This window comes from Coturnix japonica, chromosome 2 (assembly GCF_001577835.2).
Source record: "Coturnix japonica isolate 7356 chromosome 2, Coturnix japonica 2.1, whole genome shotgun sequence".
NCBI lineage: Eukaryota > Metazoa > Chordata > Aves > Galliformes > Phasianidae > Coturnix > Coturnix japonica.
Window position 1 is genome coordinate 26,347,686 of NC_029517.1, and position 142,509 is coordinate 26,490,194.

General features: G+C 37.5%; 1 protein-coding gene and 1 long non-coding RNA gene across 3 annotated transcripts in view; both read left to right on the top strand.

Annotated features, from left to right (window-relative positions):
* The first annotated feature begins 52,898 nt into the window (after positions 1–52,898).
* Positions 52,899–110,025, top strand: AHR (aryl hydrocarbon receptor). The gene is given in 11 exon segments (NM_001323184.1): positions 52,899–52,954; positions 59,061–59,248; positions 90,152–90,264; positions 93,415–93,504; positions 95,707–95,830; positions 100,062–100,192; positions 101,208–101,410; positions 102,903–103,012; positions 103,788–103,929; positions 104,737–106,003; positions 109,463–110,025. Coding segments are annotated over 11 exon segments (2,580 nt in total). The 3' UTR covers positions 109,619–110,025.
* A 27,009-nt stretch (positions 110,026–137,034) lies between these two features.
* Positions 137,035–142,509, top strand: part of LOC107309145 — a 6,881-nt gene continuing 1,406 nt past the window's right edge. For both annotated transcript variants that reach the window (XR_001553092.2, XR_001553091.2), the window contains exon 1: positions 137,035–142,178. This is a non-coding gene — a long non-coding RNA (uncharacterized LOC107309145). The remainder of the gene's footprint in view (positions 142,179–142,509) is intronic.

Genomic DNA, 142,509 nt, shown 5'->3' on the forward strand with positions numbered 1-142,509 from the left:
GCAGCAGGAAATGAATGATCAGGCTTGATGTAATTGTACTGAAGGTTCACCCTTCTGCATCTTCTCTTGTGATATGTATCTTTTAAAACACCTATCTTGTGCCAAAATCATTTAAACCAAAACAGAGAGCACTTCTTCCCACAACCATCTTATGCCCTTTGAATGCAGTGGTTGAGAATAAAAAGCAGAACGTGAATTTGGACATGAATGTAGGCATAAAGTGCATGAAGATTTTATTTCATTCACGTTGGATGAAAAAGATGTCAGCACTGTTGAGCAAACATCTTAAAATATACTTATTCAAAAGGACTAAATTTGTCCTACACGGAAGGAAATAATTCTTTGTAAAATTAATTTTGATGTGAACATTCATAAACATCGTGGCTACGGAATGCTGCAGGGAATGTGGACACCTTGCTACTCTAGGGATCAAACTCCCTGCTCTAATACATCAAATTCTATTTTTAAGTGTATTGCTTCTGATTTAAAGAAGAAGACATGTAAGTAGTATAAGTAGCCTTACCTACAGGATTCTCCATTCTCCTACACAGAAAGTATAATTTCTCCCATTTTTGAGTTATGCTGAATGCAGTGCAGCACCTGCGAGACTGTGGTGGTCCCAGTGTTATCAGAGATGGAAATACAGTCTACCTCAATGTAAGTTATGTCAGTGATAATGAAAACACCCTCAAATGATTCTGCCAAGTTCAGTGTGGCCATATGAAGGCAAAATCCTATCTTTATTTTTTGTAAATAGGTATAGATATGTGCTAGTGGAGTTGTTTCAGACTGAAAGTGTCACCTGTTTTCTGTGATAATACAGACTGAAAGCTTGTATAAGTTACAGTGTATACTGTGCATCTGGATCAAATCCTTTGATTTCTAAGAGCACTGATTAAAGCAGAAATTGATGCACTATGTTTAAGAGATGCTTTAATCCCTCTCCAATTGATCCCGAATTATTCAGAACATTGAAAGTAATGCTTAATGTAGCTAAAATTAATTGCTAGAATTAATGAGCTATTGGTTGATACATAGTACCTTAAATATGCAGGTGGTTCTCAATGAAACAAAAACAAGTTTTAGAAACCAGACTCTCAAGATTTCTCTCAGGCTGAGGCAGACTGATCAAATTCAGACCAAATCTGTTTTTCTTCCTACATCTGCTCTCAGTTTACATGGAAGTACATGAATTTAAAATCAGCACAATTACGTATGTGTAACTGAGAACAGAATTTGGCCCTTCAGCTGCCTCTGCACCTCTCCTTTCACATAAAATTTTATTTTTCTTAGCAAATGATTTAAATATGTTCAGTTTTGCTCTTGTCCAACATAGATATCTGCTCATTAGGCATCTGTGTTGTGGAATAAGCTGTGGATCAGCAGCTAAACATGAGAGTTTAAACAGATCCCTGTAAATGTTAGTTTGTTTCAAGTCCAACAAAGATGTAGAGCTGTTCATCTTCGTTAAGTAGCTGGTGTGTCCCTGAGATTTTGGTATTTAAATGGCATCATTTTCCATCCTACGCCTCATAATCTTCATATTACACCTCTTCATTAAATATTACTTCCAGGCCATGATCCTCAGCTTACTGCTATTTAATTTTATTTAATTTCTTTTTTTTTTTTTTTCCCTTTACAACTCTTTCATCAGAGCCAAAACTGAATTGTTCTTACAGGCAAAATCTTGGTGAAACTCCCACTGAAATTGATGCAGACAATAATTGGCTCTGTGTTTTTATTCAGATGACTTCTTTTAGTGGCAGCTGGCACACATTTAGGAAAGCTCTAGGCACCCTTGGTCTCTATGTTACTCCCACTGATTAAGTCTAAAAAAGGATCTCAGTGCTTGTCCCTCTGTGGGTATTTTGCTTCTACTCTTTTTGCTAAACCAATTTTTCTTATGAAAATCTTTCTACAAATGTTAAATCTGTTAGCACTCTATTCCCTATTGGTTCAAATGTGATGACTGGGTTACTTTTCAGAGCACCTTAAGTACAATATAAACAGTGTTTACATTATATGTTCATAAAGAACGAATAAATTTCTATGACATTTATGCAAACTTCTGGTCTAGATTGCATAAATGCACATTCTTTGTGCACAAAGAATGGACCTTATTATATTAGTGAAAATAATCAAAACAGTTAAAAGGAAGAATTATTTATTCCAAATCCATGTAAATCTATAAGACATCAAATTTAAAAATGATAATGCTTGGATTTTTGGGATTAGGTGGAGGAAAAAGCAAAAAAAAATATGGATGTGAAAAAAGAACAAGTTAACCTTAAATTCCCTGCTGGCATCCTTAGCTTGCACATGTGTTTGGCAAACATTAAATACTTGAAATATGAGACCTGGCAGTCTCATGGTGCCAGACATAGTTAGCATTAAAAATATTCTCCCAAATTATTAAAAGGTGCTCCAAAGCTGCTGCAAAAACAAAGAATTCCTAACGCTGAAACATACTCTTTACACCAAGAATGTACGTGTTTCACTGTCCTTTAATACTAAAAAAAATTCAAATACATTCACTCACTGAGGACAGATAATCCTCACAAAATGCAACTACCAAACATCTCCAGGTTGTAAAATCACTGGCAATATGGATTTAAAGAACTTCCATTTACTCCCATCACCATGAAACCATCATATAGGCGACTGCTTCACATTCTTGTGGCCAACAAAGGCTCTCCATCTCTCAAATACTCTGTGCTTTCTTTTGCCAGAATTTCTGCTTTTATATTGATCAAAAGGAAGTGAGTGGGGTCACCATTCATTTAATTTCTGTAATCTTATCAGCTTCTATGCTTCATTGATAAACAAGGTATACTTCTTACCTGATTTAAGTACTGGAATTACTTTTACTTTATTTCAAGTTTAGTTGATATCACTTCAGAGAGAATAAGTGTATCCATCCAGAATATGGTTATTACATGAAATGCTGAAGGTCACTTAGAGGTAAACTTTCCTACTGTGCATGGGATTTATGCACATACACAATACCATTTGTCTTTTGCAAGAATAGTATGGTTCAAGGAGAACTGCCGCTTACATACTCAGGAAAAATGAGAAGGTTGAAAAGCTGGACTGATCTGGGTGAAAATGTGCTCCAAAAAGTGGAAGTTGGGTAATTTGTGTCAAAATAGCCTTTTTTGTAAAAGTCAATAAAAGGCTTCTTCAGCACCTTAATGGAATCATTCCTATACTCATTAAATTTTTTTTTTTTAACTAAGAAAACTCAATGTATTTTAGTATGGAACCTGGAAATATTTAAAATGTTCAAAATTGTAATGTGGCTCTTTATTATTTAAAACACATTACCTTAATGTTATGGGTTTTTACCTCCTGTAGAATATTTCAGAACTTCACTTTTATGTGTTACTACAGAACGTTACAAAAGAGAAGTTTGTCAGTGAAATGGGCAAGCTTGTCCCCAGCCAGCCTTTCTAATGTGTAAATAGAGACTGACATGCTAGCTGACTTCCCAGTCTTATGGGTAATGTTCTACCTGCACTGAAGGAATTCTGCAACCAGAGTAGGTAAAAAGCTTGAGATCTCTCACATGCTTGTGCCATAAGACCCCTGGCACATTCCAGAAAAAGTTACTAAGAATGGCATCAAACTATTAAAAACTTACTAAAAACTGATTCCTATAAGACCTGTACAAAGAAATGCCATGCATTTTTGATATATAGGTTCATTGCTAAGCAGTGATACCTTTCTTTGGTGTTTTTGGTAACTCTGGTGCTTTCCTTAGACTCATTTAATTGGCTTTGGCTGTGTTATGTCCTGATGATTTTAGTTCTCAGCTCTGCTCAGCTTTGTCTTTTACTGATGAATGTCTGCAGCTCTGTGAAAGAGAAGGTGGGGACTGTGGTAACTAAAGACACGGATATCAGTATACTTATGCTCTTATCACTGTGTGATAACATTTTGTTTTCATAAGTTAGATTATGAATGTCCCTTGGGGAGACTGACTTCTCCAGCTTCGAGGAATACATAAGTAAATGTTTGCTTACTGAAGCTAAAACAATAGAATTTTATAAGTCACCTTTGTAACAGGGCTGCAGTGCTGACTGGCCAGAAAATTCTTAGGTTAAGGGACTACTGGTTGGATGATTCTTCTTGCTCCCAGAAGTATTTAATATAACCCGAAGTCATGTTATTTTGCTTGTCTGTACAAGTTACTTTAACATTCCTATAATGGTGTGAGCACCAGTACCTAGCACTTAGGGTTGCGATGATGTGTCATGGTTTGAGTTATGTTCTTTCAGATTCTGAAAAGAGCAGAGTTCATTTCCACATGTCAGCAGGAAGACTGTTCTCACCATTGATTTCTGAGCACAGTCAGGTTTTGAGACAGAGATCTGACATAGAGTTGACATTCATGAAAGTGAGGATGGATGTTTGGCCATTTATTACCTGTGACTGGCATTTTATAAGCACATATTTCATATACAGAATACAACAGCGGCTTGATGAACCTGGCCTAGGTAAACCCATCTCCTTTCATCCTGATAGCGTGCTGTATTTTCACAACTTTTTATGCTGATGCTAGCTACAAGCTAGCACCTTTCTCTTTTTTTTTTTTTTTTTTTTTTTTTTCTGGGCATGTATCATGGGATATTTTTTAGCTGTGGCTAAAGGGAGGTTTTAGCTTATCACCACAAGAAATCCTACTTGCTCTGAAAGTTCTTACCATCTATAGCATTAAGTGAATGAACTATGTATGCCTGATTACTAAAAAGTGCAGCTTTGTATTAAACTATTAAATGAGATTGCATAGGCAAAACAATGGCTCAGCTGTCTGACAGAAGCATTATAGTCATGACCATCTGAGTTGAAAACTCCAGTAATGGCACATACCTGAAGTTGTGCAGACCTGGAGTGTATTAGAATTGCTAAGTCAGGACTTGAATCAGTGTTTGAGCAATCAGTGTTTGAGTGGGAAGGCAGGGCCAACCCAGGAGAGCTCAGGTGCATGCAGTGCTTCTGAGTGACCAGAAGGGCTGGAGCCAGGATCCACCTTTTCCCAGACCTCATTTAAGGGCTGGCAGTGGAGGCAAAGATCTCTTTCTGGAGATCTTTGCATATCTGTGGCCTTCCGAAGGTAAATTTCCTTATAAACTTCCCTTAGAGAGTCCTTACTTGTTGTAGTCTTGGATCTTGCTGTATTGGTGTGCTTTCCATCCTATTATGTTATGAGTAAAGCACATTGAGGGCACTTTCATAAGACAGTATTGTATTCCTCTTCTGTTCAGATGCTCTCTGTCAGGTAGGTTGAGATGAAAAATGTTGATGATTACTGCTAATCACTAGCACCTGTAGCACCTAAACCTGGACACTGAAAAACAATTAATTGCTCATGTTTTGTGTTATAATGAGGGTCAAGTGAACAGGAGTATATGTTGTCTTTACGCGCACAGACAGAAAATAACAGCAGCTCTGAAAATATCTGTCTGTGCTTCCATGGCATCTGGTACTTCAGTTGTCTTTAAATTTGCAAAGTTATTTCTAAGAGTCAGCCAGTGTCTGCATGATTAAAACACAATTTTTTTTTTTTTCCTTCAATATTTTTTCAAAAGAATGTGGTACAATTAGTTATGGAAGTGCACCATTCATCCTTGGTTCTTAAACTAAACACACTCAAGGGAGCAACAAAATTCTCTGTTACAGTAAACACACTGGCTGTAACCCAGTGAATTCTTTGCTGTTTGTCATTCTCTCTCTCCTATGCCAGTAACAAATGCAGTAGAAACAACTTATCAGATCAGCGTCTATTCCCTACCTCCACTTATAGTTGGGAAGCTTCTGAAGGTTATGGCTGACATATTTTGAACATGGCTGGCTGTATGTTAGTAATGGCCAGCTACAATCTGCTTTTTATCACTCATTTTCCCAAATTGCTTAATATTTGGAAGATCAGTTTGAGCCAGACATAGCAGGACTATCTGTGCACAGGCTGTCAGAGATGGCCTATTTAGACAATAACAGTTAAACATCAAACTTAGTGATGTAAAGTTTTTGGAGCACAGACAAATAAGAGAAGACTTCAAGTCTCCATCTCTGGCAGGGTGATACACTGGCGTCAAATTAGACACAGGTCAAGGAAGGAGATATAATGCATTCACTAAGTGATGAATACATCTCACATAAATTATCAGGTTCTATTCTGCACGTAACTGATTACAAAGAAAATGTAATTAGCTCTATAGGAAGACATATAAAATAAAATCTAGATTTACAATCATTGAATGCAGTAAAAGGAAATCTCTTTAAGATTGTAAAGCATCTATTATGAGGGTATCTAAGATGTTGCTAATTTAATTGGCAAGAAGCCAGAACATAATACATATAAAAGTAGTTGGTGGTCTCTTTAATTTTTTTAAACCCCTCCTGCTTGGCATTGTGTTCACTGAGCATTGTAGAGAGGTTAAGTCTTACCTAGGAATTGAATTTTGAGGGCAAGTCCACAACAAAGGAATCGTGAAATACATCTACTGCTTCCTCTTAATTCAATGACAGACTCTCAGACTCTGTGGAAATAGTTAGTTTTTAAGACCAGTCTGCCTTTAATTATGCCAATAAACTCTGTATGTCTATCGGTCTATTAGGAAAAACATTGCTGGCATTGCTTTTAACACAATGTTTTTAATTTGCTTAAAGGATAGGAAAATGGAGTTAAAACAATTGTCCTCAAAACAGGACTTAAAGAAGGATGAAAAAATAAGTGCTGGGTTTGCCAGTGGCTAAGAATGGATTTTCAGCAGTCTGACACAAGATTTTCCTTATTTTACTGCCAAAATAATGCAATGAAATGTAGAAACGTAAATGAAACACATGCTAAAAGTAACAGGTCATAGGCCACATCCTTGAATTCCTATTAGTACCCAATAACTACATAAAAGTGGGAACTGTAGACATGGAGCCCTTATGAGCTTGCTGCACGTAAAGGAATACACAGAGTTTGGGGCTTCTTAGAGGGGAAAAATTGAGTGTGAGAGGTCCATTCTCAATGAAAACATAATACAGGTCCCTGTGTAAGTCAGACACAACAAAAACCTTGTACTTTGTCATTGCTTTTCTTAGCTGAGAATGCTCTGTTGTCTGGACATGCACTCTGAGTTTTGGGAGTTTCATCTTCACATCTTTATCCAGGGAGAAGGCTGGGAAACATTTGTCCAGCTGCCTGCCTTGCTTTCCTGATGCAGGACTTGCTGGGCTGGTTCAGAATAGGTCTGTGCAGCCTGTATGTGGTATGGGAAAGGAGTTCAGTGGAGGAGGGAAGGGAGCACATACCTCCCAGCAGGTCATTTTGCTACTCATGGACAGAGATTACTGTTTACAGCACTGTCTAAACCTTCTGCTACCCAAACTACATCCAACTGGGTTTCATCCCTGAGAAAGGAGTCTTTGTCTCACAGATCTCTGATGTTAGTAAACAGCCATTACCAGATAACTTTTACCAAGTTACAGGGCAAGAAATTGAGCATCTGAGCATTCAAGGCCCAGCATGGTTTAAACTTACTGCTTGTTCGTCCTCTTCCTCACTTGTTTATCTTTTTTTCATTATAGCTATTCCATTTTATTCTTATGTTGCTGATATATTAAAAATCTTATGCTCCGCTGTGATTTCAGTATTTTTTCTGTTTAAAACTTGGTTTGCCATTCAGTAAATAATTCTCAAGAGTTTGATGCTATGCCTTAGCATAGGTTGAGTACGCAAATGATGTGGTGTGTTAACATTTCAGAAAATACATTTTCTAGAGGGAACCTCTTGAACGTTGAGTCTCTTGGAAGCTCGTTCTGCTTGACACTACTAAGAGGCAACAGTCCCAGTTAAAATAAAAAGACAATTGTTTACATAAGTAGATTGTAGTTACTTTAATTATTGCTTTTGGCAGGATCCTAGAAGTTTAATCTTTCCTAAATCCCAAAGCAATGTCTGCTAGCTAAATGATTTAGTTACGATGAAAAAATATTCAGCCGCTACCTAACCTAAATGCAGCAGTACAACTAGAGCAGTGTTACCCGAGATAGTTTCACTTGGATGAAATGGGAAGATTGTTCTCATTTACTAATTCAGTTAGAAGCCCAAAGAACATGAGATACATGTAAATCTAATTTCTTCAGCACGCTAATTCAAATAGACTTTAGGTCTTGGACTTTTCAGGAACTTATTTATGTTTCCTGATGTCAGTCAGTTGTTGCAACATAATTTGCTCAGTTACCTCTTTGGGGAGACAAGTTTTGTATGAACAAAAAATAATACCTTTACAAAATGAGCAAAGTGGCAAAAATAGCCTGTCAATTGGGAAGGAACTACTCCAACATTCATTGAAGTATATTTCACCACAATGGAAATTCTACATCATTAGCCTATTCTTGAAAATATAGTGCAAATTATCAGAAAGAATGTTTAGGGTGTGTTTTCTGGGGCAGCTGGTGTGTGCGACTAAATCTAACTTATTACTTTGAAAATCTATTGTAACTACAGAATTAGCTGTAACATTTAATTAATTTTTCTTGCATAAAGAGTGACTGAACATCGTCACTGAACAATACCTTTCTCTTGAGCTTTTTCACCTTACCATCTTTTCTTTTCCTCTTAGCCATTTCAGATGTAGTGGACACATCATCAAAGCATCCAACCATTCATTTAGCAACTGCCAAGACTGAGATGCATTCCTTATAAGTGCTAGCATTGAGAGCAGCTGGTCTGTATCCATCTAGGTTACACTGTGATCATATATCCTTACCAAGTAAAAATTTTATTACTTTAACATTATAAGTTGACATCAGGAAAACAAGCAAACATCTGCAAAATATTTCATAATAATTCTCTGTGAAGAGCCTTTTTTATAGTACTCTCTACTTACTTAAGGAATGACTTAACCCCCTCCCTCAGTGTTAGAGTGCTAAGAATCTGTTGTTGGAAGCCCCTTTTAAACGCAAGACAGAACTTATCAATTGTGATAACTGAAGATCCTTTATAACATATATATTATATGTATAAAATTTCAGAACTGGGGTACAATGTGGTACATTTTGCAAAAGCAGGGATCTCAGCAATATACAGCAGAAATTATGGTTTAGATTAAGCTATTAAGTAACTTAGAGCTACTGATTTCTTTGTTTTGATTTTAACTTTGATTGTTTATTTTACTCCTATTTACAATTTTACAATTATTTAGAATTGAATAAAGCAGCCCATAAATATCTTGTATTTTTTTCCCCAGTACATGTTGTGTTAGTGGGTGCTCTTGAATCATTTTAGTGAACTCTGGCATAAGAATCCTAAAGGATAGAGAAGAATATTCCACATACAATTCTATAACAAGAATTTGTACATCAGAAATGATGTTGAAGATAGTGTTAACATCCTTTTTGGTAGCATAAGAGGAAAAGGAGACTGTGTACGCTGGTTAAAAGAAATTAATTAAATAAATAAATAAAGAGAAGCTGTTTCTTTCACATTAAAAATTAAATCTAGTTCTTTTAAAAATACCTTTTGGACTATTGGATATAGAGCTCCTGACAGCTGCAGCTGTAGTCATATTGGTATCAGAAAAATACATTTTTTTCTTCCAAAGTTCAAGACCTGAGCACTGCCCAAAAAGGGAGACATGCCTTCAAGCACTGAACTTTTGATATTCTTCTGACTTTAATGCATACCAACACTTGGAGTTCAAAGCATGAGTTTAGTAACCCAAGGAAGAAAAAAAGAAACACATTAATTTCAACTATGATTATGTAACAGTAAGCAATATAACATAACTTTTACTTGGGAAACCTTGAAAATGCCTGGCTGTTGTGCTTTTCCTTTTTGAGTGAAGTGATGTAGGGACAAAAGATTGTTGTTTTCGATCTTCTGAAACATTTCAAAGTGAGCAAATGTTTCTGATATGTAAAAGCAGAGATCTCTAGCAGGTAGCAACATGAATGTATTCAACCACCTACGCTATGTACTTCCACACTGAGAGTGATGGCTATCTACCCATATATCTGTCAGTCCAGACATATAGCCATTCATTTTATCTGGGTTACTGTTGAGGTGTTCTGTGCAAGACTGGACCAGAGGTGCATTTCTGGGCCTGGCAGGGGAGTAGGCTACTGTTCAGCCTATTTTGGGAAAAATTTGAGGCTGCCCTATGTTTCAGTCAGCACCAGCTCTGCTAAGATTTCAGTTGTATGCTTTTATCCAGATGAAATGCATGATGCTGGGTTTGTTTGTTTTTCTTGTTCTCAGCAGACCACTTTCAGGCAGCCCAAATTTCTGATGCAGCTTGTGAAGCAGTCACACAAAGTAGAGCTGCACAAGGAAGTGCGTTGCCCTCCTTTTATTTATTTATTTATTTATTTTTAGTAGTGGAACAGATTGATGCAACACTGATAAGGCTGCGGAAGTAGAACCTTAAAAGTAACTTCTTCTGCAACCCAGAATTTGAGGGTTTGAGAATATGGTCCTTCTTCAGATGGAACAATGATCTTTTAAAAAATAAGACCACTGAAGGGCTACCAGGTCTGACTGTAACCATCGAACATTTCTGTAGGACAGAAACGAGTTAATGAGTTTTTATCCAGCCTGGCAAACAAACAAAGCTAGGCCTATAGAAGAGCATTATTCAATAATGATGTCACCTTAATGATATGGAATATATAAGTCATTCTCATTGTTGAGACAAATGCCATATCATTATCACTTTATCTAGAAATTGTCCTGAACTCAGACAACAATAAAGAAATGTTTAGTATTTTATAGTTGTGTTTACAGTACTTAATCCTTGGAAAAGGAAAACAATAACAAAAACAAACAAAACACCAAGCCAAGACATTCTTCTTGGCAGTTAGTGAGGGGAAGTTTAACAACAGGAATGTGCTCTTCACTCTCCCTTTTGGGCATGCAAATATTGTTGAGAAGACTCAGAGTGTGGCCTATTCACTCAGAAGTACTAAATCCTGTTTAATCCTTATTTCTATGAGTGCAAATCTCTTTCTTTAGAAGAAAACAATGATAAAATATAATTTACCGAAGACTGAATGGAGTATGTATCTAATGTAAAATGTTTTCAGGCTCTGAATTACAGTAAAACCTTTGTTTTGCTGAATCCAATTGATTTCAGGTGAACTAGTTAAAGTTTCAGTTTGTTTTAAATAATGGTTATCTAAAATATGCTTAACATTTGACACGTGGAGGCTTCAAGGGAGCTTGAATATAAAGCAAACAGAGCTTGGCATCCAGCTGGACCACTGACCCAGCTGGCTACATTTGCAGTTATAATTAAGTTCCTTTTAGCTCATTTGGCAACATATTGGGTCTTTGAAGTCTGCATTTCCTCTCAGCATCTCCCTCCAAGTCACTACAGACATAGGGCTCTGCTCCAGCTTTGACTCCAGGTCTCTCACACGTGGCTCTCACTCACTGGTTTGCCACATGTTCTTGTTGTCAGTACCTGTGTAGCAGAGATCCAAAGTCCTGAATGTGTCAGACAAAACCTGTATGAAAGTCTCTGGTTTCTGTAATGCTAGTTCTTAGTCCACTCTGGCATTGGGCAAATGACTTCTCTTTTCCTTGATTTCCTGATCAGTTAAAGAAGGATTTTAGTGTAGACAGCTTTGGAGATAAACACACTAGCTGTGAGGAGAAGTGTTCCATCTCAGCACCTTGAAAGATGATTCCAGCTTCAGACATTGGCCCTTACTTGTTTAGCTACACAGAGTTAATTAATAATAACTTTTCTGACACAAGAGGCCAGAAATTGATATGACCTGACCTTCCTGTAACTTTTATTTCACTGTGGAAATAAGTACCTAGTCTATTTACTCTTCTTTATCTATCTATAATTGTTTATTATTATTCTCGATCATTCCTTTAATATCAAGTGGACTTAGACCTCAAAAAGGAGAGGAGATAAGCATTTTCTCACATTAAAAAGTGCTAAATCCAAAAGTAGGCAGTTAAGCCTTTTGTGGAACTATTTTACTACATATTTATTTGTATATGCACATAGATATAAGATTATGGGAAAATTATTAACACAGTTATATGAGACAAAATGAACATTCCAGGCCTTCATATAGCTCTCATATTCATATTTTCATATACTTGAAAGTTACAGATGTGCACTGTTTCTTTTTGAAATGCAACGTGTTTTATAAATACCTGTAATTTTTAGTTCTTAGTGAATGAGGCAAAATATAAACAGAAAGTTCCAGAAATAATTACAGTTCCCTGTAATTTTCTATTTTTTTTTTTTTCCATTGAAACCAAAACAGTGTAACAGTAATGAATTCCTAAAGCATGTTATTCATAACAGGTTGGTTGTTTCTAAGTGTGCTATCATTAAATTTCTGTCTTATTGTGGCACCAATGTTAAAGGAACACTCTACATAATTTTAAGTGCTTGGAATAGGGAAAGTGAAGTCATTACCTAGAGTTAAGGAGTAAGTGTTTCACTGGACCAAAGCCACCATACTTAGCGTTGTGCCTGGTTTGCCAAAACCTCTTTCTGTAAAACACAACTGTGTGGAAACCAAAAGAGTTTTAATTTAGCAAGAAGACTGAGAGCAAGTGGAATTTCTAGGGAGGGCATGTCACTGTGCATAGATTAGCCTGGAGTGTACATTTTACTCTCCTCTTGGAAGACAGAAGTTTAAACTATATTTCTTTTTTTCCCCGGCAAAGACTTTTTCAATTCACAGTGAGGTGAGAAAGTTGGACTTCTAGTACAGAATTCTCAAAGCTGAGTTCACAGTAAAAGCTCTTCCAAGTAGAGTGCTGAGTTTTCTGAGTAGCTCCTCCTCATATGATTTCTTTGAGTTCATTCTGTACTGACACAGACAGAGATTTCAAGACGTGTTTTCTGTGTGACAAGTTGTCATGCAAGTCTATCTTGCAATTGGCAATTCTTAACCAACAATGAGAAAAGGAGCTCTAAAAATGAAATCACATGTTAAAGCAATAGTATGGTAATGTAATTACTAACAAAATCATGGTTTGTAAAATGATTATTTTTGTCATTGTTTATTAAGAAACTCATTTTCTTCAGTCTTATTCTTTTACAGAGATAGACAGACCTGTCTGGAAAGGACAAAGGAGATTTCTAAGTGATTCTACAGGTAAGTCTAAAGTATATGCAGGACTTTCAAAGGAGTTCTTAAATAACTTCAGGATAACTTTTGAAATTCAACAAGTATAGAACTGATATGAAATATCTTCAGCATACTAAGCCAGAAAGTTTTAACAAAATGTTTTCTTTGGAGGTAGTTGTCTGAGACAATTACTCTCTCAGTAGAGACTGAAATTAAATATCAATTAAAGTATACTGGATGCCTCTTCAGATATTTTTCTTTGGAGCAGGTAAATCTGTGGTGTGCCCTTGTGGCCAAGAAGGGCCATGGTATTCTGGGGTGCCTTAAGAAGAGCGTGAATAGCAGGTCAGGGGAGGTGATCCTTCCCCTCTGTCTCTATCCTGGTGAAGCCACATCTGGAGTTTTGTGTTCAATTCTGGGATCCTCAGATAAAGGAAGATAGGGAACTTCCAGTGGGTGACCACAGAGATCAACAGGGACCTTGAGCATCTCCCTAATGAAAACTGGCTGAGAGACCTGGGACTGTTCAGCCTGGAAAAGACTGAGACAGGATCTTATCAGCTCCTACAATTATCTATATAATGGGAGACAGCTGTTTGGGGCCAGGCTTTTTTTCCATGGTGCCTACTGGCAGAACAAGGGGCAATAAGCACAAACTAGAACACAGAAAGTTTCATAAGAACATGGGAAAAACTGTCTTTACTTTGAAATTGATAGAGCAATAGAACAAGCCGCCCAGGGAGGTTATGGGGTCTCCTTCTCTGGAGATACTTAAAACCACCTTGATGCTTTCCTATTTAATATACTATAGGGAACCCACTTTAGCAGGGGGTTGTTCTAGATGATCTCAAGAGATCCCTTCCAACCCTCACGTTTTTTGGGTGTTTTTTTTTTGTTTTTTTTTTTAATTTTTTTTTGTTTTGTTTTGTAAGCAAGACAGCTGGTCTCACTAGCAGTGAATAAGGGAAGTTTACAGTTCGTTGATTTAATGTCATTTACATCCCAACTAGATTAAAAAAACCCAAACAAACAAAACCAGGACAGACAAAAGAAAACCCCCAAACTCAGAATGCTTGTTACAAACCAGAATGTTACTTTCAAGTACTTCTACTGCTGGACTATTTCTTGTTTTAGTGGTTTCAGCAGTCAAGAAAATTCAGTGACAACTTCAAAAATAACGTCAGTCAGAAGGTTTGGTAAAAATCCATCAACCACCTTACATAAATGAAGGTGCAAGGTGTGCTATAGTTCAAGTCACTTAGTAGAACCAGTTTAAAAGTTCTGCAGAAGACAGATGGGAAACTGCAGATCATGTTGTCATTTTCTGATGTGATTTCTAGCTGGCCACTGATAACTCAGAACTGTAGAACTTAATGACGATATCAAGCAAACCTGTTTTACACAGTTATTTTCGCAAGAAACCAGCAGTCACAGCAGCAAAGCAATATTGTGGCCAATGCTGTTTTGGTTGTAATGACGATGTGGTAGGAAATGGGTGTCAAGTTCTCTTAGCAACAAATGGGGGATAAATGACACACTGAGTCATCAACGAATCATTAGATTTTTGCTGATTTTTAGCTTTTGTTTCCAGATTCTAAAATTACACTGGTTTTAAGATGATTGATGAAGATGAATGTTTAGCGGCATTCACAAGTGTGTGCTAATAGTCAGATTATTAGTAGATCTCCTAATGCTATAAAAAGAGGAAGTTTTAATATTTTTTTTTTATTCCTACTTTCAGCTAAAATCATTTAGCATTAAAAGATGCCCTTTGTAGGAAAAGAAGCAAAACAGAAAATGAAGGTAAAATTATGAGCTCTTGGTGGCCAACAGCAGAATCACTGAGTTCAGTACAGTTCAGAGAGGTCTGAATTTCATTTGCTAAGCTTGCAGGAGCTCACACCCTGCAAACACATGCTGTACAGCATACTGCACAGGAAATTGGATTGCTGTCTTTTACTATGGAAAAGGTATAGATTTCTATAATCAATCTATATAAAATGGTAGCATATTCTAATGTAAACAGCTAGGAACTCCCTTAAATTTAGACAATACCACAACCGAAAGCAGGAGATAACAGATTACTAAAGAGAACAATTAGGCTATCTATTTAGTGTGTATGTGTACATATTTATATGTGTACACATTTATATGTGTTCATTGCGTACGTATATAGTCATTATCAACCTCAATAACCATAAGGAAAACTGAAGCCCAAAATTCCCCATTGGTAAAGCCCCAGACAACTGTGCCTGAAATTAGTGGGTAAGGGTGAAGTTATGTTGACTCAAAGGCTGAGTAAAGAAGGTTGACTTTGGTCAGCTGACTAAATTTTTGCTGATTCCTGATATATACCACCAGCCACTCAGTGTAGCATTTTTGTATGTCATGGACCTTCAGCCGACCTCCAAATTACACCACTGCAGATTCACCTGTTACTTTTCTTGACCTACGGGGGTTAATTCTCCCAATAGCAGATAGCTCCTCCATGTATTACAGGCATCTAAATCTTCACAGGGCTGGACTAATAAAAGAAATAGAATGTCTGTGTATGCTGCAGACTCCAGTTTGATTTCTATCAGTACTGTAGGTGCTATTTTTCCCCATGTATTTAACCTTCAGTAGCTGTTTAATGCTAAATCTATTAGAAGATAGATCTAACCTTGTCTAAATCGAATAAATATTGTAGTATACATTCACATTTCAGAGAGCAACATAAACCAGCTACTTTCAGTGATTTTTTACAGCTAATTTTTCAAAAGATTAAAACTGTGGATGTAAAACTGTGATGTATGAAAACATGCCTCTTACCAGGATATCAACACCTACTTCCAAGGCACAAATGTGATCCAAGGCACAAATGTGATCCAGGGAAGCAGAATTCAAACACTATCACTCTGAACAGGCAGATACATTCAGCCTACAGCTAGAATTGTCATTTTGGCATCTGGACTACAGTTTATACAGTAATCTGGTGTTGTAACTGTCGCTGAATAAATGACATGGATTCCAGGCTTTATTGTAGCCTATGAAGGACTGACCTCACTCCTTAGAAAGTTGTCCAAACTATCTGGTCCTAGCACAGTTTTTTTCATCTTTCCATTTTTTTTCCTTTTAATCTGGACCAGAAGTGCTTGGGGAAAATCATAGGAAATCAATTAGGGTCCTCGATAACAAGGAAGGATGAGACGAAGAAATTGGAGTTCAAATGTTCTAATTCTATTACCTAGACTTTTTAAATATAATAAAGTAAAACGTATTTGAGAGTGCTGTTTTGGAAAACATGTTCTGTCCTTCTCTTTTCCCCTTCAGCAAAACTTCTCCAATAATTTCTTAGCATTTATTAGCTTACTATAGAAACAGGCAATGCTCGTGCTGTTTACATATTTGCCCTCAGAAGAAAGCTAGGCAAGATGGCTGATGTACAGGTTGACATGCTTAAAATTTATTAGTATGTCTTTAGTTATCTATCAAAAATTAACTGGGGTTCTTTAAAATTGTCTGTATGCTCCAAGAGATAAAAGAGGGCAAAAAGCCCCAGAAAACCGAGCCGGGATATGTGGATTGGGTCTTCCTCCTTGTGTCTCCATTCACAGCCTGAATAGGGAATGTAAACACCTGTATTGGGGCACTTCCCTTTCCTGGGGCGAGGAAGCTAAAACAGCATTAAGACAGAACTGAAATGAGACCCGGGGTTAGGAGGTGGATTTCACCCTAAGATTTTCGCTGAAGGTTCCCGGAACTGGTGGGAGTGGCTGGCACTGTCTGTCTCACTACTCCAGTATAGTCCAGAACAACTCAGGAGTATTGGATGATCCCAGTCTGAGCCAAAGTGAAGTTTCACTTACTCTGGAGCAATGGTAAGAAAAATTCTGTAAGATTTGGTGGCTAAACCCAAACATTTGTGTTCAGCATTTACAAGTTCTTAAATATAGTAAGTGCTTATCCAGACACTTAAATTTCAGAAGTACAGTTTCTGCTTTTACAGACTAATCTGTCTCAAAAATGGTGTCTTTCTGTTGTGATATTTTGCAATATATTGTTCTAACTTTTTTTTGCTTCTACTTCCTCAATTAAGGAGCAAAATAAAAAATGATACCTTGGGAGACTAGGAAGTTATTAAGAAGAGAAACTTACTCAGAAAAGTAACTTCTTGTTTCTTGTAGTTCCAAACTCAGATAGAACACATCTAACTTTTTCTTCTATGGCTACGGCATAGCTGTACATTCTGGTTGTATTACTCTTTATTTTACACTACAGGAAGTAACTGAACATTGCCCTTATGTTTAACCATTTCAAACAAAGCCCTAAACAGACTCTTGCAGTCAGATGTTTTTATTTTACAGTTGTCACCTCTGCAGTTTCACCTGGACAGATTATTTTCAGTATTTCATCAGTGCCAAAGGTGGAGATCACTTGCTATTATTTCAAAGTTATTATTCTTTCAGTTTGCAGATGAGAGATAACAGATAATCTATTATTGTCTCTGAGGGAAAATTATTTTCTCTTGTACCAACAGTGAGTCAGCAACATGTTATAATGTATGTGATCAGCTCACTGCAGGAATTTTCAGACAACTGTACACAGGGTGTTAACTTGTTTGCTGCATTTTATCTATTTCTTATTGAATTACTGCATTTAGTAAATCCTTCTGTCTTGAAAGAACAGCATTGTACCCAGGCTTTGACATACCTTTACTGTCTAAATTTATTTTTAGTTACACACATCTGCTGTGTGTTTTAATTCAGATATATATTTTTCCTGTTCTTTGTATCTGACACCTCTCAGGGCACCATGGGAAGTAAGCATGGCCTTCATGCTCAGCATCACCAGGGAGAACCCAGTGCAGAAGAGGGCTCAGCTTTGATGCTGCTGAGATCTATGAGAACTACAAGGTTCTTCTCTCTTTTCTTGGAATTTTAGGGAAACTGACAAATGTCTAGCAGAGTTTCCAGCTTTCATGTAAGAACCAAAGAAAGGCACTTTCTTCAATTCAGAAAATGTTCCCAGGTTTGGCTACACTTTCTCCTGTTATGAATGGTTGGCTCCTTGCCTTCTTTTTTCATCCTTATCTTCATTTCACACTTTTTTATCTTGTTCCCTTCAACACTTTTCAATACTTTTTCCATCCCTCCCCCCCTCATTTAATTTAGCTCTTTCTAATCAATACAGAAAGTAACGTGAAAGTGCAGCCTTCACACAGACCAGATAATTCTTTTGCTGGTTATCTACCTTTACGTTGGGTCTTCCCTTCCTTTGTGTTTGGTATACTTTACAGGAAGTCTATATGTCTATATTTGTATAGGTGCTAGACAGAGTGAAGGAGGACTTCAATCTTTGATGCCCCTCAGGCATGATCAAATAGTGTCTTAACATATCTGAAAATAAATAGCTATGCTTTGATGACAGACAAACTTGTATTCAAGATGAGTTTCACTGGTCTTTCTACTTTCCTATTAGACCAACACGCAAACTTTTAAGTGAAGATTCTCTATCTGAATCCATAGTATCGTGTGTTTACCAGGCTGATATTTAAACCTTCATTTTGAAGCTGTTTTACTTTGTCTAGTTAATGACCAACTTAAAATCAGGCACACAGTGCACTTAGATATGCATGTCAAAGTACTGTCCAGTAGCAGAAGCAAAGCAGATCTTTGCAGAAGACCCTTTAACCTGTGACATAAACAAAACAAGTGGTTGTAATTTTGTCAGTGTTAGGTTGTATTAATTAGTATTTACTTACAATTTTAGATGCTTTATGTCAGGAAACTGAATTTATTTGGAGAAGACTGTTTCTTATCACTCGTGTAGTAATGAAAGCATGGTTCATCTGCCTTATCTTCACTTTTTAACAATATTCACTGAGGAAAGTGGAAGAAATGTTTGGCCAACACTTACTGAAATGTGCCTATGTTTTGAAAAGTTATGAATCAACCCAGATGTCTGAATCAACTACATTTTACAAACCTGCCAAAGGACCTATCAGTTAAGCAGTTATAAAGGATTACTCTAGTACTGTAGATATAGCCCCTGAACTACACTTATTGCAGTACTGTAGTACTCCTTTAAAAATGGGGATGAAGAAGTGGCTGGAAGAGGAGCTGGGAGAGGGGGAAGAGGTGGAGATTCTGTGAGAAGTTACCTATTGATTGTACTGTGCAGATGTTGCTAAAAGAAATGAAAGAAACAACAAAGAAAAGGAGGAATGGAATTTCCTTTAATTCTGTGAGACAGAATAAATACATTTATTTAGGCCATGCTTTAATTTGAGTTAGTTCAATATGAATTAAATTACTTTTACTAACTGGAATGGAAGAAAGAGAACAAAGGGACAGAAAAGGGGAGCAACAGCTGAACCTGGCCATGGTATGCACTTAACTGTTGCTGGGAACATTCTTGGCCTTATCAGGAGGTTCAGTGCAAGTCTTAGACAGGTTTGATTAGTGAAATCATAACTGTATGCTTCTGTGAATTTTCTCCTTACCTACCTAACAAGCTAAACCTCAGCTTCCCTTCTGAGATGTGAAGAAAGCAGAGGAACTGGGAAGATTTTTCTTAAGTGAGAGGAGTTTGTTGGGAGTTCAGAAAATTAAGTTATAGCCTTCACCTCTTACTGAAAAACCAATGACAATTTAGGAACATCTAGAAAAAAATTACTACTTTTTTATTTTTTCATTTTCTCCCAAGGTATTGTGAGCACGTCCTCTAGGTGCATTTGTAAAAGTTGTTGTCTTTTGTAATCAGTTTTCATTCTTTAGATGTAAACTTCAAGGAGGAAAACTTCAAGGGAAGCGCTGGGCTTAAAATAATGAAAAGGTAGGTGGACTGCTTATTTTAGGTAAAAGTATATACACTTGAAAGTAATTTGTTTTGTCTGTTTTTGTTGCTCATGTCAGATCTATTTACTTCACCTGCAGGAGTAATCTGGCTTCAGTTATTTCCATGCTTTGGGTTGAAATTCCATCAAAAGACAAAAATACAGATGTGTCTGCTGCAACTTCAAACTTTCTAATAGGTTCAGTGAAGCAGTATTTCTTTTTTTCTTTTACAGAATCACAATGGTTTGTGTTGGATGATCTTTAAGGCTCCTTCCAGTTCCAAATCCCCATGATGTGGACAGGGTTGTCGCCCATTACATTCTGGCCTTGAGCACCTCCAGCAATGAGGCATCCTCAACTTCTCTGGGCAGCCTGTGCCAGTGTCTCATCACTCTGAGTAAAGACTTCCTTCCTAACATCTAACCCAAATCTTCTGTCTTTTAATTTAAAGCCATTACACCTTGTCCTATCACTACATAAAAGGTTGGTTGTCTTCCTGGTTACAAGTTCCCTTCGAGTATAGGAAGGCTGCAATGATGTCTCCTTGAAGCTTCTCTTCTCTAGACTGCACAAACCCAGTTCCCTCAACCTTTCCTCATAGGAGAGAGGCTCCAGCCCTCTGATCATCTTTGTGGCCCTCCTATGGACTTGCTCCAACAGCTCCACATCCTTCTTTCGCTGAGGTCCTTAGGTGTGGACCCAGTACACCAGACAAAAAATGAGAAGGCAGAGCATGTGGGAAACACTCACCTCCTTCTTCCTGATGGCCACTCCTCTTCTGATGGAGCCTGGGATACAGTTGGCCTTTCAGGCTGCATATACGAACTGCTGGCTTTGTCCAGCTCTTTGTCTTGCCAGGACCCCCTAGTCCTTCTCTGCAGGGTTGCCTTCAATGAGTTTTTCTCTTAGTCTGTACACGCCTGGGGTTACCTGACCCTAGTGACTTTGCACTAGGTCTTGTGGAACCTCCTCAGGTTCACGTGGGTCTACTTTTCATGCCTGTTCAGGTCCCTCTGGATGGCGTCCTTTCCTTCTATTTTATCAACTGCACTACTCAGCTTGGCATCATCTGCCAGCTTGCTGACAGGGCACTCAATCCCACTGTCTGTGTCACTGAGCAAGATATTGAAGAGCACTGATCCCAAATGGGGCAGCATTCATAACCAGCCTCTACCTGGACATAGAGCTGTTGATGACGATTTGCATGTGTTCAGATTTCTGAAAGTGTTTATCTACTGAGGACAAATGATTCAAATTTTCATGATTTAAGAAGGACATATTTATATAGTAGCTTATAAGAATAAAAAATATATATTCATGATAATTTTTTTTAACAATAAGGATTAGTTACTTATATTTTGTCAGAGTGTAAAGTTTTTAGGTTCTTAGCCTTAAGCAGATTAAAACATCTTCCTGTTTTTCTATTTTCAGTGGAAATATTCCCTTCTAATGGAAAATACCAACTCTTACTTTCTCACCATATCATATTAAATATATCAGTGATCAATTAATTGTTCTAAGTCATATTTTCTGTCACTGAGAAAGACAAACATCCTGATTTGTGTGTTTTTTCCCAGTACTATGTATACAGATCTCCCTATATGCATGCAGTATCTTGCTTCTCATAATTCTGGAGACTCTGATGACAAATTATCAGCCTTTCTTTCTAATCAGATGTGATTGTATAAGGAATTCCATAATAAGGTAAAATAGAATTTTGCCCAAAAGAGAATCCGAAAACTTTAATTTGCTTTATGCACTTCAGAGACCCTCAGACCTAGGATATGCTATGCTAAACCTAACATGATGGAGATTGATATTGCCATAGGAAGTGGGTAGTACTGGTCATTTCAGAATAAAGAGAATTGAATGTTATGTCCTGTGTGTGTCTTAACCACAAGGCTGAGAAGTTGCCTGCTCTGGTGGTTAAAACTGGCACATCTATGTTTTTGACAACAAAAGCCTCATTTTGTAAAGACAAAAGCAGGTACGAAGAGGCCCAATCAAGGAGCTGAAGTACACTGTGAGAGAGATGCAGTTGTTGGTTAGGGTTAAGTATGCATCTATTTTAGTCCATTCCTGAATGCAATTAAAATCAGTAGTGGAAGAAGGGGCTACAGCCCCAACGTTTTGCAGAACCTATATCTAAAATAAGCTTCTGAATTAGATGGAATAATTTCCATCATTATTGTTTTCCCAACAACTATGCTATCTAAAGCATTAAACAACTGTTATAAATACATACATATATATATATAAACATATATTTATTTAAAGTAGAGATTTTATTTTTTTTTTTTTTCACAAGTATTACCTGCTAAACTGTTAAAGTTTCACTGAATAAACAAGGGGAAAATCTAGTTCCTTTGGACTTTTTATTGCTACAAGTACACCCCCCCCCCCTTTTTTTTTTTTTTTTAAATAAGACACTCACTAGAAATCTGTGGTTTGCTTTTACTTCAAAACCATATTATTAGTTACATGTACTACTTAGTGATGCTTCGTTCTGACTATCAGATTGCTGCATCACTTGCTTCTATGGTTAATTTTTAATAAAAGAAGCCATCAGTCGCTCCCTAAAGTTGTTTAAATTCACATACCTGAATTATCAAGAAATACTGTCCAAATATCACAGAATTTCCCAAATTCTCTCTCTTCAAGTACTGTGTCCTGCAGTTCCTTTCATGCTGTTCCAGGAAAGTGACTCATGACTCTTTATTAATCATGAGATATGTTAATTTAGTGACTACACTAAAAATGTGTTTTTCTCTTCTCCCCATAGCTTGAAGGAAATATCCCTGCCAAGTCACTATCTTGAACGCTGATCTTGTACTCGTAGTGTACATGTAACCTGTTCATGACTGAATCTTTAAAGCCTGGCCAAGTGGTGTTTTTTGCATGTCAGTGTGGATCTAATTACATTTTCAATAGACTGCATCTTTAATTGCATGAATAATTGTAGTAATTTAAGATTAAATACTGATTTCATTAAAAATGAGGACAAAATCTCTTTCTGCCTGTAGACTGGATAGCATTTTGCCCTGTTCAGGCACAAGTTTATTGCTGGCATATGGCACATTTTAAAATTATTATTATTATGTGCTGCAATAATCTGAACTGGAAATAACTATAATAACATACACTGGAAGTAACCTGTTTTTGTGTGTTTGATGGATAGGTCATTCCACTGTCAGGAATTAAACAGAAACGTTGCAGTTTTAGCTTCAGATACATTCTCTTGGTATCATCAAGGGCATGTCTGGAGAAAAAAATTGTGTTTGTATAGAGATGGTAAGTGGAGCAGTTCATACTCTTAGTTATGTTGTGCCCTCTGGCAAGCCTGCCAGGAGAGTGCTGTGCTTGTTTTGTGATGAGAAACCTCCTCCACATTCCAGCCTGAGCGTATCTATTGTTTTCAGACACAAACAGATGTGTTCCTTACCTAAGGGAAGCTCTCAAAAATATGGAAGTAAAACAGAAGAAACTGATGTGAAACCACAACAGTATTTGACCTGTCTGTATGCATTAATAATCTCAACTTTAGCTGAAGGCAGAAGTCTGTTATATTCAGTTTTATTTATTCGCTTAGTTTCTACCCTGCAGTGCTTAAAAACAACAGAAGATATGAGTATTAGCTCCATGCTTTTAATTTAAATTAGCATTTTGTTAAATGTGTATGTGTTTATTATATCATTCCTAACCATTAAGGGCCAGATAGTTCAGATTTGTGGAGCTGGTGAAAGAAGGGTAAACATTAAAATTCTTTATTCTGACAAGCCACCTTGTATTTCACAGGCCAAAATCTCAAAACTGCTGTTGACCAAGCTATGTATCCATAATAGCTCTTCCTAATAATTCTCATACAGTGAATGAATTTTATTTTGGCACATCTCTGCTGAAGGATAATAAAGCATTTATTTGTCAACTCTTAAAGGTTTTTTGTTTGTTTGTTTGTTTGAGGTTTTTAATTCTATAACTTTTCTCTTTGCAATGTGCTGACCTGTCTTTTCTAAACTTCAAACCGGTGCCTGTAGGATGCTCAGACACTTGTTAGGCTTCAGATGTTTGTGGGAGGTGAAGCGACAGCCTACAAATGGGTCAGGGCTGCAGCTCCTTCATGAATGCAGATGTGTAGAAGCTTGTGGGTGTGCACCTTATCGCATCTACGTCTCAGCTACAGCACAGACTGCATGAAGAAATCATAAAGTGCTACTATTGAGTACCTAATCCCAGTATTCAGAAGAAGTAGTGTGCACTGGAGGACAGCAGGAGGAGGGTGTGAGCCAAGAGAGAAAGGAAGTGTTCAGCACAGTGTAATTGCATAGATGGTGAATAATTGTTGAGATGAGGTACAGTAAGCCAACACTTCATCTGCAGTACCTCATCTGTACAGCAGCATGTCACAGTATGGCACTGTCTGACCAGCAGCTCTCCAGCACACTATGCTTTTCTGCTGCTGCTGCCTTTACTATCCAGGTTGAGTCAGAGTACAGATTCAGATGTCCTGGGTTAGGGAACTCTCTATGAGTTCACTTTCATCCCACAGCAATTTGCAAAATTAGAAGCTAGGATGCCACAAACCTTATTTGAAAGCAAAGGTGTCTCAGATATATAAGAACTGTATACTCTTGCAAAGAAGTTCTGAAATGAAAGTTTTCATGGGGTGGGATTTAGCAACTTTCATGCTGATATTCAAAACTGACGGGCTTCTGTGGAAAACAGTCATGAATTCCTTCTAGATTTTCTGAAAGATTTTGACTTCAGAAAAGGACCCTGTGACTGAAAATAATATTACTGAGACAGCCATTAGCTTGATGTCTCCAATAATACAGACCCAGTTTTCAAAAATAACATTTCAAAATGAAAATATCTCCTCTGTGCATTATCTGCATGCTGGTTGACCTTTGTCAGGGAATCATGGAATCTCTTAGCTTAAAGACCATCTAGTTCCAGTCCCTCTTGGGGAAGGATTACCATCTGCTGTGTTTCCTCAGTCCTGGAATGATGAAACTGTAGTGCTTCAAGGAGAAAAGGTATGGCAAAAATAATGGAAGCATCCAAAGAAATACCTGCTTAGAATATGGAAATTGACTTTATTCTTAAATAATCTCAATTCCAAGTAATTCATTTAATTAACATTAAAGTGCGAGTAATGGCTCAGATTTTAAAAAGTTCATGAGAAATAGTAGTTTGAAATGAGGTTAAATATAAATTAGAACTGCAGCAAAATGTTAACCACTGGTGCAAGACTCTTTACTCAGAGATAGAATTTAATCAGCCTCATCCAAAAGTAAACTATAAAGTTTACTTTTTCACAGAGCAAACACAATTTCCTGTAGAAATTCTCAAGAATTGTAATTATCATTAAGAGAACTGTCTTTGTTCTATCATGATAGACTGCTATCTTTGTTCCATGTTTGTCATTTCTGAGTGTGCAGCATTTTTAAACCTAGGTTTTCATGCTACTGCAATGTGATTCATATCTTGTGGCTAAAATAATTGGCATTTGTTTCTAAAATTTCTTCTGGTAGAAGATGTCTGTTGAAATGAAGATAGTTTGTGCTATGTGGATGAAATATGTAAATTATAACTGCCTCCCATAAGAGTAGAGCATCACAAGACATATGACAACATTCTTCACACAGTTTCAGTAGACACATCACCTACTGTATATGAGGAAACATTTTTTCTACTTAGAAAAAAAGCTTTCATGTGATGCTTGCAAGTGGTGATGATTTGCATAATGTCCAGGTTTTAGATATATATATTACTCTTGTTGCAGGTTAAACTGTCATTTGAAATGATAGAATCACAACTCCTCCTCCTCCATAAATCTAATAGTTTCTATTACATAGAACAAAGACTCCTTTCTGTAGCAAGAAACACTTGTTCAATGTGAAATCCAGCTTTAAGTCATAAGAGCAAAGGGTTTTTCATTTTCAAATGCAGTTTATTAGTCTGTAATGGGAACTGTACGATATGTTAGAACAGAAGGAGATGCCTACTGCTGGTGGCATCTCCCAGGCTTTAAACAGCATTTATGTAGCTAGAATATAAATCCATACTTTTGCATCCCTGTGCTTCTCTATCTTCTTTCTCAATTGAGGATAACTTCCAGAAGGAGCAGAGCTCCATCCGTTCTGATACTTGCTCCATGGTGTCCACCAAATAGCCACCTTATCTTCACATTCACCTCATTCTTTGGGGGATTCTATTAGATTCTCACCAGACTGGATCCTTACATCATGTATTTCTGACCTCAAAACAGCCCAGTCCTACACCAGTTCCCAGAGAGAGTACTGCAGGAATCTACAGGTTGCCTTAAAGGACACCCACACTGTGGGTGTTTCTCATGCTGTATATGTGTAAAATTTGTTTTGTTTGCTACTGATACAACACTTTCCTGTAGAAATGGTGTTCTCACTACAGAGTGGATTCAGATGGGCTTCCTGGAATCCCTCTGTGACAATTTGGTTGTTTTGTTTTGTAACTTAGAAAGAAACATCCACAAAGTTCTGGTGTGAGAATTTTTGCATGAAATGCTGTTATGTTGCTACAGGCAGGCAAACCTTTCACTTGCAATGATTTTGTAATTCAGGCTGCCATAACTGGACTACTGTACACTTGTATCTCCTCAGTAACTTTAAAACATTTGTGTTTAATGCAAATAGAGGTTATAAAAGTGTTAACGTCCTTTTCTCTCATTTTAGCAATCACATCAGAAAGTTGTTTTATTTTTGTTTTTAAAAAGCCTTTTCTTTTGTCATCATGGGCTCCTCAAACAGCTGCTATTACTTTCCCATTTAAGGGCTGTGCCAGGCTTTTGGATGAATCAGAAACACCAACAGAATGCTTTTATTTTCTAATTCAGTCTTGATTTTGGCTACCAGAAAAAATTTGCCTGGCAATTGCTACCACATAAGAAATAGGTTACATTTCAGACCTGCTTCCAACACATAAACAATGCAGTACATCACTGACAGAATGAGAGAGAAAATAATCCCTCCAAGGTTTTTTAGCTGTCACGTCACCAGGCAAATGTGGAAGCACGGGGAAGAATGAGCTTTTCACTTGCAAAAATTGCAAGCAGATCACCATGTAGGAGCTTGTACTACTCCTCTCTGAGTAACACCTGTCTTATAGAAAAAGCCCCCAGCTTCACTACTGTCAAGGCTCCACTACAGGTATTCACTCCCACCTACCTGAAAGCCTGTCTGCAGCTGTGCTGAAGAGGGTTGTCAACCTGAGCAAAGAGAAAACTGGAAGCTCCTTACAGAATGCCCACATAGCTACGATACTTCATACCAAAAGATTTTTTCTTCTGTGTACACATATGGCCTTCAGTGACATATATTGTTTCCTCTCTCTTATTGGGTGCTTTATTTAAATAGCACAGATAAAAGCCAATAGCTTGGCTGTTATGTGAAAGGGCAAAAAACATTGCTTTAGGATTATCATTTGTTCCAGTGAAACCTGACTGTTGTGGTTTTGATATCTTTAGCTGCATTGGGGAAAGCACCGTGTGCCCAGACAGATGATGACAGAGAACTCTGCTTCACTGCACTGTTTACAGCTGGCAAAAACATGACAAAGTTTTCTGGTATCATATGCCTCTATTTGCTGTAGACCATTTAAACTGTATTAGATAGTTACTTTATTTCTTTAATCAAAAGGCTTATAAAGAATTGGAGATTTGTTTCTTGCAAAGTGAAAAAAACCAAACACAATAAAGAGTGGGGAAAAGCTATGATTTATATTTACAGACCATTATCTTCCTGCCACAAATTCTTCATTTGAAAACCAGCTGGCAGATGTTTACCCATTTCCTAACCATCTCTAAAGGTGAAATCTCTGCAGCCTTCAACGAAGATAAAAGATGAATTATCAACAACAGATTGTGGTAGTCTAGGTCAGTAATAGTAAGCACCATATAAGTCAAGCCTTCAGCAGTGTCTGTGTATCTTCTAAGTCTGAACAACACAAGGCAAACTTCTATGAAATCTCTTCCAATTTTAAATGACTCCCTTCATATTCCTCACATGATCTCTCCTGAATGAATACTCAGGTGGAAATAATGTGGTAGCTCCTAGCACAGTTCACATTCCACTACTAGTAGCATTTCTCAGTAGTCACTGAGGTTGGCACTTCACTTGCTTTGTTAGTTATCCCAAGTGCTGCATTGCCATTGTCTAGGAGAGACAGATGATGGTGCAGTGTTTGCAGTGTGCTTCACTCAAGGCACCAACTAACTCATCCTGTCCATGCACGTACATATGTAGCTGTCTCTTTTTCTTTAGTCTTCACTGTTTAACACAAACTCACAGTTCTTCTTAGCAAAACAAGCAAACAAACAAACCCAAAACCAAATAAACAAGAAACAAGAAAACAAAAAAATCTCTCAAATGCACATTTTCTGCCTGCCCTACATATAGAATACACTTGAAAAGAAATTTTGCCCCAAGATTATGTTAATGTTTTGCAAACATAAGAAAAATTTACACTTTTTTTTTACAAGAAAAGGGAGAACAGTGGAGAAGTGTTATTTTGTCCAGTGTGCTGCCTTGTCCACAGGAAACCTCAGCTTTGTTTCTTAATTATAGAAAATTAAGAGCAAGCTACACTGTAGATGTGGGGAATGAGAGACATAATATACATGCCTACATATTCCTGCTGATTTTTAAGACACTGATGTGTTAAAGAATTTCTGCAGTTAAATAGTTAATATGACAGATGTCTTATGTCCTCCTAGACTGCATTTTTTTTGCTACTTCCTACTACTGAAAAGCAGAAATGTGCGTTCTGTTTAGTAAGCAGTGTGCTATTTAGACTGATGCACTCAGCTGTGATCCTAGGAAACATTATTTCATGATCAGTTAAAATTTTCCCCAGTGTTGTGACATGTTTTTCTTTAACTATTTTTCTTTGGATTCCTTTCTTTTTTTGCAGTTTGGAATGGAACTCGTACAGTCTGTAGGAGTATAACATGTGTTTTCCTGATATTAGCCAGTACTACCAGAGCACTTGATTTGAGATGCTTGAGATCAGCTATGGAGTGAAATGGGTGTTTCCCTGTTCTCTGACATTTCAGCAATCTGAGCCAAACTGCGTTCATATATGCCTGTTACCTCAGTGGAACTGCTTTGCATGGAAGTCATCAGAGGCTCTGAAGAGGGAACCTCCCTTGGAAAGAGGGCTGATAGTCTGATAAGCATAGTGTACACCACACTGTCTTTACATGAACTTATATAATTGTTGGCATTTTTGTGGTGTTTCCTTGGCTGTCTCTGTAAATCTATAGGCACATGACTACTAACAGTCTTTGGTTATTCAAGTTTAACAGATATTTATGAAAAAAATAAAAATAAAATTCTTGGTAGACATGGGGGAAGTTGTGGAGGAAAATGATTCATTTTGATGCTCAGTGTGGGCGTGTGAGTCTATGGATTTAAAAAGCCACAGGAGTACAAAAAGATGCAGTGGGAGGAGAAATTGCAGTGAAGACTTTGTCATCTTCAGAAGCAACGGGTGTAGTTTCAAATCTATATTTCTCTATTTGGCTGTAGCAGTGAGAAATTGGTATTAGAACAAAAACATGATTTTTCAGTCACAGTTGGATTTCCGTCATTTTATCTGATTAACAAATATAGTAACTTCTTGTCTATCAAGCGGTTGAACATCTCTGTGGTCTAAATGTCAAGAAATGACAGAAATATCACTCAGAACTTCAAAGCTAGCTGATATGCCTGAATATTCATGCTGCCAGTAACAGTAAATCAGATGTATAATTAGACAAACAAAGAGATCAGTAGAGTAAGCCTTAAAACACTGCTAGGTTGCTTTGGTCTAAAATACAACCAGGCAAATGCACATTTTGTTGTGCAAAAGGAAAGGGTGCAGTAACGGGTATCAGATAGCTTTTTAGAAATAATCTTTTTCTTCCCAAAGAAAAAGTCCCTGAAAGACAAAGACAATTAAAGTGTCAGAACCCTGCTGGAGAATGGGAGCCATTACCCAGCAGTCAAATAACATTTTTCTGGATATAGAATAACAGCTATTGGACTCTTATTCAGGGAAATCATCCTGCTAAGTCTGAGAGCAGGAGACAGCTGGGAACACTGATATGTGGAAGCTAGTAGCAGATAAACTAATTCATTTGTTTTCCTATTAGTGGAAAGCAGAAAGGAAGGACAAGGCTATAAACATGGCACTGCAGGCAGTTGGACAGTATCCCTGCTTTTTTTTTCCTATCATTGAGCACAACTGGACACCAAGAAGAAATCCTAAAAAAAAACATATAAAACCCTAAGCAGACAGTTCTGGGAAGTGTGGGGAGATGGGTAACAACATGCTTTTGGGTCTGTGCCCTGCCATGAGAACACGATGCTCAGGGTGAGCTCTGCCTTTATCAGTGTCAGCAGACTTCAGCATCCTCCTTAGGTTTATGAGGAAGCTGGTTATTTATCAAACCACAGCTGAGGTTTCTATTTTTTACTTTTATCTTTTATCTTTTTTCTTTTCTAACAGAGCTGTAAAAAATCGACAGAGGATGCCACATTAAATGCCAACACCAAAATATTCTTTGCTGAAGTATATCAGAATTCAGTGATAGCAAAGACTGAAAAAACTAAATCTTCAGCTCATTACACATCCACTGAAATATACATCTTAAAAAAAAAAAAAAAAGAACCAAGCCAAGTACGTGCATTTTTGTTCTGTTTGCCTATTTTTATGCTTTTAGCCACAACTTTAAAGAAGGAAACTTCAGAAACAAGTGCTGCTCGTTCTCGCCAAGCCTGGCTAAAATAGGAGGGGTTGGATCTATTCCTGATCTCTAGCTCTATCAAGAGATGAGCAAGGAATCCCCTCAGAGCTGGAGGGGGGTTCTTTACAGAACGAGCTCTGCATTTCTCCCTCACGAAGCACGCAGTCCCCAGCAGAGGGAGCTTGCCGGGGTGCCTGGGGAGAGGAACCGAGCCTCTGTGCTGCAGAGGATTCCAGCAGCAAGAAACACAACAGCTGAAGGAGTTTCTTTTTGGCACAAATAGCCTCTGAACTTCACCACCGATCACAGTGGCTGTTGGTGCAGGCTAACTTTGACAATGATAAAGTAGCAACTAGCCTCACTCCTGGCTTTCATGCTCCAGTATTCCAAAGGAAAATTATTTCTTTGCCATCAGTACGTGCTTACTATTTCAGAGGTAGCTTGGAAGCTGCAGATTTGGAGCCTGGCTGAAAAAGACAGTCTTCCTTCCACTTGCCTTCTATTTTGACTTTTGTGTCTTGTATATGTGAAGTTGGTGACTACAGATAGAAGAGACTACTGATAGAAGAGAAATATCACCTCCTTTTTTTTCTCAGCAGAAGGAACAGGTCTTTAAAACCTGTTCAGTAGCTAAATGCAAGACAACGTTCAGGTGTTGATGTTCTGTGTCTGCAGCTGAAGGTGGTGGAAGTTTCACTGAGAAGCTCAGCCAACAAAACATGATTGATTGATAGCTTGCTTAAAAGGCAGCTAAATCAGAGGCTGAGCTGAAGAAATAACTGGAACGCAAGAGGGTAGAGAGCCATAGGCTAAAATTGCCCTGCAAACTCATTTCACACAACCATAGAATCCTTCGAGTTGGAAGGGACCTTTAAAGGTCATCTAGTCTAACTCTTCTGCAGTGAACGGAGCCACAGATAAATCAGGTTGCTTGGAGCCTGGTCCAACCTGACACTGAATATCTCTAGGGACAAGAGACTTTCACCACATCTCTGGACAATCTGTTCCAGTTACTATCACTGTAAAATATTTTTTTTCCTTATATCTAGTATAAATCTTCCCCTTTAAGTTTGAAACTATTTTCCCATATCCTATCACCTCTGACCCTCCTAAAGTGCCCGCCCCCTTCTTTCTTGTAGGTCCCCTTTAGGTCTCACTGGAGCCTTCTGTTTTCTAGAATGAACAACCCCAGCTCTCTCAGTCTGTTCTTGCAGGAGAGATGTTCCATCTCTTGGATCATTTTTGTGTCCCTCTTCTGGACACACTCCAACAGGTCTGTGTGTCTCCTGTAGTAAGGGCTCCACATTTGGACGCCATACTCCAGGTAAGATCTCCTCAGTGCAGAGTAGAGGAACAGTATCACCTCCCTTGCCCTGCTGGCCATGTTTCTATTTATGCAGCCCAGAGTATGGTTGGTTTCCTTGGCTACATGGGCACTTTGCTGGCTCATGTTCAGCTGCCATCCATCAGTAACATCAAAACTTTACCAGGGCTGTGTTTTGAGCCACTGATCATCACATTCTGGTTTTGATCCTGCAGCCAGTTCTTTGTCCATTTAACAGTCCTCTTGTCAAATCTATATCTTTCCAATTTGGAGAGAAGGATGTTGTAGGGTACGTGTTAAAGGCCTTACAGAAGTCCATGTAGATGACATTAGTTGCTCTTCACCTTTGTGGGCTGTAGTTGTATGCATCTTTACAGTGGAGGAAAAAAAGAAACTCAAAAATCTGTGGCAACAGGATTTACAAAAGGAAATTGCAGACCAAGACTAGTGCCCCAGGTCAGAGGTTCTCCAGCAGAGATTTAGAAGCTCAAAATTAATAGCGGGTCAGGCTCTCTAAATTTTCAGTGCCTGCAATTAAGGAAAACATAAGGTCATGTTTTCAATTTACGATTTGTTCTTTGCTGTTTGGCATTGCTGATGATACTTAAGTAATGGTTCTTAGAATAATTTGCTCATCATGCTCAGATCCGGCTCAAGACTTTTGTATTTGTATACATTTAGAGTCACCCATGTCTAGAGTTTGTTAATTAGAGCTTTTGAATCTGTCCTCATCAGCACTGCAAAGATACTTTTATTTAAAGTAACAGTAGAAGATAATAAACAAAGAGGAAAATAACCAAACATGACTGTCTTTAAACTGATCCACATCATGTTATATTGGATACCCCATCAAAATAAAAAAACACACTTAGAAAAGAGTGATTCTTTTACAGCAGTGAAAACCAAATACGTTCAAGTTCTTATTGCAAAGATTAATCAAATTATATCATGTTACTGCCTTAATCTCATTAGGATTTAAAGAACATGAGTTTATTCACAGCCTTCTGTCATCTCACACAAGACAAAGCACTAAATTAAAGCAGTACTCAGAGTCCCTTTAATGTTGTGGATCTCAATTCCATGTTTTTCACTTGCACTGAAAATAGCTCATGTTTTGAACAAACAGGTTTTCATATTTCTGGCAAATTAAAAATATCATTGTTTCTACTTGCCTCTAGCTAATACTATACTAACAATCTCAGTTCCTGTCTTCACTAAGATGGACACATTCTTAGTTTATTTCCCCACTAGAGTTTTGGAAAACAACACTTAATTCTATTCAGTCCTTTTTTTTTTCTAGCGATGCCTCTTTTGTGGTTCACAATTTTCCCAGGAGCCTCATAATTCAGTTTTTCCATATTGTTATCAACACTCAGAAGGCTTGAATTTAAGCCACTTGTTTCCAGAGTGTTTGAAATCTTTGCCCACAGTATCATTCCATGCCATACAGAACAGCTATTCACCAGATGCCAGATGTATAAAATGCTCTTCAGTTGGCTTCTTTCCTAAGGATTACTAATTTATATGCCAAACTAATTTCTAATTTTTGGACTCCATAGCTGCTAATTGTGCTGTTTCCTCAGGGCAGTTGTTACTGGAAATAATCCCAGATGTCAGTGAGTACTGTCACAAAACTTTCAATAAAGGCTTGATGTATTCTTTCTCATCGACATTTCCTGGAACTTTTAAGGGTGAGCAATCAAACCTCAGTGCAAGTAGGTAACAGAGAGACCAGGACTTGCTGCAGAGCTGGAACATCTCCTTCATAATCTATTATAGCTACAGTTCGACTGTTGGCTTTATATATAAATTACCGTTCTGTCAGCATTTTCTTTCCAGTCATTAAGTGTATATAACTATATAAGGAATATTCTTTGGGAATTAACTTGCTTGCCTCCTCTATTAGGCTTCTTGGCATGTTTTATTGGCAAGAAAAATGGGTAACACTGCATTACAGTTGTAAAGCTGCTCCGTAGCTGAGGTGTCCACAGCTGACAGTGTGAAGACTATAGCAAGTTTTGTAAGTTAAAGAACTGCAGTGTGAAAAGATGGACTTGCTTAATGTAAAATGCTACACTAAATCCAACCTGGAAGATAAACTGCATAGTTCAGAAAGAGATACCAGTGTTGTTATCCCATGTTTGTATGTATATACTACAGTACTGCCTTTGATTATATGATCACATGCTCTCTTATTTCACTCTATTGTTACTCCTATCTGTCAGTAACTACATAAGGAGGAAGACTTATGGTTTCTCAGGGTACTGTATGCCCTAGAAGTTTGAGTTTCTTGCTTTAGAGTGAGCTAAATTTTATTATATTTTTGTAGATAACAGTGATGATGGGAGAAATATCTTTGGTAGTTTACAGAAATACGTACAAGCAGCATGCTAATACCAATTACACATTTTTCTAGGATTTTTCTCTTCCACTCCCAAGGCCTATCAGAAACCTCATGTTCTTACTGCCTCATATCCTACAGCAGATGTTTTGCTGATCCTTTTCTCAGAGAAAGAAGAGAACATAAAAGCAACTCCCCCGACAGAGCACAATCTGATCCCTTTAAGGGCTTACTTACTGTAAGCCTCCTGTCTGAAGGATTTCATGGGAAAGCACCTGAGCAGACAGCATACCTCTGTGCTGGAAGCAGCTTTCTCTGCAGAGGTGCTGGTCACAGCATGGTGCTAGGCAGTCTGCCATATTTCTTACTGTTCCAATGAGGAACCATACAGAAGCACCAGGAAAAGGCCAGAATGCCATCTTTGACAATATTCACACACCTTAGGAACCCCATGGCAATTTACATGTACACCTATGTTGGGTAAATAATTGGATAATCCCTAAAATTGGAATCAAAGCACAGTTGCCAAACACAAACATTACTCATTTTCCTTTCTGCATTTTAAATCCTATTACTGGAGATATTCTTTCTGTATTAAATATACTTCATACTATCTCAGATACCTTTGTTTTTATCCACTAAAACCTCTCTATTTACTATACTATACCCTAGAGTAGGGTCAGATTCTCTAATCTATGTACACTTCCATTTTCCAACTTCTGTTGCAAATAGTTTCTTTAGGTTATATGCAAGCTGTTCTGCTTCGGAGCCTGGCTTCCTAGATGCTAATGGAATAGGCCACAGCCTTTCAGTTTTCTTGCTGTGAGATTAACTGCATCCAATCTTTCTGGGCACAGATCAGGAGGAAGAGAACTCGGCTTCCTCTTTGCATTGTTTCTTATCAAAAGAGAGAAGATTTGGGTGGTGGTTAAAGAAATAATGTCTGTTTTGCACATTCACTGGCATGACAGATGAGTTAAATGACCAACTAATCAGGATAACACATCCTCTTGAGAAACGCCTGAGAATCTCCTGAAATCAATCCTCATTTAGAAAAGTACAGGTCTAAATGTGTGTGGATTTATTTAATTTCTTACATACTTTTTTTTTCCAGAGGCAAATTAGCACATAATCATATTTCCTGAGTGAAGGGACACCACAAAGGCAAAACTGTTATTGTTTTAGATTCCCAGAACTAGAATAACATTAAAAATAGTCCTTAGCTATCATTTTTTTTGTTTTACATATCAACTTCTTTTGAGCCAGTGTTCAAGTCATGGTCAGTAGGCTTGCAGGGATTTTCACACCTGGGTTTAAATGAGAGCAGGTGCCGAGTCTGAACAGCAGGATTGGATCTTAGTCTTTCTTCTTTTCCTATATTTCTGAATAGCAACTTCTGTTTGCTGCACCAAAACAAAGGCCTTTCCTGTGAACTAAAACACTTTAGATTGGATGGGAATATTTTCTAAGTTAGGAAAAGACTACGACTAAAATTTAAAAGCATATCAGTGTCTCTGAGCATCAGGTTTTTTAATCTCACTGTAAAATCCGTATGCTATTTATTTGGTACACCAGCCATAGATATTTGTTGAATTTCTCATGAAACCAGCTGACTGGAATATCTTAATTATTGTTATCTTTATTCTTATGTTAAACCAAAAAGGGAAGTAAACCTGAACCGAGTCTTGCCAGTGCTGCCAGTATGTTTCTGTATGTATTCTATGTGAAAAAAGACAAGGAAGTTCTGAGAATAAAGAAGTCTGGCAAGGTCCAGGAAACACTTTACCTCACAATTCTTCCTCTTTCTTTAATCTTTGCTTGGCTTCCCTTGTTTCTGTGAAAATAATGACATGAACAAATGTACCACGTTGAATGATGGGATGACTATTTATAGCCACCCCCTTATTTTTTCCACTCTCCATTACAAAGTCAAGTAGTTAAGAGGGCTGAAAACAATTAGCGGCACTTGGCATAAGTCTGACACTATAATCTCTTTGGATGAAATACAGAAGTACGATAGATGCTAAAATGGGACAGGCAAAATCTCATTTTGAAGAAGAGGTAATTCCCCAGCATTGGTGGAAGCCTCTGCTTCTTTTGTTTTAGCCCTCAAGAAATAACTATGTGTTTACCCATACATACTTACATCAGCCTTAAGAATATTGTTTCATGCCTTCCTTTAATATCTTCTCAATTGTTGAAACTTGAAAAGGGTCGATATCTCTGCTTCTGTCTGGAACAACCTTTAAGCTGTTTCATCTGGGTGTTAGACTTTATGGCCAGTTGCTGCAAAGGCAGTGAAAGGATGGACAAGTGGTGTCTCATTTGAAGACAGGAAGTGGTTGAACTTGGTCTCACCATCTATTCAACTCAAAAGGTTTCTTCTCTTGTGAACTGTGAAGCTCCAGAAGTTTTTCCAAATCTGGAGGCACTATGAGTCAGATGTATTTTGCAAATATCAGTTCATCAAGCTGTATAACCGTAAAACCATACACAAAGGTTTCACTTTTCTGCAGAATTCACACACAAAAACCCCCTGCACAAATACATCATGACACAGTGCTGAAATGTTCATGTCTGGTTAAAACTCCAGAGCCATTATTGCACACAACAAAGGAAACTGATTGTGTTGTGTTGTGTTTCTGTTGTAAAACAATTAAAGAAAAATTAAAAAAAAAAAAAAAGGAATAGAAAAAGGAAAAAAAAAAAGAAAATAAAAAGGAAAAAGAAAGGAAGGAAATACAGCAAATACAGAAGGTGCACTGGAATAAAAAACAAAAAATGTCTTCATTTCTAATAACCCAAGGTACTCTGGATTGTGTAGGCAGCAGATTTTGTTATTGTCCTGCTGGAACTGACAACTGGAAAGGAGATGAGACTCTAATATAAGTAAATTTAAAAGAACATTTAGGAAAAGAAGTAGAGATTCGAAAGGTATTGTGAATGTATTTGAACCCATTTAATACTTCAATATGAAAAACAGGTAATTTGCAAATAATTTATAACTTATTTTAATTCAAATTGTTTGAAACTGCATCTGAGGATTTAATGTGTGGAGTATGATACATGGAATGCCATGCTGTGAATTCTTGCAAATGAAGAAATTGTATCTACGTTTTGCATATATTTTAGTGCCTCAGATAAATAGCTTTGTGTCATGCCATGTGCTGACATCTTTGAAATCCACTTAAAGTAGTTACAGCTTTGTCTACTTTGGGGTATTTTTGCATCGTGGTTTCTTTCTGTGATGATGCATTTCTCTTCACATGCACAGGACAGTACAGCTGTTAGGTTTAGCACTGCTATATAAAGCATTAAGCTTATTAAGTTATGCTGAGGCAATTTGATTAGATATGTCTAAATGAAGACTCAATTATAATAAGCTAAACGTGGGAAGTGATTATTACTAACAGTAATATATTGTAATTAAAGAAAATACTGGTTTAACTGTTTTTAATAAATATATTTTCACTTTTGTTTGGCCTATTTGCTATTGTTGTGTAATGTTTGTCTTCCAGGTAATTCAAAGTATGTATTTTTTTTGAGCTTTTTAATCTTATTTCAATACATATTATATGATTTACTGTTCATAGTCTGTATCAGAAATTCTGGATGTATTGCTTTTCTTTCAAAATATTAAATTTTATTCATCCCAGAGTTTCTGAGAGTCATGAGTGGAAGGTGGTTTGTATTTCACTAGCATCATGTTTTACTTGAAGCAGATGGAAAACCTAAGTGCCTCCTGGTGGTCTGTTAAATAGTGGAAGCAGTGAGGGAACAGAAACAGAATTGCCTTCGGAAACAGACATGGTGAGGTCTTGTGGGCAGACTTCACAGTATGGATATCTCAGTGTACTGAATAGTATCTGATGAGCATTTTTATCTCAGCACAATTTGGCATATTTATTCCTTTTTAAGTTTTAATTCCTCTTAAGAGGAATGATCCTATCAACATAAAGAGGTCATAAGGACTGTTGCATGATCAGATTAACCTCTCTTCTATTCTACTGTCTCCAGTCCTTAGGTCAGATTTGCTGAGCATTGGAAACAGTTTCTGTTCCGTTTCCTGGCTATACTTCCCATTTTATTGCCATCATACTCTCTCTCACTTACTATTTATTGCTTTATTTATGTTACAAGGCTTACTCCAGAAGTAATGCCTCCTATTTTATTGTGTGGCCCACAACGTCAGAGGCAGATGTTGCTGGTATGCTAGTAGAAACTGAGCCTTCCTGTATTCCATTAAATTTTGTTGCCATGTGACAGATTACAGCAGAGGGGCAGTCTGACAGAATGGTGTCTGACAAGAAAGAGCATATGAAGCAAAGGTGTTGAATTGAATTCCTCAATGCAAAAAAAAAATGGCACCCATTGACATTCACGGATGCCTGCTGTGTGGTTATGGAGACTAAACAGTGGATATGAACACAGTGAGGGAGTGGGTGGTGCATTTCAGAGACACTGACAGTGGGTCATCTCTTCTGGCACAGATTTGTTATGAGCGTGGCATGCAGGCTCTTGCTTGTTGCTGGCAAAAATGCATAGTCAGTGATGGTGACTATGTTGAAAAAGAGTGTTTTGCAGCTGAGAATTTGCCCTGCCTAATAAGGCTACTGTGCACTTTGTATCTGTTGTATTTTCCAAGGAAATAAATAGGAGGCATTACTTTCTGAGCAACCTATGTATTATATATTGGCTCATTTGTACTAGACCGATTCTATGAAGATTATGTGTCTGTACTTTATTTTAGGACCTTTTTTTTTTTCTCTTTTGTTAATTTTTTTTCTACAACTCTCTAGTTGTGTAATTGTGAGGTTCTCTTCCCCCTTTACTCTGCCCTTTTGAGGCCACATCTGGAGTACTGTGTCCAGTTCTGGGCTCCGCAGATCAAGAAAGACAGAGGACTTTGAGAAAGCCTAGTGGAGGACCACAAAGATGATTAAGGATCTGAAGCATCTCCCTTATGAGGAAAGACCTGGCACTGTTCAGCCTGGAGAAGAATGAGAGTGGATATTATCAGTGCCTACAAATAACTACAGGGTGGGAGCCAATTGTTTGAGCCCAGGCTCTTTTCAGCAGTGCCCAGAAACAGAACAAGGGGCAATGGGCACAAACTGGAACACAGAAAGTTTCATAAGAACATGAGAAGAAATGCTTTTTCTTTCAGAGGGATAGAGCACTGGAACAAACTGCCCAGAGAGGTTGTGGAGTCTTGTGCTCTGAAGGTATTCTGAATTTTCCTGGACACTTTCCAGTGCAACATACTGTAGGGAACCCACTTTAGCAGGGGGTTGGACTAGATGATCTTCCAACCCCTGTGATGCTGTGATTTTGTGATTTTGCCTAGAAAGGGTGTGTACAGCTTGTTTACTCTTTAGAAATAATTTATTAGTTACTTAAATTAGTATTATTATCATGATCTACATGCTTGCTTGCAGCAAAACCACATAAGAGCAATAATTCTTTAAAAGAAACATTTCCCTTGGAGCTCTTCTCATGGTTTCCATTGTTATCCACTGAGTAACAACAGCTCTTCAGGAGCAAGTTGGCACCCAGGCATCAGTAAGTTGCTACTGAGTTTTACTGGGTTTTTACCACCTGAATTATGTGTTAATTGTGCTATTTGTATTTGTAATGTAGTATTTTAATATACTTAACATATTTGGTGCTTTCCAGATTTCAAGCTGGATGTTCAATTTAATTCTGACTCAAATCTATTTGTTAATTACTATACAGAATATAAACTGATGTATATTAACTTCAGCTTGATAGCTTCAAATGAAATAGGTCATACGTGGAAGGTGTGTCTGAGCATGTGTGCAAAATCTGAGCCTGTATTGTGTTGGATTCATTATGCAAGATACTATACAAACCAATAGCAAAAGGCAAATCTGCATCTATTTTGAACAGCTGGATATATGTCATTAATTTTTGATGCACATGAGCTTCACTTATTTCAATATATCCTCTAAGCAGTAATCCCGACCTTATTTCAAACTGTGGTTTCTTGAAGTGGTTGCTCCAGGGGTTGGAAACCTTAGCCTACATTAAGGATTTATCCTATGGAAATTTGAGATAAGGAAGTGTTGATTTTTTTTTATTTTTTTTTTTCAAGGCAGAATCGATACCTTTTATGCTCAAATCAAATCAATAAGTTTTTCAGTTTCCCCCTGTAGTCCCCCCACAGCTTTAGGTACTTTTAATTTTTCACTCTAGAAATATCAGCGTTTGAGTCTGTATTGTAAGAACCGCTTTCAACTTGCATACCACACCTGTAATTTTCCACTGCATTTCCAATTGATTATTGCTGGTGTCTTCCAGTTTGTCTGTTTTCTAACACAGTGGGAGTCACAGTAAGAAAAAGCAAGTAAGCAATGTTGTAAGAACTGTCCAGAAAGGAATATATTCATTTAATAGCATCTAATAGTACTTTCCATGTGTTAAGTTTATGTTTTATAAGAAAGCAATTAAAGATGATATTTCTACTCCAACATTTCTGCTTGTTTTGCTCTTATTCTTTGTTTTCCTCATGTCTTCAAAACATGTATATTTCTGTATGGTTTCATGAATGTGTCTTTGTGCAGAATACAGCTGCAGAAGAAACAAAACATTCTGATGAAGGATGAAGTAGGTACTGTGAGTGACTAATGAGCTTTGCTTTGTATTGCTGCCTGCCCATTCAAAAGCTAAGTATTAGATCAAAGAAAGTAGTAAAGGAAGAGTTAGGGGAAAAAAAAAAAAAAAAAAAAAAAAAAAAAAAAAAAAAAAAAAAAAAAAAAAAGATTTAAAGGCAAAGTAATGTAATGGTAGTGGTGTAACCTGCATGTACTTCTTCAAAGCTATAGGGAAAATGCTTGAATACTGGGTGTACTGAGATAGTAATGCTTGGGAGGAATAAAACATAGAGAGGTTGGTAAGTCTAGGATCAAAAGAAACTGAAAATCTCAAGAATCTTTCAGACAAAATGAGGTTTGTAAAGAAAGGAGAAGCCACTAAAAATGTGACAAATGTATCTGCTTAAAATAACATGATTGTTGTTGTTTTCAGTAGCAGGATTTGTTCATAAAGGGGAAATTTCAATGATGTAGTTTAACTTCTATGTAAAGAATATATATATTTTTTTCTTTCTTTCTTTTTTTTTTTTAATCTTACCCTAAGTGCTTTTTGCCTTGCATGAAGTAATATATATTACTCTGATTTTAAAGACCTCTGTCAGGGCAAACATGCCATGACAAGTTCCTACAAGGAAAGTCCTGTAGGGTCCAAATCCCAGATGAAATTCCTGAGTGAACCATGCTTACTGTTTGAGTCTGTTACCTGATTGCTGGTCTGAGTGACTGGCTTGCAGAATACTGACTTGAAAGGCATAAAAGCCTGAGGATCAGTACATCTGGCAGTACAGGTGGCTTCTCATCAAGCCAATGAGCACCACTGTGTGTTTTTTTGGTTTTTTTTCCCCTGAAATCCTATCATCAGGACTTAGAAAAATACGATGAAATTGCAGAAATGCTTATAATTAGTTAGCTGCTGCCAACCTGATGTTTAGAAATATCTCTTCTTGATTGCATTTAGACTATAGTGATGAAGTAGTCTGCAACTAACCCTGCAGTTTGGCTACCCTGATGCACAGAGCACACTGACTTTCCTTCCTTTTGGTGCTTTTCTCTTCCTGCGGAGGCAGGAGTGTGGGAAATGCAGGAAAAGGAAGAAAGGAAACCATACTCAGCAGAAGCTCATCTCATCCCACTGAAGGATGCAGCATGCATGTGATCCCAAACTTGAGAGCTAACAGACCTACAGTTAGGGTGAACCATTAATTTTAACAGTAGCCACTGCAAAGCAGTATAATGCCCAGACTTGAGGAGAAGAGTAACTTCTTTTACCTAAGAGTGCTGGGGGGAATAAAATAAGCTGGAAATGAAGCAAGCCATCAGGGGGAAGTATTTTACTGAGAGTGGTGAGATGCTGGAACAGGTTGCCCAGAGAGGCTGTGGATGGATATCTATGGAGGTGTTTAAGGCCAGGTTGGATGGGGCCCTGGGCAGTCTGATCTAGCAGTTGGCAACCCTGCCTGTGGCAGGGGGTTGGAATGTGATGTTCCTTGAGGTCCCTTCAAACCCAAGCTGTTCTATGATTCCTATAAATTAAAGTACTTTTTCTCCCCATATATGCTTTTCAATAGTTTCAGTTACAAGAGAAGATGGGAATAGTGCCACAAGCTTGCTGCTCTGATTATTTTCTTAAACAAGCTGGAAAAGGACTGATTTGTTTTCATCTGTGTGCATCTGTACATCTGTTAAGCTAAATAGATTGAAGGGATTGGGAAATATGGCCAGACTAAACAGTGATTTCTATGCTTTTTATAGATATAAATGACCTAGCTACTCAGAAATAATGCTTTCTTTCGTAAAGAAGACACAGATGAATTAAAATAAGCAGGACTGTTCCAAGCTTATTCTACAAATTACATAATTTTTACTAGTTATTTCTGAAAATACAGAGTCTCCCTAATGTTTAGAAGCATGCAAATATATTTTTGTTGTGAAAGAAGTTCAATTAAATGAGCACAATATATCAAATATTATCAATATTTTTTGTTCTTTTAGCAAATAAATGCCAAGAAAATCAATTAAATGTCTACTGTTAAAGATAATAATTTGACAGCAATAGGTACAACACAGTCTTTCTTTCCCATCCCCTGTAAGACTGCAGCATATATCAGAAGTACTTTTTTATTTGTAAAATATTCTACTTTAGGTCTGAATATAGTTTATTTGAAATTGTTTTTTTCCAACTGAGTGTTAGGCATATATAAATGTTTAGAGGGTAGTTTGATGTCTGTCTATCATGCAGTTTGCATTGTTTATGGACAGCATTTATAATAAACTTGGAGGGGATTACAGTAGGTTTTTCCAAGCCTAAGCAATCATCAGCATCATCGAGCTTAATGACATTAGTCATGTCTGTGTGAAATTATGATACTGTAGCAACTATTCCATTGGTTATGGGTAGACAATACTTAGATGCTGAAGGAATAAACTCAGCAAATTCAGAGCACTGGTATCCACCACAGAGAAGAATAATGCAGACACATCCAAAATCCTTGTGCTTATTGACATTTCCATTGAAAAAATGGTTCCTGTGATTCACAGGTAACTGTATTTATTTCTGTCAGAAACTGTAACATTTTAAGACAAAAGTAACTTATTCTGTTCTGCCTGTAATAGAAAAGTTTCAGATGAAGGGCAGAAAAACACCAAGCTCTATTTCTTCCATCTGTACAACTACAAAGAGAAGGAAAACAAGGGAAAAACACACAGGAGGTAACTAGCAGGTTGTGCCCTGATCAAGATAACTGCCTCATTGTGTCTGTTACAAATATTGTCCTGACTTTAGTTCCAGCTTTGGCCTTAAACAATAGAGACCATGAAATATATACTTGCTATATATTGTGAATGTTATGGGAATGACCTAAATATTTTATACAAGGGTAGCAATACATCTTGAACAAACATTACCTAGCCATAACATGATGGAACAGGGACTCCTCAAACAATTGTGGCGGGAGAGAGGTTCCTACAGGAAGGCTCATAACCTAAATTCAACTTGTTTTCAGGTCTCCACTTTTAGGAAGGCTTCTTTTTTCAGTTTACTGCAGAAGGGCTGTATGGTGGGGGAAGCAGTTTCCCCTGTCTTTGTTTTTCCTTGAGGGCTTCAAAGAGGGATAATTATTTTAAGATTATGAGATGCTCTGAAGATTCAAAAGGCCACCAGGAATCTTTATGGAAATAAGATTGCCCTTTTGTCACTTTCATTGTCATGTTTTTTTTTTTGTTTGTTTGCTTGTTTGTTTTGTTTTTGTTTTTTTTTTAATCATATTGGTTTATTCTAGAACATGGGTGTATAGGATTTATATATAAGAAATTAAATAGGCCCTAGAAGCTGGCAAGGACCCAGATACTGTAGCACAGAAATATGGATACTGGAACACTTGATTCTTTCCTGGCTGAGGTAGCAATAGAATCAGAAATTATTTCTTCTCACTTAGGAAACACACTTTAAAAAATCATGGTGGTGGTCTTGTGCCACTATGCAGACCACAGGCCACCTCTACCAAGCCAAAAGGTCAAATGAATGGTTCAGACAGACCATTTCATGGCTGCCTGTATCCTACTTATCATGGATGAGTCCACCTCACTCAATTCCCATAGTCATTGTTGTTCACCTTCTTTCCAAATCCTGGTGTATTTCAAACTATTGTCCCGTGTTCCGTGAAAGGAACATTTATCATCTACATTTGAAGGACTGTCTTTTGCACTACTCATTACTATAGAAATGTCACACTTACTTTTATAACCTGAAAGAGCCCAGATCCAAACTTGCCAAGTGTTGAGTCAGGGAATTCTTACAGGAGAAATCCTGGATCAAAAATTCATGCTAGTGGAGACTTGCTGCCCATAGGATATCTGTTTCAGTAAGCCTCTCTTATGAAGGAAGTTGCAAACTGGCTCCAGATATATCCCCTCAGAAATAAACTAGCAATATTTTATACCTATAAAATGAATAACTTTTAATCTGTGGTAGATAGTCTAGCTAGCAGCTCTCATGACTATTTAGGAGAAATGATAAATTACTAAAGCTTTGTGGTATCTTGGTGATGGAATTTTTTGTAACTATAGGGACACAGTAAGAATATTTGTGTGGAACACTGGAGAAACATTTCTGAACAGTACTGCATTGAGATCACCAGAACTGCTAAGTGCAGCAGTGATCATAAAATCTGGCACTGTAGGTTTTGAAGCTGTTTACCTAATGTTTTCTAAAAGATTAAAGAATAACTCACTAAAACTAAGAACTCCTTTTGGAAAGGTCTTTTACATTTCATATGCCTACAGTTGTTTCATTTGCTTTAATATTTTACTCATTAGGGATATTTTGAAGTTATTTAATATAGAATACACAATTTAGAATAGAAATGATAAAAATGGCAGTTTACTTTAGAAGAAACAGATGTACATATGTTCATACAAGAAGAGTTTTATAATTCAACATTTTTAATTATTTTAGTGCAAAAGGAAAAATATCTAATAAACATTCTGAACTGTAGAAGAGCACTCTAGACATCAGTCTGTTTCTTTGTTTGTTTTGGACATGTCCATAACATACTAACTTTTAGAGACAACTTCTGCATAGCTAAGACTCTTAAAACCTTACTTTCTGAGATAGCACGTGAGGCTCTATGTTGAAGTCAATTTTGGTAGTGAAAATTAACAGGTAAGTCACTATAACTGAGGAGCTAAACATCCCTCTTGCAAGCAGAGCACATTGGTCATAAGGTTTTCAGAACACTCATTACTAGCAAGCGTTAAATACTAGGAGTTACTCTGTGGGCCAGACTGGATTCAGAGAGCTGGAGATAATGGGACTATAAAGATGATATGTAGCTAGCAACAGTTGTGGCTTGCTTAGGGACACAAGTAAACACAGTCTGGTTAGGACACTTAACAGGATAAATGTGGAAGAAAGAAGGGATAAAACAAACAATATATCAACTGGCTTGTGGGTGTTTTTCAGTACATGCATGTTCTTCTATGGTGCTGAGAAGAAAACAACATGCCAGGACTGTGGAATAAATGTTCAAGTGTTTCCCTAGCACATGTACCTGCTCCTACTGCCCTTTTCCCAGTGTTTTTGTTTGCTTTAAGCAGTGTGGTCACTTTCTGGATATATGCTGCCTTCATTCTCCAGAGACATTTACTTCCCCACATCCCTGTCTGACAGATTCACTGCCCCCTCTCCTCTCTTGACTTCCTTGGGTGCCTCAGTCATAGTTGAAATTAAAGAAAACACTGCTGGAATGAGTGGAAGTCGTGGTAGTCATGCTGGATAGAAGAAAGATGCGACAGGTCAAAATTACAAAAAAAATTAAGTTCACTGAGACACGGTGTTAATCGGTAAGCTCGGCCAGGTTGCCAGACAGGGAGAGGCAGGGCACAACTCAGGTGGGAGACAGACAACAGGCCTATTGTTTGTCATAATCACAGAAAAGTTTTTTAAAGCTAAATTAAAATGTATGACATCTAGCTATATTAATTACACTAGCTCAAGTTTACTAGTACAGAATTTAGCTCTGGCATGGCAACTGTATTGTCGCTTCTAATTTAGATCATTTTTTTTACTCATTAGTCTTACTTTGTGTATACCCTTTCCTCTTAATGAGAGCAGAAAGAAAATGTGCAGCCTACTGAGTTAGACACCATAATTGTAAGCTTGTTTCAGGGCCTCTCAAACCACAGGTTTTGTTAATATTATAAGCCAATTTAGTGGCAAAGCTCTGTTAATAAATATAGTTCAGCAGCTTTTTTTTTAAAAGCAGAAGTAAAAAAAGATCAGCTCTTCATGTATTTTTTTTTTTCTGCACAGAACATCTTGGTGCAGCGAGATCATATGCTGGTGCAGCTGGATCATGTGTTGTCCATATTTGCTGATTTTGTCATGGTGATTTACTGTTGTGACCCAAACTTTCCTGCTTCTGCATACTAATAAGTGTAAGCTATTTGTTTAACTGTATGGTTAAAAGTATTGGAAATATAGTCCCATGTAGTAGGGAACTTGCCAGCGCCATGGAACATATACTCAATCACTGGTACTTGTAAATTGTTAGAATGGTGCTTTATGTGGCTTTGGCATGTTACCACAAAATTCACAGGTACTGCTGAGGGATTAGCACAAACTTGTGACCATTTCCAATTTGCACTCTGCATACAGTCACCGTACTATGGAAACTAAGAAAATACAGCAGTGATTCCCAGTGTCCATCAGGGGTCCTATGAAGAGAAGGTATTTACTGATCCCAATAGCATGACTGTCAGAAAAATGAAATTTGTGTAACATAAGCAGAAATGGGGTTTTTCTTTACATGAGTTTGTAGTTACAACTTTTATATACAGTCTAACAAATACAGGGGAGAAGAAAGAAGCCCAGGGCATGCAGACATCCATCTTCAGGTATTTTGGTTAAGGGGGTGTTCTCTCTTAAATTCTTCTGGTTTGCCTATGAGAAGGGATCAACTCTTACTGGAGATTGCTGTATAGCTCTCAGTACCTGACTGGGAGTGGATTAAAACAATGGGTGGCTCTTCACTTTCCAGGACAAAACCAAGAAGTTCATTGGGAATGACAATGTAAAGACTATCTTAACCATACAATAAAATCATTATGCTTGAGGGGAAAAGGGTTGATTACTGTTCTAGGCAGGCAAGGTAAATTAAGTTGCTTGCTACATCTGATGGTTCTTTGGAACATTTTAAGTAAAAAATAATTAATAATAAGAGAGAGCTCTTGTTAATGGGTAGACGATAGTTTCTGTATAAACTTGTTTCTAGTCTCTACTCATTCCTGCATATGAGAGAGAAAAACTGAGAAGAGAAGCAAAGTACAGATTTTTACACTTAGTACATAACATGTTTTTCCTTTACTCCTTTATTTTCCTGCATTTGCAGGTGAAACATGGTTCTTGCTGTACACGTTATAGGATATGAGGAGGATCATGATGCTGTCTCACAGATGTTACTTATTAATTTCTCACATTTTCTGGAACTAGAATAGTCTTGAACACTGTCTCTAATTGCATTTTTATTTTACTCAGGATTTTTTTGTGGTGTCTGTCTTAACTACTAAGACTATAGATTGCATCAGATTACTGCAATACCATGAATTTAAATTAAAATACCACTAATCGTGTTGTAATGCTCATAGACTACTTGCCCAAATATTAATTATGTTTCATATATTTTGTGCTTTATTGACTCTTCTAGAAATGCTCCCCAAGTTAAATACTCGGTAGAATACTGAGTGTAATTATAAACATTGGCATCTCAGGAGATCGCACAAAGATAATGTGAGGGGGGAGCCAGGCAAGAGGGGTATGGTGGAAGAGAAAAAGAATGCGCTAGTTCTGTCCCATATGACAAAAATTAAAAAAATTCAAATAGTAGGGAAAAAAATAGTTTCTTGTCAATTTAATTCTCATTAAAACTGTCTGCAATGTAACTAGTGCATGAAAATAAGGCTTCCTTAAAAAAAAAAAAAAAGAAAGAAAAAAAAAAGTCATAAAACAGTGTGCTATTAGTTACAGAGCTGCTTTTCCAAGATATAATTGTTTCCATTTAAATTCTAAACAAGAGACAAATAATTTCATTTAATATTCCTAGTCAGAGAAACATAGAATCATTTGAGTTGGAAGAGACTTTTAGGTCTCATCTAGACCAAATCCCCTTTAATGAACAGGGACACCTGAATTGAGTTGAATTGAATTGAAAGTCATCTGTGTTACCACAGGCACTCTTTCTTAACAGAACAAAGTTGCAGTGGAAAATAATGCCTAACCCAGTGGTAGTTCTGCCTATCCACAAAATTATCCCCAGAATTATCTCCAAAATTATCCCCAAATTGAACTGCAAAAATTAGAATTTTAAATCGCAGTTATATTTCCTTGTCTCCAGAAAGGCAGAAAAGGAATCTCAAGTAATAAAAGCATATTTCTTCTGTGTTATTCGCACCGAAAACGGCCAGAAAAAGTCAGCACACAGAATTAATCTGAGGGAAGTAAAGATCTGGCCATGAATAGAAAGAGTAGGATAAAGGATAGAAATGAGTCAGAGATGACCCTAAGATATCAAGCAGTGTTTATAATTCTTATAAATTCCTCCCAAATAGCAAGATTTTTCTTGGTCTTGTGGTGTTCCTGTGAAACTTCAGCTCACTCAGGAATTTGTCTGTTTAGTAAAAGTTCCCTTTCCAAGCAGCTGCCCACCTCTTGAAATGAGGGAGAAGTCTATGCATGGCAGGAGGAGCAGAAACAGAGCAGAAATGACGTTTGGAACAGAAGTTATTTGTTCATTTTGGAGACAGGGCAGCAGATGTGACTGCTGAAAAGCAAGAGCTCTGAAAGCTTCAGAGGATCATAGTAACACAGTGTACTAGATATGGAAGAGCCTGCTAGTTAATAATGCGCCTCACATGTGCTGGGGAGGGGCACAATTCATGAGATGCACAGACACACTTCTCTTAGAAATTGCACTATTGGACACACAACTTTAAAAACAGAAATGCTGTATTTGAGCAACGAGGAAAAAAGTGATTGTTGATGGTTCTAGAGAAGCTGTTAAGAGGCAGTATGATCTTTAGTTTATACCTAGTAAGCCACCTGGTGAGTAGCCTAGAGACAAAATAATAAGAGATTGGTTAGAGTTAGAAACTGTACTTGAAATGTATGTACATACATGAAAATGATCTGCATAGGAATTAAACCTTTTAATTGTTCATAGGAGATCAGCCACAGTCATTGTTTGTAAGACCAAACATGTTAAACCTGACCAAATATTAACACAAAAAAAAAGAACAGTAATAGAAACACACAGACAAAACAGCAAAGGAGGCTGTAAGACTGCTGAAACATGGTTATAGAGTTTTCGCAAGATCTCTACTGTACCCAGATAAATGGAAAATACCAAGATGGTGGATTAAACAAAGAAACAGCAAGAACACCAGGAGAAAGCGCAAGGTATAGATAACACGGTGTGAAGGTTTTTAAGGTAAGTTCTGAACATCTGACATCTCCTATCTGTTGTTAAAAAAGGTGTCTGACCCATAGGAGCTGACTTCCAATAGCCCGCAGTGAAAAGGATTACACTATATAGGTGTACAGAAGATACGATTTCCGCCTAGTAGTGACAGTTTTTGTTTCTCTGTTTCCAAATCCTCAAGCTGAAGAGCAACCAGAGAGCTCTGCTGGCACCACGTAGGTTTCTATGGCCTCAGAAAGAAGTGGGGAGATAATATTTATCATGGGAGGCTAAAGCCAATCTCCTTCTTCATGAAACCTCCTGTACAACCTCCTAGACAACCTATGTACTGCACAAGCTGCCCAGAGAGGCTGTGGAGTCTCTGTGGCACCTAGATGTGAGCCTGAGCAGCCTGCTCTGAGTGGCCCTGAAGGAACAGGAGGGTGGGATAAAGTGATCTCCAGAAGTCCCTGCCAAGCTCAACTATTGTATGCAGTGATGTATGGGTGTCTGACAGTATTAAAGCAGAAAAAAAAAAATAAATAAAAAAAATAAAAAAATCAAGAAACAGCTAAGATTTTGAAGTCCAGTGAAATACAACAAGTTGCTGGAGATTCTGTGCAGTCTTAGTGCAGAAGTAAAAGGCAGACTGGAAACAATCAAAAATTGGAAGAAGAGCTTTAAACAATGGCTGTAAGCTTTCAACACGAAGGTAATGTAGATGAAGAGAAGAATGAAAGTTGAGCAGCAATATGTGTTGTGTGTGGAGTGATCACAGCACACTTGTGCTGACAGAGGAAGGAGACAGTGAGCAGGAAGAGGTTAGGGGTGAGACAAGTAGTGAAAGGGACTGGGCAGTTTAAGCTGGAAAAAACTGGTAATTTGGATTGGTTGGGAGAGCATTGAAGGCATCAATTTTTTATTCCAGTTCTAAAATCAAAAGAAAGGAGCCGGAGAAGAGAAGGCAGGAGGATGTGGCATGTAAATGCCCTTTGTTTTCCCATGTGCTTGCAAGGTCTGGTGACAAGAGACCATGAAAAGGAAAGGGACAGCAGAAAGATAGCAGTGAAGAGCTGACATCCTCTGCAAAGGTGCTTGGCCTGGAATGTGGCAGGAATGTGATTGCAACGTGTAAGGCATACCATTCTTTCAGTACTTTTATTCCTCTGTGGATTTTGGCAACTTTTATTTGCTGAAGATCTATTTTTCAAAACATCATTTGATCAACTCCCAGCTTACCAGCAAGCACGCTAGCATTTTTAAGATTTATTTAAATTAATTTTATCTGAATACTGTGGCTTCAGCGCACTCTGCATCTGGGATAGCTTCCCAGGCAATTAAACTCGAGCAATTAAGCTGGTAAACAAGCGTGCGTTATGTCGTCTAATTCACGCTGTGAGCTTCTGAGGACGAGGCCCATACCACTGCGGGACGCACGGGATGTCGGAGCCGGGCAACCAGGCCTTGCACAATCCCGGCGCTGCTTCTCACCGGCTGCCGTACGGCAATACCTGGGCCACGGCTGACAAACACTGTCAGCAAAGCGGAGCCGGAACACTTGCATAACCACAGCATTGGTTTCAACAGCCGGCGAAGGAAAGCGTGGCTGCCGATTGAACTCCCGCAGCCCGGCCAGCGTCGGCAGACAGGAGCAAGCCAGCACCAAGGACACTGCCTCAGCCTCCTCGCAGCCAAGCAGGGAGAGCGAGGGAAGGCTGAAGCCCGCAGCCCGGCTGCCAGGCGGCACGTGGGTAAGAGCCTGCGGGCTCCGGAGAGCCGGGAAGAGCCCTGCCAGCTCCGGGAGCTCTCAGCCAGGCTCTCCCGCAGGCACCGCCGCTCACGGCCGTGTTTATACAGGGCGACTCCCCGTCTCCCAAGCTGAGTGCGGAGAGAAAATTTATTGCCGTTATTCCGGGGGAAGAGCTCTGTTCTTGTGAGAGGAAACGGAGGAAGAAAACAGGAGGGCGAAGCAGCGGCGGGTCACAAAGGCACGAAGGGGCTCCTCCGGCGGTTCTGCGTGTCGGCAGCGTGGCAGCACCTTGTGCTTTTTGCCACATTGCTCCTTTTCTGCAACATCAGTGTTCATTTCACACGTCAGCGCCGTAACTCGCCACCTTATCCCCGCACGAGGCACTGGCCGCATCCCGTGCCCCCTTCCTCTCCCCTGGAGCTCAGGGAACCGCAGCGTTGCCCGGAGCGCCCCGCGGTCCCTGCGCTTGGTGCGGCCGCGCTTCCACCTCTTCCCCGACTCGGCCGCTGCCCGGGGCCGGCTCCCAGCCCGCTTTGGGAGGCAGCCTGCTTTGCATCTTTGCAGCCTCGGGGCCGCACAAGGCGGGGGCAGCCTCTCGTTCCCGTTCCCCAGCCCAGCTCAATCCCCCGCTGCCCGCGGCGCTCCGCCGCCGTCCCCTCGCCTGACCTCCCCAACATGGCGGCGCGGCCGCCCCCTCCTCCCTCCGCGCCGCCGCCGCAAGGGGCCTCCTCGGCGCGGGGCGGCGGCGCTGTCAGGCTGCGGGGCGGGCCCGGGCCGGCAGCGCGGTGGCGGCAGCGGGAGGAGCGGGGTTGGGTTGGGCTGGGCGGGGAGGCCCGGCCGGGCGCCGCGCACACTGACAGGCGCTCGGCTCGCAGACGGGCTGGGAGACGGTGAGGCCGGCAGAGAGTCTGTGCGGACTCGGTAGGAAGACGCGGGTCCGAGCGGCGCTACGGAGACCCGGCCGCCCTCACACCTGTGCCGTGCGGAGGCGCCGTGCGGGGAGTGGGTGTCGCCGCCGCCGATCACCTGGGATCCCCGCCCCGCGCCGCCTCCGCCTCCCTCCGTCCTCGCCGGGCCAGGGGAGGTGCCGCCGCTGTGAGCGCGCTACTGCGGGCGGCAGGGCCGGGGCCCGCGGGCGAGGCAGGAGCTGCGGCGCCGCCGGGACTCGCCCCCTCCCGGCAGCCGGGGCGAGGCGGGCAGCGAGGCGGCCCCCGGCGGTGCGGGGCGCTGGAGCCGCGGCAGGATGAACCCCAATGTCACCTACGCCAGTCGCAAGCGGCGGAAACCTGTGCAGAAAATGTAAGCGGCTCTGCGGGGCGGGGAGGGAAAGAGACGGGGACGGGGATGGCTCCCCTGCTCCCTCCGTCCCGGCCGGGCACCGCGGCACGGGGCAGCCCCGGCGCGGACTCCCCCCCCCCCCCCCCGCCCTTCCCGGCGCCGGCTCGGCCGCGGAGTGTCGATGCAGCTCCCGGCTGCGGTGCTCGGCAGTGCGGGGCGGGCTGCGGGCCCGCCTCTCTCTGGTGCCCGGGGGTGCCCCGAGATTTTCTATTTTTCTTGGATTTCTTATGAAAATAAATCTAAACCGCGGTCCCCTCGCGGCTGGCGGGCGGAGCGCGGAGGTGGGAGCAGGGAGCGGCGGCTCGAGGCGGCTGACCTAGATCGGGAGGCACCTGAGGTGACAGCTCCCGGCGCGGGCGGCCCGGCCCCGCTCAGGTGGCGGCGTGTCGGGGGGGTTGTCGGTCCGGTCCTCAGTCCGGGGCTGTCCTCGGTCTGCTGGCCCGGCTGCTGCCCCCGGTGCTACATCAGGTGGTGGTGGTGGTTCCACTCCGAGCAACTGCGGGTGCTGCGGATTGCTCCAAGGAGGCCAGAAAACAAATGTTTGTCGTGTTATTTTTAAACTTGGGGTGCAGCTTAGCGTCTGAGTGCTTTTGTATTGTACACCTGTGGTAGATTTTAGCTCTCGGTTTTGCGGGCTGAGCTGCAAACCTCATCTCATGTGATTTTCAGGACAGAGAAGTTTAACCCACACTGTCGACTAAGAAGTCAGTTGTAGGCAGTGGTGGAGCTGAACTCGGAGCTGCTACCAAAATTACCTGTGATGCAGAGCTCAAAAAATCCCACTGTATTTCTGAGTGGTCTTGAAGTAGTACATTAATCACCTAAACTCCAAAAGCATTAAAGATAATGACAAATATTTAAGAATATCCCAGTGTTAATGTATGTTCTCAGATTGATAGCAGACAACTGCATGGTGGGAGCAAAGTCAGCTTGGGTGCTCACTTCTGTACGGCTGGAGCTATGGGAATGAGTGCACACACACAGCCAGTCTACAAATTAATGCAAAAAAGTCTAAACATACCCTTTTAAAAACAGTTCTGGCTAGAAGATAGAGTCATTACGAGAAGAGCAGTGTTTGCTTTTTTAGATTACTCATTTCCAAACAATAATGTAGGAGCAGTGAATCAGTCTTTTCTATAGGTCTGGGTTTTAACAATGAAATTAGTGTTGTCTCTTTGTGAAGTAGAAATGCATCAGTAGTATTTGTCAAACTGTTGGTTGCTGAGGGCAAGTAATTCTTGTAATTGCATAAGGGTGAGCTGTTCTGCCTTTTTGGTCGCATCGCTTAATGTCTGGCTGGCTATTACATTCTTGGTCTTGATTAGAGGATGTGAAACTTTCCTTTTTGTATTACTGTTTTATCTATGACAGTAATCTCTTTCCGTTATCTGTTTTCTTATATTTGGTGGTCGTGCTTATTGTATTAGTTTAACTCAGAGCTTGTTTTTATTACTAATGGAAATGGACTATTGATTTGGGATTTTGCCCTTTGATACAAAATGGACAGATAAATGTGTCTTCTTCACATAGAACTACTTGAATTAGCTTGTTCACCTGTATTTATAAGAGGAGGCATGATTATTAGCCAGTCTTGTTGGAGTTAGCAGAAATTATTCTGAATTTATCTTGCATCTATTCCTTTTTCTCCCTTTTCTTTTCCTAGTGTTTGTGGATCTTGGTTGCTTGTGCTGTTAGACCAACCTTACAGAGCACTGAGGGTGGTAGGAAGGCTCTGATTTCTCACATAGCTAATTACAGAGCATTCAGTGGGCTAAAACGTAGGGGGAGAGGCCATAAGCTCCTGTATCTGGCTGGGGGGAAGGAGGAAACAGTTCCAACACTTCTCCTAGCCCCACAGTGTGGCACTGCCATGATTTGAGTTTGTTTGAAGTGGGTATTTTGTGCTCCCAGTAGAATCCAGAGCTCTTCAAAGAGGATTTTAAAATGAAAGAAGTGATGTTTGCTGGGAGTAGCACCTTTTCTGAAGAGGTTTCTTCTTTTTAACGTTTCCTTTGCTGTAGATGTAGCTGTGAAGGGAGCCTGGTTGTTGTTAGTCTGTAGCAGTGGGCAGCCTGTGTGTAGGAGTGGAAGAAGCTGCTCATGCAATGCCATTCTGCTCGTGGGTTAAAACAAATGAAGAACTACTTCCTGCTTCAGGTGCAAATAACTTTAAGTCATGGCAGTACTCAGAGCCGATATAGGAAGCTTCCCCCTGCAGCCACCCTATCTTTATGGGCCATGTAAAGGACTGGATTCGACAGGGAATTACCTGACAGAAATGTGTTGTTTTGATCCAGTAGGCAGTCACCATATCACAGCAGAAAAGAAAACGCAGTAATGGAAAAACTTAAGAGGCAACTGTTCCTGCATTTCATCTTGTTATCTTGTCATCTGGAGGGGAAATAAAACAACAGTCTGATAGACAACGTGCATTCTAGTGAAATGTAGCTTTCTTAGAACCTCGGAGCCTTCTGCAGATTCCCTCCCACGTGTGGTGGAGCCGTGCGGGTCCCCCTGGTGGCCGCACTTCATGGACCCTGCTTTGAATTCTCTTTCAATTGTTCTGTTTTCTTTTTAAGGTCTTCTGTGCCTTTTCTCTACTGATTATTAACTGAACTGTCGACTTTACATGCTGGTAGGATAAAATGCATTGTTTTATTGAAGTTTACTGGAGATAGATCCTAACATCAAGTGAAAGATGTTATATATCTGTTGTTTCACCTTGCTGTCTTTAGCTTCTTATGCTTTTCTGCCTCCTCGCTCAGTCCTGCTGTGATTTGCTTTGTTTTTCTCTTTTTTCAGTGTTTGGGTAGGAATTGTTTTGCATAACGGAATGAATGTAATAGACATGGAATGGGGTGGGGGGGATCTAAATGTTTCATACTGTGCAGGCACACAAAGCGTAACAGCATGTTTCTTGAAAAAGCAGACTAAATAAGAAATGATACACTTTTGTTCCATGTTAGCATAAATGTATTCATGATACTAAATATTCCAGAGAAAAACATTTGGCTGGTTGATCCTTAATTAAGAGTATATATTAAGGCATAGTGATTTCAGAAAGCAGTGCAAAGATACTTCTAACATTACAATGTTACACTGTTACATGTACAAAGATACATTCTAACATTAAATAAAAACAAAACCACCAAAGCAACAACAACTAGCTGCAGCATATAGAGATAATTAAATGTAGATGCTCTGACCATTGTAGCTAGGAACATGCTTTTTTGTTTTTTCTGGATAGTCCTGGCTTGTGATCTTAGGGAGTATTGAAGGATGTTAAAACTGAGTGTAAAGAGTTTGCTTTTGCCTAGTGTTCTGGCTGTCCCCATCGTTCTGTCAGAGTCTTTTGGACACTAAGCAAACCTGAGCAACAGACTGCTTCTGGAGGACAAACAGTTGCCCAGCATCAGATGAATAGCACATGAGATTTTTAGTGAAAACATCTTTATTCCTTTGCTGCCTAAAACTGCTGAAGGAATCACTGGAAAGTGCCTCTTGCCCTTCCAAGATAGGTTGACAAAGCTTTTGAGCAAAGGGATTGTTAGTCTGCATTGAATCTGTTGCTTTCAAAGGAATCAGCAGCTGAATGTTCCTTAATGGTGAATTCAGTGTGGCAGATAAAAGTATTCATAGGAGTCTTTCAGTTGTTAAAGTAAATAGAGAATTTTGGAAAGTATCACCTACAGAGCACTTGCTCAGTGTTAACTGATGAGTTTCATATACCTGACCCATTCTTAACTGAATAATAGACATAAGAATAACATATTAGCATATGCTGTATTGAAGATGAAATGAAAATACACACAGCTGAAAAGATTAAATGAGTCATTGAGGTTCCCTGCATGTTCTTCCTTATCCCCTTTTTTTCCCTAAGCAATAAAGCCATTCTGACAAACTCCTCCTATTTTAGCAGTTTCTTATATTTTAGGTTTTCTTGTATGTTAGGAAGAAAATAAATCTGTGTTGCATTTCATTTTCTCAAGGAACTGCTTCAATTTCCCTTTAAAAATACAAATTAGCCTATAAATAATGAAACTTATTTGGGCCTTTTAATAATAGAATCCAGATATCGGTGTGCTTTTTCTTTTTTGTAAATGTAGTGTTATTAATACCAGTGAGGGCACACATAGTAAGCATGTGCAATTGAAGTTTCTATTGTCTGTGGCAGATCTCTGAAAATAGTCAGCTAATGTTGTGGTAGAATGGCCTTCAGGGTAGTAAAACTAGAATTAGAAGTCCTTGCTTGTTGTGCAGCTATTGGATGACAAGGATTGTTGTTTACTTGAGAGATACTGAATGTGTGTCAATCTTTGGCCTTTGATTGATTGGAGAATTTGAGTTTCCTGTAAGTAAGGTAAAAGATGATGCCCAGAAGGTCAGATTAAAACCTGTTTTCTTCTTTACTGTTTGTTTTGTGTTTTATTTCCCCCCCTTTTCCCCTTTTTAAGTAATAAAAATAATCTTGACGTAGCATTTAATTATAATTGAAGATAATTTTCTGCAGTGCAACTAGGGCATCCCTGAGCATCAACAGTGTATGGAAGTGAATGGAAAATGGTTCAAGTTATTACTTATTTCCCCTTTGTTTCCATCCCTATTTCTTTTGTCACAGGCAGTTCCATTGAAATCACAGATTTTTGTTGGGTTATAGTGAATAAAATTAGGGACAAACAGTGTTTGGTTTAAAGGAGAGAAGATAATAGAATCTGTGCTGAAAATACTGCCAACTTTATGTTTGGAAGTGTTCTGTGCTGCATTTGGGGAATCCTTATGCATTGGACTACTCGGAAGTAAAAACTTAGGTGAAAGTAATTCAAAAACAATTAGATCTAATGAGTAATTTGTCAAGGTAATTGCCCGGTTCCATGTAGTTTCAGCATAGCTTGTCAAATCGCTGATAGAAGTTTTGAGCAAAAGGGAGGACAGGTGTGATAAGAGAGAAGCCTGGTATTCAGTGCTGCTGTAATTGGCATGTCATGAGCTGTTTTCATGGGGACCTCTGCTTTTTGGAAACATGCTTTGATTTGGTAATAATGAACTGTTCAGTGACAGTTATACAGCTTTTATTTGCTTAAAGTTTATCATTTGTTGTTCTGTGCTCACAATGAATGCTGTGCTATGAACACCAATATTTGAGGTATCTTTAGATGTTACTGGTCCTATTTGATGATCTTGAGGTTTATTTATTTTGTTAGAGTTATATTTAAGTTGGGTTAATCATATACAAGTGACTATCTTGCCTGGATAACATTTCGGAAATGATGCACCTTGCAGAGCTATCACCCCTGTGAAAACAACCCAAATTTTAACAGATCTGTAGTAACTGTGTATGGTAGGGATGAGTATTCAGGTATCTGGGAGCCCAGGAATACAGCAAGTTTGCAAAATTTACCACATAATTCAGAACAGAAAGCTTTTAAATTGTAGCTTGTAACGTATAGAGGCATTCCTTTGTTGTATCATACTCAAGTGAAACGCCATTAGCCAAGAGTTACTTTACAGAATGGGTTTAGTGGTATTAGCAAGGAAAATTTTACATGCTGTCAGAGCTGTGTTTCCTCTTGTGAGATTTTGAGTGCCCCTAGCAAGTTACTAAACATTTTATTATATCTGATTTACAATAACCTGTTCCAAACCTTGATGAAGAATTAAAGATGTTTGTTAAAATTTTTAACTCAAGTAAAAACCTGACAGTGCTGTCAAATAATTTGTACACTAATATTAATAAGTTCAAATTCATAATTTGAAAGAAATCAAGGCATCTGAGTGGAAGCATAAGAAGGTTTTTACAAATGCTATATCTAAGTTTGCAAACATCCGTTATGTGTTCAGATAGCCATGGTAGGTCTTATTGATTTGTTTAACAGTGAGTATGTTGGGAAGAAAAGCAAAATGATCTGAGATGAATTTTACATTTTTTCCATGTGGAACAGAAGTCACTTAGGAAAAACATTTTGCATGTTAAAATTTGAAAGTTGTTTGTAATGCAAGACAAATATTTGCCTTCATATTGGGAAGGAACTTCTGTTTATTTTTTGTTTGTTTGTTTGTTTTGCCACAGAGTAAAGCCATCTCCAGCTGAAGGAGTCAAATCCAATCCATCCAAGAGGCACAGGGACCGTTTGAATGCGGAATTGGATCGCTTGGCAAGCCTTCTGCCTTTCCCTCAAGATGTTATCGCCAAATTGGATAAGTTGTCTGTGCTTAGGCTCAGCGTCAGTTACTTGCGAGCCAAGAGTTTTTTTGATGGTAAGAGTTGGGAATGTTTTTGGTTTAGGACTGCCTGTGTAATGCCGCTTGTACTGCAGGTTGTGTTCACTACTGAAGTACTCAAAATCATTAACTTTTCTGTATTTTAGTGGAACGTACAATTGTATGGATATATACAGTATATTTGTATAAAGTAGGCTTTCTAGTTGCTTGAAAAACAAACAGAAGTCCTTAAATTTCATCAGTCTTTTGAAGGTTTGCATTTGGAAGCAATATTGCCCTTAATGAGTCTTCCAGTCCTTTTTCTTAAACTTTCAGAAATGATAAGCTGAGATTTATTATTTACCCCCTTGAAAATAGCCCTTATAAAGCCATTACAGTTGAGTAAATATCATATGAGTTCCAATCAGCTGTATGTTTTGCTTAATGGTGCATCAAAAGGATTTCATATAATACGCAATAACAGCTAATGCCTCTTCCCATCGTTTATTTTGGAGATGACTTCTGAAGAAAGTGGCAAAGTCTTGCCTGTGTTCAAGCTCTGATGGAGGCATCAAGATGACAGTTAAGGTTCTCCAGTTGTGTGGGCAATGTCTACTGACCACAGCTCTGGAAAGGGTAGTGCAGCAATGCTCAGGGCAGTAATCAGGACAGAAGTACATGTCCTCCTGTACTGCCTCAGAGGTAGCAGAGGAGTGCCACCTTTCTCCTTTGTTATCTAACTTTCCTGCAATAGTTTTACTTTTTACTGCAGGACTACAGAATTCTTTCATTTATTCGGACTAGTTGATTCAGTTCGGTGATGTTTGTACATTTAAATCCATTATTTTATTGCTTGACAAATGCATGCAAGTGTATTGATTTCTTGGCACATTCAGGATGGTTCTTAGTATGGGATCTCCTCAAGGCTTGAGGAGAAAATATTGCTGGAAATTAGTTTTCTGTTGGCACATCAGTTTTATCAGAGTCTTGGTGAGATGTTATTTCACGTTGATTTCAGTGGAACAAATTATTCATCTTGTTGGTGTTCTTTTTCTGAATTGAAAAGGAACATTCAATCTTAATAACCCACTTGATTTTTTTTTTTTTATTTTTTTTAAGGGAATGTTTTATATTCAGAAATGAATAGAAGTTTGCGGGCTTTTTGCCTTATTTGGGCTGGATTGATGATCTCACTTTCACATGTAGTGGAAATGCTTGATATTTGTTTTGTTGCATTCTGACAATTTGCACTGGAAGGTCCTGGAATAAAGGGGCTAATACTATAATTTCTGTCTAGGAAAATGATAATTGCATTACTAGTTCTGTGCTGTAAAAAAAAGAACGCAAGAACCTGCAAACTCACTGCACCAAACTTTATATCCATTACTTGTTTCTAATTTGAATGTTAAGTCAGCTTTCAGATGGTTAGAATAATGATGAATGGACAGATATTTGTTAGCAGCAGATAAATTGTAACACTAAAACTGTGTTATGGCTTTTAACATACTGTTCAGAGGGAGACTTCGCTAATTCTGATAAGAAAAATAAACTTTATGTCTTGTTATATGGTTCAAAATGTCTGACACATGAAGCAAATTTTATACCTTCAGATATAGCTTCTAGGAAGCTTTCATGTCCCTTTTTCCCCCTTTTTTTCCTTGGAAAAAGACTTGCTATTTCTTTACATATAAGATTGCAAATGAGATCATTAATCAGTATCAATCTGTAAGTGTTTAAAAGCGAGCATTGATTAAAGATAAACATCAGGAAGCAATCTGAAACAATGACTAATTCACTATTGCGAATAGGAGGAAAATCTTTTTTCCTATTTTAAAGTACTTAAGTAGCACAAAATCTATTTCAGTTGAAATTGACCTTCCAGAAGAGAAAGAAGTATTTTAAAGTATGTAATTAACAAGAACAATAAAAAACTCATCCGCTTCCCTAGGATAATTAGTTTCATGATCTATCTGTACAGTGCTTCTCACAGAACTGGTTTTTGAAGGCTTGTTTTGTGCTGTTAAAAAATAAGTGAGGAAAGCCTTATAGGATAACTGATAAATGCATGAGTGAGCATAGGTTGTCACCTTGAGTGCCTGATCTGAGCCAGCAGGTCTCCGTTATTAATGTAGCATGCTGAAGTGAAGGGAAACGCTAAATGAATAACAGGATGCAAAGGGGGGTGTGTAAATTCCTGCGGAAAGTAAAATATAAATGTGTAATCATATGATCTTGCTTGAAAGGAAACCCAAGTTTTTGCTGTAACAATAGATATTTTTTCAAAGAAAACACTTGCATTTTTCCAAGTTTAAATAATCCAGAGTGGACGTCTGTTTTTTTAAGGTGGAAGTTTGGGAGGAGATGAAAAAAGGAATTGTTTTATGGAAGACATCTCAAGAAGTTATGTCGACTTGAATAAATGTGCTTCACTGAGATGTCTACAAAATCCTTAGTTCTTGCTTTAAAAGCTAAGTGTAAAAGACAAAATGTCTTTCCTTCCCAGGTCTTTAAGACAGTACAAAATTGTCTCCAGAGTTAAAGCCAGATGAGTTTTTCTGTGGTGTCAAGATTGAAATGCAGTAAGCTTCAGTGCACTTAACGTATTCCAGATTCTAGGAAACTGATGTACTTTTTTTTTTTTTCTTCCCATAACCTTTATAAACATCTTCTGTTAGTAACTGATGATATTCTGCTAAGCAGTTGCACTTGGTTGTTGTAGTTTGTTGTTCAGTTATTCAGTGGCTGCTGCTAAGCCATCCTTCTGTAGGCTGCCTATCAGCAACACCAGCTCAATGATGCAGAAGTTGCTAATGTGGTTGGGTCACTCTCAGGTTAACCTGGTGGTAGGCGACTTTCCCTGCCCATGTCAGGCACTCTGAAAATATGCTAGAATGTGATCATTAAGTTCTGTAGTCAAGAAAGAAGTTTTGGTAGGTGCTGAAAATAACCATAGAATGACTTGGGTTGGAAGGTAATATAGTCCAAAGCGCCTTGCCATGGGCAGGGCTGCCAGCCATGAGATCAGACTGCCCAGGGTCCCATCCAACCTGGCCTAGAACACCTCCAGGGATGGGGCATCCACACCTTCTCTGGGAAGCCTCTGCCAGGTCCTTGCCACTCTGAGTACAGAGTTGTATCCTAACATCTGATCTAACTCTTCTCTCTTCTAGTTTGAAATTGTTTCCCCTTGTCCTGTTGCTATCAGGCAGTGTAATAAATCAGTCCCCTCCTGCTTACAAGCTCCCTTCAAATACTGGAATGCCATAACGAAACCTCTCCAGAGCCTTCTCCAGGCTGAACAAGCTCAGCTCCCTCAGCCGTTCTTCACAGGAGAGGTGTCCCAGCCCTCTCATCATTTTTGTGGCCTTCCTCTGGACTTTCTCTGACTGTTCTAGATATTCTTCTTGGGCTATGAGTCCCAGGTCTGTACACAGTACTCCAGATGGGGCCTCATGAGTGTAGAGAGGAGGGGAACAATCACATTCCTCTCCCTGGTAGGCACAGTTCTTTTGATACAGCCCAGGATGCTGTTGGCCTTCTGGGCTGTAAGAGCACACTGCTGACTCATGTCTACCTTTTCATTCACAAGGACATCCAAATCCTTCTTTGTAGGGCTGCTCTCAATGAGTTCTCCCAGTCTCAAGATATACAAAACTCTCAAGTCTACTTAATCATGAAACTGAAGGTCTCACGTTGTCAGTCAAAGCTAAGAAGTGATTTGGGACAGTGTTGCTTTTCAGCTGTGCGATGCTACCTGCATGTACTAGATAGATTAGCAGTCCTGAAAGTCAAGCAGGTTAGCTTAAATCACTGCTGGAGTATTTATTTTGTGTGTAAGATACTTTCTGAAAGTGGCTTAAGGCAAGCTTGTTATTTTTAAGAGACTGGGATAAATCAGGCAGGTGTTTGCTGACAGTCAGTAAAGAATGACTTTGTATCTGTCCTTGTATTACTTCATTCTGTTTTGATGCTAAGTGCTAATACATTTGTGCATTCAGCGGTGAAAAATGTATAGAGGTAGAAGATGGGAGAAGTGCAAGTTCAGCATCCAGAGCACAACTGGACAATCATTTAGCCTGTGTTCTTTGTGCCTGCTAAAATGGAAAAAAACACAAACCCTTTACCTTTAGCTGTGGTCCCTACAATGTTGTCAGTTTGTCATATAATACCTTACTGCAGCAAGAAAGAATGTGCAATAAAGAATAGTCTAATCAGGGTTTTTCAGGCAGCTGAAGAGATAAGGGATAAATAAGAATAAAAGTAGTGTTAGTGTTTTTGCATTCTTTTATTTACGTTTTGGGGGGTGGATTTTGTTTTTTAAGGTATAATGAGAATAGAGGAGAGAAAATGAAGTGAAGAAGCTGTGCTGTATGTGTGTATCAATACATTAGAAACAAAATTTAACATGTTGCTTATTCATTATTCTTTCATCCATTTCAGTAGGAATTCCTGTGGTTTAAAGTATGTGGCTGTTTTCTCTTGCTTATTGGATAGTATTCTGCAATTACAGAAGAAAGTTTCTGTTCAAAATTAGTTCAGGATTGGTTTCTTATGTTGTATGCAAGTGATTCTGGCAAACGCAGCAATAACAAAATGCTTAAGAACTTTTTCCAGTAAGTTTGCATTGCCTAATTTTACTTTGTGATATAATTAACACACAATCTTTGGCATAACATAGCTTAAATTTGCAATGCACCCATTGTCATCACTTAAAATATATTCTTTGATATAATGTATTTTTCCTGTAACGCCTGCTGGTCTGTCATACTGCATATTCAATAGAACAGACTGCACGGGGTTCCTGCTTTGAAGAGTAAGGCTCAAGATGTACAGTTAAAATGTACAGATGATAAAGGCAGATAATATGGGAGACAACTTATGTATTTTGTTCTCATTGAGAATAGTTGCAGTATATCTGCAACCTCGCAGGTATAGATAACCTTTTCACCAAGTGCTATATTATTCTCAGAAACAGAAACCTCAAATTACAAAACAGCTTATTTAAACTCAACCTCCCAAGGCCAGGATACTGCATCAGGTTTAACCTGACTGGCTTTCATTTCAGATGATTATATTTACTCATTTGTGTAATGCAGCTTTCTTCACCTGTTTTTTGAAAGGGCAGCTTCCCTTCCATGTTTTGCATCTTATTTGGAAGTTGGAGGAACAAAGAAAAAGGAGGAGAAGAATATATATATATTCTATCTTGAGACTGTGTGGGTGTTGCAGTGTGAGGACTACCCATACTATTCAAGTTATTTTCTCTTCCAAACTGCTGTACTTGTCTTCTGTGTTCCTGTTCCCTGCCCTACCCCAGCCCAATCCTACTAAGCATTTATGGCTTGTCTGCTACAGGCTATTTTAGCCTGTATTTTACATAACAGAACATAAGTAGGGATTTAGGCTTTGAAGTCCTAAATTCTGATCCTCACAAACAATGATTAAAGCCATGTAGCTGTGACATCATCTTCAATCTCAGTATGTGTATGTTTTCATTGTTACATACTGATTCTTACCTTGATCAGAGATGTTTTAGGAGTGCTGTTTTGCTAGGCAGGGAATGCAGCTGGGCAGCCTTGTTCTGCCATGCACTGATACAGCTGACATTCAGAACATCCCGTAAAGAGTATATAGAGTGGCAAATTCTTTTCGTATCAGACAAATCCGATCTTGCAGCGTGAGCTTGTCTGTAGGATAAAAGGTAGTAATTGGTTGCTAACAGTGATAACAAATGTATTCTTCAGCTGTGTTTTTTTTTTTTTTTTTTAATTTTCTGGAACTGCTGGTACTGAATTATTTGAGTGGTTACTGTTAATCATTGTTAGATCTGCCATTGAAGGGAAGGAAAGTAAATAGTTATCTCTTCAGCTGTGTCCTGTATGTATTTCTCAATCAAAAATATGGGAAATCAGTTTAGGAGCCTCTTATGTTCCACAAAACTAATCTTTCTTGAAAACCCAGTCCCAGTATGAATTTAGCTTGTCTCTGTAGCCCTTGTTAATAGGCAGATTAGTTTTAAGGTACTGTTGTTTGATTTGCTGTGAATGTGTTGCAGTAAATATTCTGCCTTTTTGCAAGATCGGAGCCTAAAATATAGACTACTCAATGCGAACCAGGTAAATGATCCTGGATTGACATTATGGTTAGAATGACATTCAAAACCAAAACAAGTAACAAGGTAAAAATGTATGTCCTCAGGAAGCACTGCAACTTTTCTGACACCATATATTCCACATCCTGTTTTTTTGTTTTGTTTGTTTGGTTTTTTTTGCTAATATTTTTATCATTTACACTAACATCTGAAGATGATGAGATTTTGAGCATTTTTTTTGTTTGTTTTTTAAACTGTGGTAATGAATGAACCCTCCTCCAAATGCAGTTGATGAGAGAAGTGTAATTAGAGGTAGCATTAGGATTTCAGTATCTGTGTTCTGTGGGCTTCGCTAGCATTTGTGCGAGTACAGTTTGCTTGACTGTGACTTTAAAAACAAACAAACAAAAAAATATGTCCTCGTAATTGAAACTTCAGTATCAATAGTCCTTAAAGTGTCCAGTAATCTATGAACTCTGAAACAGGTTTAACATGTGCCTTTATAACTCTTTCTCCTGCATGTATTTGTTAACTGGAGAAATGCTGTAGCTTTTCCTGTTTGACTTTAATATGTGTTCTGATAAGGAAATAAGACTTGCTTGCTTCAGTGAGCTCTGTAGATGTTAACTGTTCTAGCTTGTTATGAGATTGTTAGCGTAACTAAAAAGTTTTTTATTTGTTTTTCGTAAGTACACAAAGTTTGTGCTCCAGAAGTGCCTTGATAAGAGAAATTAATAGTTAATGAATGATTGCTTTGTGAATTGCTTCAGAAAAATCTAACTACGTAACTAGAAGTTGGTTCTAGTTACCAGCACTCAGTTGTTGTAATTGATTTATAAACCCTTTTTAAGAAGATATGAAGCAAGCAAGCAAAATAGCTTATTTCAAATGTTCTTCAGAGCTTTAGATAATGTGTTGACAAAAGTTTTCTGGGGAAAAACCTCAAGTACTTCCTATACCTTAGTGTGATGATAACTTGTTAAAGTGTATGTTTTAAGAAAACATTACATTAACCATGAAACTGATTGTAGTTACTCTAGAAACTTAAATGAAGTTAACTGTAAAACCTGGAACGTTTATCTGAAAGTACTTTAAGAACTTGTAGTTTTGCTGTTTGCCAGCTGTGAAGGAGGGTACAGACAAATAGGAGTTAGTCACCTTTGGTGATGCATGATTTCTGCTTTTAATTGAACGAGATGCTCATTTTTTTCCACTGAATAATTGTGTCTTAAAATTCAACCCATGTGACACTTGAGTTGCTCTGTAATGCACACTTTATGCGTGGCAGAATATGATGTCTAATAAGCTGAAAGATGTACATACATGGACCCTCAAGACAAATTGTAGTTGATTGCATAAAGTAGGAATTTACTGGAGCAAGTCCATGGTCTGCCTAGTCAAATATTTTGACTCTGGCATCAGACTCCATTGTTCTTTGTTTAACACACAATTCCTGTGGACCAGCACAAGGTACTAGCTTTTCTATTGAAGCATTCAGTCTTAGTGCGTTTGTTTTGATTCTTGACGTCTGCATTTGGTTTGAAATTGAAGGATGATGTTCTTTATTGATTGTAAATATGCAATGTAAATATTTGGTTTGTATTTGGAGGAAAAGATAATGGTATCTCCCTACCATCTTCTTGCTGTGCCATCTGTTGTTCATGCACTTTTATTAGACAGTGATAAGAAATGTATCCAGACCACTGAGACTGAAGGCTCTTTTTTTCTTGACCTATTTAGTTGGGAAACTTTGTAGACAGATGGAATGTGTGTGTGTGTATATGTACATGGTTTTATATATATATATTATTTATTTATTATTATTATTTATTATATATATTTATATATATATATATAATTATATGTATATAATAAATATATATAATATATATATATTTATATATTTATAATAATATATTTATTATATATATTTATATATATATAATTATATATATAATAAATATATATAATATATAATATTATATATAATATAATATAATATATTATGTATAATATATATATATAATATATAATTATATATATATATATTTATATAATAAATAATAATAATAAATAAATAATATATATATATAAAACCATGTACATATACACACACACACATTCCATCTGTATATATATTTATATATATATATATGGAGATATATCTGCTGATGCTTAAAAAGGAGAACAATGCAAATATTAATTTCTGGTCAGTATTCTAAACAGGTGGCATAAATGTTAATGTATTATACCTAGTAATGCAAAAAGAAAAAAATTTGCTTCGGTGTGCAACACACCAGAGTTTGCCGGTAGAATGCAATGATTGTGCCCTTCTGTGGGAAGCCCTTGTTTACCAAGGTCTTCATTGTTGTCTCTCATTGTTTTCTTTTTTACTGAACTCATGAGTTGTGGTCAGGATAAATGGACTTAGGATGGGTGGAAATTTTGTTGGACCACTGAGGTTCATGGGTTGTGCACAGCAGCATAAAGTCAGTTTGTGATGCTTCTCAGGGTCGAGTACTTCACTGGGATGGTACAAATGCTAAACAATTCATATGATACAAACTGGGGGCAGTGGTCCATGGGCTAGAGAGCAGAGTTGCTCTTTGGAGCCCTCTGCCAATCAGAGAGGCAAGCTGACAGGAATCTGAGTTTCAACAAAGGTACACACAGTCCTGCATCTTGAGATTAACCTCGTGCAACAGTATGGGTTTAGGACTGTCTAGCTGGAAAGAAGCTTTGTGGAATATGGGGTATCTGGGAGTTCTGGTTGACAACAGTTTGAACAGGTGTTGGTAGTGTATGTGTTACCTTGCAGTGAAGAAGGCCAACTGTATCCTGAGCTGTGTTAGCAAGAGACTGGTCAGCAGATTCAGCCAAGCATTTTTTGCCTTTTATTTGCAACTTTAGACAGCATGTGATGTACTGGGTACAATCTTGAACTTCCTAAAACAAGGTACGTTGATTAGAGTAAGCCCATTAGAATACAGTCTATATAGATAAGGAGCTGAAATACTTTGTGCATGAGGAGAGGCTGAAAGATCTAGGTTTGTTCAATCTTCAGAAGAGAAAGCTAGTTGGAGATCTTAATGTCACTGTAAGCTGACTACTTAATGGGTGTGTATAGCGGAAGTAGATTCTTATCAGAAATGTACAGTAACAGGACAAAAAGTAATGGTTACAGGTTACAACATGGCAAGTTCACATATGGGAAGTTGCAGCTAGGGATATTAGGGAAATAGCATTCAACATGAGGGTAATCAGACATGGGAATTAATTGCCCTTGGAGACATGAAAATTCCATCTTTAATGGGTCCATTGACCTTGATGGTGAAATAAGTTGGAATAAGTCTTGTGTTACAAGCAGAAGATTGTTTTTAGCTGGAAGGGAAGCAAATATCCAGAAGTTAACTTATTTGCCTGCCATGCTTCAGGCATTCTGAAAAGTCTTCTGTTAGATTTTGTTAGATTTTGAGTTGGTGTTAAAAGATGTCATCTCATTTGGTAGAATGTATGTTTTTGCCTCAATGTAAATAAGGAGATATTTCTGTTAGAACTGCTTAATTGTTACTGCCCGTATAAAGCAAGGATTGATCTTGAATAGTGTAGTAAAGCAACCTTCCAAACTCAACTCCACACCCTTTTAAAACAGTCATAGTAAAACTCAACATCACATTTGCTAGTAGAATAATTGAGCTGTCTTGCTACATAGTATGATATGAAATATAATTGACCATTTCTTTTTATTCAGTTGAAAGCACACAGGAATTCCCCAGGCAAAGTTCTATGAGATTTCAATCAAGCCATCAGTTGGATGAAGCTTAAACTGACGTATTGCTTCCATATTCAGTATTTACTAATAAAAAAAAAAAAAAGAAATAGAAGTTCAACATTGTGTGCCAGGTCCAAGGTCCAAGAAGGATTATTAGTATACAAAACTAAGAAAGCAGATACTTCAAAAAGACTTAGCTGAGTTCAATCATTTGTTATGGAATTTGGAATTTAATTAAAAATACATAACATCTGTTCTGCTGTCATTTTCTACTTAAGTGATGCGTCAAAAGTGTAATGAATGATTATTTTAAAACAAAATAAAATATCTGATTAGCTTTAGGGATATAAGCTTTTTATTTTTCCAAGTCATGGGGGTGGGGGGGGGGAGAAGTGAGAGGGAGAAATAAGCTGTTTTAAGATTTAAAGGTGCAAAAATACAAAGATGTGATAGACAGGTATTTCTGTACATCTAGGCTCATTTTTCCATTGATCTAATTACAGAAGGAAGTAAATCATTGCTTTGTCCTTGATTTTACATCTCTCACATACAATAATTTAGCAAGCTTTTTTCTTTTCCTTTTTTTGTGGCTAAAGCAGTGTCATATGAATAAGCCTAGTGGTAGTTTGCAGGCATACATCTTCATTTGCTGTGTGTTGTTTTTTTTTCCTGTACAACCAAGGAAGATGTACCCAGACAAGTAATTGAATGGGAAATACATCAAAAGAAATGTGTCTATCAGAATATGGTTTGGGTGATTCAGCAGGTGACTCCTTTTTGTGATAGTAACGGAACAAGAGTTCATTGCCTCCAAGTGTTGAAACCACAAGCAGTGTATGGTTTGGTGTGTGGTTATTAAACTTCAAAGCCCAAGTGAGAGTTGATGTATTTGAATAACTGCTTATTTCCTGCAATTTACTTTTCTGTTTTAAAGTAATTGATAAAAGAAAAAAAAATAAAATAAAAATCTATTTCATATAGGTGTTTTTTAATACATAAATAGTAACTCTGATTTATCATAGGGTTGTTAGGGTAGAATTGTTAGGTCATGGTTGGACTCGATGGTCTTTAAGGTTTTTTCCAACTTGAGTGATTCTATAATTATAACTAAATTTCTGACATCAGGTGACCAGTTGCAGTTGGCTAGACATAAAAGCACTGCATGCTAATTGCTGTTCTGCTACTTTATAGGAATGTTATTTGTAGCCATCATGAAAGTTGTTTTTACTCAGCTATTTCATTTTCTCGGGCTCTAATTTAAGTTGAGGAAAATGAGTGCTGATGCATTAGAGGCTTAGAAATTTCTTGACAGGATTTATCTATGACCCTCTTAGACAAGGAATGCAACAACTTATTCTTAATCCTGTACTGTAGCCTATCTGCCTTCTCGCTGATCCTCAAAAATGTCTTCTTACCTTTCTGCACCCAGTAAACCTCATTCTGTCTTCCAGTTTGGGAGTGCAATAAAAAGTGTTCTAAATGAGAAGCATGCGCATGTTTACAGGCTTTAATGGGATGAGATTGTACTATGTAGTGTTGTGGCAGCTTCAGATTTTATTATTATTTTTCCTTAAGTCAGGATTTGTGGCTACTGATGCCAGCTCCACAGATAAAATAATTTTGAAGCTTCTCACATAACTGTGTGGAAACATCTGCCTTAGTGCAAGTGTTTGTGTGAACAAAGACTAAGTGTTCCGAAAGCAGTCACTGAATACTCCTTCTTGGAGGTAGATGCTTATTGACTTAGTATGACGTTTCAGGAGTGATTAATTAGCATAGTGTGAACTAAGTTCAGCATCACTCAGTCACTTAAGAATTAATATGTTCAACTTAGTTGTTGATTTTCCTTCTACTTAAGAAAACATAGCAGTGTGTTAAGTACCACTTTGTGGCATCTGAAAATATGTCCCCCTTTTGTAAGGGAGATACTGCATAAACACTTAACATTCTATACTGAATAATACTGTTACTCATTCTTTTAAAAAGCAATATAAATAAAGCAAGAGAGTTGTTTTGTTTTGTTTTTTAGTAATGAATTTTAATGATCTTAACACCTATCGAATTTGACATTTCAGGACTTGCTAAGCTGCATTTTGGGAATGATGCAGAAGAAAATGTATTATGAAAATTGAGGAAAATATATACAGGTTAAATTTCATGTTCTTAGGTTGTAAGTTTTAAAAACCATTTTTTTTATATCTTTGTAGCATTAGGAAAATGTTATAGAATCGAGTGACCTCTTTATGTAAAGGGCATTTGAAACTTATTTCTTCAGCCCTAAAATATTGAGCCATGTTTAAGAATGAAAAGCTACTGTTGAAGCTTGTAAAAGAAACATTTACTGTATGTGAGTGTAATATTGAAGGGAGAATAATCCAGTTACTCCCCTTTATGTTTTGGAAAGCATTTTGCTCTGTGGATGCAGCAGGCATTTTTGCATAAGTCAGCTGAATTGTTTAACATCGTATGCTCTGTAATATAAGAAAGACTGTTTTGATTCTCTGCCCTTCTTTTGATAGTTCAAATAGAGGAATAGGATATAACGTAAGGTGTTGAAAATAGAATTACTTATGAAAATAGGGGGAAAACGTCATTGCTGTTGCTTATAACTTTCCAATTGCGTTTAGTCTGGCTTGCATACTTTGAAGATATTTTAAAACCAGCACTTAAACATTGAACTTGCTTCACATCTGAAGAGCAAAATAGGTAGTTGTTTCTATCAAACCATAGCAGAAGGAAAAAAGGTCATTAGACGGTTTCAGCTGATAAAGCGTTTCCGTTACTATTTTAACCTTTTTGTACTAGTGATACAAGAAGAAACGTTGATTGAGAATTGGAAAAATAGAAAACTGTGGCTGACTATGCAGACTTTTGAGTACAATGTTATGCAAGGTGGTTTCCTTCTCAGACAATTTCAGTTTCCCACAGTAGTGGGAGCATACTAAAGGAAAAAACAAAAGACCTCTTGTTTTGCTATATAGGCCAACTTATGGATAGCTTTCCTAAATAATAAAAAATAAAAAAATAAATATTTGGGAGAACACAAGTGTATACGTGTGTACACAAATAGATTGTCCTTCACCAAACAGATTTGTGCTGCCTTTTTGTAAAATGTGACTAAGTATGTGTTCCGAATCAAAAGCTGGTGCAATTTCAGGAAGTACTGAGTGTATGATGCGGCAGGTAGCAGTGCTGAGGGAGTGCCTTGCATCATTTAATGCGTTTCTTTTCTGGAGCAGGTGGGTTCATACGAGTCTGCCATGTTTGTATATGAAGGTACGGTCAAATTTCTAACACCACTCCAAGTTTTGACCATATATTGGGATATCGTGTCTGTGCTACAGTTATCCATAACTTACTCATCTCTCTTGACAGTGGTCATTTACTTCTCATTTCTGTTCCTTGTAACCCAAACCTTATTTCAGATTTTTCTTTGTGTTGGCAGATGTTGATGACTCATGTATAGTTCAGAAAATTGGATTCAATGGCATAGTTTCATTAGATATATTTAAAAAGCATTTTAATTCATTATCATTGTTACTAGAATCTTTGGTGCTGACAAAGACATCTGAAAAGCCATTTACCTTTTAGAGATAAGGTCTCTTAAAGTTAAGGCAGTATGGAAAATATGTGAACTGCAAAAATGGGAACAGATTATCTAGTGTCTGCTGATTGCCTATTTTTTATTGCTTTCTGTGTGAGGTTTGGTATCTGAGAGTTAGCAGCCAGTCTGGTGAGAAAGGGCTGAGAAGACCCTCTGTCTCTTGTAGCCTTTTACCTTATTACTTTCCTAGTTTAAACATGGAAGTGTCCCATGCAGGAATGTAGCCATGTTTTATTTTTGCCTCTTCTCTCTCAGTGAGTATACATATAGGTTTAAGTGTCATCAGTGGGAATGAACGGGAGGAGGGAAATAAGGTCTAAGAGGGTGTATTCAAATTATATACTAATGGATATTTGCAGTGAAAGTATACTTAAGTTGAATTGTTTGGTAATCATTACTACTTTAAACCCATCTCAGAACAACAAGGACTTTGCAGTCTTTCAGTACTGTTCAAAATCATGTGCTACTTAAAACTGCATGATGCCTTCTCTGTGTGAGATCATCTGGGAGAAAAATCCATCCCCCTTTAATTTGGTAATGGCCCCCAAGCCTACAGGTGCTGTCTTTCGTAAAGTGGGTTGCATTTCTTTCAGGATGAAAATAAAACATTGGAATTTACACTCTATGTAAATATTTCCGTACTGGAGGTATGTCTCAAATATTCAGAAGATTTTTTAGCTGCATTAGCAAACTCCATGCCCACTGCGTTATTAACTTCAAATTAGAGCAATATTAACCTAAACAGAAAGTTCAAGACAATTTCAGAGGAATTGTCTCAATATTTTTTTTTCTTCCTTTCCCCAAACTATCCCTTCTACCAGTGTGCCTTATCACCTGCCCAGCAGGTGTCTAGGTAGGTCTTCATCTTTCCCTAGATGGAATTCTAGTCTCTACAGTGCTGTTTACTGACTTCTTATGTCATGATCAGAATTTTTCCTTTCTGTTTACATCTGTCAGAGATAGGAGTCTGTAGATGGTATGAGGACCACTCTTAAGGCTCATCAAGAATTTGAACTCCAAGTTTGAGTCTTAAAATGGGGACTGTACCACAGGGTGCTTGTAGGCACACTACAGGCCTCTATCGATACATAGAAGGTTCTCTGGAAAGATAAGCAGTCAAGCTTATCACTTTCAATGTCACTACCATGAAATGATCCAGGAGAGTTACATCTCCCTTATTTAAAAACTTAATGCCTAACAGAGGGTGTAGCTTATTTGGCAGCATTTGTAAGGTGTCCAGGGATTGGTAATGGTTGGACTAGATGATCTTCTAGGTCTTTTCCAACCTTGATAATTTTGTAATTCTGTGTGATTCTTTGCTTTGCTTGTTCCATATTTTGATAGCTTTTTTTTCTTTGCAATTTCATCATTGTAATCAGTAGAAACCAAATCACAAAAACTGTAATGGCATTTCACTAAATGCTGCTTTTTAAAAAAGCAAACAAACAAACAAACAAAAAAATCAAGATGATTAAAATTCCTTAAGATGGTATATTTATTACATTAAAATACATATTAAGGCTACAAGCTCTTTCCCTCTTAAGACATTTATAATAACCATAATGGATTTACACTTAAATTATATTTGCTTTTTTTCCAGTAATTAAAAACTAATCTCAAAATCTGGTAAATTAGCAGCCAGTGCAGTAAGTTGGTGTAACATTGCTGCAGCATTGCTTTTTCCATATATTTCTCTGAAATTAAATGTTTGTCTCCTTTATGACAATGTGATAATGAACCATTAACTTTGGATTTGAATTTTAAATTGGTTTTAACTGTCATCCCACTTTAGCACTTTGTCGAGGTATATTACCTATTTAAGATAAACAGAGCTAGAAGATGCAAATTGCTTCCAGGAAACAGGTTGAGTGTCAAGTATTTTGTCATTTGAATTTGTTCTGCAAAATTGGCAGCTTTATATTTATATATGTATAGTTGGTGTATTACTGCTAAATGTTGGAACGAAATAGTAGATTTTTTTTGGCACTGGAATCTAAGGATGGAAATGCTGTTTGGCACATGAAAGCAAACAGTTCAGTTACTACGGTACTAACTAGACTAAACACCCATAGTTCCTCTTCTGGTTATTAAGAAATGTGTTATTGAACTCTATCTAGGCTTATTTGTAATTCATCCTTGAATTAAGCCAAGTTAAATTGGCAAATTAAGTTAAATAGTGTTATGTTTGAGAAGGAAAATATTTGTAGTTTTCGCAGCCTTTCATGCATGAAGAGCAGAAAAACAAATCTGGTACTACAGACACTACTTTTAGTAACTTTTTTTTCATTGCTAAAGCTAGAATTCGTCTATAAAAGTTTGTAGCAATGTAATAATTATTTTGTTTGTTTGTTTGTTTTAAACATCACCTAGAATGCCAAGCTCTCTTGAAGAAAGAATATTGTTCAATCTCATAAAAGAAAGACACTAAACTGCCAAGAATTCTATTTCAGATGTTCTGGATATGCTTTGTGCAAATAGACCATGACTTTCCCACTGGTTGTTTTAGCTTTGTACAGGTCAGTACCTTTTTCTGCCTGCATACTAGCATAATCATCAGCAGCATTGTGCCTTTTTAATGCCCTTTTGCACTTGTGTGGCATACCTTGAGAGAGCAGTCAGAAGTCATGATTTCAACTATCTGTGTAATTTACACATGTATGAGCCACAGAACTGGAGACAAATACTCGTATTCACTCTTTGTAAATTGGTAAATAATATAAACTAACCTTCCTCACCCCCTTGCCATATGTGTTTTTGTTTTGTTTTTTTGTTTTATTGAACATGTTTGTTTCATCACGACTAAAAAATGGAGCTGCTTATGGAATGTTAACATTTATGGAGGAAAGATATTAGTAATCTTCTCTCTTTGATAGACGATGAGTTCAGGGACTTCAAATTTTTAGCCAACAGATTTGCAGATATCATCTAACATTCATGGAGGAAGCTTGCAAAATCAGGGGTTGCAGCTGATGTTTCTAAGTATGTTCTACTAAACTTGATTCAGACTTCTGGCTTGCATTAGCTGTCGAGCTTTGGAGAAATGGCTAAAGCTTGGGTGGCTTTGAATGTTCAGTTGCAGCATCCTACTGCTGACAGTATTAAGGAAGTACTATTGTTTTTTCTTTATGTGAATACCATATGCTATCAACTACCGTAGCTTAAAGGCAAATACATCCTTCGCTAAAGCTCTGCAGGTTGTAGAACTAGTAATACACATTTCCAGGTGGGAAAGAAAGGACTGAGGGTAGTGTTGGATGACTTTCTTATTTTCCCAAGTCAACTCCTTCAGTTCTCCAAGACTCTGAATTTATTTATTATTTCTTGTGCCGTTATGCTATGAGAATGAGATCCCCTCAACTTTGTATGGATTTGGAATGCAGATACATAAAACTGAAACTATGGTAGTATTCAGTGTTCAATTAGGCTGTTTTACAAAGGCTTATTCTTGCTTTCTAATACTGAATTCTGTGTATCTATGCCAATTGAAACTGGCATTATGAAACATTCAATTCCTTTTAGATTATACATTTTTCCCCCCATTTTAGCAAATATAATTTAATGGAAACAGAAGAAACAAATTCAAACATATGAAAATGATTTGTGACAAATCTTAGAGTAAGCTGGGTAAAGGTAATGGAATACAAGATTTGTTTCCTTTAATTCTGTATACCAACACTGTCCCTAATTGCAGGCTGTTATACATGGATGCCATGTCACATGTGCAGATGAAGAAAAAAGTTTGTGTACTTGGTGTTTTTTAAGCTGTTGAACATAAATAGAACTTAGCTGCAGATTTATGAAACTCAATTTGAAATATATTTGTATGTAAATGCTACTAAGCTCTTCTAAGAACTTTTCATCTCTGTTGGTGAAGTAGAAGTATTCTTCTATTTCCTTTTATAAATTTATGTAATGAATTGCCTAGTAAAGATGAAGTCATTGAGTTTTGGTTGGCAGTTGTAAATTTATTTTATTTACAACTTTATTTGTTTTACAGTAACAGTGATGTCAGAGACAGCAAGGGAGAGGCATGCAGCTCTCAGTGAAGATTCTCATGTTGTTGGTCCTGTGAGCTGTACTATAAGGTCAGGGTGATAAAACTGCAGTATTTGCTGTGCTCAGAATCATCCAGTATTAATTTCTATAAGCCAGCTCACAGCAGCAGTATGTTTAGGGGTAAAAAATGTAATACCAGAATATGGTGTAATTTACAAGCACAAATTAAAGTCTTGATGAGCTTGGGATCTTCCTGATCAAAGGCCAGGAATGCAGACAAGAAGTGGTGCTGCTATCATTAGTGCTTGCTCTCTGAGCCCTCAAAAGCTCAGTATCATTTTGTGCTATGTTGCCTGAGCATTTTCCTCACCACTACATTAAGACTAATGATTAGTTTTGATAAAACAGAGTGACAACTTATTTTTAATCAGGTAGATACACTTTAGCATGCAAACAAGTGTCTTAAATTATAGACTTGTTGGTAAAACTTAGTTCCTATTGCTGGATTAAACAAAGATGATGAATACTTCCAGCATTTACACAAAATATATTTTCCCATTAATGACAACTTTCAAATGAATATACTTAGAAATATTAGTAATTCAAAAGCCCTTGTAAAGCAGCTGAAGCCAGAAACACAAAATTATGAGCAGAATATTTAAATGTATTTTTGCACATTTTTTTTTTTCATTGTATTTTAGTTGTTTATGCAAAGTGCATGCATTTCTGGAATTGCATTTTTTTCCTGTCCAATATAGAGGACAGAAATAGTTAACATGAATCTTTTTACCTGAGGAGCAATTGCATTGAGATAACTTGACAGGCATTTTGTGGAGGAACTGTTCAACTACTAGAAGTGCTTTTGCTTTTCTTCCTGGCAAAATCCCAATTCTTCCAAGCATGTGGAACAATTTAGCAAAAAATACGTAATTATCAAACAGATCTGTCTTTGCCACCTTGAACATTATTTCTTGTGGCAGGATAAGCGAAACCTCATGTTTAGATTTTATTTCATTTGATCTTCTGCTGTATTGGCAGGAGATTACAAAAAAATAAAAATAAAAAAAGGGGGGAAAAGAAAAAGACACATGGCACTATTAAAATATGAGTTGATTTGAGCTTACTCGAATAAGAATCCAAATATTCTTGGTAAGACATGGCACAAACTTCTAACTGAAAATTTATACCAAAGAAACCAAAACACACTTATCTTAGTAAGGCCCTGAACTATCAATGTAAAAACAAACTTAATATCATGCAGGTGTTCACAAGCACATGTATGCACATTATGGCACTTAAAATAAAGCTGAAATGAAATTTTGGCTCTTAGGTTGTTTCTGTTTTTCTTTGTGGGGGCTCAGTACAGTGAACGCTAATTCTCCATTACAGTTTGCGTTCTGTGGGTAGCTATCCTTACCAGTGTTATTGCCTTATCTTTAAAGAACACTTTTAATGCATAACAAATATGCTGTCATATTTAATTCAGTATGCTCCTGGTTAAATGACTTCCAATTTTTGCTAATTATTTTAAGTCCTTTCAATGCTGAGTTTTCTGGTTTTAGCTTATTTGTTTCTCATAAAAACAGCTATAACATTGCTGAATGGCTCTTTTGGCTTGGACTGGATGTGGAACTGGTCTTGTCTCTTGTGCTTAGTGCCACAGCTGGGAGCCTGCCTTCTAATTTCAACTTTCAAATTTAGGAAATCTTTTTTTTTAATACTTCTGTGTACATCCAAAAATTTCAACAGGAAGAATGATATGTATTACTTCAACTTGGACTTATTTCTATTGTAGTCAAAGAAGTGATTGGGATTCATCTGTAGTAAAGTGGGGGGTGTGAAACTTCACCATTTTATATACGGACACTGAAAAATGGGACAGATAATTTTCTCCACAGATGTATGTATGAATATGTAATGTATGTTGCTCTGAAATTGATGCCTCCTATTTATGTCATGAAAAGTTAAGCAGTTACAAAAAGCATAATTATTTGATGGAACAAATTCTCAGGCACAGAACCCATTTTTTTGGTGTGGTCACCACCATTAACTATGTATTTTCACCAGTAATTAATAAGAGCCTGAATTCTGCTCTTATTAAAAAGAAAATTAAAAAAAAAAAAAAAAAAAAAAAAAAAAAAAAAATAAAAAAAAAAAAAAAAAAAAAAAAAAAAAAAAAAAAAAAGCCCAAACACACCAAAACTGCACCAGTGGAAGTGACCCAGTTTCACAGCTGCTACAATGACATCACTGATAGGAAAGTGTTGCCCACACAGTCTCTTTCATTTTCCCAAACAGATGGAACACAGAAGTTTCCAAAGTCAAACTATACAACGGATATGGGAGAATAGTTCAGCCAAAATTGGCAGTGTAGTCTGTGGTCTTCAAACTGGAATGAGGTGCGGTGTTATCAAGTTGCAGCAGAAAGGCTGTCCTCTTCTCTGGTCTAACTCTGGAAGTTTGAATCCAGCTTAGTCAGCAGTGGAATGTAGTGATCGGAGTTGATAGTTCGTTTGGGTTCCAGAAAACACAGAAGGATTGCTGTGCTGGCATCCACTGTTGGATCTCCATAAACATTCAGCAAGTGTCAATGAATGTCAATGGGTGCAATTTTTTCCACACTGGGAAATTAAATTTCTCCCCTTTTCACCCCTTTGCCTCATACAAACTTCCATGTCAGGGGCTGTTCTGTCAGGCTGCCTGTCTGCTGCCACCTGTTTCACGGCAAGAAAATGTCACTGAATATAAGTGGGGAAGGTTCAACATCTACTGCTATATGACCAACGTCTGCCTCAGATGCTGGGGAACCAACACAATAAAATAGGAGGCATTACTTTCAGAGCAGAACCTGCGTAAGTAAATGTGTGTATGTGTGTATATATATGTGTGTATTTGGAGCTGAGAGTTCAATGTGCTGCAAGAGTATGCTGGTACCTTCTCATCTCCATAGCAAGGTGCCATTCTAGAAAGGTCCATTGTGCTGGCAGATTCTCACAGTAAGTTATATTTCTAAATAGTTTTAAAGAAATAAATAAAACCCTATGCAAGTCTGTGCAGGTTGTATAGTTCTTACGAAGAATGAAACTTAGACAAGAAACTGAAAACTTGTTCTAGAAATCTGAGATAGGATCTCGTCCTTTGTTCTTGTGTGGTTGGCCTTCAGGGCAATCTACTTGAGGCAGGAGCTTTCTTTGTTTATATGAATCACCGGGGCAATTAAATGTGATGCTTAATGAATACTGTTCAAGTATCTGTCTTGACTTCACAGGCAGTGTATTAACAATGATTTCTGCTGAGATTCATCAGGCCATTTTATTGATACTAATTTGACGTTTTGATAAAGATGAGTATTGCTTCAATTTGGAATGAAAGTACTGAGATAATTTTAGTTGACATTGGTGTAATGTATGCTATAAAAGGGTGTGAAATTAGTGGGGAGAGCGTCTAAAATGGACTGCTTATTTAAATCATCAGTAAAACTCAAGTTTTAAATCTTAAAGTCATAAAAGCTTTTAAAGTATTTTTAAGGCAAAAAAGAGTTTTGTGTATTGGAACTGGTGAAGGGTCTGGTATGTTACCGAGCAAACTGAACTTTTGTGTTATTTTTGCTATGGCTGTCTTCACATGCTTCCTGCTCAGTTCTTCATGCAATTCCTACTCAAAATGTTGCTTTTCTGGAAGGCCAGTGTTTAAGTCTGGCACTATAGTGTGTGTTAAAACTGATAGTATAATTTTATTATGCATTATATATTTTATTTTTATTCCTCTAATGTTAGAATATGTGAAGAAGCCTTACAAAAACTTAGATCTATGATTTGTCTGTGTTTTTATTTTTATCAGTCCACTTCTGTCTGGGAAGGGAGGTCTTTCCATATCTGTTCTAGGACAGCCTTAGCAGGCCTTACATCCCTGTTGGGGAAGAGCAGGTGACATGAGGCAAAGGGCCACTTTACCTCAGTTCCTCCTCATGGAATTCAGCTGCTCAGTTGCAGGTGTCCTTTGCTCAGGGCTCCTCACATCCGTCTCCTTCCCTCTTCTTTAGGACCATGATGAATAAGAACTAGTTTTCTGCTGATGTGGCAGCCTAACCCTTAACAGCAACAAGCTATTTTGCACCTGCTGATGATAATTCCACTTTCTAAAGTGGAAAAATTCCACTTTCTAAAGTTGGTCAGAAAAATCCCACAGCTTTATGTCCTATGAATACAGAAATACCATTCAACCACATGGTGTTAACTCATATAACTTTCATATGAGGCACTATAATCTCTCTCTAAGGTTCAGATTTTAGAATTTGCCTGACCTTCTGGATCTTTCCTGTATTTATCCTTGCAGCACTGCTGTAGTCGGAGGTGCTCTGATTCTTGATTTCTAGTTAAGGAAATGAAGCATATGGTGCCTGTATAACTTCCACCACATTGCACAGGAAGGCTCTGTCAGAGCCATAAACCCATCCAGCCTCTCAACTTCTTAACATATTTGTGATAAATTCCTCTTTTTCATCAACCTGTCTTCTCTCATTTATATGCACGTGCTCACACGCTTGTCCAGAGTATATGATATGGTTATACTCCTGTATAAACTTTAACAGCAGCATTACAGCATCTATAATCATGTGAAAAATGCACTGCAGATAAATACACTGAAAACCTGTACAAACCATAAGATTTTCTACTCTTCATTACCTTTCTCATTTTTTAAAACTTACTTAGACCACCTTAAAATGCTTCTTAAGATTGGAAAAGGTGAGTTTTGGAAGCCTCACCTTTCTGTTGCAGATAAAACATCACCATGTAAGGATGTTTAACTACTTAATCTGTGATGTTACTCCAGCACGGCAATGGAAATCCAGTATCTTATCAGCATTTTGGTTTAGTATGTGGAACTCTTCTCAAATACACTGGGAAGGTAAGGTGTGCTCCTGCTCAGCTGCCTGCCAGTACCTGTTCAGCTTTCATTCAGGGGGAGAGTTTAAGGTTCACTCCTAATTGGCTTCTTGCAGGTTAGAAAAGAACATGAGGGAGGGCAGAAGCATTTTAATAGAGGCTTTCCCATATTTCAGGTGTTAGAAAGCAGGAGTTTATGGCTTTATTCTTCCTGCTGTTTGGGATTTACCAGTGTAGTTACGCACTTGACAGAACAATGGCTTCTCAGTACAACCAACTATTAAAATGTATCTATTATTTTAAATAAGTTTTATAGTAGCTCAGTAAACATATAACTGCTTATAATAAAACAGCAAATAAGTTATGAACTTGGTTCACCTAATGCAATTTCAGGACCTTTCAGAATGTTGTTTTGCATTTGTATGAAGTCTTTCTGCAGCTATGCCATTCAATTAAATTATTTAAATGATATAACATATTTGGAGGAAAATCTAATTTCATAGATAGTAGGGTGCATACTGTATGTATTCAAGTTCAGCGTATGAAAACTAGACTAAAAAAAAGAAATGAAAATATTAATGTAACAGTATTCCTGGATAAGAAGGTTTACAAGCATAGAGTATACAGTAGGGTTTTGAAACACTGTAAAAGGTTCTTCTGCTTCTGTTTGTTGTTTATCTTGGTAAATTTTATCAAGCATTAATGTATTTTTATATATAAAACAGTAAGCTTACTGTCTCATGAATAATCTTGTGATCCAGAACTGTAATTTCTGGGAAATTCACAGCTCCCTTTGAGTCTTGTCCAGTGAAATTTGATAGAAGTTTAGACAAGGAAAAAAGATGACAGTCTTGCCAACTTTTTGTCTCTTATGATTTATAACTCTAAGCGTTAGAAATGTATCCTTGTCATAGATCTGGAAATCAAGTAACACTGGTCTGAACTCACAGAAGTGTCAGTTTTGAAAGGGCAAGCAACAGACTTCCTTAAGTTAAAAATAGCTTTTGTGATAAATGATTTAAGCCTAGTGTTTGATCACAGATAAATGGAAAATAGTATTTAATGGACTTTTTTTTTTTTTTTTTTTTTTTTTTGTCTAATGTGAGGGGCACCTGAGGTCATTTTAAAATTACATTAGTTTTGTTAGTTTAATCTGAAATATCACAAACGTGAAAACTGTAACACTTCACACTGAAGAAAGTGTCGTGTGCTGTTTTTATTCCTCCTGTGTATTGATTAGATATTGATTACAGCAAAGAGAGCTTTTTAGACTCCTGCAGCGATTTGAGTAATGTGTGTTGCTTTTTCGCTTTTCTGTTGTTGAGTGTAAAATATGTATGAAGACTTGTCTGAAGAGTAAGTACGGAGGCCTCTTGGGAATTTCTGTAGCTGTACATTTAGTAATTTCAGTGCAACACTGGCAAAATATTTACTGTCTTTGTTGTTGTTTCCTATGTTTGTTTTCATCAATGTTTTACAGAACATTTGAGGGCAATTCTTAGTAGAACCTCACCGCTGGAATCTATATTCTGCTAATACTAAAAGTATAAATGATTCTGTTTAGTGTAGCAAAAAAATACAGCTTTATTTTAATAATTGCTCTGGTTGCAACCCCTAAATGTTCTTCTTGTGTTCAGGCACTTTTAGTGCTGCTTTCAGAGAGAGATATATATTAACCTTCCTAGTATAAGCGTTTCGTAGTAAACACTACATTTCTTCCTCTCTTAAAGAATATTTATTGTTGCCTCAGATGTCCTCACAGATGGCTAGACTTGTGCTCTGTCTGCTGTATCTGATTGTACAACTGATGAGTACGCATTTTACTTGGGTTGAACTGTGGTTTAACTGGAAAGCTCTGGATGACTGAAAATTCAGAAGTGCACATACACTGTTGTCATTGAAGAAGTTGATTTGCGGTACCAAAGAACTCCAGTTTGTGACATTAGCACATAATCTGACTTGCAGGCTAGAAATGTGTGATTTCTAGAGGTTTGTGCACATCAGTAGGCAGTCTGTATCTGTACCACAGTTGGTGTCAACAGTGGGAAATTCACAGACTCTGGACTCTGCCCTCTTACTTTTTATCCTTTTCTGTTTCTTTTATTTTTTTCTTTTTTTTCCCCTCTCACTTCATCTCTCTCATTTGAACTTGTTTTAGTACACACGCTTTTCCCCTTCAGTCTCCTTTTCCTTCACCAGCCATAACCTAATAACACTTGTTTGAAAGCGTTCACAGTGACATGGTTTATCCTCTTGTGACAGTTGCCTCATGGCTTTGCCTCTCTCTTGAGCTTGGAATGACTTCCTGGGGGATAGATGAAGAAATATGTCTCCCATGGCTCATAGGTTCTTTCAGTAGCTTATCCTAAGTTTGTGGACATCTTTGCATGTCTTGAAATTAGATTAAGATAAGCTCAGAAATCAAAGCACAACATCCTCTGAGTTTGAGGATTTTCTGTCACCATTTTTTTTTTTTTTTAACTTGAATTTGAATTTTGTTATGGAAATATCAAAATATATACAGCACCTGAATGTTTTATTGGTGTTTTCCTGTTTTAAGATGTAGCCTTTGAAGATTTAGCCCATAAGTGCATTAATGATAGAATCTCAGAATCAACAAGGTTGGAAAAGAGCTCCAAGATTCACGTGTGTAAGAGGAAAAAGATGCACTGACACTGTCACTCCCAGATGTGCAATATCAACTTCATTTTGCTTATGTTTATAAAATGTGGTAATTTAGCTTTCATGGCTACTTTTGTTATTTGTTCTTTGCGTATTCTGGTCTTGTTTGTGTCAGAACTATTGTGTGTTTTTTTAGTGATGTATTTATGTTTTATTGTTTTGATACTAATGGAAAATACATGTTATTATCCATCAGGTTTTCTATAATTTATAGACTGTACTGTATATTGTAATGCAATTTACCAGGAATACATGAATTTCCTCTGAAATTGAAAATGCTGATAGGTATTAAAATATATATCAGACTTTTGGATTTAATTGCTAGTAGATGAAAGAAAAATTGGAGTTGAAGATATCAGAATTAGGCAAGATTTCTGCAAGATTCTACATCTGTAAATATTCTAAATGAGGATGCTGCTTCAAAAACCTGATTGTATAAAGACTCTCATGGCAGAAGAGCAAGAGCCATCCAAACAAATAAATGACAAAATGTTATTGTATTTATAGCATAATTATAAATTTAAGTGACTTTGAGCTATTGGAATTTCTGTGAAGGAGACAAGATAAATTGTCTACCGTATATTGCTTTGTACTTTTTCCTCCCCCGTTCTGTGGAGTTGATAAGCTGTTAGCAGGATATAAATAAACAATATAAATCTAGCTCAAAAATCATTTAGGATTTGTAAATGAAGGATTAGGAAATGCAAATTTTAAGTATGTGGCATTTAAGTATGTAAAATACTGAAAACTTTTCCTTCTGAAGTAACACGTTTTACTTGTATCTTCAGCCTAGGCAGGTGATCTGCTTTCTTTGTGTAACGTAACTACAGCTTCAGAGACAAAAGTATGATAATTCTGAATTGTGCTTCTCTTCAATTTTTAAGTACAGGGAAGTCCTTACCGTGTTGGTTTTATTAATAAAATCTGCAGTGTACATTCATATTACAAACGTAGTTCTGTACAAAATACACAAACAGTGAATCTTCATAAAGACGATCTTTAACTGTGTAGTTTTTTCTTTTTATTACTTAGTAGTTTGTGAACATTTTTCTTTTTTGGTTTCAAACACAGTGGATGCAAAATATTTCATATAATGTTAAGTAATGGAGATTGGGTTGCAAATGTTGTGCCTAGGTACATGGTTAGAGAATATTTTCTGTCTGTTAAAATGGATCTCCAGTCAGCAGTTTAGCATATGTTAATGATTTAGGCAGAAGTTTAATATTAAACTCAGTTTTCTCAGTAGTGCTCTGCTGGCCTTTAGAAATGTCTTGTTTTGGTCGGTGAACTTTGTGCGGGAAGTTAGTATTTGTTACTGAAGGGGGTAAGACCACCCCCCTCATGAGAACTGTTGTTTGTGAAAGTAATCTAGAGCAGGCTAGCTGAATTTATATTTCTACTGGAGAGGTTGTGAAACAGTCTAAATTGGCTCTGACCACAAACTTTGACCTGTTTGGCCTAATTGTGGGAACTATGCCAAAATTTGATACAAAGCAGTTCTGGGAAGCTCTTAAAGATTAAATTCCAGAACTGCATAACTGATGTGCTAATGATATGCTTGTGATATTGGGCGAGTGTTACTTCAATACAGTTAGAGACTTGAGCAGATCATTCACCTAAACTGTAAAATTATCTCCATTCAGATTTGAGTGATCATTTGCATTTCAGTGTTATTACTTATTATTTATTATTATTACTTATCATTTATTATTATTATTTTAAAATCTATGATGCTTTATTATGCTTTCTGATGCTATGCAAGAATGCTTTAAAAAAAAAAAAAGAGTATTTTCAAGCTTTAAGAAAAACACTGAAAGAGAACACAGTTTGACTGAATTTAGTATTGACAACATGATGAGACACACAGTGTCAGTGTGCTCATCTCTTGTACTCTTGCCAGATAACATATTTTTTAAGACAATAGTGTTGGTACAGGTAGTGTTGTCATGCTTTCCCTGTGACAGAGCTGCAATCCTCTGCTGTAGTAACTGCTTGTCAACAGAATGAGAAATATCTGTTTCCAGGATTCCTGCTGAAGGTGCTCAAGTGTTCCAGCACTGGCTACAACATGGTCCTTCATTTTTGTAATCTAAACTCAGCAGAATATAGGAGGTGAGACTTCAAAGTAGTTAACTCTCAAGTGAGGAAATAACGCAAGTTCTGTCTGAAAACAGAATTGACTGCCCGGAAGGAAGAGAATATCAGTTGTAGATTCCAGATGCCAGATAGAAACCCTAGAGATCAGGTGTTTGAAGGTAGAAAAAGGCCTTTTTCATCCCCTTCTAGGACTTCTGTTGAAGGATCATCAGTGTCAAGTTGAAATGATGACAGACCATTTATTTATTTAATTAAATCACTGTTCTTATGTTCTTTACTATCTTCTGTTGCTAGGAGTTAAGATTGTGTTACATAAAATTTTCTGCTACTTTGTTGATCACTGCTCACAGTGTAGGTGTGGTTTCATAGACTGCTGGTTGATTCAGAATACTGCTTAGAACTCATGAAGTGTTGTATTCCAAAGCAGTTTTTCATACTGGATGTTATTCTCTGAAAAGAAGGAAGACTGTTTAATACTTGCTTCTCATAAATAATTATTCTGTTTTAAAATTAAATATGGCTTTTGGCAGTAATTAGAACTGAGTTGCTTGAATTCTGCATCTGACCTGAAGCAGCTATGTCAGAGATTATTTTTTCCCACACATTGCTTGTATGCTGCATCTCTGTAGGAATCTCAAACCACCAAAATTAAAGGTGCTTTTTTTTTTTTTTTTTTTTTTTTATGTCGAAAATGAATAGTAAATCCTACCAGTAATTCCAATTTTTGTTTCATCTCTCTGTGTTTTTTTGGTATGTGAAACTGGCTTTTTCTCATACCAGCTAGGCTCTTTTCTTTTTTTCTCCCCAGTAAATGGGGAGTATGGGAATCAAATGTGTAAAAACCAGTGAAGAGCACCTGCAACATATGCACTTCAATTTGATAACACTTTATTGATTTTGACTGTAGTGATTAAAAACTTCTGGTAAATGGCATATCCTTTCCTCATGAAGTCTTCAAAAATGTGGATGTTTTCGAGCATCGTAGTGATGAATTTTCAAAGTCTCAAACTGTGAAGTCCCCTGTGGTGGGATCTCTTCACCCTGTCTTTGGCAGTTCAGGGAGCCCATGCTGTGATAGGGTGGCTTGTAGTAGCCACAGACACGCATGCGATTTCTCTGTCAGAGAAATGGAATGGAATGTGTTTATCAAGATGTACTCCTCTAATGATCTATATAGCTGTGCTTCCCCATCCCTTTTTTTTTTTTTTTTTTGCCTTTTTAGTCTTGTATTCTCCAGCTTTTTATCCATGTTCTGATTTCTGCAAAAGGCTTAGCTTCCAGTTCATCATTCATGTGCAGCTGACATGTAACTGTGTGCATGCCTTGCCAACAGTGATGAATCTAGCCACAATAGTGTATAGACTATATTGTATATTGGCCCTATAGCTCTGTGAATTGATTCTGATTCAGAGCAGAACATCACTCATTAGGTAACCTTCAGTAATTCCTCCCCCTCATTTATTATTTTCACTTTTTAAAGTTGGTATAACTGTGTATAGTATTTTTTTCAGAATGGCAGGCATGGTTTTGCATCTCTATATGGAACTTCTAAAGCTTCTTAATAAGTGTACAATATAAATTAATAATATAATGGATTTTCTTTTGCCAGAGGATTTCAGGGGGTTTTAGTAAATGTTCTGTATGTATTTTTAAAATAAAGCAGAGGAAAAAATATTACTCTTTCAACCACTTGTGTGAAAAAATAATTTTAATTTTAACTCTGTGTGGCCTGTTATAGGACTTTTTTCTATTTAGTAGGGAGAAGAACATTAAGGATTTAATTTCAGACATAAATTCCTGCCTCATTAATCAGTTATTGTTTTTTTAGAACACATTTTTTCCTCTGCAGTGCCTTTGAGGGATATTTTAATGAAAAATGTCTGCCTTGAATGTTGTGAGTTGTAGTGATAGCTTAAAGAAAACAAACCTGAAAGGCATAATTTATCTTTCAGATAAAGTGCTTAGTGTAAAATTTCATTTAACGTATTTGAAAAGTGAATAGGAGTTCTGTAGGTTTCTTTATTAACTTTCTGTGAAGCTGAAATTGAAGAGTTTCTTTAAACAGGTTGAAAAATCATTTGGAATTTAGGACGACTACCTCATCTTTGAGATAAACATTGCTATCCTACAGCAGTGCAGTTGCTTTTATTAATTGTCCATATTTTGCAGCTTAGCTTTCTATTTTCCTTAGATTTAAAGTAATGGCTTAAGGTGTAATTACTCATAATTTTAAGCTGTCTGCACATTACAAACCAATTAGAATAATTTCAAATTTGGAAACTTGCGGGTTCTTTAGTTTTTATTTGACAGTGGCTATTGTTTTTTGTGTGTGTTTTTGTTTTGTTTTTTTATTTCCTTTTTGGAACTATGTAGGTACGTAACTTCTTAGTTATGGACAAGCTTTAAGTATCTGGTTCTCCTTTGTAGTGTTTGGAATGATTCTTCAGTCCTTTCTGTGACTGGATGACCAGACTGGTAGATGAGGGAAAGGCTGTTGATGTAGTCTACCTAGACTTCAGCAAAGCTTTTGACATGGTCTCTCACAGTATTCTCCTGGGGAAACTGGCTGCCTGTGGCCTGGACAGGTATACCCTCCTTTGGGCAAGGAACTGGCTAGAGGGCTGTGCCCAGCGGGTAGCGGTTAGTGGAGTTAAGTCCAGCTGGTGACCCATTAGAAGTGCTGCCCCCAACGGGTCGGTATTGGGGTCCATCTTGTTTAATATCTCTGATGATGACCTAGATGTGGGGATTGAGTGTACTCTCAGTAAATTTGCAGATGACACCAAGTTGGAGTTGGTGTCAATCTGCCTGAAGGTAGAGAGGCTCTTCAGGGGGATCTGGATAGGTTGGATCACTGGGCTGAGGTGAATGGGATGAGGTTCAACAAGGCCAAGTGCTTGGTCCTTCTGCACCACAGAAGAGGGTTAGATTAGACATGTGAAGGAGCTCTTTCTCTCAGAGAGTGGTCAGACACTGGAATGGCTGCCCAGGGTGGTGGTGGAGTCAGGGTCTCTGGCAGTGTTCATGTGGCGTCTGGATAAGGAGTTACGAGAGAGATGGCTTAGTAGTTTGTTGTAGCAACGGTAATGGGAGGACGGTTGGACTAGATGATCTTGTAGGTCCTTTCCAACCTTGTGATTCTATGACTATTTACCCATTACTTTTGTTTGTTTTGTTATGTGAATTACAGTTATTTGTGGTTCAGTTGAAATCGGACTGTTTGCTTAATTATTTAAATAGTTAAAATTTAAATATGATAGGAAAGAAGGGGAGAAGCCATTATTTTTATCTTTGTAATAGTAAAGCATAATGGTGGCTTTCTTAACGTTTTGTTTAACATGTAATATGCGTGTATGGTTCCTGCGTGTCTCCTGAATGGAGCTTCAGATTTAGAGCAGGCTGTTACCTGAGGTACCATAGATTTCTGAAGTCAGGTTAGTGAAATTGTTTGTAATCTAATTTTAAAGGAGGTTTATTGTTAGTCTGTCTGAGGTGGTTGTATGGAAACAAAAATGTCCTGTATAAAGAAGAGTGACAAACTGTGTAGTATGGAGGAGAAGGGGGGAGGGGGGAAGGAGAAAAAAAAAAAAAAAAAAGTAATGAGATTTTGATTGAGTTCCATAATGCCAATTCTGTTGTGAAAATGTCATAGAATCTATTTGGGCTATCTTTGAAGGTAGTGAAAAAATTTTGACATTAAAATAGAGGTCTTCTGTTAGATCGACTTCGTAATCATTTTTAAAATGTTTTTTTCTTACACAAAGTTGCATGAATTTTTGGTGAGCCTTTCAAAGATCACTCAAACATTTTTCTTTCTTTCTTTTTTTAATAGTTGCATTAAAATCTTCAAACTCTACAAGGCTAGAAAGAAATGGCATTCAGGAAAACAGAACAGCAAAACTTGGAGAGGGGATGCAGATCCTGGAAGGAGAGCTCTTATTGCAGGTATGTTTTGCAGTGGTTCTATTATGCATTCATTTAAATTAGCAAGTCAAAGTGTCTGAAATACAGTGATATTAGGTCCAAATGAAACTCAAGAAATGCCTAAGATAAGCATTCCAATGTTTTGTTTCACAAAATATATTTTACTGTTACCTTCTACTCCATTTACATCCTAATCTTGTATGAGCATCTTCCCCACTGACATATCAGAACTGTCAAATTATTAGCTTGATCAGAAGCATCAGTTTACTTAGAAAAAAATAAATTTGAAGGTGGAATGAAAACAGCTCCCAAGAATCTTGCTAAACATTTACTGTAAATTTAATGCTAATGGCAATGTTTTCCCAACCAACTGAAGAAGGTATGACATGAATGTACTTTTCTAACTTTATTAAAGTATGAAAAAGGAAGTTAGAGGTAAGCATCTACTTAGATCTAAAAAGATACAGTTACATTGGAGTCATCTGATTGTTTAATGTGAAGTGTTGTTATTTTCTGTGACTGTTAAGATCTGTGATGGAAGTGCTTTAACAAAAGGCTTTCCATTGTGAAAACAGAAGAGATTGCGTATTTGTTACTATAAATTCTAACCATGTGGGAAGTGAATAAATCAATAGAACTTCTTAACTGAATTTCATAATTTGTTAAATATTTTACAATTCAAAAAGCCATTCATGAGAATGAAGAAGCAGGTAGACTTTTCTTAGGGCATGTAAGAAGCAAGTGTTGAAGATGGGAATTACCTAGAAGATATGGAATATCCATAAATAATTGCAACTGTCTTGTCTTCTACCTATGCTCAGGAGCTTTTTTTTTCACTTTTATTTCCATATACTGCTGATGAGGAATGTTTCCTTCTTATTCTCTGTTTTTTGCGCAGCTGGTATGAATATATACTATATTGTTCGTTGCTCATTGCCTTTTTTCTGTTTCTTATTCAAACGGAAAATTGAGATATCTTTACTTTCCAATATAAAACTTTTTATTACCAATGCAACGTGGTAGAAGTAGAGATCATTTACATCAGTGTGCCTTCCTTAAAATTACTATAAATTATTTCAAAGTCTTAATTTAAGTGCTTAGCCTTATATGATATCCAAGTGGAATTTCCAGCTGCTAAGAATTTTTTAAAACACTTTAATGAACAATTTTGCAATTGCTTTTGTAGTTAGAGGTAATGAGAGTGTTTTTGTATAAGGAAAAATATAATCTCCAATCTTCTGAAATAATAAAATCAATTAGAAATGTCATCATAACTCTAGGGGTAATTATTTTTGGTATTAGATTTTTCTAAAAACTCTATGAAAAACCAGTACTGTGTTTATTGATATACGGTGGACACCTGCATATTTTAAAAAACTTCCAGCAATGTTTTGTCATAGGTATCTGGGTGAAAAGAAAAAAAAAAAAAAAGCGTATTGTTTCATAGGATTTTTGGCTTAAGTAAGGTATCTGATTTTTGCAGTAACAGCCTCAAAATGAACTGTCTGACAGAGCCACTATAAAATGCAATTGAATTCCAGGTAAAGGAACCATTTTTCACTGATTGCATGAAGAAGAATCTTTCTTTGGCTTTGAACGAAACAGAGCAGAATAAGTAATTTTAAAATGTGGCACAGGGCTAGACACTGTACAGTTCACAGAAGTTTTATATCAACCACTTGAGGTGAAATACATTGCAAAGTAGGTCAGTGGAGGACACAAGCACCTGTCATTGCATTTTTCCTACTCCTTTGGGACTGGTATGAACTTTATCGAACTCAAGGATTTTATATAACTGTTCTGAGACACTTTGAACCTCAGGATGTCTTGGATTCTCTTCTTTGTTTCAGACTTTTTTTTTTTTTTATAAGTTAATACTGTTTTGAGATAGAATTCACTAAGCTGAAATAAGGAGATTTTAGAAAGCTTGTGATGATGAATGATAGGTTAAGTGTCTACAAATTAAATTGGGAGTGTTTCTCAGAAATTTTATTCATTGCCATCAGATGTACTTTACGCAGAATCCACCAGTCTTTTAATCAGATAGTTAACCTATCTTAATTAGATGAGTAAAAGAACAAGAAATAATGAAAACATATCCCTACAAAATACAGTAAAGCAGCTGTGGTGGTTACCATAGTATGGTGCCACAGGGGTTAATGATTACGGACAAATAACGCTGTTTCAAAAGAAAAATATACTATTATGTTGTTACAGTAACAAATAGAATATTTTTCACTCACTCTACATTTTCTAATAGTTACGATAATTTTGCAAATTGAAGAGTTTACTTTTTTTTTTTTTTTTTTTTTTGAGTATGCTGGCCAAATTCAACTTTGAATGCAGCTGAGGAAATTAAGTGGCACAACATACTTAATTCAGTCCCTCGAGACGGCCTTTTGTTAAATCTTGACTGAAATCCATAGAAGTAAATCAGCACCTTTCAGATGAGCTGCCAAGTCACAAATGTTCTGTTTGCTATCACAACAATTGCCATGAACCATATTGATTTGGAGTTCAGATAAATGTCCTTTGCGTGACTTTGAACAAGGAGCCACTCAGTCTGCTTCTACATGGAGGGGGAAATCTCTTCGAAAACATTGTTTGCTTGCAACAGTCAGCTTGTGCAGAGGTCTTCTATTTTAAGTAAGCTATAAAATGTTTGTTGGGCTATACAGGGGCTCTTGATCACTTGATTTCCTGTCCACTTAGGACTGTCTGTGCTATGAATAGAAAAGATTTTGGGAATCAGTCTGTGATGTTGCTCCCTTTTGTACTGCAGACTTTTGAATGTCCTGAAGGCTTGAACTGTGCAAGCATTGTGAATGGGGGTTGTTACTAGATAAGCCTATAGGCCTTCATGCTGCTTCTGCCCCTCAGCTCCTACAATCAGAAGTAAACAAGTCATCAACAAGTTTTTGCTTCTCTCCTGACTCATTTCCTGGAATTTTCCAGAAGGTTTTTCTTCCTCAGATGCGGTTTGCTTTATTGCGTCATGTGTACTTTAGAGAGAGGTGATGACGAATCCTTCTGTTTAGACAGTAAGATAATGATATGTTTTTGCATTCTTCGCAACTTATTGTGACACTAGGGTATAAGCAAAATTAGAGCCACAATTATTATCTGGAAAGTTGTCTCTGAAGTTGACATATTGATATATTTCCCTCCCAGGCATTAAATGGCTTTGTATTAGTTGTGACAGCAGATGCTTTGGTTTTCTACGTCTCATCTACCATCCAAGACTACCTGGGTTTCCAACAAGTAAGATTTCGTTGTTTTTACTTGTTTTGTTTCAGAAATTTTGGTTAGTTTCTGAGTGCACCAGTGTTTAGGGTCTGATTGTGTGATACAATTCACAGTCAGGTATTCTGATTTGAAATTGTGTTACTTTTCTATCAGCTCATGTAGCCAAAATGGAATCTCAAGCCAAGCACAACAGGAATATCATTTCCAAAGTTAAGTTAGGCAAGATAGGAAATTTTCACACTTAATTAGTCTTTACTGGAACAACTGTTTGAAATTTATACTGTGGTGTTACCCAGTTTATGATGCTGAATGAGACATAATTCAGTGGGAAGGTAATTATTTTAATGGAAACCTTTCATATAAAATTAAATCCATATGCTCTGAGGCTTTTTTAAGAATTTATTCAGCGATTTTAGTAATTTTAGGTTTTTTAGTTCACTGTTTCTCTCCATTCCTTCCCACTCATTTATTTATTAATTTAAAACAGGCATTCGTTAATTATAACTTATCATGAAGATCACGTATGGCCTTGCAAACCATGTACCAAAATAGTAAAGGCCAAGATCCAGAGATCACATGTTATGTATGGAATGCAGCTCCTGGGATTAGTTTATGTTAAGCTGTACTGGTTCTTATCTGTGCGTGGGAGTTAGGTAGATCAATGAACAGATTGATCCAAAGATGGTCCACTGGTGCTGGCTTTGGCAATCCCTGCCCCTTTCTTCTTCTTGTATACAGAATTCCCTTTAGCCAGTAGCCCTTTTCTGAGTGAGACTGGAGACTGCACTTGAATCACTGAGTATTGCATAGATGACAGCAGGTAAATCTAGCTTAATAATAAATACACCGGTCCATAAACTGAATAATTTTCTGCTTTTACATCAGATTTTTTTTTAAAAAAATGTGCTGAATTACTAATGACCTTCTCATTCAACCACAAGCTACATCTTTGCAAAATACATTTATGTTTGCTGTGCGTCTGTGGTAAAATATTTCCACATCTTTAGTTATCAGGTTATATCTGTTTTTACATCTGTTGGGTACTGGGCAATGATAAATTCAATTGATGCCTAAAAATAGAGTAAAACTCTACTTGGTCTACAAGTTTAGCTAACTGATAAGTGTTTGTAGAATGTTTGTGTAAAAGAAAATATTCCAAGCAAAACATTATTATTACTTAAGTTACAGACTGTTTCAGTGTTGGAAAATGAAGAAGAATGCTTGGAAAAAGAAATTATGTATAAAATTTGTATATTAGTGCCAAGAAATCATATACATGATTTAGAAGTCTTGAAGGTCTAACAATTTGCATTTCTGGCAATCTTTTCTGGAAAATATTGATTCTTCTTTGAAATTTATCAAGGTAGAATTTGAGTTCTACCTTTGCCAGCTCATCTTAATTTCCTTAGATCTATGTTTTATTTTAAAATATTTTGTGTTTATGTAATGGCTGGATTTTTTATTTATGTAGAAAATAGCAGAATGATTCCTCTCAGTTGACTTAAATTTCTATTTAGTACTGTGGGTGGAATTTTTCCCCTTAATTATGGATGTATTTTCCCCCTTAATTGCTTTCAACAATTGATCCTGGATGTTGTAGTTTTGTATTTTAGATATACTCCTAACCATGCAAATGGTGGCGATACAGGAGTTTAATAATTACAGATTTAAATGCATTCTTAAGGACTGATAAGGCTTTCAACTAGTGTTCAAAATCTGCTTGGCTTAGTTTTGTAAGTTTTGTGATCTTCAATGACTTTTGTATTCCTGGAGCACACAGAATGGGCCAGGTCAAAGAACCAGCTGGCAAGTATTTTATTTACCAGTATGTTGGATAAAATGATCTAAACAAAACATAACAGTTTTGAGCTTTTTAGATAAAAGCAAGTTTAAAAACAAGCAAACAAAACAACAACAACAAAAAAAAGCCCTTGAAAATGTTGGTGTTATTTTTTTGTTGTTGTTGTTCTTGTAAAGTAATAGTTTTATTATTATTGTACATGTTTGCAGTCACGGGCATGACTGATTACTTCTCTGTGCTGCCAAAAAGCGTTTCATGAAGTTTTCCTATTTGCATGCAAATGTATGATTTTATTCCTGAGCAAAGATTATTCTGTTTTGCCAGTAGCAATGTTGACAACCAGACAACTTCCATCATATTGTCAGTGAAGTTTTACATTCTTCTTTCTTTCCTTCCTTCCTCCTTTTTGTATGTAGTCTGATATTATACACCAGAGTGTATTTGAATTGATTCACACTGAAGACAGACCTGAATTTCAGCGTCAGCTACACTGGGCATTAAATCCTGCCCAGTCTGCATATTCTGGACCAAGTGTGCAAGGTGAGAGTACAGCTAACTTTCATGTTTGCTTATCAGATTAATTTTCTAAAGGATGCTTTTGTATGAGCAAAGGAAGGAATAATGACTTTTATATTTACTCGAATTTTATGGATATTTCAGCCAACAATATAAAAGCACTCTTTTTGCATTTTAAGTAAGCACTACTATTTATAACACAGCATCACAAACATACTAATTTTGCTCTACACTGAATTACTTTAATTTGGAGCGAGAATGACTGAATATCTCATTTGATTTACTTACCATGGGAAATAGTAAAGCAGTTAATCCTACATTTTTGTGTTGCAAACAGTGAGGATTGGGCGATTGCGGGAAGTTGTGGTGTTTTGTTTTTTTTCTTCTTTGAGGCATAACTGGGCATGAACGTACTTAATCACTCTATGAATGGGAATCTGATTTTTCTGCAATAGTGTTCTCCCTTTTACATTTGCTATTCCTGATAACAGCTAACAACACCAAATTTATTAGCTTAAGATGGCCAGCAAACAATCGACTGTGACAGATTCTTAAAGCACTTTAGGCTGGTATATGCATTTCATGACTAATACTAGTTAAAGTGTTATGGTGCTATGGAGTAGTGCTTTCCTGGTTGTGGAAAACTTTTGCTAATCCACCTCTGTTACTATGCTACATGCGCTACTATGTAAATCACTGCTTCTCTTGGGAATGAAAGATGATACAAATGAGCCTTTATGACCAAGAATTATGTAGAATCATAGAATCACCCAGGTTGGAAAAAACCTTGAAGATGATCAAGTCAACCGCAGATGTATATAGGTTTTAGATTGCCAAATGCTATCATGACTGATCCTTATGTGACTTGCAATATTGGGAAACCATTGAGGAAGATTATGTTGCATCCAGATCAGAACAGAGATGTATCTACATGCCATATGATAAGTGTTAGTCTGCCTGATAATGGCGACTAACTGTTGAGACAATTGTAATACCTCATTTTGCACAACAGTTGTTTAAATATATATGTTACTATTTGATTATAGTTTTTTTTATCCAGAAAAAAATTTGTTGTTTTAATAAATCAAGAGTTTCAAATTGCTTTAAGAACGGTTAATGATTACCCATTTGCTGCTTTATAGTTGAGAAAGGACACAATATGACAGAGAAATCTTAAAAACAAACAAACAAAAACAACAATAACAAAAAAAAAAAAACAAAAAAAACACCAAAAAATCCCCAGCTGATGTTGTTTGTTTGGCACACAGTGCAGCATATTTTAGTTTCTTGTTTGGTGGACAATGCTTATATTATCAGTACACTAAATCCAATGGAAACCATTCTGTGCAATTAATTAATATTGCAGTTTAGTGTGGGAAACAGCTGCTGCCAATCAGAAGTTATGTTTTTATGTGGTGGTATTCTATTTACCTCAGTGTGAAAAGGTGGCGTTTGAATACTGTGATACCAGGCTGAATTGGCATCAGATTTTACTGAGCAATAGAAGTATTGCAAATGCTGAGCAGGATTACAAACAATAGTATGTTTTGTACCTTGTGTTACTAGCTTATTAAAAGCTGCTGAATTATTTTCATGCCTCAAATAGTGCAAAGTGTTTGGATGTTGAGGATTTTTAGACTGAATTTAGATTCATAACAAAGGATAAATGCAGTGATCATAAGGATCCACCCATTTTTGTAAATTTTAATCTGCTTCCTTTTAAATGCATCCAGCAAACATTATGTAGATATTTATAGATATGTTATAATTGGGCTCAGGCTTAATCATGGATTCCTGTCTGGGAACTAATTATGCTCCAGTTAGCCTAGACTGGTCGCTTCTCAGTGCTCTGGTATGCTGCTAGACCACGGGTTTCCTCATCTGTTTCTGGGCTTCCCAGACACTCTTTCCAGCCCTTGATCAGAGAAGCTTGCAAGATTCAGATTTTTTTTCAGTCCTAAATATATCTGCTTCAGGGCATCAGCTTTCTCAAAGGGGCTGTAGTCTTTCTGCCTTACTAGCTGGCTCTTTTCTCAGTTGTAGTTCATCCTGCAGGAGTAAAATTATGACAATAACAAAGGGAGACAAATATTAAGAATACTTGGAAGAAAAGATATTTTTGGGGATTACTTCATGCTGATACTTGAAATATCAGTGCTGATAAGTGCAGTGCATTAACTATTGAGAGAAAAACTTAACTAATGTGTTTACAGAGATTCTCAAGGGGGTCAGAGTTGGTATTTTTGAAAAATGAGCTGAAATTTATAGACTGTTTCTTGTCCCTTTTTCATTATCCTTGCTTCTTTGGAGCGCATCTGACTCATTTCAGCACCTCTTGGAGAAACAATTCCTCAGATAAAAAAAAAAAGTGTTGAAAATTCTCACTTGCAATTAAGCAATTAAAAAAGAAAAAATGAAACATAAAAAATATCTGCAGCAGTAGGGTATAAGGAAGTGAGTTTGCTTTACCTGCTGAGAGCTGCCCATGTGACAGAGGAATTTGGTGGTTTTTTTGTTTTGTTTTCCCAATATCAAATTTAGGTGGCAACAAACCTGAATCTGAAATCTGAATGTCCTTATCTGTAGGATCAGCTCAGCTCATAATAATGACTTTGGCCAACATACCATTCTATTGATGGCTGTAATTCCACAGCTTCCTCTTCATATGTTTTATCCTCTATCATCAACAAGACTCTTTTTTTTTCCTCTATAACTTGATGTCTGTTCATTAAAAATTGAGCTTTCACAGTAATTATTCTAAGAAAAAAATGGAGTCTCCTAGTGCTGTTGTCTGGTGAGCTGGGTGACTCGGCATTCCTGTTAGTTCTATACATCCTTTAGTTTGCAAGGCCTCTTGCTTGAGCATGTCAACAGTGTCATGTGTCTCCAATTCAGTCCCTTGAGTTAACAAGAGATTAAACTGAACGGGCAGTTAGTCGTGAGGGATCTGTCATTGTACCAAAAACGTAGCCTGTCTGTAAGCTTTTCCAGCTGCCCAAAAGACAGAATTGTGTTTCAGAGAGCATAGTTTGGTGGGTGAGCAAGTGGCGTACAATCTCTGATTCTCTCAAAGTCTAGAAGGTCAATTCAGGATCTTTCCGCAGTAGTGGTGTTTCTACATGCATGGTAAACAGTTCTCTCAGAGCCTGTGGGCTAATTTAAAGATCACAGAGATATAGCATTCTTAAAGCAATGCTTAACACTGTGTGTTTTTTTCTTTTTTTTCTTAAATTTTAAATGTTTATGAATTACTCAAGAATGAGCTTTTTTAAAAACTTTTTTTAATTTTAATATGTATTGTTAACAAGGTTGCTTTGCTAAATTTGCTTTGAGTGGACTTGCTCTGGTGTCTCTATGTGGCTTCATGCAGAACATATGTATTCTATCAGTAGTTTATTGATCTACCTTCTGTTTCTACTTTATATTCCAAATGTTTAAGTCTGTTTCCTAAATGCCACTTGGGAGCACATGCTTACCCTAAAGTGGCAGAAGACTTATCAGGTTGTTAATCTTAGTGGTTAATCACGTAATTGTGTCTTTATTATTATTATTATTATTACTACTACTATTTTAAGCAGAAGAATTCCAGATTCTGGAGCTTTGGAACAGTCACTATGATGTTTTGTTGATTGGCACCACCCAGAAGAAATATTTTCACTGTTTAGTTGTGAAATACTACTAATTTTATATTATTTTATTTTTTGGCATCTAGTAAAAAAGGTGCTCTGATTGATTTATTGTAGTAATTTTCTAAAGTTGCCTCTTCATTTATTACTCCCAACAGCTTTCATCTGAGTGTCTGGAGAGCAATGGCTTCACAACTTTTGAAAAGCTCTACTGAGCTTTTGAATAATCAGTTCTTAAGAGTTACTGCTACTGAATGCCTGCTTCACTGTGGAAGATCTACCATTATAGCAATGGGTCTATATTCTCTGGCAGATCTGCTCTCTGCATCTGATTCAGGATCTAGGTTGCCAATTAAAATAATGTGGGGTTTTGTTTGTTTTCTGGGTTTTTAATTTTAAATTGTATGCAGTTTTAAAATACTGTAACCTTTAAAGTGTAGTCCAGTTAGAACTGATACATAACCTAGTGCTGTAATTGATACAAGTTCTGAGGATGTTTCCAGTTTACATTGTTCTTGCTCAGGTCATGACCTAAAGCTTTGTTTATGAGGCGGAAGATGATTTGTTATAGATAGCCTTCACTAGGTGTTCTTCTAAAAATAATCCTTATAAATAATCCTTTCCTGTAGGAGATAATGGCTTTTCACAGCCAGCAAACTATTATAACCCAGACCAACTTCCTCCAGAGAATTCTTCCTTTATGGAAAGGAATTTCATCTGCAGATTACGATGTCTCCTGGATAACTCATCTGGGTTTCTGGTGAGTTTGGAGTTATGTAAAAGCTTCCACATGTGCTAGAATCTACATTGTGCCTACAACATGTATATCAACCTTATTTTAGTTACTGTTGATATGTGAGGGTTTGACCTAGTATATTTCAGTTAGTGGCACTAAATAACAAATAAAGACTGTATTTCTGGGTTCCCATTTAAAATGTTGCAATTAAGGACAAATTTTCTCATTTCTCATGGCTTAGAATCATATAATCGTAGAATGGCATGTTGGAAAGGACCTACAAGATCATCTAGTCCAACCATCCTTCCATTACCATTGCTTCAACAAACTGCTAAACCATATCTTGTAGCTCCTCATCTTTTGGTACAATATGGCTTAGTTTTTTATCTAAAGTATGAGTAATTTTTTTGTGGAAGACCGTATAGTTTGTGGATTACAAACCACCACAAAGATTATTTCAGTTGAGTATCTTGAACTGAAAGAAATTATAGAGTTACAGTAATCAACAGAACTACAGTTTTCCTTTACTGCACTTGCTCTTTCTTTTTTCTGCATAAGCTTTGTTTTCAATACTGTGGATTTTAAAATAAATATTTAGTATGAGTTTAGGATCATAGTGACTTTGTACAAATAAAATTGTTTATATAAGATTTTTGCATTTGTACATAATTGCATATAATATGCTAATGACTGAGATAAAAGAAAAGTTACATTCGTTGCACATATCTATCTTACCATATTCATTAGAAATTTAAAATTCCCAAAGGACATTTGCTTTCCTATGTATATATTTCACCAAACATCCTTTTTGCTAGTTCTTTTTCCAGTAAGTATATTAATTCATATATCTTTAAGTAGTATGTTAAGAGAAATAACAACAGTACTCCGTATTTACTATGTAACTTCAGTCTATGCTGTGCTACAAATCTTTAATCTAATGAGTCTCAAAACCACCTAAGTAGATATTTTACTTAGTAACAGAGATATCTGCATCTTAAATATCTCCAACCTCTAACAATTTCCTTTTCATAATTCTAAGGCTATGAATTTTCAAGGACGATTAAAGTTTCTCCATGGTCAAAACAAGAAAGGGAAGGATGGTGCTGCATTGTCCCCTCAGCTGGCATTGTTTGCAGTAGCTACTCCTCTACAACCACCTTCCATCCTTGAGATACGGACTAAGAACTTCATCTTCAGAACAAAACACAAACTGGATTTCACACCTACTGGCTGTGATGCAAAGTAAGTAAATTATTCAGCGTAGCATTCCCCTGTTTGCTGATGAGTTTCAAGTATGGGTTTAAAGTGTAAAGCTAGTTAATATTTCAGTCAATACTGAGTTAGAATCCTATGGTTTTTCTTTTCAGCTCTGATAGTACATAGAGAAGTAAAGTTTACTTGTTGTGCATTCTGGAATGGTTCATCTGGTTGAAGTCTGGTTTTAGAAATGATAGAACAAGTGTTTCTTTTTTGCTCTGGATATTCAGATAGATGTGAAATGCAGTTGAGATGTTGCTCACTACAAATTAAGTCCATTTTTTGTACCATGACTTTAACCTGGTTCCAAACACTACTTTTTTTCCTTTTTGAAAACTGGTAAAGCTATTTCATTGCTGGATTATCACAAGGTAACTGTGTATCAGCATAGCACAAAGCCCTCTAAGCTGTTTCCTTATGTAAAAGTCTTTCCATATTTCCTCCTTCTATTTTTGACTGATAATTAAGAATTTTCAGAGTCATTTCTGGTGGGATATTTTGTATGTCTCATACTTAGGGGATAACTTAGAGCTGAATTATTCAATATTATTTGCACTGATAAATCAATATATGCGTTCTCTAAATGAGACTTGCTAACAAAGTGTTAACCTTTTATTTTTCTCTCTTTTTATTTTCATTATACATCATTTGAAGCCTTCAATTTTTGTCATGTTTTATACTTCAGTTATCGTTCCTTTTCTTATTTTTTGCATTCCTTTCTACCTTTGGATCACCACACATCCCATTTCCTACTCTTTATTATTTCATTTTTTTCTACATCTTTCTTTGCATCTCATTGCACGCTCACAATTTTAAAGTTCTCCATCTCCCTGATCTGCAGTAAAGTATTGCATTTTATTCATTTTCAGTCCAGACAGCTATTGCCTGTACTTCTGTGACATGCATCTTGGAAAGCTTAAATACAAGTCCATGGCCCCAAACTATTCAGTAACAAAAGTGTGTAGTTCAGAGATGCACTTTACTTTTCAATAATTTTGGAAAACTACAAATAATAAACTCTACAAACAGTTTTGCATAATTAAATGTAGGCCCCTGCTTAATACTCTGTGCAAGAAGTAAAAATAGGTAAATGCTGTGAGATGAGACCTAGTAAAAAGTGTATTTCATTGAAACAAATGGGAGCTGGCTGTTGTAAAAGTATATGGTGAGCAGTACAGTCATTTGTTCAAAAGTTTGGGATTTAGGAGTCTAGCTGAACTGTAAGATACATCTTTTTTTAATGATCTAACAATTTTGCAAACCTGTTTCTAGTCACTGAAGCCAACTGGTAAAAGTTTTATGATTTGTTAACTGCATTTTTTATTAGAACACTCATGTTTCTGCATACAACTGATATTGCAGTGAAATGTAGGTAACATTTACGTCTAAAATGTTCTAGCCATAATTATCTTGCCTGGCATTTGTTCAATGAGATGGTTCATCAGCAATGTTGCAATCTTTTGTTGTTACCTTTCAGAGGAAAGATTGTCTTGGGATACACTGAAGCAGAGCTGTGTATGAGAGGAACAGGATACCAGTTCGTTCATGCAGCTGATATGCTTTATTGTGCTGAAAATCATGTCCGAAGTAAGCTCCATTCATTAAGAAAGGCTATGAAAAATCAAGTATTCACAGTAAAAAATGCAATGAAGTACTATTGACTTCTGTCATCATTTTACGTGATATTTTGCGCTTTGTAAGAAGTTCTACTCAATGAAAAGATATATTTAATATCCCTATCTAGAGCCTTTTTTGGTTGTAAATTTCAGTTTCTGTCACATTTTGCTTTTTTCCTTTTCTGCTCACCCTGATTTCTGCTATTTAGCAAGTTCGTTTGGGTGAAGGGAGTATTTCAAAGATTTCTTTCCTGTTAGGAAATAATACATTTTATTTCGATAGATGTATGATCTTTGTGATGAATTAATTTCTGAATTAGTGTACTAGTGTCTTATAAATTGATAAATAACTATTTGGCGGACTTCTTTATTTTGTTGTTAGGTATTTGTCTTTGGAAGGTATAAAAAATGTCTTCAGGAGATTTTGTTGCTTTTTCTCCTAGAAAGCTGTTTTGTTTCTTTAGTCCCCTTGTATTCAGGATGTTGTTGCCTGTATGTTGTGGATATCTTACAACTACTTGTAATTTTGGCTTTTGTTGCTTTTATTTTACCAGTAATTTAAAACAGACAAAGTGATTGATTGTCCTGTTGCACTAGAAGTACATTACTAGTGCTTTACAGAAATGGGTGACTGAGGATTTGAAATTGTGCTTTGCTCTGCAGAGTGGGATTACTTTTGTGACAAGCCCGATTTTCCTATTTTACTTCACTTGACAGTAAACAGTATGTTTACTCTTTAACTCTAGTGATGAAGACAGGTGAGAGTGGAATGACTGTCTTCAGGCTTCTAACCAAAGAAAATCGGTGGGCCTGGGTACAGGCAAATGCACGTCTTGTCTATAAAAATGGAAGACCGGATTACATCATTGCCACGCAAAGACCTCTTACGTGAGTCATCATTGTATAAAGCAGTGTTCTCCAGAAACTGAACGTTTTTCATTGATCTTGTTCACATTCAGAAAGTAGGTCTTCACTTTTAAGTAAGTGTCCTTTAAACCTGGAACTCTGAAAAGAAATCCTCCTTATTTCCTAACAAACACTGGAAGGAATTTTGGTATTTCAGCACTTGTAAGGCTTAGTTCTTGTTTATGTAGGAAATCTTTGATGTTTTTATTTCATATAAATAGCAAGAGTAGTACAAGTACCAAGTTATTCCATCTAAGGTACTTTTAATTCAGAATTCCCATTAGTAAAGATCAAAAAACTCAGCAGTAGTTACATGGAGGAAACCGCAAAAAATATATATGAAGAACTTTTGGTTGATGAATTGAATGCAGTATAGTAAAGAATTTAGGATTATAGGTAAAATAATTTTTCTGGAAGAGTTTGTAAAATGATGAAAATTAATGCTTTGTTGTTGAAGTATTCATTTACTTGCCATGTCAGGAAAAACACAGCACATGGAAAAAGGCTACTTGCGTTCATTTCAGCTACTAATGCACAGAAAATGGTGTATGCTATCTAGATTTAATTACAAATGTAATATGTAAAGGTCATATTACAGTCATAAGCTCCTTATTTCATAATCTCCCTTTTGGCTCACTGAGTCAAGTTGAGCTGGAATAGCTAGGAATTTGAAAAATGTCTCCCAATAGAATAATTTGTTTATTTTTTTATATTAATTCCAAGGGACAAAAAGTTTACTGTAACTGTTGAGTGCTGCAGTATTATGATAGATATATGATGTATTTTCAGAGATGAAGAAGGAGCAGAACATCTGCGGAAGCGTAACATGAAGTTGCCCTTCATGTTTGCTACTGGTGAGGCTGTGTTATATGAGGTAACCTTCCCCATGTCCAGCTTATCAGATGCCTCTCAGCCAAGGAGTAAAACCACCACAGGAAAAGGAGGCAAAACTACGTTACACGGGGATTCTGTGGATCCAAACTCCCTTCTAGGTGCCATGTTAAGGCAAGATGAGTCTGTGTATCTCTGTCCTCCAGCATCACACAAACTTTCCTTTGAGCGGAACTTCTTTACAGACAACAGGGGTGAACTGGGCGGTGTTGTTAGCAGTGACTGGACAGATAGTCTCCTGCCTACTGGAAGTCACAGTATTCTCAAGCAGGAACTAATGGAGTGTTCTCAGGACAGTAGTGTGCCACTTCCTGAAGACAGTGCCGCGCTCTTTCAAGATAACAAAACAAATGATTTGTACAGCATCATGAAAAGTCTGGGTATTGACTTTGAAGATCTGAAGTGTATTCAGCAGGATGAGGAGTTTTTTAAAACTGAATTATCTGGTATGGATGATATTGGGGACATCGACATAACTGATGAAATCCTGACTTATGTGCAGGATTCTTTAAATAAGTCAGACTTCTTATATTCGGGCTCTAACCAGCAGCAGCCCCTGGTCCAGAATGCCGGTTGCTTGGTACAGCAAGAATTAGATCAGCATCAAATTCATCAGCAACAGAAACAGCTCATGGAGCAGCAGCAACAACAGCAACAGCAACAGCTCTGTCAGAAAATGAAACATATGCAAGTCAATGGGATGTTCACAAATTGGAGCTCTGGCACCAGCATGCCTCTTTGCTCACAGCAGCAGCCCCAGCAATACACGTTCCCTGGCATGCAATCTGCTGCTGCTGAGTTTCCTTACAAATCAGAAGTAAACACTTCACCTTATGCATGTAGGCAAGAATTTGTTCCTTACAAGCAACCCACAACAATGATGCCACAGCTTTCTAACTTTTCCCAAATGGATTTCCCTGTAGCAGGTCTTGACAGATCAGCCTATTCTGCTTCTTCCAACTTGGAGGATTTCCTCAGTTGTTTGCAGCAGGTCCCTGACAATCTCGACTGTGGGATAAACTCGGAGTCGGTTATGCTGACCCCCCAAACATGTTATGCAGGTGCCGTTTCTATGTACCAGTGCACACAAGAAGCACAGCCAAACTGCATGGATCAAATGCAATATGATCCCATGATGGCAAATCAGCAAACATTGCTAAACAAGGTAAGGTAAACAGTATTGTCACGTTGCTTGTGTTCTGAATCACATTTTTAGTTCTTTGGGATGGCTGCTGGGATGCAGGGTTTGTTATAATTGAGGATGCAGGGTTTGTTATAATTGAGTCGCTGAGTTTGAAGCTGGTGGGTTATCATTGAGTGAATGTCCTTTTATTTTTTCATGAGTCTGAACTGAGTTGCATTTGATCAAGTTTTTATATATACATATCTGCATCCTGGTAGCTCTCTTTCATACTAGTGAACTGGTCTGAATGGTCATTTTCACAGAGGGAGCAAAGGAGAAGCAGGTTGGTCAAAACCTTGGAATTTATTTGTGTACATTTTTAGGGTACAGTTGTTAAGGCAGTTCGGGATTTTTTGCATAGCCATTGTTGAGGTCTTTTAATTTATACCCTTTATTTCTGTTAACAGTGCTTGAGTACAGAGGCACAGTTCTTTTTTTTTTTTTTCTTCTTCTTTACTCCAATGAGTTTATGTGGTAAACTAGTGATCCTCCTGTAAATGCTCCTCCATGTGTATAAGCATTTACTGAATTAAAATATTAATTGGTGTTTAACCTACGCAAGCCTTCAGTGAGGAATGCAAGTAGAACGTACCCAGTTTTTTGGTATGCATAATACAAGTACAAAACATACAGTTCTTAAAACTGTTTAACTCGGGGAAAAAATATAATTACAGAATTACATAAATTTAGCTAAAACAGTTCAGAAAATGTCTAAGGGCTGAAATGTCATGAGAGTACTTTGAGAAGCTGCAGGCACAGGCTTGCACATCACTTGAGTGTTTGTTGCAGAGCTGTGGCCGCTGTTATTAATCCAAGATAGTGCTTGATAACAGGGATGCAAAGCATTTCCAGGATCATCTAAGTTCACCCTTCAAAAAAAAAAAGATTCTTTTCCTAAGAGCTATGCTGATATAACTCATAGGTTTTGATCAGCCAGTACCTAAACTATTCCAAGTTTGGATAATGACAAAGACAGTAAATCTGACTAAGACAGTGTAAATACATTAAATTAATGCCTATTACTTTGTATTTGCTGTAATTCTGTACTGCTATAATAATGTTGCTTTTAACTTGGTTGTCGTAAAAACATGAACAAAGGCTACTTTAGTGAAAATTTAGTCTTAGAATGTTCAGTGGCTAATTCTGCTCATTGTGTTATAATGTACGCATGCTTTATGGATCTGGATATCATTGCATAAGCAAATGCCTAATGAAAAATTGACGGTACCTTTCTGCATGTCATCTCCTGTTTACCTCTGAAGAAAACTGCTGAACATTTGTCCAGATAGCTTAAAAGAGTCACACACTTCTTGACTAAGAAATTACTATTCTCCCTATGCTGTTTCTATTAGAGTGATCGTAGCCAGCTGACAGTTATCTCAGAGTCTTAACAGGTCCACAATTTAATTACAGATGGAGTGGTGGTGGTGGGCAAGAAGCTTCCTGTCCTAAAACAAATAGCATGGTCTTCTGCAACCCATACTGATACATACTGGTCAAATAAAACCAAAACAAAACAAAAAACCACCAAAAGAACCAAACCCACAAAAACAACAAAAGAAAAACAAAACAAAAAATCCCTACCATCTTGTGTATCCTTTTGTATCATACTGTACTTAGCTTTGACCTTTAGACTTATCTACCAGTTAACATTTCTTATGAGCTGAGCACATGGCAAGACTCTGCATGTTGTTGAGCAATGTTTTAATACAAAGGAACTTTGGTTTTATTTTGCCTAGAAGTATTGTTGGGTGCAGGGAAAGATAACCCAATGTTTATATATGCTTGCATTACAGGAATATCAGAGGAGATAGTAGAACTTTAAGCAAACTCATAGGAACTAGTAAGTTAGAAGTATAGCTGCTGCTCTCGAAGTTGTAGTGTCGTGAAGCATCATCTGTACCAAAACCATGATTACAAATAATATCTTTTTATATATTGTTAGTAGGGAGAATATATCACTACAGATGATAATAAAGTAAATTAGGTTTGACTTTACTGGCTACTGGTAAATGCAGTAAAGTAGATGAGTAAGCAGATAGCAGGTGTCACTATGTGAGCTGCAGCAGCACAGCCAGAGCAGGGCTGGGCGTACTGGGGGGCTGTCTGCCCTGCTGGTGTCACCTGCAGGCTGGACAGTGGGTGGCCTTCAGATGCACCAGTGTAGGTTGCTGTCCTTTTGTCAGCCTCCTAACTCCCTCTGGTTTCTACACAAAAAGACAGTGGGATTAGAAAGTCTGTTTTGATCATCTGCCTTCACCTTCTGCCTAACTTGTAATTAACCCGTGGTACCAAAAGTAACTTTTTCTTTGAACTCATGCATTTGCATTAGGGAAATAATCCATGTAGTCTCAATCACTTGAAATCTTTTAGTGGGCAGAAAGGTCTTTAAACTGATGTCTTGTTTAAGGTCAGCGTTCCTTTACTAAAAAGGAGAAAATATGGTAACATGCAGAGTTAGAAATTTTATTTTAATGATTGTGCTTCTCCTGTTAGCGTTGGAGTAATCTTCTGATTCCAGAAGTTATCCTAGCTTATGTTATCCTATCTTTCTTTGTGAGCACGGCATCTTGGATTTAAAGTGTAATTCACGTCACTGTAGTCTGGTCATTAAGAATTTAAAAAAACAACTCTATGTTTTATCAAATTTCCATGTTTGCCCAGCAGGAAGAAAAGAACTTACCACAAAACCAGCCTATTTTGATAGACGAATGAGTGAATGTATACTGTATGTTTTAAGGAAAACTTTGAGTGAATGAATGAATACTCCCAAAGAGATGATGGAAATGTTTAAAATATTTTGGTTTATTTTCTTTGCATGATCGAATGGAGTATTTTGTTAATTTTTTTTATTTATTTATTTATTTTTCCATAGCATGACAGGAAGCATTACATCAGATGGTTAAAATAATCCTATGAACAATTATGTCAAGTCTGATGAAAACCATTCATTGCTCTTATTTGGTGTTGTCAGTATGAAGACCATTTGTTAGAAAGCCCACCCTGTGATAGCTCAGCCTGTGGGTTGAATGCAGTACATTTCAGTGAACAAATAGGACTGAATATGCATTCCTGGAAGAACTGTAAATCTAGTTCCCACTGCAGACATGAAGCCATGAAATAGGTTGCTTTTAAATGTAACAGCTGCATTTGGAATTTAGAAATACTCAGACTTTGCTTTCTACAAACAGAAATTATGTTATGTTTTAGAAAATGATAATATTTCTTTCCTTCAGCTGGAGCAAGACTCCATGACTTCAGCAAGGATAGGCTTCACTGATGATTAAGCCCCTACTTTAATGCAAAGTTTTAAAGCCATTGATTGTATTTCAAGATGGGCTTATCCATTCTGTTCATTCAGGCAGATTCTAAAAAAATAAATGCATCAGTTTTCCATACTAACCATTTATCTTCTATCTTTTTTTTTTTTTTCCCCACCAGTTCCAAAATGGTTTCAATGGAGGAAATGTAAATGAAGCATATCCATCTCAGTTAGATGTGATAAGTAATTCACAGACTGCCACACATCTTCAACCTGTTCATCATCAAACGGAGCCCAGATCCTTCCCAGATTTGGCATCTAGTGGATTTATGTAATTCAGATCTAGAGCTCCATCTGTGATTTTGTCTGGTTATCAGGCTGCTCTGAGGAAAAGCTTGATAAGTCTGTCTTTCAGCATCGGACTTCAACAGCTAAATTAGATTTTGAAAAACTGAGGTTGATTGCACTATGTATTGGTGGATATGTAATCCAAGACCCTATCTTTTTAGGATGGCAGGTGGAATTAAAACTCTTGACTTAAAAGTATGCACGTGCTGTTTTCCATCAGACTGACTATGTCATTGTGGTATGGATTACATATGTACTAAAGATTATGTCATGCTATACAACATAAGGCAAATGGTTTTGTTATTTAGAAAAATAATTGGGCACTTTACAAATAGCATCATTGGCACAAGGAAGATAATATCACACTTAGATTATTTCCAGACTTCATGTAAAATAAAATAAAAAATAAAATATAAAAAAATTAAAAGCTCTGAATTCATGAGAATCGAAAGCACTTAATTTAATGCATACTAAGCTCTTTAATCACTTATTTTATAAGTAAATCCTTTTGTTTTAAGTCTCCATTTCTAGCACTTTAATAGAAGGCTTAATACAAGGATATGATATGCAACTTCAGGTTTTCTATGAAACAGATCCCTTGCATTCCTCCTTTTTGTCAACCTTAAGTGCCTCACAGTTTAGCTACCTTGTTTCTGACAAGAGCTTATCTTAGCAAAACTCACTATAGATGTCATCCATATTCTGTGAACCTTTATCTAACATCTACAGTGCTACTGGTTGTATCCTTTTGTCCCCCCCAAAGACAATTTATTTAGAGTATGACTTAATTCTTTATCTATGGATTTGTTACGCTATGATCAGGAGCTATTAATGTTCTGAATTTAGTTCATCAAAAGAATTTTGGTTTGTTCTCTACTGCTTTTCTGCTTTCTTCAGGTAATACAGGGTATGTTAAAAAAGCAGATTTTGCTGAGGGGGAAGAGCAGTTCCTCAGGATTAGTTTTAGATCATTAATGTTGAAAAACATGTGCCTTATCTTGTGTTAAAACACTCATAATGTTCTTTAGAAATAATACAAGGCTGCTCTATGCAAATACTTTCATTAAAATGGATATTGAAAAGATTTGCATTTTAAATAAGGGGGAAAGGAGTCTAGATAACAAGTGGTATTGACACTTCGGCTGCAGGTTTCAATGTTCATAGTGGGGAAGGGGTCAGTTTGGGTTTAAGTTTTATTCCTAGCAACTTGCACTGCAACGGACTGAGAGGCTATTCTTTTAATGTATGTTGGATCCACTTTAAGAGCTTCGTGCAAAAACTGGGAAAGGAAACAAAAAGTCATTAGAGAAATTCTGCTTTTAATTGGTTTTCAGGAGGTTTAAAACAAACAAACAAACAAAAAAAACACCAAAAAAGCATCATTTTGGTTTTTGGTTTTTGTTTTTTTCCCGAGAGAATTTTTAGACACCAATGTTTGGTGAAAAATAATAGTCTACATGAAAATACAGAAGTGTGTATATGTTCAAAATATTTCATACTCTTGCGTGTTGTATAGTTCATATATAATAAAATGTCTTTGTAAAATATTTTAAACCAGTTAATTTTAAATGTTACATCATTACATCTTAAGAATAATTTTATTGCATTTGTTATATAGAATATAAAGTGGCAATGTAGCCAGCTTAAAGCAGGCAAAAGTAAATAGGCTCCCTCCAGATGGTTGTTAACGTTTAATACAAAGACAATCAATTTGAATTGGAATGCTTTCTTTGATGAAACATACTTTCTGTATGGGAGAGCATATCTTCCATTCTGGGATATTACATGCTAGGCCAAACTTAATTTAGTTACAGCTTCTCAGATGACTCACTTCAGTTCTTTTAAGTGAAATTACTATATATGAAAGGGACATTAAAGAGTCGGTTATTATTCAGGAAAAGCCCATAATAAGATTGTGGGTTATAATACAAGGTTGCTCTTTAAAAAACAAACAAGCAGCAATGTTTCAGACTTTGTTTTCAGCACAAGATATCACTAACAGATTAGATTAACATAATTTGAGTTACTTGGTCACCCTGTCATTTTTTTATGCAAGATCTTGCTTTAAACCAATATATAAAATGTCTTCCATATCTAGTTAGTGTATCATGTTTTAATTTGAACTTGAAAATTAGAAGAAAATGCTGTAAGACAAGAAGGTTTAAAGGGATGATATGTTTTACATCTTACAAACCAGTATATATCCTCTTTATTACATTAGTTTAACCAAATACATGTTGTCCTATCACTAAGTGCCAAGGATGCAGTGCTACAATTGTGCTGCCCTACTTACTGTAAACAAATTAGTTGTTTGTATGAATATCAGCTTATTTTGTGCATTATCTTATGTGTGCAACATTGTCTGCATTAGTGCACTCTTGATCTGCACCAAACTGTACCTACAGTGCACAGGTGTTTCTAAATTGGATCTTAGTCCTTCAGGTCTGTTATGAGTAAGATATTACAGTGTTAGACAGTATTACTATCCATTTTTGTACAAGTTTTCCTAGCTCATTTTTCTTTCCAGGTCTTATCTTTCATCTGCTACGCCTGCACATACCATGCAATACATCTTTTGCATTAAGGTATGATTTTGTAGTGCTGTTGCTGATCTTCAATAACGTTTGTAAGGCATAATATGTGGTAATAAAATAATCACTTGAATGTAGCGGAAATGTATGTTCTTTTACTGAAAAATGTTTGATTTCAGCAGTATATGAAAAGATACATTATGATGCAGTTACTAATATTTTTGGAAACTTGTCATCTAATAGTTAATGAAACTATTGTTATTTATGTCACTGTGGACTTTGCACTTCTGAATATTAGATGCAAATACAATGTACATATTTTAGAGTAATGAACAAGTGTGTATTAGCCCATGGAATTAGTATTTTCCTTTTATACTTGCATGAAAATGGGTTTATTAATAAACATTGTAAATAGTAAGCCACAATTAGCAGTTGAAAGGCTTCTATATTCGTTGCTTAGTGAACAGCAAATTTGCAGTTCTGGCAGGGTTAGACCTCTGCATCGATGTCGCAAAGAAATAAGGTAAGCATTTTCTGTTTTGAGATCGGTTGGTGACCAATTCATTGTTTATGTAATAAGTACGGATTTCTAAGTTATGAGAACAATTCACTTGATTTCTAATTACTGATATTGCTCTTTAAGGTATGGTATGTTGACTTTGTGTGATAATCTTTTAAAATGAATTACAACTCTAAAGCAGATATTTCACTGTAATTCCCTCTGCAGTTACCAAACTTAAAATTCTTTAGTTTGGTGACCTAACGGACAAGACATTAAGTGGCTGCAAATATGCTATTATCTTATAAGGTATTAAGACACACATCTTATCTGTGAACAATGCACATAAGCTGTCTCATTTACTCTTCTTTCACAGCACTAAAAAAAAAAAAACAAAAAACAAAAAAAACCCAAGCTAAAATATTATTTAAGAAGGCTCTGCAAGTCTATTAAGTAACATCTGGGAATAATCAATCAATAATGTGAACCACACAAACCATCCTTTTCATAGTCTGTTTTATTTGTTAAAGAAAAATCTTCAAGCCACATGGTCAGCCTGTTCCCAGAAATGTAAAACCTTGCTGTCCACTTCTCTTTGAATGAGGAAGATATTTTCTGTACTTAGCCACTTTCTTTTCATTATGCAATTCTATTTCTGATTCACTATGAAAGATAACGGTGGTTCAGAACCGTCAATATTTCGCTTTATCATAAGCTGAGGTGGTTTGTTGGTGGAAGTCATTACCTTATTTGAGGCTCTATAGGAGAAAGGCTTTCCCAAGTAGTTCTTATGGAGATGAAATGCTTTTTCCTAGTGAGGAACTGCATTTCCTGCTCACACATTTAAACTATGAACTACTTCATTCGTAGATATTTTATGCACCTGTGGAAGGTCTCTCAGCTGGCTTACTGGATTAAATTGCCATCTATGATAAAAGCTCAATTTCAATTTTTTAATATTTTTATTCTGCTGGTTGATTAAATGGACAGATTCTCTTCCTACTTAGGTCCTTCTATGTAGGCTATTGCTTCATAAATGATGCTAAATCAAAACAGCTTTATTCATCCAGGATATAAGCTGGAGTTGAATTCTAATTATTAAATTCTACCTGTTGTAGAATCCACTCTATCTGAACATTTAATAATTTTCAGCATGACACACTGTCTACTTTTTCCCTGCTATTTCATTTGCTCCTTTGAAAACTATTCTCTTTGGCTGTTTACCATGGAATCTTAGCCAGGTCTCAAGGAAAAAAAGTACTTATTGTTACTCTCAAACAAGTACTGGTGCATTGCTTCAGTGGTGAACTTGTATTTTATAAATCCCCTTATCTCATAAAGTTGATTCTCATGTTAGATAGCGAGGCATCAACATTTAAGTGCAAAATATTCAAAGATTCAACCTACAGTGTGGAATCAAAGAAATCAGCCTATGAGATCATGAAGAGCATTCTCCTATTATAACTTTCTAATCAACATCTGGCTGACACTGAACAATATACAACATTCTAAAGTAGCCAGTATCTGAGAAAGTCATGTTCCTCAACAATACAGTCACTGTGGTGGTTATAACTTATGCAGAAGCCTAGAGAGTCGTATTTTCTCTCAAATCCAGCTTGGCTGCAAACAGAAGTGCAAGCAGTATTCAGAAACTGCAAGCTAAACCAGATTTTGTGCAGCAATATTAAGGTTGTTTGTGCTCATGACTGTCTCGATGTCTAAGATACATGCAAACAAAATCATGAGATAAATATTCTCATAAGAACAGGAAAGGAAGCATAAGAACAGATATTAGAAGCAATTGAAGTGTTTTGTACTGCATAAAATATTAAATATTACAACTCCTTCTGTATTTATGGAAAGACAAATGAGAAGAAGAAAAATATCCTCCTTTTCTACCACTTACTAGTTATGGGGGTGAAGGGTTCCCTCTTCACCTGGTAAAGTGGGCATGTGTTCTGTGGTAGGTGGTCTGAGCCAGAGATGCTTGTCCCTTGCTATTAAAAGTAAGAGCTAAATTAGAAGAAACTATTGAATTTCTTTCTTGACACTGGTCGGTGAAGGTTAAATAGGGAAAAGCAGAAAGCAAGAGGATGACCTCATCTGTAATGTACTTGAAATATATCTGAGGGTATTTATATCCATTTCTAATTTCTGAATCATGTGGAAAGATCCACATTTTTTGTAATAGCAAAATTTAAATCTTCAAAGTCTCTGCTCAGCTGCCAACTACCTCAATTCTTCTGTAGCTATTCAGATCCTGGCAACACTGAACTGCTTGGCTATCAAGCCCTTGAGAGGTTGCACACCAGGTGTTTCCTGCATCTCTGTGGGGCCCACCAATAAGTGGTTTCAGAACATACTGAACTAATGTATCTAAAAGAAGCCAGAAAGAAAGTCTTCTGTCAAAATGAACTCATTGACAAGCAAAAGACACAAATCAGCTCCCTCCTCTGCCTCATTTGGCAATATGAATGAAATCAAGATCTCTAAAGCGGTTCATAAAATATCCTGAAATGAAACAAACTCCCTTGTTTAAAATAAAAAATCTTCCACTTTTAAACAAATAGTTCACAAATAACTAAGAGGGGTCAAGAGATGGATCCATAAGTCTAGTAGATAGGGTATCCACTAAGGACAGCTGGGTTCTTTAGCAGAAGGTGCTGAATATCCAGGGCAGTTTGTGGACCAGCAATTAGGGTACTTACTTGCTCTTTACCAGCATCATCTTTCTTGTTTTCTGGAGGGGAGATGTTTCGTCGCTTCTCAATTGAGATTTAAAAGTAAAATAATAATTAAAAAAAAATAAGAAGAACCTGACTTTCATGCTTATGCATCTACAATAGATGGAAGGTCTCTGCTGCTGAAGGAAACATGTTAGAGATGGTCTTAGCAGAGAGATTAAGAGATTATTCTCTTCAACTCTCCTTGCTTGTGTATATGGTTTTAAAGCATGTATTTTCCGAGTTCTCACTAACATTATTATAATCAATATATGTATTCCCCCCCCCCCCCCCCAACCCCCCCCCCCCCCCCCGCAGAAGGTGTTGGTTGCTGTTCCAGACTAGAAATGGAACTGTAGAGAAGAGGGTGACTTACCTGTAGGTCTTCAAATACAGCTAGTCACAGTTTCCCATTGTCACGAATCATTATGAAAACCAGGATTGTCCTTTGCTTTCATAGTAAGTAAAGTCCATAGAATAGTAAGTCCATAGAATTACTGGAAAAAATGGTGCAGCATTGATGCATCCATGGTGGGTGGCAGGTCTGTTGCTGTGTAACATGCACACACACCAAGGGATGAACATAGAAGGCACATGAGCATGTGCCAAAGAATATTTTAATAACACTGGCATCTAATCAAGCCTTTGAAAGCTAACAAGAGCCTGTGCCACGTCATGCAATTGTAAAGAAGTTTCTGCCCCAAGATTCAGATCTGAACTTAAAATCTGCACATAAACATGTATGCATGTAGCTTTATGGCTCAAGTCTACTTTCAAAGCCTCAGTAGTTCTTAAGAAAATAAACAGAAGAAAATTCTGAGGCAAAGAAAAAATGTTGCTAACTTAGCACTGTAATTTTAATCTTGCCAGGTAAAATAACAATGGCAGCAACTTAAGGCCAAGAATATTATTGTTAAGGGGAAATATGGAAATAATCAGTTAAAGGAATGTGAATAAACCTCATTAATGTACTTCTAAAGTCAAACTTTTCCACTCAAATGTAACTGAGTGAAGTCACGTTCATCAAGATGGTTCCATTCCCTCTGTGTTTTGGAAACATCCAAAAACAGCATTTAAAGTGTTTTTCTGCTAAAGACGGGAAAGATGCAGACTTTCAGATTCAGCTGTGACTTCAAAACTTGTGGAAGTTCAAAGTGCTTTGAAGTCAGCATGTCGGTTGTTCTCTAGTAATAAAATGTGGACCAAATTGAAACATGTGGCAAAAGACCCAGATCCGAGTGGATGCGCCCCAGGAACATTTTTCAGTGCTTTTATTTATTTTTAGAAGTGGGATATTTGTGTAGTAATGGTCACGCCTGTTTGCTTACTTTTGGATGTCATGTAAACATTGCCTAGAAGCTGCTCTAAAAGATGCTAACAGAACAACTTAAACCCATCATTTAGTTGCTGCAAGTGCAGTTTGTAGCCTCTGATGCTCCTTAGTTAAGAGGCTTTTGCAGGAATGATTGTAACAGTTCTTCAGGTGGCATTGGCATGCAGTGCCTCTATGGCCTAGTAGTTTGGTTTCCTTTTGGGGCCTGCACAATGGGAGCTGCTTCACAGGCAGAGCAATTGCTTGTTTCTCAGGGAAAAAGGTGATCGGTCTCCTCCCAAAATGCTGCTTACAAGGTGGAAGAATAAGGGCAGGCAGGGCCCAGAAGTGCTGTTGAAGTTCTTTACCCCTTAACAGGAACTGCAGAAAGATCCCTATCGTGACGTGCACCTTGCCACGGAACCCTGAGCTGGCTGCAGGCTCTTAGACCGGGCTTGTCTGAGACAGTCATGGGAAAGCGGTGACTCCCTTTTACACAACAGCCTTGTAGCCATGGTATGGCTCCTCCTGCCAGGGCTGGGCTGGTTGCAAGCTGTACTCACAATGCAGAGCATTACAACAAGAACTTCAGTTGAGCTCACAGCCAGGAAATTGGGATAACTGATCTATACGTGTTGATGCTCAAAATGAGCTGCCTTGTCTCCTTGCAAACACGGATCAGTTAACAGTTTTGTATTTTCTTTTTTAAAGGGGGTGGGGGTGAAGGGAGAAGATTCCAGTGAGTTGGGTAAACAGGATGATTTATAACACCAAATGCCTAAAGCAAATACCAATCTATTTTAGAGTCTGTTTTCCTCCAGTGAAGCAACTGTTGGGTCAGCTCTTGTCCACTTTGCAGCCTTCAGTTCATTAAGCCCCCTGGGGGACGTGACCAGTTTGCACAGCTGCTGGGTTTGTGTTCCTACTATTTCCAGTTTTGCCATGCTTTAATACCACTGTACTTCAGCACTTTGTTGAGTGACCATCACTACTGCAGCTCAGAGCAGGCATCGACAAAAACAAAGGCATCTAATGTACAAATTTGCATGTTAGCTTCAACAGCTTTTCCTACTTTGCGGTATGCAGGGAGTTTCTATGTTCACTTTAGTGGGTTGCTTGTTTTAGGCATTGGCTCAGCCTTACAGCAGAGCTGGAACATGGGACAACTCTCCTGAGCCACCACTCTTCCCCTCTGCCCCCTTTGTGGTGGGTGCAGAGGCCTCACCCTGGTGCCAGACTCAGGGCTGTGATAGCTGAGCGCTCCAGCTGCTTCTGAGTCAGACCTTCCCCTAGAGCAGTCTTTCTCAACTTCAGTCTTTGTGCAGTTAATTCTTCTGCCCAGGAGGAATGAAGACAATGCCAGCGCTGAGAGGTAGGCAGCAGTTTCCTGGCTAAGGCAAACACCCTGACAAGTCTTGCAGCCCACTCATGTTCCCTTAGAGGAGTGGAGCTTCTACAAACTGCTTCCACCCATCGCCTCTTTGAAGCCTTTTATACCTTCCAAGTTGTAACCCAAAATTTGAGAAACACTACTCTAAAAATAGCATGCAACAAATGATGAAGGGCCCCCTTCCATCCCTCAAGAGCCAGTATTTGACCTTTCCTTTACCATACTGTATTTTTAGTAGTATAATTTCAGATACAATTACCTACACTCAGCTTCTGAAATCATGCATGAAGTCCTTTTTCAGAGTTGTATTAACAGCTAGCTGCTCAGCTTACTGGAATTAGAAACCAGATATGTTGTTTTATTTACAATATAAAATCAGACTGTGGTTTTGGTGTGGATTGTTATAATACAGAGAAAAGGTCCCTTTGGTGTTCTTTAATTTATGACACGCTGTAAAACGTCCAGGCAGATTTTACCTAGTAGCATGAATAGGAAAAATAGTAACTCTTGGCTTTAGATTAAAAAACTCTCACCCTCTGTGAATGTATTTTGAGATCCTGAACATTTGGGAGCGAATCAGCCACTTATCTGTTCCCAGGATCGTGCTCATTTGTAACCACAGTGCAGGCTCTGTGGCTTTTAAGGCTTTTAAGGTTGTTTTTTTTGGTTTTTTTTTTTGGTTGTTAGTTAGTCCGCCTAAATAAAATCATTCATATCTGATGAATGTCAGTACAGTGCCATTAAGATCACATTAAAGAGATCTTAAGGCCAGCATTTTTGGCCTTGCAGGATGAATTGCATCCTGTTCTGATTTTACTGATTCTTAACGTCTCAAAGCCTGCTTTTTAGGCACACTGGAAGCTAAAAATAGTCAAGCACTGTGAACTGCAACTACATTGTGCTCATTACCCTGAGCATGTATTCTTGTCATCCTTCTGCTGGAGTGTTTCCTGGTGAGCCGCATAAAACAAGTTAGGACCTGTGTCTTTCTATGGCTTGTGATAAGGCTGTTGAATCTGTCCTTATCAGTCCTGAAACTTAAAAGCTGCTATTTCACATTACAGCCATGTGTGGAAGTACATCACCTGACTGACTTTAACCAACTGTAGCTGTAAACATAAATACTGCAGGAAAATCACAGAATGATACAAAGGCCTCTTACATCATCTCTCTCCTCTCCCTCACTGACAGAGCAGGATTCCTCACTGGTGTGCAAGAGCCTCATCAGACTGATTACAGCTGCTCTGGTAAACCCTCTCCAATGATGAGAGAGGCCAGAGAGAACTGATACAAGTTCTGCATGAAAAATGTTTTCCCTCCATTCAGCATCTCTTTTCTCGCTCTTCACTTCTTCCTAATTCATCTCCTTACGTTATTGTCTCTCTGTATGAAAGCATCTTCCTCCAAAAAAAGTCCTCAGTCCTTTCCTTTTTTATCATTGTGCTTCTGAGACATTTTAACTTTATCAAGGATTTCCTTCCACCACCCCAAAACTGAATATAGTCCATTACATCAGTGCTGGATGAAGAAACGTTACTTGAATCATTTGTTCACCATATTAGATACATACATACATGGGAAAAACTCTTGCTTCTTCTTTATATAAGGAAATTTCTTATGCATGCCAGATTTGCATTGGTTTGCTAACTTATGTCAAATGTTCTCTCCAGTGTCTCACTCTCCATGTCTGAGAATTCTTTGTTTTCTTCATACTTTGCGATAAAAGCATACTCAGAGAAACTTAGCTCAGTGATCGCTAAAAGAGGTGACAGCCTGCATTTCTTAGATGATGAAGTTAAAAAAGGAGAACTGTTCTGACAGAAGGAGATGCAGCAGGGAGTTTTTAGATAAAACTGTGAAGGAAAGATAGACCAAAATATTAAGTGATGTTTGGGGAATGCTATGAAATCCAGTGATGGCCCCTTGGGTGTCAGTGGGAGGTGCGAACGCGTTGGGCACTCAGAGCTCAGCTGAGCTGGTTTTACTCTGGGAACAGCCTATGTGACTTAATGGATTTCTCCCATCTTTAATTCATGACTGTGCTTAGTCCATGACTGAGGCCTTTCATTCTATGGGAAAAGGGTTTGTGTACAACCCAGGAGGGGATGCTTGCCTGTGTATGTGTTTCAAACAGCTCCTTGTTGCCTGCCAAATTGCTTTCTCTTTTTGGTTTCAAGTACTTTTGAAGGTCATACAAAACCTTTGGAAGCAACTCACCAAATTGTTTCAAAATGAATCCAGAGATTCTGGAAGGGGGAAGTGTTTACTCCCCAGCTGACAGCCTGCGTGTGTCATATCTAGGCCTGCAGTGGGTGTTCACTGCTATCATCAGCGTGCTCTCAGAGCAGCTGAGCATACATCTTCCTTTCTCCTGACATTGCTTTATCTCACTGAACTTGACAAACTGCAGCATAAATTTCTCTCAGATCCCTTACAGAAATTCCATGTAAAGCTTTTATTTGCTGCTTCAAAATATTTCTGGCGCTGTTTGTGGAATCCTTTTTGTTTATGGGAAAAAGGAAAAAAAAAAAAAAAAAAAAAAAAAGACAAAAAACATAGTGTACATTTACCCACTGGTTCTCTGTCTTCCTCTGCATTCCTGCTGGTGTCCTTACCCTGACTGCTCCTGCTCACCTGGAGGCCCAGTCACGGTGGATTTAGTTCAGCTTGCAAAGTAAGAAAATTAACTTGTCTGAAGGTGACAGGTGGATTTAGAAGCGGCCTACCTTACTTAGGAACAGTGTGCCTCAGGAAAGAGATCGCTCGTGACTATCCATGTAGAAAAATGCAGACCATATTTGTAAAAATAACTGCACTCTCCACAGGCACCTAAAAGGGTCCTGGCAGTTGCTGGCTCTGACTCCTTTTCGGGTCTCCTATTTTGCTCCTGTTCCAGCAGTGATGGTCATTGCTTTGAATATGGAGATGACAATTGTTCGTGTAAAACAGAGAAAAGCTCCTATGCCTGTTTTAAGCGTGATTATGGAATGAGATTGGAAAACAGTTTTATTTATTTATATTGATATATTTTTCTGACTGAGGCTACAACCTTTATGGCACCAAAGCAAAGAAGATAGAAAATAATACGGTGGAACCAAAACAGAGCAAAATAGAGTTTCATTTCAGGCCTCCCACCTCTTAGTCCATTAGGTATTTTTCCAAACTGGTTATTTACCACCTGGTATGGCTGATGCAATAGAAAGAATTACTCACGTTGTTTTCCAAACACCTTTGGAGGCTTATCTTTTCTACAGATGGAGAAAACAGCTTTTGTGGTTTTCCTTTTATTTATTTATTTATTTTTTTCCTCAGCCACTCAGCATCTTCTCAACATCTGTATGGTTTTGCAGAACATAATCCCAGCCCTTCACTAAGAAATTGAAACCTCTGCTGTTTTAGCAATCTACTAGCACGGCCTTGCTGGTATGCATCTATTCCTTCTTGCTCAGCGATAATGTCATCATCCATTTGACTCTTAACTCTGAGGAATGGAGTGTGACTATTTGAAATAATTCAGGGTTGCAAAGGGAAAGATCTGTTACTGCATGTAATGCTAGATGTAGCTTTCTTCTGTATGTTATGGAATACTAAGATCGTGACTAAAGCATGAGATGGAGATCAGCCATTTCATTACTCAGGATATATATAGTTAGTGGTTACACAAATAAACCCTGAAATTCTGAAATGAATAATTTTATCTCCCTGCCCAGTTCAATGCATGACACTCTAGGAGATATTCAGGTACCTAACTGCAGTGACATTTTAGATGCTTTGGGCCATCCAAGGCATCTACATAAGCATTTCACAGCATTTTGAAACAGCAGCTGGTAGGCCAGAACAAGCAGATGTCTAAGCCTAAGACAGGCACATGAATCACTGCTATCTTGTGGCATCCTCCCATTTCTGAGGGACACTTAGGAGCAGAAAATATAGTAAGCATGTACATCCCTTTTACATTCTGTCATGATCTTCATGTTTTGCATGTAAACAGGCCAACAGATTGAATTACCTTCCATCTCACAGACCTGGAAATTAGGAGGGAAAACTGATTTTAATAATATAATATTTTTCTAGCTAACCGTCAGATCATAGCCCCTTTTTTCTCATATGTGATTAACACTGAACTTGCAGTGATTAAACTTTTTTAAGTGTTAGTCTGCCCAAGTTAATTGTATCAATGAATGTCACCATGTAATAGATCAGTTCTTACCTCTGGTGCTCAGCCTTCAACATAAAACCATTCTGATTACCTAACAAAGTTAACTGGGTTGTATACTGCTGTAAGTGTCCTGTCACCAAAAGTTCTCTCTTGAGAGTTTGTTCCCCTCTCTGTGATGGGTAAAGAGAGCGCTGAGCAGAAAACTGCTCCCATGGCACTGGATGGGAGCTGCAGCAATTGTTCCAGGCTGCCTTGGGCACACCTAGATAAGAGCAGCTCAGCTCTGCTGATACTGCTTGGCACCCAACTCAGTTTTCTATGTTAATTCTTCTTCCTTTGTTTCTCTGGTCTGGTGAGAGAATTAGACAATTTCTGAAGACATATTCCTGAAGTGGACTGTTTAAAACCTGACTGTGATCCCTGATGCATACGCTCTGTGTGTATCTGGGTAGCATCAGCTTGCTGGAACAGTGCTGGTTGTTTTTCATAGACGAAGCATCTACTCATCTAGTAGAACTCTTGCCATAACTGCTCCTCTCTTATCTCCTATTTATCATTCTGAAAAGTCTCTGTTTTCAGCTGAGGTAATGGGCCAAAGACAAACTTCCTGATCAGGCCAAAAATTCTGTGAACAGTTCTGCACCCTTTTACATGCTGGTTGATCAGTGACTCAGTCTCAGAGGACTGTGTGGAAAGGATCACCAGGGACTCAGAAGTTGTTGTAAGTGATTAAATCACGCAGGCTGTCTATCCAAGAGAGCATTTTACTCTATATAGAATAAAAATATGTTCAGAGAGGCTCCAGGAAATGTACTGAAATGTGACACTACTCGGAGCCCTCTCAATCTGCAGATTGAACAAGTTCAGCTCCTTCAGCCTTTCTTCATAGGCTCAGCTCCAGCCCTCTGATGATCTTTGTGACCCTCCTTTGGACCCATTCTAAAAGCTCCACGTCCTTCTTGTTCTGGGAACTTTAGGCACAGTACTCCAGTTGTGGCCTGGCAAGGGCAAAGCAGAGAGGGACAATCCTCTCCCTCACCCTGCTGACGACCCCTGTCTTGCTGTAGCCCAGGATACTGTTGGCCTTCAGGGCTGCAAGTGCTCGATAGAAGGCAAATAAAGAGTCACAAAAGAAACGTGTATTGTATTACAGAGTCCTGATCTGTACCTTCTTGTCACTTCATCCAACAAGCCTTCTCCATTCCTAGATGGCTTGTTGGCTGAATGTGTGTACTGTCAATACAAGAGACATTTCATTTTTAAAATACATGCAATTTACCTGAAGCTTTAAATTACCTTTGAAAATACTTCTGCTTCAAAGAAGTGCATAATAATTATCCCACACCCATCAATAATAACTTCATTTTCCCAAAAATAAGCAGCGGTACAGCATTTTTCCTTGGCTTTGTGCCAAATTCCAATGCATTCATTAAGATTTTATAACTTTTTTTCTTATTATAGTCTGATTTACCCAGAATACCAACACAATCTATTCCAGAAAGATCACTTACTTCGGATTTTGTATGACACATTTTCCTTGTGGTCTTACACACAAGAATGACTTCCTTTGAAGTTAAGCAGCCACTGTCACGTGTGCTCAACTGTCAACATAGCTGATCTATTCCAACATCTGGGTCCCGAGAGATGCTAGATAGCATCAGGCCTTCATACTCCTTCTTTGTGGTTAGTGTAATGATAACATAATATTTTGCTTTCATCCCCTTGACTCACTGTAGTAGTCTTTCCCCATCCCTTGAATTACAAATTCAAAAGAATCTTCTTCTATTTAAATCCATGTTTATCATATTTTATCACATTTATCTGGATTCTCCTATCAGCTAGGGAGCACTGGTGTACCTTGTGGAAGAAAGAAGTATATACAGTGTCACATCAAGCAAAGTGTTAGCACAGTTTCATTCAGTTCCATAGTCTTTTCTTTACATACCAAAAAGGGAACGAAACAATGTGTGGCCACTTCCTCTGCCTACTACAATGGAAAAAGTGTGCATTGTCCAGAAAATGGAAAAATAAAGAAGTAGAGCATAACATCCCCTTATTTTCAGTCCCAAGCTAGAAGTAAAATGGAAAGCGGGACTAGTTTGGGATCCTATTTCTATATTTCCCTTTTTTTTTTTTTTTTTTACTAAGCATTTCTAGTTTCTGCTCTACCTTCACAAATACATCAGAATAGATCCAGAGGAGATATGGTTTAGTGGTTTTCTGTAGGTATGGTAAAGGGAGGACTGTTGGACTAGATGATCCTGTAGGTCCTTTCCAACCTTGTGATTCTATGATTTTAATATATTCCCAAAAGTATTCCAGTCTTTTCCTGGCAGAGACAGACTCAGACAGGGAAGCTGCTGAGTGGCAGTGACTGTTGTGGGCCATTGCACCTGAGGTCAGGGCACATGGGGCAGCAGCAGAACTTCCAAAACAGAGACAGAACTTGAGTTGCTGAACACCTGAGATGATTGTTGTGAAGACACATACAGGAGTACTGGGGAAGCAGTGCTTGGGTCCTTGGTGACCAGTTTTGCTGAGAGAGGACTGGAAGAAACAAGGTGAAAGTCCCTTTCTGTATTTGTGCATGTATCATCTCCTCATTCCAGCCTGCTTCTCTGTTTTCCTTTGCAAAGATGTCAGCACAGATCAGTTATAGTGTTTCATTACTGGAGTTAAAATGACATCAGTTTATTTCTAAAATTTCTATTTTTCACAACTGCATAGGAAGACATTGCTAGTGCTACATCACAGAGTGAGACAAAGAGAAAGTACCAGTGCTCACAACCTGAAATTTTGCAGGCACTGAGCAACTCAAGACGTGGATATTTCTAATCTGAGCAGGGGCTCTCATACATAAGGTTGTTTGTTTGACTTTTATTGCCTTTACGCCAGCAGATTTCATTCCAAAGTAAGTATTTCACCTTCCCACCCTCCACAGTTATGACTAAATCTTGACGGAGGTGAGGAACCTGCAGTCCTGGTTGCACTCCTGTGAAATGCTGACCTGTCTAATGGGGCTGACCTGAAGCACTGGAGATTACCCCAGCGATAAATATAACTACTCTCTAGCTCCCCATGCAAATATGAGGCATTTTACTTTAATTAAAGTTGAGTTTAAAAAAATGTTTCCATATTCCCTGTATGCAGAACTCAGCATCTGAGACTGTTTTACCAAGCATTTGAGACTTCTTTTGATTTACAGATTCATGCATGAATCAGAATAAGCCATGCCAGCTAGTCTGCGTGGTCATAACTTAGTGCTGTCTTAACTCATACTATGCAAAAATACAACCGAAATAGCAGCAGAGTGAAAGGCTGGGGAGTCTACACCAGAGAAAGGCACCTAAATTTAGAAATCTACATGAGAGATTGGTGTAATTACTGCAATTATTGTCATCAGCAAGATCTCAGTCTGCAGTTAGTGAGGTCTGAAGAGTGATTCTGATATTGGAGTTTGCTCTGGCCTAAACAGAACAGCTCTCCAGTTCCATCTGAGGAGGCTTTCTGAGCCACCAAAGCTAATTCTCCAGTGATAAAGCAATCTGATCATACCATCCTCACATAAAGAGACATTCAATGTCTCAACATAGGAAGAATTTCATAATTTCTAGCATAAGTAATGTTGGTCAGTGATTATTTATCCTCCAAAGTAGTAGTATTCACATTGTACAGAGACAGAGAAAGAAGACTTGAGAGATTTCCTCTCATGCTACTTTTGAGATATGCACATCCAACTCAGTACCATTTTGATTGCTACAGAAGTTTCAGGCTATGATTTGACAGTTTTTTGTGGATGAGTTCTCTCCTGTAATATCACTGCCTTGCACTGCATGGAGAAAACATTAATTCATCATCTAATCAGTGGAAAATTGTTTGACTGTATTTTTTTTTACTGTTCTACTTCATCTACTTTGAATCTTCTTTTACTGCCTGGTGACAGTAATTACCATGAAAGCTTCAGATGATACAACAAAGCAGTGTGTGAATTGTGCAACATCATTCCCACCATCATGTCAGTTCTACCTTTACTGAAGGTTCCAGGTAATTGCATTTGCTTCTAAGTCAAATCATTACTTTTCTTGAACAATATTTGCAAGAATTTGCAAGTCCCGTTCCAGAAAACAACGTCATCTGCTTTTTCTAAACACAGCTGTCTGCAAAGCCAGCAAATATTTTCTGCCTTTATTCTCAAAAATATGAAATTTTACTACATTTTTCCTTTATGTTGTAGGTAATAACTTTCTTGTAAGTCAAACACCCAAACCAACCAAGGAAACCAAATGGAGTCAAAGAAACGGTGACAAAAATAAGCTCTACAGGACTTATTCTGCAGCTTTCACATTATTGATCAATAGTTCTTCTCACTGTAATAAAATATCACGAAAATAGGAACAAAGTGAAGGGTTTGAATGAACCTCTTCAGTGCCTCCTGTAGACAGCCAACTGTCAAATTTTAGAATAAAATAAATGGAAGATGACCAAGGCAGTTCTGAAACATACCATAAAGTAAATTTTTAGAATTATTCTCTTTCACCCTATTTGTGTTTTCATACCCTGAAATATTATGCTGGTTGTTGTATTCTTAAATAAGTTATTTGAAGAATGGCTCACAGTCCATTTATTGTTATTCTGTACAGTGATGTGATGAAATCAATGTACTCTGCAGTGCAGGCATAATATAAAGCAGATGGTTTTTCCTCAAGCAATGAGTACATTAAAATCCAAACTATAATACAATGTATATAGTGCTTCTAGATTAAAGCTCTTGCATGCCAGACTTGTAGCTTTGATTCTCTCTGATTTTAGCGCTTAGTAGGATTTATTTCAGTGATTCTGCCTTTGGGCCAAAATGAATCAGCTTTTATCTAGGATGATCATATATTGGCTAAGCCCTTTAGCTTTTCTTTTAATAAACATGTAACTTTAACCTACCATTACATGTACATAAAACATTGCAAATCAAGCTTGCACACAACACTACAGCCAAAACAGAATCCATTAAAGTTCAAAATGGGGTTCATTTGCAGAGTGAATGCTTCTAATGGATGTCCTTTTCATTTTCCTGATTGCCTTCTAGCTGTCTTTCTTACAGTCAAATTAATTCTTGCCCAAGTTTAAATTTCTTTGCAGGCATAATAGAAAAGCATTTTCTGATTCATCTTCAGAGTGTCATGTCTTCATGCAATGGCAGATGCAAACTAAGAAGTAACATTGTCATGTGTGCAAAGTGACTGATTTTCTCATCGTTCTTGCTAACACATGCAGCAACTGTCAAAAAATGTTTACGCATCTTTATTTGGCTTAATTTCTTCAACCTCTTTGTTTTACAAAACTTCCTGGTCTTTGCTTGCATTCTAAAAAAACAAGATTTCTTGAATCTGGAATTATTAATATTCTTTTCCCATTTCTTCAAAAATACATTGCCTTGACAATCTACTCTAGAACATTTTGGCTTTCTCGTCACATGGGAAATAAATTCCTGCTCATACTCAGGTACTCAGGGTCATACTCAGGCTGTAAGCAGGGAGGGATATCACAGGCTGAGACCTCTGGGAATGTGGGCTCTTTTCAGTTGAGAATATGTTTACAGGTTCTGAAGCTAGAGGAGAATGAATAAGAAGTATCGGGCATACTGTTCATCCTACTGTCCAGAATCATAATGGATTAGTTCCAGGACAATGAGAAATTAATTTATTCTCCACACAAAATGCTCTACTGAAATACAGAAGGTATCTGAACTGTGACATCAACTATATCCTTCTGTTTCATAAGTTTAGCTCACTAACTCAGCTATTACCTGAGTAATCTAGTAAGGGCTGAGTGACTCATGGTTAGGTGATAAAATGATTTTGGGCAGTCAGTCAGTTGTGCTGAAGGCTACATTTTATTCAGGCAAGAATCCTGTTTGCTCAGGGCTGAGCACTGTTCCTGCCTTGCCACCAGCCATTCCACCCTTTCCCACCTTTTTTGTAAATCTACTTAGGTTCAGTATAAGATGTCATTTTTCCAACCAGAATATAAGCTCCTCAACAGGACTGCCTCCAGCACTGTACAACATGCTATGAAAGAAAATAGACTCATTCATACAAGTAAATTTGTGGTGCCCTCCCACCCTTTTCTCCTACCTGCAAAGCTTCTTATCGTTTCCCACAAGTCTTGCAGCTGTGGGGTTTACACTGACTCATTGCAAAATCATCTGTACTAATAAGGAAAAAAGGCAAAGCTTTCTCTCTCAGTTTAATGCTGACTTCCTCTCGACTGGTTCAAACTCAGAAACAAGCACAGTAAGTTTCTCACAGAGTATTAATATGACCCAGTTATGAAAGAACAACCAACAGGCGAAGGCAAAGTGAAGTCTTCCTGCACTCTCCAGTTTCATGAGGGATCATGCAGTATGTGACTGACTCCTGCAGTCTGCAGATGCTCAGCAGGTCTGTGGCAGCTCTTTAGTAAAGGTTTAATTAAAAAAATAAAATAAAATAAAAATAAATAAATAAATAAATAAATAAATAAATAAATAAATAAAATGAGAGAAATTAGAAAGAATTTGTGTATTTTGCAATTTACTTTAGCATGGATGACTTCTGTGCCTTCTGTCCTTCACAATCCTACAAGTTTTCCTAAACCTGCCTTGCAGGGGAATATTTCTAGGGGTGCAAAGTAAGAATGCAGTCCTAAGTGCCAGACTCCTGATAGACGGAACCCCTGCTGACAGCAAGAGATTTATGAGTTTGTGGAATTGAAACTACTGCTTTGCTGTGCTTAGAAAACAGCCTTCAGAAGATTCTTATCAAGAACAATAAAACCTTGTAGTTACTACTGACCTGGGTTTCTGCTGCCAACTGCAGACAGACGAAAGAGATTGTCTCGCAATACTTATATCTATTGAAACCTTGCAGTCTGGATGGAAATATGATTGTTGTTAAACTCTATATTGTTAGAACTTGTTCATCCCACCACAATTAATGCAATGAGAATGCATCTGCACAGCAAGTTGTTTGATCATCATTTCATTTTAAATGAAGAATATAAAATTGCTACACTTCAGAAACTCCCTGGTGGTTTTTTTTTTTGTTGTTGTTTTTTGGTTTTTTTTTTTTATTAAGATCTCATTGTTCTCAGTGAAATTAACGATGACTCCTCCATGTTCTTGCCAACATCTTTTTCAATTGGAACAGTTTTTTGGGGTTTTTTTGTGACTGGCAAGAATTCTACACACCTACACTGACTTTGCTTCAAAGGGGTAATAAATGACCGAATGTGCCGGCAATAATAAATCTCACCTCTAATGCTGTTTTGGCTAGAAAAACACTATCTCCATAGTATAGAATTTCACTTTTTTTCACAGAAAGAGGATTGCCTTTTGTTTGATATGTTAGGATTATCTACTCTGATCTTGTTTGTCTTTTGAACGACATACAGTTCACTTCCAAGCAACTCAGAATTACAAATTTTGGACAAAATGATCTGTTTAATAGAAACCTATAATAGGAAATTATAGAATATATATATATATATATATATTACTTCTAAAACTTTCAACAGCTGTTTAAATTAATCCAACACTTTGTCCTGCAAGGAAATCTTTTTTTTTTTCTTTCTTTCTTTCCCCCTCTCCCCCGCTTCCCTCCCTCCCCCCCAAGAAGGAAAAGATTGTAATAGAAATAAACAAAAAAATCAGCTCCCAGTACAAGAAGAAATAGAAGTCATAAGAAACATGCTCACATGCTCAGTACAGAGGTTACATTTGAGAGCACGATGGTATTATTGCCTGTAAGTGGTATGGTATGATTCATCTTTCACTTGCATAGAAATAAACAGAAGGTAATAGATGTGTAATCAAGGGTATTTTAGAGCAAAGTTCAAGTAACATTAGTCCATATGCATGCATATATACCTATGAATATAAATGATATATATATAATATCCTTTGTCATTTTGCAGGAAAAAAATTATGGAGGCAATTTTCATCTTATCCCACCAAGCAAAAAATTTAATGATTCTGTTGGCCAGTAATGTTTTCATTTAGGAATATGCTGCGGTTTTGTGTTGAGTTCATTTACTTTTTGTTTAAAATTGCTTTTCATTGCTATGCTATGTAGTTAAACATGTATTTGAATTACAGTACAGCTTAGTTATGGAGGCTTCTATAGTCAGGGAATAAAAGGGTAAATAAAAAAAGAATATAACAAACCCATATGCTAAGAATGAATGCTTTGAAACTTTGCAACAACAGAAGAAGTGAAATGTGAATTCTTTCATTTGGAAACATTTGGAGAAAGTATGAAATCTGGGAAATGGCTACATTCTACCCTGTTTATTACACAAGCAAGTAATTCCATGAGGTTACACAATACACAGTAACACATTACCTGGGATCCCTTCACAGTGAAAGAGGTTTAGGCAGGAAACACCCTATAGAAAAACCTACTATAAACCCTGCAATTCCCACATTAAATCAGTCTTCTCCTCTGGGAACTGAGACTTTGGGGAAGAGCAGAGTATGCTGTCATGCCTGGGAGGTGATGGGGGGATTCTGACTGAAGCCTTGGAGAATAAGCAGAAATAATTAGGTAATAATTTGAGGGAGGAAAGGACAGGCCTATAAGAAGGGAAAATCAGTTCATATGTTAGGGAAAAAATTCTTTACTCAGAGGGTAGGGATGCCTTGGCACAGGCTCTCCAGATAAGCTGTGGATGCTCTGTCCCTGAAGGTGTTTAAGACTAGATTGGATGGGATCTTGAACAGCCTGACATGATGGGTGGCAACCTGCCCGTGGAATGGGGCTGGAAGTGATCTTTAAAGTCCCTTCCAAGCTAAACCACTCTATTATTCTATACAAGGTCATTCCAGGAAGAGTGGGAACAGGTGGGAAGAGAGAGACTAGGGAATAAAGGAATGGAATTCGTAAGAAGTGAAATATTGGAATATAAGCTAATGGAGAGGAGAACTGCCATTTAGAAAGGGCATGGGTTATTCCATGTGTCTCAGTCTTTAAGCCCTACATCCACACTCAAAAAAGTATATCCATCTCTGAACTTCGGGCTCTGTGGCTCTCAGACCAGGCTTTTTCCATGGCCCTGACTGGAGAGCACAGCCAGATACATAGTGTCCTCAGGATGCAGCAGGAGGAGATTGGCACTTAGGCACTGCTTGCCTCTGTTTCTGCTGATGGCCCTCCTTGAGACAGTATTTTTCCACTGGAAAGATATTTCTCCACTTCCTTTCGACTCACACATCAGAGTGTGTGGGATGGAAGCCCGTTCTCTTTGACAAGCACTTTAATAAGTTAGTCATTTATTTCCTTGTTGTACTTTCACCGATCGTTGCGTCCTGAGATAAAAGTGAACAAAGAACCTTATTATGCCTTTTAAAAACTACCAGTTATTTCTTGCTTGTGCTACTGTTCCACCAATTGCTATGAAAGTGTGGGAGGAGAAAAGGGTGAAACAGCACTGAGAAGGGCTTAAATGACAGCTCACCATTTTATCTGCAGAACACAAAATTATTTGAAACATTTTTCAACTAGATTTATGTATCCTGAGTTGGATCAGGGTGACCTGCTAGGGCAATCAGTGAAGGTACATGAGGGTGTAAGACCCATGAATGCCTGACAAAATTCACACCTCCACAGTAAGCTTTGGACTGAAAAACTTTACCATTCCCACAGTGATCCTTAGAGTTTCACCACAACTGAATTTGTTTAGAGCAAAACAGGCAAGGAATCCATAACTACCCAGCACATTGAGTGTAAATAAATAGTGTTTTAAGGACAAGAGGAAATTAGAACGTGCTTGTAGTACTGGTGAGAACAACATACATTACCCGCCAACACCTCAGTGGTACTCCCAAGGCACATTTCAGGTGTCCAGGCAAAGCACTCAGATACAACTGTGATGGCTCCTGCATCCATTCTTGTAAAGCTACTCAACAGAACTTCCTAACCCCTACAGCTCCATCCTGGCACCAGATCTTATTCATTTTTTCAGTAGATCTCAGAAAGAATTTTCTTTTTATAGAAAAGAAACATTTCAAGAAGGCTAAGAGGAACACAGATATAACTACTGAGTAAGGAATAAAAAACTACAACAATAATGCATAAAAAGCAACAAATCCTACAGTAATGTAAAATCCTACAACAGTATAATGCTTTTTTTTTTTTTTTTTTAATTAATGTATAGTGCATAAATCTCACAACATTGTAAGAGTAATTCAAATTAAGCCAGTTGAGAATCCACCTATAGTCTTTACTGGGCTTTAAAATGCACATGTATGTCTAACTGAGGTGTCTGTAATCCATTTGGACAGGACAAAACTTCAGTGGAAGTGTATGCCTGCAAGTAACGCTGCACATTCTCTGCAGGCAGCTTCCAAACCACAATATCTTAGCAGCTTTCATTTTCCAAAACAAAAACCAGTAAACTATATAATACAGCATTCCTTTGCCAACATATTTTTAACCACTATGGTTAGATAAGCACAAACAAATCCAAATTGCATAAGTTGTTATTGGTTTTGTTTTGTTTTCTTTTTTTTCCCTATTTTTTTTAATGTATATGCATTAGAACAAACATATTCATTTTTGTCTTATCCTCAGGGTGGAAGAATTACTAATACCACAGTATGCCACAAAGGAGGTTTATAGCCAAAAATTTCTATTATTTCATTGCAACTAAACTAGTTTTATTTTGGCTATTAGATTTTGGTTTGTGTGGTTTTTTTCCATCCCAAGAAAAACAATGGAGCCAGCCAGCTTCATCTGCGGCAAGTCAATATTTTATTACTTGTGTTTAAAGTAAATTAAAAAAAGAGAGGTATTGGTTCAATTTGAAACATAATCTAAAGTGAGAGTATGTATGTTAATCATCTTAGTTTTCAAAAAGTATGGTCTAAAAACGTGTCTAAAACATTAGTTCTGCCTATTTGTCCTTTCAGCCAGTAAAACAGAACAGAACTATTAAGATGCTATTGCTAGCAATCTGAGTCAAGAGACTATACACTGCAGTGTTTGTCACGGCAACATTGCCTAAGCTGACATGTAGAATATAACCAGTCAACTTGATTGTGACATTTATTCCCTGTTCAATATTTGTTCCCTTGACATAAAACCACCAGCACGTCTGAGAATGTTTGAGTACCAGCTTTGACTGAATGGAGATGGGCACTCAGCTTGCCCTCATCTGGTGAACGTTATATAAATCACCTCCTTGTGATCCTGATCAGAAGTTCAAGTTAATTCTTTGTGATTGTTATTTGTGGCTAAAAAGGTTTCCTTTTTTATGTATAGGAAAATATGAGTCAAATAGTCCCATTAGTTTACACAAGACATCTTAATAAACCTCACTTATAAAAATAGTAAAATATGTAATGAATCAACTTCTGAAACAACTGTTGTGTGATATAGCAGTGAGAATATTAATCTCACACCTCCGTCTTCCATCACCAGGCTTGTTCTCCCACCAAGACATTTTTCACCTGAAAGTAACAGTTTCAGGGGAAAGTTAACAATTTCCCTGTATGGGACTTGTCAAATAAAAAAATCGAAAACAGTCACATGAGACAGTGCTTAGATTTAAACTGATATATTTTTCTCATTCCCACCTCTTACCGAGATTTTGTTGAGGCAGTACTTGGTGAGTGGAAAGGATATTGAGAACATTTTCTGATAGCTGAGTCCACTATACTATGAATATGATGGTGAAGCTTGCACACGCAGCCAGTTACAACTCAGTCCTAGAGAATAGATCTCAGCTGTCTCCGGTCTGCTCATACTCACGATCTATTAAGACAATATGATGTGAAACAAGAACTCCTCCCCTGGCACAGGTTACTGCTTTGTACTATCATGTCTGGCATTTTTGTTAGTGAAATGTGGCTGCAGAGTCCACGGGGTTGATGCTACATACGGATCACGTGCTTCTCATTTTTCTGCTGACAATAGATGGTTCTGCTCAAAACTTAACAAATTTGTTAATGTTTCTGTAACAAAACGTCTTTTAGCCATAGTAAGATGTAAGCTGAAGGAGCATTAGGTGTCTATGTTACAAAACAAACTGTGCCTTTAATTCCTTTAAGTTCTTCAAAAATCCTAGGCTTTGCTCATGTGATAACGGCATCATCTCTGTCTGTCACAATTTTCACAACTAAGCCCACTAATCCTGGAATTAGCTCCCACTAATGCTAAGATACTGGAGAGCTTGATCAAATTTGTGTCTGTTTACCAGAAGGTTGCTTCTAGTGTTTTATCTTTGACACTGAATCCAGCCACTAGCAGTAGGCATTAACTTCCCATGAAAATGATCTGATTTTATAAGCCAAAATGTTGGTTTTTAAGAACAAGATAAACATGGTTTCAATAAATTTTATGTTCTTTTAAATTACTTGATCTTCAACTTGGTATTACAAGTCCTAGAATCAGCTACTCATTTAAAGCTCTTTCTTTAACTTTAAAGCATGGGAAAATTCCAAGTCTATTAATTCATTCATTTCTTTAATTCTTCTGATTTCTTAAAAGTAAAAAATAAATAATAATAATAATAAAAAAGTCTCAATAGACTCACAGAAATGGTGAAAATTGGGTACCTATGTTAATGTGCACTAAATTTAACATGTTATAGATTTCTAGCACAGTCAAGGAATTGTAATTGTTAATATTTGCCAGCTGGACAAGCTGAGACCTGGCATTCCATTACCTTACAATGGAACCAGCAAAGCACATGCTTGCAGCACAGCCAAACATTGTGTTTCAGAGTGCTATAATTGACATTTTGGCAATCCAGCTCACTTCGTCCAGGCAAATCAGTAAGTTCCTTGGGAAACCACCTGGCAAAATGTCCAAAGCTAGTTCCATGTTGCATTTGGAATGGAGTTTTAAATGCTCTGCGTCAAAAATAGCAATAGCCCTGTGTTCAATTACACAGTTTTGATGGGCTTTGGGTATAACTGACAAGCTCCTTTCAAACTGTCTACACACTGTCCATGTGTCAAGAGCTTCATCGATGTGAAAAAGTTGCCCTTCTATGGATGTGGCAGAGTTTCACAGATCTTCAGCAGACTAGGCAGATTTTCTTATATTGGAACTGCTGATTGAAGAGAACAGAAAGGATGGAGAACTGCTGACATAAAAGGATCGGGAAGTTAAGAAAATATCTATTGTTAGTGCGTGCTTCCATATGATGACATATCAAAGACAAAAGGAGAAACATTGACTGAGGCAAGCATAGTGTTGCCTTTTCTGTTCAGGAGGATTGTGATCTGTGGAACAGGAAAAATTGAAAGAAAGAAAGAAAGAAAGAAAGAAAGAAAGAAAGAAAGAAAGAAAGAAAGAAAGAAAGAAAGAAAGAAAGAAAGAAAGAAAGAAAGAAGAAGAAGGAAAGAAAGAAAGAAAGAAAGAAAGAAAAGAAGAAGAAGAAAGAAGGAAAGAAAGAAAGAAAGAAAGAAAGAAAGAAAGAAAGAAAGAAAGAAAGAAAGAAAGAAAGAAAGAAAGAAAGAAAGAAAGAAAGAAAGAAAGAAAGAAAAAGAAAAGTTCAAAAATAGCGAAACATTTGCTTCAGGAGAATTAAAGTTACACTTTATTCTGCTCAAGCATCAAGGTGTACCACATTTATGTTGAAAATGGAAGAATGTTAGAAGGAGGTAACAGTGATTGCTTATTTCTTTACTTATATATTTTTTGGTGATTTGGGATTGAGACAGATTACAGAAAAGATGGTAAATTATCTTCCTCTTCACATCAGGTTCGATTTCAAGTTTCTGACTCAAGAATGGCTACATCTCTAATGTTTTTGATGGGTCAGGACTACATTTCTGCTGCACTGTAGCAAATAAGTAGGATTTCAGAGAGCCCACACACTTTCATGGAGTGCAGCTGAGGTGAGGAGATAAACAGATGTGCAGCAGACAAGCAGTTTGCTGCACAGATCAATGCACTCAGAATTGACACCACTGACTCCTAACTATTTTGATCCTTTGTTATGGAGGAGGCAGACTTTAGGCAAGTATTTAAGGTACTGTTTTGCAAATAATTTGTGTGTGATTTCCTCAGAATGATTAAGTCCCACTGTCCAACTTGGATCAATAGAATTTAAGCATATGTCTTTGTGCATTTTGAGGAATTTTATGAATATTTTGAAAACTTTTCTGGTTCTGCTGGTCAAAGGGCTAACACAGGAAAAAGTGTATTCTGGACAGGAAGAATATGGGTACTCCTGAAGGTTTTTCTTTAGAGATTTGTGCTCACCAACAGAGTTATCAAGGAAAATACATAGGTTACTACAAAAGTAATGTAAAGTAATTTCCATGGAAATTGTAACTGATACAAAGAGCACAGTAACACTATTTGAGAGAGCAAATTATCAGCTACTAAACTGTCTTTTTCAACATAACAGAGTTAGCTTTGCATTTTCACCAGTAATGAATGAGAACCTGCGTGCTGTGCTCATGCATGGCTGTCTGGCATGTGGTTTGACTTTCAGGTCTCTATTGTGTCTTTATCTCCACTGCTGAAATGCACAGCCATCACCTCACTGTTTGGTCTCCATAAATGTTCAGCAAGCACCAATGAATGTTAATGGGTGCCATTTTTTCCACATGAAGGAATTCAGTTCCACACCTTTGTTTCATATGCACTTCCATGTCAGATGCCATTTTGCCAGACTGTTCTCTGCTGCTGTCTGTTGCATGGCAACAAAATGTAACATAACACTGGCCCCTCCTGCCATACCACCAGCATCCGCCTCTGATGTTGTTGGCCAGCATAATAAAATAGGAAACATTACTTTCATTACCTCAGATGATAATACAATCACAGAATGTTTTGGGTTAGATGAGATCTTCAAAGATCATCTATTCCAGCCCTCCTTATCAACCATAAATGTGACAATAAAACTTTGAGCAGGCTGAAATGAAACACTATTTCTAGCAAATGCTGTGTTTTTAGAGCAGGTTTTTATGCCATGTGAGAAGTAACATGTGCCGGTTTTACATATTCCTACAAATTTCCTAGGAGAAGACACTGACTGAAAATTGGTAGAGTTTCTTCCCTACTTTAAGGGAGATTGAATAATGCCCCTTGGAAACTTCTAGGCACCATAGCATTTTCTGAAAAGACTCTTTAAAGTTGTTTTCCTCTTGGCAGATGTATTATAAAGGCCAGTTAACTATTGCTGAAGAGAAGCAACTGGAAGACATACAGAGAAATGAACCCATTTAGTGAAGTGTATTGCATATGGACAGTCTTGTGCAGAGGGAGCATAAACCTGAGGAGATTAGAGCATGCCTCAAGCAGAATTCAAGAAATGTGTCCCTAGTTCATGTTTGGAAAGTGTTTTTCTCTTCCCACGTGACCAATACATCCCAACCAACCCACTCTCCATCCGTACATATCCCTCTTCTTTTAACATTTCCAGCCATACACCTGCTCAAACCTTATTGCTGCTTAGACCCCTGTGGCATATTCTTAAACATCTGTGTCCCAACACAGTCTCCAAGCACTTCTGGTGATGACTCTATGCAAGACGGTCAGGAGCTATTACTGTGGGCAAACTATGGCAAGAGAACTTGCTAAGAGATGGACTGCATGGGACAGACTAAGAAATCCTGTAGTACTCGAACACATGGGCACTATGCAGCCATTTAAACTACTTCAGCTTTAGGCCAGCTTTGTGTCAGCCTTGCACTTTTCTGATAGAACAGATGCTTGTTTTATGTTGTTTCTTCCATATTCTCTCAACATTGAGCATTCTGAAATTAACTCCATCCATGACAAATAAAATCTGACAGGATTCAGTGCATGGGAGGCAGATGTAAATGTACAGCAGCATTTTGACCAGCTGGATCTGGCTGAACATCGGCAGCAATGTTTCTGTCAAACTCTGCCATTAAAAGCCCTCACATCTTGTGATTTGGTGTGTGTGCTGCAGAAGCCTGTTCAAGAATAGCAATGCTCATAAGTGAGAAGGAGAGGGCTGTAATGGAGCAGCTGCGGCAACTCAACGCAGCTTCATTTAGACTTTCCCCCTCCTACAGCAAATGCTAAATCTACCCTGCTAAGGAGGAGTTCAAGCCATGAAGATATTCCACACAGAAGAGGATTATAAAGCCCCATGATGAGCCTGGAATGAAATTAAAAATAGCCTGTGCAATGAATGTGCTTTTCTTAGTCTGCTTTGAGATGTTTCATAAAGCTTTTGCTTCTTAAAGCACCACTTGTAATCTCTTGTGGATAGATCCAAAGTTGTCTGCTGTGTAACAAATGTAGATAGTTGTTCAAAAGGAATGCTGTTGTCTTGCTAGGGTCTTTTTTTTTTTTTTTTTGTGGCGCTTGGGCGAAGGGAGTGTGTGTGTGCATGTGAGAATGTGCGTAGAAAGAGGGGACTCAGCCAGTCGATCAGATTTCATTGGGTTTCTAACTGCCAGCTTTAGACTAGTGGTTTTGGAATATTACTTGGGATCATTTCAAGTATTTTCAGCTTTAAAAAGCAAGTTGTAGTTTCTAATTAAAAGGGAAGAAAAAAAAGTCCCCTCTGTCAGTTAATAAATAATGGTCATTGACACTTCAGTTCAAAAAACAGGAAACTCTGGAGCTTTCCTTTCTCCCATATCAGCTAAAGGCTCCTGGCAAGAGACAGTGTCCCCAGCAGAGGACCACCTGCAGCTTGGGAGCAGCCAAGTTCCTAGAGCTGAGATAGAGGAATTTTATATATGACCATGATGTCCACTTCCACTCCAGGCCATCTTGAGACCAGATGCATCTTGACTTTCAAGATACAGAAGTAGAGGGTGCCAGATTTACAGTATAAAACACCTTCTTTTAGCATTACTCAGTCTATGGGATCCCTGGCTGCTTATTTTATTCACCATAGTATTGGAAAAGCGTATGGATCCTGCCAAGTTTAATGGTTTCATGTAAAACACTGACAAATAAGCTTAGATGGTAAATTCATGGGGAGATCTCTTATGCCTGCAAAGTACCATATGCTCTTCTGCTGAAGTATATGTAACATATATCTTCACAGACAGGGAGAAGATAAGCTTAAAATTTCTTTTATTTCTTCCCTCATTCATGTCACCTATTCCATCATGTTGTGAATCATGCTATCCATGTTATCCATCCACTCATGCCAACAAGAAGGATAGATATTCAAATATATCTAAGCACAGACTTCCTTGCTTTGTGGCAATACAATTGATACAGGTACAGTCTTAAGTGTGTCTAATGCAATGTCATTCCCAAAAGTGTGGCATCTGTCTAGATAGAAAAACATTAGGCTGCTGAGGGCTGGTAAGCCAAGTGAGATAAATCCACCCAAAGATGTTTTTCTCTCTCTCTTAGTGACTGAAGAAGATACCTGGGCAACCACCTTATTATACTCAGTGCCCATTACTTAAATTCCTAAAGTTACAGATGAATCCAGCCCAACTCACTATGTCACCCTGGAGAATTCCTACTCTTTCTTAGTAACATCAAAACTATTTTGCATACTGATTTCAGAAATTTTGGAAAGCAGTAAGACCTTCATATCTTCTCCTGATACATGAAGTTTGAGATCCTTCGTGCTTGACATTGCTGGAACTACAGATGAGATTCAGCCTCAGTTTAATCAGGGGAATATTTATGCCAGTGCTATAAGCTGTCATTTAACTCAGTGGTTGCTTAGAAATTTTACATTTAGAGATCTGCCTATGGAGAAGGTGAAATTTAAAAGTAGCACTAAAATTAAGCATGAGTAGAAAGAGCATCACATTCATTGATTTTTCTTTAACACAGGGTGGACAAGTGTAGATAGGCATAAATATTCTGAGCTTTGTACCTGAATAAGAGAAAGGTGTGCTAGTAAAAACTTCTCTGGTCTTTTAATTACATCTCCTCTCTATTGTATTTCTTTGATAATGATCCAAAATAATTTCAAAAATCTTTTTATAGAAATTTTGCATGGCATCAACTTTTCCTGTGACCAGCTCAAAAGACTACTGTAAGATGTATGTATGGAAACAATAAAGATCTACTGTTTTTTTATGGAAGAGCAATGCCATCCAAATAAAATCCCCCATCTATGGAAACTTTCATTAAAAACATAACCCTGAAAGACTTGGTACTTATAATTCAACAAAAAGAACCCTTGTTTTCCAGTATAAGTGTGAGTTCTGTCATGTCAAAGTTATCACAGGAAAAAAGGAGCTATTCAAACACACATCAGAGAGAACCCTGGATGTGAAGATAATGAAGGACAGATGTTATCTCATGGAAGATGTTGAGCTGAAGATTTTTTTGCGATGGAGGCTCAATAGTAAGTGCTGTAAGCATCATATGCTGTTGCAAAATTACTATATATGTTTTCTCTACATTCAGTAATAAGCCTGTAATTTATCAGGATCACAGAACTTCAGTGAGTACAGGCTCTCCTTTGGCTGCTAATGAGTAATAAACTATCCCCCCATTTTTTTCACTGTCTGAACATGTTTTAGATTCCTCATTCTCCAGCAGTCCCAGGACACATCTAAGGAGCTGGAAGAGAGAATCATAGAATTATGAAATGGCTTAGAATGGAAGGGAAGATCAGATCCGGTCTGGTTAGTGGGGGAAAGTGAGGGAAAGAAGGGTGACTTGGCATGGGACAAGCTCACCTACATGGGGAAACTTACTGTTATTGAAGGAATTTGGTCCTGGCTCTAAAGGGTTATGAATGTCAGCGGAAGAGGCCTCGGTAATTCTCATCAGAGATGAAAAGTAATTTCAGAGAAGCCCCAAATCCTCAAGCATACCTTGTGCCTGTTCACTGCAGTTAGATTGTTCTTTCATGTCTTCTGCACATGGAAAATTAATTTAGAATTACCTCAGTGAATGTACAAAAAATATGATTGCTGAATAAGTGGATGAAAGAAATCCTATAACTGACTATAAAGAATAAAATGCCCTTTGAGAAATAAACTTATTATTAAGGTGATGAAGTAATAATAATTCAGCAAAAAAGGACAACAGCAGAAATGGTAAAGCGCTATCATGGGTAAGGACTTGGCTATAAGCAAGAAGAAATAGGAGAAGCTTTCAACTTGGGAATTTCTATTTTTAGTGAGCTGAAAAAGACCACTGCGGTGTAAAAAAATGTAATTTAGATCAGAATGAAACATGTACTCCTGGAACTGTCACACTGAGGATCAAAGCTGACTTGCATTCTCTTCAGATGACTAAATTGTTTATTTTTCTGGTGTTTTCAATTATGTTATTGAAGCAAAAGACTTAGTTGCATTGAGTAATACAATGTTCATGGTGCTTTATTTGAAGAATTAGTCTGAGTCTCATAGACCATTATCTTTTGTGCTTTTCAGTGCCCAGACCTGCTAAGAACACAGCTGCTACATATCATCTACTGGTCCTTTTCCTTTTTTTCTTACTTTTTCTCCTTTATTTTTTATTTTTTATACTGGTGAGGAACCCTGTGAAAGAGTCTTTAAAACATTTAGCAGGGTTTTAGATAACGAAGTTACAGAGCATGGTTATCATGTAAGCTTACACGATAAGTACACTGGATTTGATAGGTAATACCTTGTACCAACTGTAATTGCTTGTTCTTGCAGATTGCAGAGTAATCCAGAAAGAATTCTATAGTCATTCTCCATTAACAGAAAACAGAAGAGGTTGCAGAGTGTACATTCCTTCTCTGATAACAGGCATAACAAAAAAATTAAGTAGGTGTGCCACAGACCTGTGTATTTCCCATAATACAGGCGGGTTGTTTCAAAGTAAAGACATCGGGAATTACTGTGGAGAGCAGCCCTGGAGCAGTGCAGCAAGTCCAGACAGGCATAGATAATAGCAAAACATATTTACTGCGTTTCAGGTGCAGTGGCTGAAAGTTTAATGTTGACATTTCACAGACTTGTTCAAGGCTATTATAGAATAAGTTTGAAATCTTCTTTGGCCTGGATAAGGTATTTCAGTTTTAATAGAATTGGTTTTTCCATGTGTTGTCTCTTTCCCAATATCTATTCTTTCATCTGTTAATTTGTTTAATTTTTGTGAGATATATTATCAAATACTAATTTTATTTGCATAAATCGTTTCTCAGTTTTTCTGGTTATGTAAGAAAAATATCAGTTTTTCCTATGCTAGCAAAACATGGTTTGTTTATAGGGAATGACTCAGCTTCATTTGCTGCTGCTGTACACTTATCCACTTCGACATTTCAAAATTTAATTATAAGAAAGATTCAGTACAACACACAATCTATTCCTAATTTATTAATTATGAACTGTGTGTTTA